Genomic DNA, 126330 nt, shown 5'->3' with positions numbered 1-126330 from the left:
TATATAATCCTAAAAGGACTAAATTCAGTTTCTACCTATTACATTTGCGCTAATTAGGTATTTGGGATGAGAACCATCCTCAAGACAGGTACAATGGTACCCTTTTTACCAAACAGAGTTACTACTATTTAAGAATGGTTAGAAAAGTTGAAACTCTGTTAAAAATAATGGGGTGAAGTGTTTGTTTTGGATATTTTACAAGTAATATTAGTTCTATAATCTAGTCTTATAACATTTTTTATAACCTTTTATGTAATAATTAGTTATAATCTAGTCTCATAACATTTTTTATAATCTTTTATATAATAATTGGTAATTAGTTAGTTGGTAAATAAGTTATATTTCCTCGCTATAAACTCTATTTATTCATTTGTGAGCTATTAATTATTAACTACGACATCCGTACCACTAGAGAATATTTATAAAATTGAATTATGAAGCCAATATTTTATGCGTGCTCCTACGTGCTATCAATATGACCGAAGTGGGTCCCAACCTACAACTCCACCACCCTCCTTTATTTTCAGAACAAAAAAGCAAGCGGCAACCGCACGTTCCCTCCACCAACCGTGATTAGACACGTGGGAATTTGTCCATTTCAAATTCCGCGTGGGGATTCTCTTTCACCAATAGTTGAGGCAAGTGCAAGTTGTAAGACTTGGAGTCGGGGATATCCTGCTTCCTTATCCATTATAAGTTTCGTGTGGTCTTCTAAGCCGTTTTATCACATGATGTTGTTACTCCACCTCCACCAAATAATTTTTAGGTAAGTAAAAAATGAGAAAAAAGAAAAATGTTACCTAATTTTCTCAATGTCTTTTCTTCTGAGTTCGTAATTAATTCATTTATTATTAAATTTTTTTAAAGGTACAGAAAAGTTAAGAAATGTGACATCTATTTAGGAGACAGTTTCATATAAAATCTTCATGTTATTGTAATAACTAATAAATACAGAACTTAATATATATCATGATAATTTTCATATTAATTGATTAAAATATTTATTGGCTAGTAGGATATCATCAAATATTTTAATTCGTATAAAAATTAATGGGACAAAAGTTTTTTATTTCACCTATATATTATAAATAAAAAATCACATGTATTTTATCTTTATATTTTCTTTTTCATCAATACACATATCATGTGACAATCAATGAAATGAAAATTATAAACTACATAATAAATTTGCAATTGATACATATCATCTATGCAAAATATAATGCACCCGTTTCACGTAAGATTTTCTTCAATTGAAAAAATATAAAAACAATTGAAAAAAAAAAAAAAATCACCCCAAATTTAACAAAAATCTCGTAACATAAAAAGATATATATTGGTAACAATAAATGTAGGCTAATAAACATTTCTCAGTAACTTTTTTCTCATAAATGCAACGTGGTAGTTCACAATTGATCAGCTTACAAAGAAAAAACATTATGAATTGACCAATTGCGAGCTGTCATTTCGTGTTTGTAAGAGAAAATTAATGAAAAAGGTTTGTGTTGTGCGGGAGATCCGAAGAGGATAATTGTCTACTAGGAGTGAAGATATTTATATTGACTCAATTTGAAAGAAAGATATTCATATTGACTTAGATTCCAACTAAGGTAGTTGAAGATCATGTAACTTTCTAATCCTACGTATTTGAATCATATCTCAACTCTATCATAGAAATGTGTGCTATATAAACCCATTACAACTTGTTTTCATGGGGGTTGGGCAATTGTTATAAGAAAAAATTCATCATTTGTAATTCTCATTCAATAAGAGAAATAGCAGTGGACGTAGGCTCAAGATTCAAACTTGTCGAACTACTTTAAAAATTGCCTCTTGTCATTACTTGTATTTTCTCTTTAACTGTTCAATTGCTAGTTTCCATTAAATCACGTACACATCCGTTCCAATTCTGTCAAGGTCAATCAGATCACTTTGGTTGGTGCAAATTTTCGTGTCAATATTTTGGCACTAGAAGGAGGGGCTTGAACACTCCGAGCTCTCTCTGTTTTCCAGCAGTTTCTTTTCCATCTTCCAACCACAAAAAACGAGCCATGGCTACAACCCATGTTAATAAATCCAACTTTGGAATCGATGCCATTGCCAGATGGGGAGTATTGAGCATGATAAAGTATGATTCTGGTAAAGTGATAAACACAAGAGTTATAGATCTTCGAGTAAGCTTTCCAATGATTAAAGAATCGTCTAAATTCAAGGTTTGCAGCTCAAGTTATCGTCAAATTTCTGAAGCATGTTCCAAACTTGCCATAATTCATAAATGAGAGCGCGAACTCGCCATAACTCATAAATGAGAGCGCGAACTCGCCATAACTCGTAAATGAGAGCGCAAACTCGCCATAACTCGTTAATGAGAGAACAAACTTGCCATAACTCGTTAATGAGAGCGCGAACTTGAGCATGATACAGTCTGAATATGGCGAAATGTTAAACAAAAGAGTTGTAGCCCTTCGAGTAATCTTTCCAATGGTCCAAGAATCGTCCAAATCTGAAGCCTATAGCTCAAGTTATCATTAAAATACTGAGGTATATTCCAAACTCGTTAACGAAAGTGTGAAGCTCATCGTTTGAAAGCTTGTCATTTTAGAGCTCGTTTTAAGAGTTCGTCATTATAGAGCTCATTTTAAGAGCTCAGCTTGTCATTTTAGAGCTCGTTTTGAAAGCTTGTCATTTTAGAGCTCGTTTTAAAAGCTCGTCATTTTAGAATTCATCGTTTTAGAGCTCGTTTTGAGAGCTCATCATTTTAAAGGTCGTCGTTTTAGAGCTTATTTTGAGAGTTTGTCGTTTTGAGAGCTCGTCATTTTAGAGCTCATTTTGAGAGTTTGTAGTTTTATTGCTTGTCATTTTAGAGCTCATTTTGAAAGCTCATCATTTCAGAGCTCGTCATTTTATAGCTCATCATTTCATAGCTTGTTTTCAGAGCTCGTTGTTCTAGAGCTCTTTTTCCTGAATCATCCTTTTTTAAGTTCATAGTTTTTTAAGTTTGAACTCGCCCTCCAAAAACTAGGAGGTTATTGTTGTGCGGGAAATCCAAAGATGATAATTCCCTATTATGAAAGAAAATATTTAGATTAACTCAATTTGAAAGAAAGATATTCAGATTGATTTAGATTCTAACTATGATAGTCGAAGATCATATAACTTTCTAATACTACGTATTTGAATCTTACATTGACTTTATTGGGAGCCATATAAAAACATTTAATATTACCCGCCGGAATAATAGCTTTCATCATTGAATGGAGGATTGTTTTTAACACAAAGGCTAAAACTACAGTCGCCATTAAATTTATAATATTATAATTAAATAATTTATTCTGGAACAGCAGTTCTATGCTGAATATAAATTAGAATAGTTTGGGGATGTAATATTAGTTTCTTTTAATTATTTCTTTTTTCACAACTTGAGTTAAAATATTAAAAAAAAATCAGTGAAAGACAATAAATTGTATGATACGTTAATAGTTTATGTGGTTAAATAATAAGATTGGAGTTGCTTTGATGATGAGGAAATAAGATATAAAATAATAGAACGGTGTGAAGTGTGAACAAAAAGACATTGATGACTTGTGGGATTGAAATACCATATGGGAAACGCGGAGAGAGAGAGTGCGGAAAAATGGGTAGGTGTGTGCACATGCATCACACACCGCCAAAATCAAAACGTGGCGCTAAGTTAGAGGATTAATAGAAAAGAACATTATTCTCGTGAAGCTGACGTGGTGGGCCCGCTTTTGTTGTGGTTTAGAAAAGAATCATGTACGTGATTCTATTCAAACAACACAGGTAGCAGATAATAAAGTCACGGGCGACTACATGAATCCCTGATGTGACGTGGCATACATGTTTGGCTTCTACGTCTATCCAGATTCGCCCCTTATTATGAGTTTTTGACTTTAATTTTTCAACACGTGATGTTCGTGTTGGCTCTCTCTCACGAAACAAACCAAGCTGATTTTTATAAAAAAATCTGCTGACGTCATTTTCTTAGCCCGATCTCATGTTATTTAATGAGTAACTTAGTATTTTTATTATGAAAAATGAAGAAAAAAATCGGGCGGATTATTAATAGAAATTACATTAAATATTAAATATTAGATATGATATGAAAAAGATATATGGAGAGCAGCATATATTGAATATGAGAGTGAGTGGGCAAATGGGGGTGGTGTGGTCAAAGTGAGAGGGGGCAAATGATGTGAAATACATGTCTCACATGTTAATAAATTAATAATTCATGATGCAAAGCTGCGTGTTGCTCCATTACCTGCCCACAGATTGGTCTTAATTAAATCTTAACAATGATCTTTATCTTTTAATTTGCTTTTGTGTTTGCCTTAATTATAATTAGTTTCATGCCAGTCGGTGCTTATCATTTCATTTACCTTAATTTTCACATTAATTATAAGGTTGGTGAGGCTGACCCCTCCCTTTTCATTATATATCATTTTCCTCATTCAAACCAATTTCTTTTTAGTAAGCTTTACTCTAAATGTAATTGAATTATTTTTTTGACAGCCTAAAATTAGAGCTATTGATCATAATAATGTGGTCAATGTAAGGGGGAAAAAAAAAAAGCTGATAAATTTGTGGACTCAATACTGATCACTTAAAAAAAAAAAAAAATCAAATCTTAATTTCTTGTATAGTAGTCCAAGTTCATGGCTTGATTTCAAGATTGAGTAAGATGTTTAAATAATAATTTAAAAAAATTATTAATATGTCAAAGAAAATGATAATCCTTTTAGGAATGGAAAGGATAAAAATTGATGGGTGCGTTTGGTTTAGTATTTTGGATAGGATTTTAAGGGTAGTATTGGGTTATTGGATATGGGAGTATTACGAGGTAAATTTTAAAAATTTATAAAAAAGCCCTTAGGTTTACTAATTTAACTAAAGACCCTAACATGTAAAATGACAAAAACACCCCCACCACTGCAGTGTCAGATTCCGGCCACCACCGCCGGAATCTGACCGGAAAATTTCGTTACGGCACAGACTTGTCGGATCTGTGCCGTAACACATCGTTATGGCCTTTTCCGGCTAGATCCATGGTAGATCTGGCCGGAAAAGGCCAGATCTATGGTTTGTTTTGGCCGTCGACGGCCGGAAAAGGCCAAACGACGGCCATCTTTGGCCGTCAGCGACGGCCAAAGATGTGGCCGTCGTTTTCGATCGACGACGGCCAAGATTTGGCCGTCGTTGACCGTCAACGACGGCCATTTCTTTGGCCGTCGCTGACGGCCAGATCTGGCCTTTTCCGGCCAGATCCGTTGTGGATCTGGTCGGAAAAGGCCACAGCGGTGAACTTCCGGCCATTTCTGGTCGGAAGTTTGGCCGTTGTACAGATTCCGGCTATCACCGACGGTGGTTGCCGGAATCTGACAAGTTGGGTTGATGGGGGTGTTTTTGTTAATTTTAAACTTTTTTTTCAGGGGGTATTTAGTGAAATTAATAACCTTATGGGGTTAAAATGTAATTAAAAAAAATAGGGTAATATTTTGAGAATATTGTACCAAACGCGATTTGAAAAATAGGATCCAGAATAGGGATAAAAATATTAAACCAAACGCATACGATATTGTTTTCATCAAATTAATCATTGCTATCATTAAGTAGTTAATTAATGCGTGTTATGTAATTTCCATGAACGGAATCTCTGACTTTATCTCCCCACTTTAATACAAAATACTTGAATAATATTGAAAATACATTCGACATATATATATATATAGTAGATAGATGTTATCCACTAAATAAATGGTTTGAAAATAAGGTGATAATTTAAGATGGTATTTGAGATATATTTTAATGGATTGGTTAGGTGAGATAGAAATATGTGAAGAAAAACGTTTTAGGTAACGACATTTCACCAAATGCTTGAGAAAAAAAAGTTGAAAAACCATAAATTGAAAGGCAAGCATAAGATTGGGTATTTGGAGTCATCGTCTAATTCAACCAAAGGTGGTGCTGGAGCTAGCTGCCAATCACTACATCAATTACGTTACATGTTTTAAAGCTGTTTTTCTCAATTGTCATGGAAATGACCAACCATGTTTATTGGAAAAGATAAGACTCAAATTCGTCAACACCTTTTGATTTTTAAGTGAACAAAGCATTAATTAACAAGTACATTGGTAGGTATAAGGTTAGACCAACTATTAATCAAAGCTGTTTCAAAATTAACATCATCATCTTCTTCTGCATTCTCTTTTCTTTTTCTCAAACACCATCATCGATTCAATAAGATCAAAGCCTCCTCTACTTCTTACAAAATAGTCCTCCATTTATACCACAAACATGCATACACATCAATCTGTTTGCAGGCTATATTGATTGACGTTAGCCACGTGTAATCTTACCCACGTACGCATAACCTAATTATAGTTGAGCAAACGACATGTTCCCACCCAAAGATTAGGAAATGGCAAGTTTCCACCTTGGTTTCTTTTATTTCATACTCCCACCATTAAAATAAAGGTATTAGGTCATGACACATATGCAGAGATGTTATTACTATACTACCCTTGACAACCTGACAAACACGCCCCTCAGGTTTTCTAAGTATTTACATATTTTAAAACTCAGATTTGAAAACATAACAAACACACCCCTTCAACTGCTTTTGCGGCTTCTGCGACTGCTATGGAGGGCTTTTGATTAAAAGACCATATTGAGTTTAAATTTAATTAAAAGGCTATCAAGTTTCAAACTCTTAACTAAATAGACTTTTTTTTTATTAAGAGTAATTAAACATGATTAAGCACTAATCATATTTTAATTACGATTAATGAAGTATTGTCTAATCTTTTAAAAATTATACTATGTCCCAAAAAACTCGAAATTATTGGAAACAAACCCAAACCCAAAACAAATTCATTTGCCTCCTCCCTCTCGCTATTAACGTGTCAGAACAGCCCTCCCTTGGTTGCTGTTTCTTCTTAGCAAAATCGAAGATCTTCTTCTTCCTCCGCCATTAACATCTTCTCCGCCAAAGATCCACCTCTTCCTCCTTCTGACAATTCGTCCAGGTATGTGTATCTCCTCTTTGTATTTTATATTTTTATTTACAAAGATTTAATGTTGGATTGTGTTTGGGTTATATTTTGATTTAGTGGTTTAGGTTGTTGGACTGTGTTTGATGTAATGCAAGTTGAAAAGAGTGAAATCTGTTGATTATTTTCTTGCATTGTGGATATTTGGGGGTGGTAGAACTGATCATAGGTGGAGATCACTGAAAATGTATTCTGGATCTGATGGATCATTTAAGCAATCTGGAATATCGCTTAAGAGATCTGGTATGTTTAGTATAATTTAGCAGATCGCTCAAGTGATTAAGTATATGGCAGAAGATCGATTAAACGATCTGCTATAAGTCTGATATATGGCAATAGATTGTTTAAGCGATCAGATAAATGGCCAAAGATAGGCTTATTTATTCCAGATCGCTTAAGCGATATACTGGATTGCTTAAGTGATTCAGTAAGCGATATACTAGATCGCTTAAGCAATACACCACATTGCTTAAGTGACTCTGTAGATGATTTTTAAAATCTGTCAACCCTTAATATATCGGTTAATAATTTTTTTCTTACATATAGGTACTTAGCTATTATTAGACATGGGACAAGTTGTTTTGGGTGTTGAATATTTTGGTGAGTGGGTGAAGACGAAAATTGTTGAAAGTGGATTGGGAAGAGCAAACAAGTTAGAGCATGCTGTGAGTACAAAAGTTAGTTTTGATGAGTTGATTGATGAAATCATTAGAAGAGGTGGGTTGAGTTGCTCATGTAGTGATATAGTTGTGAAGTATGTTTTTAAACAGAGTTTCTGCGAATTTTAAGGTACCCCTTGTTGTATTAATGTGTGATGAAGATATTAGTGTATGCCCTAGGAACCAATCGTGTCGTCAGTTCCAAGGCATTATGTTTTGTATATATATATATATGTGTGTGTGTGTGTGTGTGTGTGTATGTGTTAATGTATATATTTTGTATATATACATTTTATCTTATCAATAGAAGAAAGTGTTCTTATTTCACATGTGGTTTATTGCTTCATTTATATATATATATTACATATGAAATGTCCGGATGATACAAATCTTTAGAAGATCAAAATTATCAAAGTATTCCCTACATATTTTGGGTGATTATAAAAGGTATATCACTAGGGCATTAGCATGTATACGTGGTTAGTGAACTGTTTATCGAATATGGCCATTTATGATGAATCACATGGACATTTAAAATGTAGTCAATGATTTACCATAAGATCGTACTAGTGTATTATTAATCCTTAGACCTGAGATATCACGGTTGGATTCTGCATAAACGCATATGGTTCATATGTTGTATCAACACAAGGCTAATCACGCCATGTGTTAATAAGCCAATTTGGCCATGCGTTGTTTATGTGTGAGGACAAGTGATAGTCAAGATGGGATCCATTGACTTGGTATAGATTGATATCAAGTTCCTAGACAAATGTCAAGATACATTGGAAAAGGGAAATCTCTGGCCGGGGTATATAAACTGTTACATGAAAGGTTGTTTCATGGTGACACATTCCATATGTATTGAATTAAAATTAAGATAAAAATTTTGACATACTATGGATCCATTCTTAATTGGGATTAGACAACAGAAAGATTTGATTATACAATGTGTATGATTGTAAAAGGTTTAGTGGATTATATCTTCATTGTGACTTAGGGGTTATGGAGCATTGCTAGATGCCTACCATAATCAGTGGGAGTTTTGTTCATAAAGAGTTATGACAAAAAATATCAAAATAGAATGTGATATTAGGCCCACGGCTAGGCCATAGTTAACCTAAGAGGTTACACATAAAAACTAAAGAACATGGAGAAATAGCCAAAGAGAGTTGATTATCCAAGGTTGGCTAGCACCTACCAAGGGTAATAAAGTTATTTATATTAATCATTTTCTTTATATTAAATTGGATTTTATAAGGGATTGTAATTGTAAAAAATTAAGGGTTAAATTGTTATGTTAACAATTTAAGAGTTAAATTATTAATTGTGATTAAATGTTAATCTAATGTTATAATTTAAAGAAGTTTAACAACTTCATAACAATTATGGAATTGTTTAAGGAAGTCCAAAACAATTATTGAATTGTTTATAAGGATTCCTATATAAAGAAAATGATATATCAATTTTTGCGCAGAGATAAAAAAATCTCTAAGAACCCTAAATCTCTCTCTTCGCCAAATTTCTTCTTCCCTTGGTGTGGATACTCTTTTGCTTAATTTCTCTTGAAATTAAGAGTCTCCAAGGTTGCTAAGGGCTTAAGGTAACATGTTCTACCTTACTTATTTCAATTTGATTGAATTTTTTTTTAAACTATAACTATACTTGTTATAGTATGATCTGCTTGATTCTCCATGCATCCATCTTTCAGAAGATGTGAAGTTATATATGTTTGATGTGGTCGGTGATGGTTCGAGGCTGATTTTAACGGTATTAGTTGTGGATAAACCTTTGGAAGTTGGTTCAACAGTAGGCGGTGATTTGGGTGGGGAGAATGCTGGTTTTAATTTTACTACAAGGGCATTGATTTCTTTGTTGAAAAATCAAGAGTATGCGGTGATTTGGGTGGTGAGGAGGAAACTATAGAAGAGATTGGTCATGTGGGGTAGAATGAAAATGTGGACGAGGAGGACCCCACACATGTTCCCGCAGATGTAGAGATTCCTATAAATATAGATTATGCAGAAGATGTAGTTTGTGAGGAAGAGAACACTATAGTCCTTTATGCAGGTTCAGAGGTGGCAATTGCGGGTAGTAGTAAATCACTTCATGTTTTTACTGATGGATAGGACTTGCGTGTAGGGTATTTATTTGACAACAAGGAGGAAGCGGTGAGGAAGCTAAAACTTGTTGTCGTAAGAGGTAATTTTGAGTTCATCACTAAAAAGTCTAATTCATTGATAGTGATGGTTGCATCTCGTGACCGAAAGTGCAAGTGGCGGGTTTATTGTAGAAGGTTAGTGGAGTTCGAAAAATTTATTATTAGCATATATACCCGTGAGCACACATGTGGGTTTGGGATATATTTCAGGCGAGCATCGACAAGCCTCTGCTGATGTTATTGGACAATTTGTCAAAAGTCAATTTGTTGAAGGGAAAGGTCCATCTCCTAAGGATATTTAGAGATTTGTGCGCACATAGTTGGGATGCGATGTTAGTTACTGGAAATGCTAGAAAGGGAGACAACATGCACAAGATTTTGTGAGGGGCGCACCAAAGCACATGTACGCAGTATTAGAAGCATAATGTTATATGTTTGAGTTGACAAACCAAGATAGCAAGACAGCTTTGAAGTGGGACAAAAATATAAGGTTTAAATATTTTTTTGTTGCTTACGGTGCTGTTATAAGGGGTTTTCTAAACATGAGAAATGTGTTGGCTGTTGATGGTTGCTTTTTTATGGGAACATATAGAGGTACATTGTTGGTGGCCATTGCACAAGACTGTGATAATCACACATATCCTATTGCATGGTGTGTGGTTGACTCTAAGAACAACAAGTCGTGGACTTGGTTTTTTAAGTAATTAATTACAATAGTGTCTAATAGTGACAAGTTGTGCATAATATCCGACAGGCACAAATCTATAAAGAAGGGGATTGCCATTATTTACCCACTAGCACATTACAGATTCTGTATTAGACACCTTAGCGAGAACATAAAACAAAAGTTTAAATGTGCTGGCCTCCTTCAAACATACTACATGGCAGCAAAAACATATTAAGTTGATGAGTTCGAGGAGCACTTCCAGCAAATCTGAATCAAGGATGATAAAATTGCTAAGTATCTTGAGCATAATATTGGTTTTGAGTGATAGAGTAAAGCTTACTTTCCTGAAAGAAGGTTCAATGTCATGACCATGAACATAGTCGAGTCTATAAATTCGAAGTTGTTAATAGAAAGGGAGTTTCCAATTGTTGCCATTTTTGATACAATACAGAGGACATTGTCAAGATGGTTTTATGAGTGTCGTACGGAGTCAGATAATTTTACCACAATCCTAGTTCCATCGACTGAAAAATTATTGCGAGAACGTATGGAACTATCAAATGCACTATTTGCCTATCTTTTCAATGCTTAAAAGTTCACTGTACACGGCTATGATCCGGATGCCTTAGTTAACCTTCTTAGTAAAACTTGCAGCTGTAAAGTGCTTGACATTCGATATTTACCTTGTTCTCATGCACTATCAGCATTGAAACACCAACGCAAGCCGAATTTTGGTTCAAGAATTTATATGGAACTTTGCTCCCTTCTCTATATGGCAAACCACTACATGTTAGCTTATTCAGAAATGATATATCAAGTTCCTCCAGAAGAGTAGTGGATGGTGCTGCTAGAGTTGCTTGACATTATCATTCATCCCCCATTCAAAAAGACAGAAAAAGGGAAGAAAAGAGTTAAGCGTATTCTATCGGCTTGTGAGGTTCCTTCGAGAATGAATAAGTGCTCAATTTGCAAGTAACCTGGCCATAAGAAAAACAATTGTCAGAATCGATCACATGCAAATCAAGAAAATTAGATTCAAATCTATCGAAAGCAAGCAAGAAAGCAACCTGCTGTTAGATCTGCAAATAAGCGATGTGCTACTCAGTTGGTGAACACTAGATCGCTTAAGTGACAGTAGATCGCTTAAGCGATCTGTTGCTCAGATCAGATCTAGTGAACACGAGAGCTCTTAAGCGATATGATGAACTTATTATGTTTCTCTTGGCTATATGTCAATCTTTTGTGGTGCATTAAACTGATTTTATGTCTTTGTATTTCTATCTATGCTATCAAGAAGAAGGATGAAATCAAGAGAGTTGCTAAGGCCAACCGTTGAAGACTTGTTGTATGAGTTGTCTTTCAAACTAATTGATATGGATAGAGCTTGAAATTTGTAATAGAATTTGAAATTTGTTGCAAGCTAGTTGGTTGCAATGGTTTAGGGTGGAGAGGGTGGGTTTGGAGTTAATATGGGTTAGGATATTGAAATGAAAAAAATAATTAATAATAATAAATATTAAATAAATGAAAAGGACTAACAAAAATAATAGAATAACTGTAGATCATTTAGTTTTTTGTACGGTGTTGACTAACAAAGACCCAAGTGTTATTTTCACATTCTATAGGACCTATGCAGAATTTCAACACCAAGAGAAATATGTAATTAATTCACTTTTTAACTGTATTGAACAGCAAAATACAAAATTTACAGGAAGACAGCTATAACTCTACAAAACCATCCGTACAAGCAATCTTTTAATTGGTCATTCAAACTTCATTTACTCCTTGAAATAACAATTCTTTTTAAAATCAGACCAAGAAGAATCTCAAAAGAGTGTATTATATATCAATGCTCTGAAAATTTCACCATCTTCTTCTTTGTCTGTATCTCAACTCTAAAGCCATTTTCTTGCTCGAACTCTTAACATCCTTATGTTCCGAAGAAAGAAGAAGAAGATCAGTTCACTAAGCTTGCATGGTTATCTATTTATCTTCTAACCAAATATATACCCTTGAATTTGAGAAGGGATTGTCAAGTACAAAGAAAATTGGCTTTGGTCACTTAAGCGATGTCGGCTTATCTGTACAAGATCGCTTAAGCGAGAGCCCAGATCGCTTAAGCAACCTTGAATTTGAGAAGACCTTGAATTTGAGAAGGAATTGTTAAGTACAAAAAAAATTGGCCTTGGTCGTTTAAGCGACTCCAGATATCGCTTAAGCGATCACGTCTTATTCGTACATGATCACTTAAGCGACCAAGGCTGATTTCCTTTTGTACTTAGAATAATCATTCTCAAATACAGGATCGCTTAAGCAATGTTAGATCTCGCTTAAGCGATCCAGTATACATAAGCCGTGATCGCTTAAGCGATAGCCCACGTCGCTTAATCGATCAAGGCTAATTTCCTTTTGTACTTAGAATAATTATTCTCAAATACAGGATCGCTTAAACGATGTCAGATCTCGCTTAAGCAATCCAATATACATAAGTCATGATCGCTTAAGTGATAGCCCACGTCGCTTAAGCGATCAAGGCTAATTTCCTTTGTACTTGACAATTCCTTCTCAAATTCAAGGGTAGAGATTTGGGTAGAAGAGAACTAGATAACCATTCAAGCTTAGTGAACAGATCTTCTTCTTATTTCTTTGGAACATAAAGATGTTAAGAGTTCGAGCAAGAAAATGGCTTCAAAGTTAAGATATGTACGAAGAAGAAGACAGTGAAATTTTCAAAGCATTGATAAATATTACACTCTTTTGAGATTCTTCTCGGTTTGATTTTAAAAAGAGTTGTTATTTCAAGGAGTAAACGAAGTTTGAATGACCAGTCAAAAGATTATTTGTACAGATGTTTTTGCAGAGTTACAACTGTCTTCCATGTAAATTTTGTATTTTCCTGTTCAGTACAGTCAAAATGTGAATTAATTACATATTTTTCTTGGTGTTGAAATTTTGCATATGTCCAATAGAATGTGAAAGTAACACTTGGGTCTTTGTCAATCAGCACCGTACATAAAACTAAATGATATATTATTATTCTATTATTTTTGCTAGTCATTTTCATTTGAGAAATAAGGTACGTTTCTACTAACGTGTCACACTAGTGTGCTATGACATAAAACTTAATATGTGTTAATAACCGATGTTGCTTAAGCGATCAAGGCTAATTTGCTTATTTTCTCCCGAATCTTGTGATGTTGTAAGCGTCCCAAGTTAATATTAATGTTACTTAATATGGGGTTGTCAAATAATCCCAAAAAAAAAAAAAAAAAAAAAACAAATTGCTTAAGCGATGCATCTCTCGCTTAAGCGTTCTAGTATATATCAGTCTTTGTCGCTTAAGCAATACTCGAAATCGCTTAAGCAAGCAAGGCCAATTATTGTCAAAATCATTCTTAAGTGCACGATCACTTAAGTGATGTCATGGCTAGCTTAAACGATTCAGTGTACATAAGCCTTCGTCGTTTAAGTGATACCAAACATCGCATAAGCGATCTAGTATATGGAAGTGTCAAAATCATCAAGTGCAGGATCGCTTAAACGATCCAATACAGATAACCCTTGATCGCTTACGCGATATCCGACATCGCTTAAATGATCAAGTTCAAGGAATTGTCAAGTTCATCCCCAATTGTACGATCGCTTAAGCGATGTCAAGTATCGCTTAAACAATCCAGTATATTTAGCCTTGGCCACTTAAGGGATACCCGACATTGCTTAAGTGATCAAGTCCAAGATAGTGTCAAGTTCATCCCCAATTGCATGATAGCTTAAGCAATGTTAGGTATCGCTTAAGTGATCCAGTATATTTAGCTTTGGTCGCTTAAGCAATACTCGACATCACTTAAGCGATCAAGTCCAAGGCAATGTCAAGTTCAAGGCAGTGTCAAGTTCAATGTAGTGTCAAGTTCATCCCCAGTTGCACGATCGCTTAAGTGATCTAGTATATTTAGCCTTCGTCGCTTAAGTGATACCCGACATCGCTTAAGCGATCAAGTCCAAGGTAGTGTCAAGTTCATCCCCAATTGCACGATTGCTTAAGCGATTTCATGTCTTGCTTAAGCGATCCAATCTATTTAGACTTCGTCGCTTAAGCGATACCCGACATTGCTTATGCGATCAAGTCCAAGGCAGTGTCAAGTTCATCCCCAAGTGCACGATCACTTAAGCGATATCAAGTCTCGCTTAAGCGATCCAGTTTATTTAGCTTTCATCGCTTAAGCGATTAAGTCCAAGGCAATGTCAAGTTCATCCCCAAGTGCACGATCGCTTAAGCGATGTTAGGTTTTGCTTAAGCGATCTAGTATACATAAGTCTTCGTATCTTAAGTGATACTAGACATTGCTTAAGCAACCATGGCCAAGGCGTTGTCAAAATATCCTCAAGTCCACGATCGCTTAAGCAATCCAGTATATTTAACCCTTGATTGCCGTCGCTTAAGCGATCATGTCTAACACATATTAATTCCATCTTTTCTCCTCAATTTGACAACATAATTGCACCAACACATATTAATTCCATCTTTTCTCCTCAATTTGACAACTTAATTGCATCAACACATATTAATTTCATGATTTCTCCTCAATTTGACAACTTATTTGCATCAACACATATTAATTCCATTTAACAAGATCACTAAATAAACTCAAAGTCAAAAAAGGGAAAGAAATAATGAATTGCTCTTTTATAAATATGAAATGTGTCATTTACATGAAAATACAACATTATAAACAAGACATAAATGAACTAAAGCAACCCAAAATAATAGCAGCCTCGATAGCCTTCATCCTCCCTCTTCATCATTGTCTTGCAATATGTAGGGCCCTGCACGCAGCTGCACGTGGCCAGCCTTGCAATATGCAGCGCAGCCCTAAGCCCTCCTATACCTCCCTCTCCTGCCATCCCTAACCATCTCCAACCTCCAACAAACAACCTCCCTGCTTTCCCCCATCCTCTGGAACCCAAACACAAGCACTCCCCCAATGCTACCAACTGGTCACAAAAATGCCACAACCACCCTAACAACAAAACCAACTAAATATCCCCCAAATAGTGCAAACCAAAGAATTTTTTAAAATGGTTAAGGAGTACCTGTTCTTCCTTGCCTGAATTTGTGCGGGTGTCCTCGTCTTCAACCAATTATGGAGCCTACTATCTGTTTCTTCTGCCACCGTCATGTCCTCTATCGTGGACACCTTCACTCATCGGAAGATGCAACCGGTAACCTCTTCTTCGACAACCTTTGAACAATCGCCGCCGTGGACTCTAGAATTGGAGTGGACGGGGTTTTCCTTCGATTTGTTAATGTCAGCCATGGTTTGTTTGTGTAACTACAGGAAGATCCATGGTTCCCATTTGTAGGAAATGGGTAAAGAAAATCGTTGAAAATCGCAAGAGAGAAGGGGTGTTTTCATCGGTCGGTTATTTTGGGTGGAGTCCCTTCGTAATCGATTTTGAATGGGGAGTGGTTTTTTAATTTTCAAAATTTAAATCCATTTCCATTATTATACATTACCCATATATGTTTTAAATCTTTTTAGTCAACCCTTTTTGCATGTTATTTGATTCTTAAGGTGTGCCACGTCAGTTTTCCAAGTTATAAAGAAAAAAAAATGCAGAATCATTTCAAGGTCATTTTGTTAAATGCAAACTGGGGAGTCATGACATTAAATTCTTCATGCTATGGCAACAGGCAAGAACTTATTTTTCTCTCTCTTTTTTTTTTTTCTTTTTGTACTTTTTCTTCGCCCATCTCCCCCACCTACAACACGCGTCAAAGCCTTTCTTCAAACACTTTATGTGCAATTGGGAAAGGTTGAAGGTGAGAGTTTTGGGGAGGGGCAGCGACCGGAATCAACAACATCAGCCTCAAAACACTTCAAAAAACCTTCCTCAACCGTCTCAATCGAACAAATCAAACCCAATTCATCTTTCACATCAGAAAACCCTAGGTGGAGAGCCTTCAATCGGTCAACTACGTGAGCGACGGGAATGGGATTGTTAGGGGCTTTTGGAGAGTAGCGGGCCGTGTGCGATTGGTGGGTGACACATAATTTTTCTAGTGAAAGAATCAACCGGAAAAGCAACGGCATGCAAAAACCAATTGAGAAGTGGCCGGTGAACGATTGTCCAGCAGGGCTGGACGGGAATGGTTTTGATGAGGGGAGTGAGGTTTAGTGTTTTGTGTGATGGAGGGAGATTGGTGATGCCAAAAATGGCAAATCGGAGGGGGGTGGAGTGCGAGAAATGGAGGCTGTGGTTGGGGAGAATTGGAGATTGTAAGGTATTGTGAAATTTTCATTTTAAGTGACTTTGGGTGATCAATCAAAACACAATTTGCATGATTACCTACACGTGGCAACATCACCTATAAAACAATTAATATTCACACATTGCTCATCACTGAAAAAACTCAGCAACTTTAATTTCAAGATAGAATTGGGAGAATCTTTTTGTTCAACCGAAGCGGACGGTGTAGTCAAAACTATGCATTTCTGTTCCCTTGTGAACGTATAAACAACTGAAAATTTTCTGTACAAACAATACCGTGAAGAAAAAGCCATAGAAATGGAGCCAAAAACAGTAATATGTCAAGGAACATAACAACAAAATCAACTGCTCCAATTTCACCCATTGTAGTTATCTCATACAGAAATACATTGAAGTCTTTGACCTCCCTCCTCAAAAATCATAATCTATATCTGTCACATTCTGGGAGGCAGAGCGCTTAACGAGCCGTTCTTGCTCATCATATAGATCAAGGTTCTCACAAGGGGCAGGGAAGATGGTTCCTATTACACGACCTTGAACGAAGGCACACTGGAATATATGCTTCTTCTTGTATGTTATTCCCACTGACATATCTCGGAAAGTAATATTTCTCACTGGAATTACATCGCTTCCATGGATACGTACAGGCACACGCACTCCTTGACCATGGACTCCAGTGAAGCTTATATCCCTAAGTATAGGAAGAGCCTTTGGGTCATAACCTTCATCAGGGTGTTCATTGTAGTCTGTCTTGATTACAATCCCAACTCGGACATTGTCAAATGTCAGATTTCGGTAGGTTATCTGTTGAACATATCCACCTCTTCCAGGGGCAGTCTTGATCCGAACTGCACGCCGTGAACTCCAGACCAGGAGGTTCTCCACAGTGACATTTGATACACCACCCGACATCTCACTGCCAATTGATACACCTGCACTGTTGCATGGTTCAGCCAAAGTGAGTTTCAGTTACTATCTGAAGAGCCAGGACATGCAACTACCGCATACCAGGCTAGCTACAAGGCAATAAATCAACTGAAGTAACATTTTGAGTTCGTTGTTTCATGGATCAGTTTATAATATGTGTGTGCCTCGGCATCTTGGGTAAGCCATCTAGTTCACTGAGTGATGTCCAACATGCGATGAACCCATGTTGTCAATTAATAAAGGTTGATGAGGCTCCTTCAGTTTATGAAAAACAGCACCTAGCATGGCTCTCGAAAGCCATACAGGTAAGACACATAAAATCCTTTTCCCAGCTTTGCTGTATCTAGTTGGCAATTTCACTTAAGTTGGTTAATCCTTCCACCACAGAGAAAAGATCCTACGCTCATGTGGCTGCCAAGAATCAGACCTCTCACAGCTGAATTATAATACTACATTAGTAGCAGTACCACAAATTGTATCATAGACATTCATGTGCTCATTGGTTTGAAAAAATAAAATGAATCTTCAATAAACTATAATTTCTTCATCCATATTTATGTAGATTAAATGCCATGTACCTCTCTTGAGGTTTAGCCTAACTAAAAAGCAGAGAAACAATTTGAATTCATAGGCCCATTCACCTGACCATCGAGCGAACAACAAGGTTACGGATGAGAATGTTCATCGAAGGCCGTCCATAAGCTATGCCATACTGATCCCACCCACTCTTTATTGCAATCGCATCATCACCTACACTTATATAACAGTCCTCAATCACCATATCCTCGCATGAATCTGTCCATGGCATGAAAAAGTTGGCTTTAGTCATATTCAAAATGAAATGAAACAAACAGATAATAAAATTCAGACTTGAACCACTGCAGCAAATCAACTAGCTGAAATTAGGTCTAGATACTGGGCCAACCAATACAATAATGTAAGATTTACTTTACCTATAAGGTGCAATGTATGATATTTTTTGATGTACTGAAAAGGGAAAATAGATGATAAAAAGGAAGCATAGTAGAATCAAGCGAAAATGGGTGCAATTTACAAATAAAGAAGTCAGTTTGAAAAATAAAATAAAATGCTTCTACAACGTACATTAATCACTTTCAACTTCTATGCAAACCAGGATAGCCATGCACCACTAGCAAGATGCAACATAAAACTTCATTCAGCCTGGATTCACGATCTCAAGGAAAGCTTTTATTCAATCCTCCACTCATCAACCCATTCAGTACTTAGAAGCTACAGAATCTCTATGGTGGAACATTGCCCACTCTTTGTCACCATCACTTAGATGCTTTTCGTTCATTCACCTTCACTGGTTTAAAAAGCGATTTTTTTGACAGTTTATTATAATTTAAGTAGTTTCCATGTCATAGTTCAGTCAATGATGTACTAACCATATCAACAGATTAAAATGTGTCAACCCATCACAGAACTGAAACATAATTGCATTGCTACGAATTGCTTACCAGGATCAATTCCATCAGTGTTTGGAGCTTCAAATACTGGAGCCAAGATTGTAACATTTCTGACTGTTACATTCTTGCAGTCATATGGATGGAGTGTCCAAAACGGGGAATCACGCAAAGTTATATTAGAGATCAAAATGTCACTTGACCACATTATCTGCACAAGTGGGCCCCTCGTGTGATTGAGAAGCTTTTGGCGATATTTCTTCCACCATGTTTGTCCTTGTCCATTGATGGTTCCATTATGTCCTGTCAGTCAGTGAAAACAAATACTAAATTAAACCAAGTCATAAGCAATAAAATTCACAATGAGGACAGGTGCAAGCCTAATTATGATTACATTGGAGTACCAAACCCACTTACCTTCAAAATCAAACTATTCCAGATTTAACTTTCAGCAAAACAGAGGACTTCTTTCACTACTAGACACAACTTTCTGTTATACCTAAGATGTTTGCCTTCCATTTTGGTTACTCTGCTGTCCTTGCAAGGTAATTCCTAGTTTCTAAATTTAATGAATAAGTTTTGAGCAACATTTGCCTACCACTGGGAAGTAGCATGTCCAATGACATCCAAGGTCATGTGACAAGGTGCTGCAGGAACCAGGTATCTCATATTCCATCCTCAAATAAAAAGTTCAAGAATATCCAGAATACATCATTTGATAACCCTCCTTCAGCACAAATATATTGGATACAACTACTATGTTTGCCACGCATGTCAAACTTAAAACTATAGTGCTCAAAAGGCCAACCAAAATGTTTTAATACAATTACCAGTTCCCTTGGTAAGACCACCCACTTTGTCTATACACATTTCTTGTTCCAATAAGATCATTAATTTTGATAATGATCTCCGGGATAACTCCTAGCGAGGCTGATCAGGTTCTCGAAGGCTACCTATGACATTTTTTGACAGAGACATGCACTAAGTTTGTTTATATGGCAATTGATTTTTCAACACCTTCAATTGTTATCATTGAACACCCAAAAAGATAAACTCCTAAGAGTGATTTTTATCTGTCATTTGCTCCCAAAGTCATGTATCGTAACTGCCTTTTCCTATCAGGGTGATAAATTATTGAGCAAGAGAAAATGGAACAGGGAAAAAAGATCAAGGCCTGAATAATAAATATATATTAGTAACAAAAATTAAGTCAGCAAGATGGAGAGTGTCTGATAACTGACCTGTTATGACAACATCTTTAAGGTTTTGCCCATGGATCAAACTCCCATAACGTGGGCCAGGGTGTTCTCTCCCATAACCATATGAAGGCAATGGAGGCATTAGTGGCCAATACTTCTCATTCTGTTTAAATATTACATATAATAAGGAAGCCAGCATAACCAAGATCTCAAGTCAAAAACAGATGAAGAAATGAAAGAGTAAAAGAGGAGCTAATTCAGTGGCTGAGATGAATAGTTCAATCAGCAAGAACTCAGTCACAACCATGATGTCACAAACACGTCATGGTCATGACAGTCTGTCAAGATTCCAGCAATACTGTAAGATTTTATACAAAATATATATGCAAAAAAATCAACTAAACCACAACTGATGCAACAACAACAATATCTTCAGCAGCATAGCTTTTGATAACACGTCAACAGTAAATATACATTGAATCACCAATCTCCTGCATCCCAAACATGTTTAAAGTATAGAGCAACAACAGTGTATGTCTAGTGTATGGAGACCCATCCATATTATCAAGGTAAATAAATAATTTTTTTAAATTAAACAATTATTGAGCAAAAGAAAATAAATTGAAACTAAATAAAAAGGTAGGTTTACATATCGTTTAGATCACCTAACTGATATTGACATTGTGTTGATCACTATTATTATTCTGACTAATAAAGCCAAACAGTCATCTTCTTTTCTTTTCCTACACTAAATTTCCCTTGGTGTCTCATGCCTTTTCCATCAGGGCCAGCGCCCTAACTGCTTATCCTTCTTATTTTTGGAGTTTACTAACAACTTTGGTATAGCTATGACATCTGCTTCAGAGCTGCTTTGCTATGTTCCAGTCATTAAATTTTAAAATAATGATTTGTGATCACTGTATAGGTTATGTAATTATGAAGCACATGATGTATAACTCCAATGCATCCCTTTAGATGCAAAAATGAGATGCAAACTTGGATGTATAGAACTACTCAACATTCAAATATGAGTATTTTCATACATTGCATCACATACAAACATGTTTATATGCAGAAACATGGGTTTTACTCAAATCATGAGCCTGCTGTGACCCTCTATAACAACCTTTTTTTCTGTTTGCTATATATCTTTACAAAAATGGTATCTATCTGTTATCACGACTTCTCGGTATAGAAGTACCTTGTTTAAGACTTACGCTAAGTCTAAACTCAAATTTTATAGCAAAGAATAACGTCTGCTGACATATTGAAAAGTATGTTGAATTACATAACTTAATTTTTTCCATATGCTATGTTAATTGTAGGGCTAAGCAGAAACTCGCAGAGTTTTCATCTTATAATCGATGAAAAAGAAAAAAAAAAAAAATTGTAAGATAGACACTCAAGGCCACATTAATGTTTCTATAAATGACCAAAACTCCTACACATCATCTCTGAATCAGAATAACAAATCCTAAACGAAGGGTAATAATTTCCAATCCACCACATAACTAAAACCAACCTAACGAAGTGAAAAATCCCCCCAAAAAACATAGAAATAAAAATAATCACCAACCTGGATTCCAAGAATCTCAGCATCCTCAGCAAGAAAAAGAGTCATATGACTAGTTAGATTAAACGGCGCCGTAAGCCATTTTCCAGGAGGCACATTAAGCTGTGCGCCACCTCTCTTACCGAGCTTAGAAATAGCAGAAACCGCTCTCTCAAAAGCCTCCGTATTTACAGTCAAGCCGTCTCCCACTCCACCAAAATCCGTTAAATTAAAAGCCACAGGTCTCAAAGTAGGGATCGGCCTGGCAGAGACTCCCCATCTAAAAAAAGAAAAGCCTCCGAGGACGACGTTTCGCTGCCAAAGGAAGACGGAAGCGAAGGCGGCCATCCATAGGACGGTGAAAAGAGTCTTGTGAGAGGAGAGAAATGTCGGGACCCAGCGCCGGACGTCGAGGCGGGAGTGGTGGAAATGAAAGCGCCCTACGCCCAGTGTCTCCACCATGATTTAGGTTTTAATTCAGAGTCATGAATTAAAATTTTATTTTTGTAGGTTTTGGAAGATGAGATCTAATAGGTTGAAGAAATTAGTTGATATGTTAGTGATCAGAGTAATTCGTTACGGAGTACATTTGAAGGAAAGACACCGACTGAATTGAGGTTGAAAGAGAGAGTACAATGATGAAGTAACTGCGGGTTCCATAAACAAATTATGAGACCGTCCCTAGATCGGGACACGCGTATTATGATACTTCCTGTATTACATAAAGGGATAATACTACGAATAATCCTTTGGGTACTAATAGATGGGTACTAATATATGTACTAACTAAAGTATAGTATTTGTACTATATACATAGTACGAATACTATGCTTTAGTTAGTACACAGATTAGTACCCATCCGTTAGTACCTATAGCATCACTCTAATACTCACATATATCATTTTCATACAATATTTCTCATACAATATTATGTGATAAGATATGATTAGATAAAAATTTAATTTTAATTTTAAATTAGCCAATCATATCTTACCACATAATATTGTATGAAAATGATGTATGTATAGTATTACTCTACATCAAGGGACCGTTTGCATAAGCGGTATATCAGATAACATGTATAATTTTCATTTATTTTGTAGGATTCTTACGTTTGATTTGTAAGTCATAAGATATTACAATCTTTTATTGTAAAAAATATTTATGGTTGACAATGTGGCGAATAACCTTATTACTTTGTTAGAGAGTGTTATTAAAACATTATCGAGATAATCTAATTTTTTTACCCATTTTGCCCTTAATTAAAAATCACTCTTGACATAATTGCCTTCAAATGTTTACTAAATAACAATTACACAGCTCCCCTACATTTGAGAAATTAGCTAAAACACCCCTGTCACAAAAAAAATTAAAAATTAACAAAATATCTCCAACCACCTAAACCACCATCGGTCGTGACTCACAGAGGTGGAAAAGTAACCTGCCCAGCCTGACTCGCGGCGGGTTACTTCTTTTAGCGGGTTGGTCCTAACTCGCTCGCCAACAAAGGCAGGCCCAGTTAGGCCCGCCATTTTTGGGGTAATGGCTGGCCCAACCCGGCCCCTAACCCGTCGGGTTAGGCTGCGGGTCGGGCTAGATTAACCTTATTTTTTGATTTTTTTTTTTTTTTGTTTTATTTAGTTAACTTTTCAAATAAATAATTAACGATTTATAAATGAATAAATGTAATTGTTTTTAGTTAACTTTTCAAATATCAATAATTAAATTAAATTAAATATTTTTTTATTAACATTTCAAATATTAATTCAATTTTANACAATCTATCATGAGCCATCTATGCATGTCTTGAGTAGATAAGCCCTTCATCAAAGCGGGAATTGCTCACACGCTTATTTAGCAAGCTTTGTCCAGTCTAGAGGCACTTTCTCATCCATGGCACTATCCATTTCTTCTACTGCACTCTCAACCCTCCCAACAAGGTCATTTACAGCTGTTTCTCAACCATTTTATTTTCTCTGCAAAGCTATAATTTTTTTTTTTCTTTTTCTTTTTCCTGCTTGTTACTGCAAATGATCTTCTTTGTTGATTTCTTAATTTTTTTTTTGTTGATGAACAGGGACTTATCTCAAAAGTTCTTGCCAGTGAAACTTCCAACATGCTTAGCAGCAAGAACTCGTGTGAATGCAGCAAAAGGGGTGTCAAGTGTATGTGAACCACTCCCTCCGGATAGACCACTGTGGTTCCCTGGCAGTACAGCACCCGAGTGGCTTGATGGCAGGTAGCTTTTGCTTTCATCTAATCCGCCGGAATTCAAACAGAATTCCGGCCAGTTCGATAAATTGGTACTCTAAAACATGGAAACTCATGTGTTTGGAACCACTATTGATAAATAAATAGCTTAAATCATAGTGGCCACAAGAATGGCAAATGCAAAATTGAAAAAGTGATTATAATGAGAACTGGACAGAGCTTATCTGGACACTGCGGTTATGTCCTTTCTGCATACTTTCAGTTCTTTTGATTTTTATTAAAGCATGCTTGAACATTGTTTTTATGCTTTCTTCATCTTTTATTGGTAAGAAAACTTGCCTTTTCATATTTAGACACTAGTTTCCTGCATAACTTTCACTTTGAATAAGGTATTACCAATGGCATTATTACTTTCAAAAACAGTTTTCCTGGTGCCTAAAGAAGGGAAAGCTAGCAATGATTTTAACAAAGTTCCTTAGTGGAGTATTATCAAGCAGAAAGTTAATAAAATATACACTGCTAATACATACTTTATTTAATTCAATCCTTTTTGTCTATTTTTTTTTTAAGTGGCAGCAAAAGCATGTAGAAACAATTTCTAGTAGATTTTGCTTGGAATGCTTGAGTATGTTAGTATGAGTTTATGAGACTAGAATAGGCTAGTTTTGTTTGGATCATGGAGTATGACTTTTCTCTTTACTGTTGACAGCCTCCCTGGAGATTATGGCTTCGATCCTCTTGGATTAGGTAATGAGTTTTGGGTCAACTTCCTATAAGAATGTACTGAACTTCTGAAAAAACTCTGATTTTCAGAACTTGTTCATGCTAATTTTAGTAGATACATCTCTGGTATCTAGTTTTCGGTGAGAACTGTTTTACAGATGACTTTATGGAGGTACAGTTGTATAATCTGTGGTATGAGATGAAGCAGCAGTAAGCTTAATTTTCATGGTCCAGGATTTTGTGGCATATATTAACCTTTATCCCTCAGAAGAAGCTCTTCCTCCAAAGATGCTGAAATCATTTGATATCATTCATTATGTTTTAGCGATTGTCTTCCAGGTTCTGATCCAGAGTCGCTTAAATGGTTTGCACAAGCGGAGCTGATGCACGGCAGGTGGGCAATGCTGGCTGTGGCCGGAATTCTCATACCAGAATGGCTTGAGAGCCTAGGCTTAATTGAGAACTTCTCATGGTATGATGCTGGTTCTCGCGAATACTTTGCAGATCCCACAACCTTGTTTGTAGTGCAGTTGGCGTTGATGGGTTGGGCTGAAGGCAGAAGATGGGCTGATATGATTAAACCAGGGAGCGTCGACATTGAACCAAATCTCCCAAACAAGAAGAAGCCAACACCAGATGTAGGTTACCCAGGAGGGTTGTGGTTTGACCCCATGATGTGGGGAAGAGGGTCCCCGGAGCCTGTGATGGTGTTGAGGACCAAGGAGATCAAGAACGGGCGTCTTGCCATGCTAGCATTTGTTGGCTTCTGCTTCCAAGCCATATACACAGGGGAAGGACCCCTGGAAAACTTGGCAGCCCATATTGCAGATCCTGGTCATTGCAACATTTTTTCGGTAACGCTTCCTAGATTCCCTAAAATTAATGAATTACATATTCATGTGGCAGAAGATGGATTAAACATTAGTTTCTGAACTTACAATCCCAAAATGGAGAATTAATGTGTTATTACACATAAATTCGTTTGCAGGCTTTCACAGGACGTTGATGTCAGAGTACCCTTCAAAGAAGAATTCCACATTGCTATAGAGCCAACAGTATTGTCATTCATCATGAGCAAGAACAATTGTATATAACAAGATTACAAGAATCCCAGAAGAGCTCTAGAGTTCCAATATTTAACTCCTATGACTACAGTTTTCATAAATTTCCATTTTGGTTATAATCCAAGGTAATTAAACATGTTGATGATAAGCATTCCATGTCTAATTATTGATTGACTCAGACGTTCAAAGGGAATTAAAAAGGAAGAAAAATAACCTAATTTCATTCCCAAAAGAATAGTTTGATCACCAATCTGAAACTGGAAGATTGTACACTTAAAACTTTTTCTTATTCTCAATGAAACCTCGATGTAAGGATTCAAATGTGACCTGGGTCCAGGGATGAATCCATAAAAAATTTATAATAATAAAAGTCCTTAAAATAGTGGGTGACAAGGTCAACGAAGTTGTGGAGCACTAGCCTCCTCTCTTTCTCTATCAAATTCTATTTTTAGAAATATTTCTGGTAAAGCGTGTAGACCTGCCAGTTCCTTCTCCAATTGTTTCCAATGCGAACAATGACACATCCTAAGCAAAAGGAAAGGCAGCCCAAGCAAAAATTCAATCCAACCTCTCCGAACAGTACGGCTCCCGAGCTGTCCCATTTCCCGCTCAGAAATGATCACGGCGGCTGTTCCTGTTCGCCTCCTCATTATTATTGTTCTTTCTCTTTTCACCCTTACCTTCTCCATAACCGAAAATGAGGCTCTCCTCAAACTCAAAGATTCTTTTTTATCAACTGGTGTCTTGGATTCTTGGGTTCCACACACCAATGCTTGTAAGGATAAGTGGGCTGGTGTCGTTTGTTCCAAAGGAGCGGTTTCAGGAATTAATCTTCGAGATATGGCTATCGGGGGAGTTATCGACGTTGATGCCTTAAACGAGATTTCTGGCCTTAGAACCATTGGTTTCCAGAACAATTCTTTCTCAGGTCGCATCCCGGATTTCAATAAGCTTGGTGCGTTGAAGGCTCTTTTCTTGTCAAAAAATCAGTTTTCGGGTGATATTTCAAGTGAATTTTTTTCCCGCATGACATCTATGAAAAAACTTTGGCTTGATAATAACAAATTTACGGGAAAAATACCCGATTCCGTAACGAAACTACCCAATCTCATAGAACTCCATCTTGAAGGCAACCAATTCTCAGGTCCAATTCCAGCACTGAAACAAACCACAGCCATTACATCGTTGGACCTCTCATACAACAAACTGGAAGGAGAAATCCCGGAAAGCTTTTCAAGATTCCCCGCTGATTCATTTCGAGCAAATGATAAACTTTGCGGAAAACCACTAAATAATAATTGCACTACAAAAGTAAACCATTCATCGACGCCTGAAGGGCCTGGACCGCTACCCAGCGAACAAGCAAATTCATCTGGTGAGGTCGGAACCGATGAGAAGAGCCACAAGTTGGTGGTGGCAGCTGTAATGCTTGCGTTTCTGATATTTTTCATGGTGATGTTTGTACTCTATGCAAGGTATAAGGAACGCGATGATTTTCGAGTGTTGGAAAAGGAAGACCTTAAAGATGAGATGGAACCTCGCGTACCCGGTGGTGAAAGCACCATGGGAAAGCGTGGCTCGAAATCATCAAACCGTGGGGGAAAATCAATCGGTACTGATCTGGTGATGATAAATGATGAGAAAGGTCCGTTCGGGTCGTCGGATTTGATGAGGGCGGCGGCTGAGGTGCTAGGCAGTAGTGGTTTGGGATCTTCCTATAAGGCTGCAGTGGACAATGGATTGACTGTGGTGGTGAAGAGGATGGGAGAGATGAATAGAATCGGATCAAGAGATGATTTTCACGCTGAAATGGAAAGATTGGGGGCATTAAAACATCCTAATATATTGACGCCTTTGGCCTACCATTACCGCCGTGAAGATAAGCTCATTATCTCTGAATACATTCCTAAAGGCAGCTTATTATACCTCCTCCATGGTAATATATTTACCTTCTCATCACTTTCGATTTAATATTTCATTCATCTTAAACATTAATTAAGAAAAAAATTATTATTCAGGTGATCGCGGGATTGGTCACGCTGAGCTGAATTGGCCTACCCGTCTGAAGATAATCAAGGGAATTGCAAGTGGAATGGGTTTCATTCATTCAGAGTTTGCATCGTATGAACTGCCGCATGGAAATCTCAAGTCCAGCAATGTTCTTCTGAACGAAAATTATCAGCCATTACTAACGGACTATGCCTTTCATCCACTAATCAATCGACACATTGCAACACAAGCATTGTTTGCGTACAGAACCCCGGAGTATATTGAAAAGCAGCAAGTTTGTCCCAAGTCTGATGTTTATTGTGTGGGGATTATCATTCTTGAAATTCTGACAGGAAAGCTTCCAAGTCTATATCGGAACAATGGGAAAACTGATGTTTTGGACTGGGCCCGTTTGGCTATATCTCAGGGGAGAGAAATAGACTTAATCGATCCAGATATAGCAAGTACATCATCGCTTGGTATGATGGCGCGACTCCTCCAGATTGGGGCTGCTTGCACTGAAAGTAAACCTGAGCATCGACCAGACATAGGTGAAGCCATAAGGAAGATAGAAGAAGTACAAGTTTGAGGAATTGATGTCTCGAGGGTCGAGACTAGTGCGTTTCTAGGAAAGAAGAGAGCAAAAAATCTCAAAAATACTGGATGCTTTTAGGATGGTGATCTAGGCAAGTAAACTTCCGATTCGGAGAATGTAAATTAAAGGGTTGTATTGTAGACGGCTTTGATTTGTGTGAAGAATTATGGTGTCATTTCTTCAAATTAGGGAAAGAAAATGGTAAGGTGAAATATTGGTTTTGTAAAGCAAAAGAGTTTCTTTATATCAAAAACTATATTAAAAATTTTCTTTGTTAATATTTCAATTTAAAAAGATAGCTTCTTTTTGTACATTTGAATTACGTTTTTTTCAATTAAATATTTGAAATGTAAGTTATTGTATTCAATAAATTGCTTTGAGTAGGTAATAAGAATAAAATTGATTTTTTCTTAAAATGTAAACGACATATTCCCATCTAAGGTTTGACGAAATCCTAAGTTGGTATCTCTGGTTCTATTTATTCTAAATTTTCACCCTTAAAGTGACAGAAAATTGTTGGATATAATGGTTAAGGGATAAATTGGTCATTTTGCAAGAGGAGACGCATATTAGCAGATCTCCGATACACGTTATTCGACGTCGACCTTGACATTTTTCTCCTTTTTTCGGCGATTCTTCCACCCAAAATCACCATTGTCACCACCATTCGAACCCTTATACTCCTCTCTACAAAACCTTACCCTTCACAACCCCTCATCACTCACCAATCGCCAGCCACAACAATAGCTACATGCGACTGATTTTTTTTGGTCTTGACCGGTGAACGATGACTAAATGATTACTAGGGACATATGGGTTTTGTAGAGTTGGAGACGCTGGTTGCAGTGGTGCTATCCAATTGGATTTTCGTCGTTGACATTGACTGGAATCTAGCGAAGAACAGCAAAACCCTAAGCCTCATGGCACCAACGATCAGAGGGGCCAATGAGTTGGGAACCAAAGGGGTTTTGGACGACAGATGATGGGGAAGGTGATGGAGGTGACCAGGGGGTTCAACGCCATAAAAAACAGCCCAAATGAGGGTGCGTAGTCAACAAGGGTTTTGTTGAAGTAATTTGAAAATAAAATGATCAATTTTATAATTTTAGTAATTTAGGGGTTAAAACATAATTAATTTATTTGTTAAGGGTATTAAGGTAATAACATCATCTGTAACCTAAAAATTGTTAATAGTGGGTGCGTTTGGCTCCCTATTTTTATCCATATTCCCAATCCTATTCTCCAAATAATGTTTGGCACACTATTCCAGAAATATTACCTTATTTTTTTAAGTACTTTTAAACCCCATAAGGTTATTAATTTCACTAAATGCCCCCTGAATTTTTTTTAAAAAATTAACAAAAACCCCCCCATCAACCCAACTTGTCAGATTCCGGCAACCGCCGCCGGTGATAGCCGGAATCTGTACAACGGCCTAAATTCCGACCATAAATGGCCGGAATTACACCGATTTGGCCTTTTCCGGCCAGATCCGAGGAAAAGGCCAGATCTGGCCGTCAGCGACGGCCAAATCTTGGCCGTCGTTGACCGAAAACGATGGCCACATCTTTGGCCATCGCTGACGGCCAAAGATGGCCATCGTTTTGGCTTTTTCGGCCGTCGACGGCCATAACAGGCCGTAGATCTGGCCTTTTTCGGCCAGATCCGTGGTGGATCTGGCCGGAAAAGGCCATAATGATGCGTTACGGCACAGATCCGATCGGTCTGTGCCGTAACAAAATTTTTCGGTCAGATTCTGGCGGTGGTGGCTGGAATCTGACACTGCAGGTGGTGGGGGTGTTTTTGTCATTTTATATAATAGGGTCTTTAATTAAATTAGTAAACTTAAGGGCTTTTTCATAAATTTTTTAAATTTACCTCGTAATACTCCNTTGTTCCTGCATTTTCCTCTCAATATGTGAAAAACTCTCTTCTTGAAACCTTTCGATCCGATCAATTCTGCTTACTATTTCGTCTAAGGTATGAGAAGACATTTCTTCTACATTATGAGAAGATCTAAGTTCCATACTCGTTCTTCTTCTTTTCCGCACATAGACTCGTCCTTCATTTTCCCCTTCTAGAATAGGGACACCTTCCTGCACTGTTGCCTCTTCCTCCATTTCATCCTTTATCAGCAACCATTCTCCTAACACATTCTTTTTAATCAAACCCATTTTAGACAATGTGACATCCCCTAACAATTATTTGTAGAAAATGTTATCTTATTGGCTTCATCTGAAGGGGTGATCTCAAAACCCAACTTCTGACATATTAGCGTAACAACCATCCCTCAATAAATGTCACATTTTTCTGCTTTAATCTCTCCCAACTTTTTAATCAATAACTTAGCTGAATTTACTTGCTTCCCTGTTACTGCTGCTTCCATCAACAATAAATCCTTCATTGTCACATTTCCATTTGTCTCTTTCCTGCCATTAAATGTGAATATCAGAAATATATGAAAAACTCTCGTGGCAGGATTTCTTAACTTCGTAGATTTACACCTATGTGGATGATAAACCCCTATTCTAGAAACATCCATCCAAGCTTGTTTGGAATCACACGTTCTGGATACGCTATCCAAACTTTCAAAATCAATCCCTATCCAGTTTGCTAAGTCATGTGGCCTCATTACACAATTCTGATTCTTTAATCTAAAAAACATTGTATACGGCGGTAAATCATCAGTACTTGTCTCCACAACTTCCAAACTACTAAAAAACTCGTAAATCAAATGCTTATATTTGTCATATCTAATCCTCGCCAACTGCTCCTATTTCAAATTACGGATCCAACCATTAATCTCATCACTTAAACCCAAACTAGTTATAAATCCTAAATCCAAACTTCTTACAAGACAAATATCGCTTTTCGCCATCTCTTTGTATTGGTTTTTATGTTGTACGTCTCGAAATTGGACTCCAGATGACGATGAGCCTCCACCCAGAGTGGTTGTGTTTTTTGCTCTTTCCATTTTCTGCTTTCTTCTAAAACCCTGAAAAAAAACATATCCATAAGTAATTCATGTTATATGACAAAACATATATGACATTAAACCAATATTACAAACATAAAGCACATACATCATAACCATGTATCCCACTTTAACAGTATACTATCAAAATCAATCACATTGCAGACAATCGAAAGAGAAATTAATCAAAATGGTAGCATATTTTGTTGGATTGTAAATGTTTCACCGGCTGCATTCATGATAGAAATTTTAAAGACACTGATAAGCTAACCATATATAAAGTCTCAGAATACTACTAGACTTTCCAAGACATCAGCAAGATGTAAAAATAGTTCTCACTTCACCAAAGAGTAATGTTATGCTTACTCACGATCTTACTAACCATCTTACTATCCTTTGTTAAAATTACATATGGTACCTGTACTATATTTTATATTTACACTGGTTAGTAAAATGATTAGTAAGATCGTGAATAAACATAATATTATTGCTTCACCAAATACTCTTTACAGTTGATGAAACTGTACACAGCCCGACATATTCTAGTCATGAAGTGCATTTTTCAAATTCACAGTTGATGATGTAGTTGCATATAATAATGACAGAACAAAGCCTATAGAAAAGACCTTCCAACACAGCAAATCTAAATGCTGGATAAAAGCAACCTATGTGTCCCAATTTGAAACATTATTATCATAAATGTTAGCAACTTTTTTACTTTTCGATAAGACATAAATGCTAGTGCATTTAAAATCCCAATTAAAGTGCTTCTTACTATGACTAGTTTTATGTTTGCACTATGGTTACAACCAGCTTTCTTATTTGTTTTTATATTCCAAAAGTGGATTTTGAAAATTGGAAATAAATAATTAACTTTATATGATCAAGAAGAGTGATGACAGTTCTTGATCAAGATGAAGCCTTTTCAAGTCATTGATAAACTCCACAATGGAATTCTTCTTATCCAGATTAACTTCACAAATTTGGATTCACTCTTCCGCTCGTGTCTTCTAATTTCATAGCAATAAATTACTACAGTTTTAAAGAATATAGTCATTTTTTGTTGATGAACCTTTCCTGCCAGTAAAAACTAAGTCTCCTTAATGACAATATCCATACAAGTTTAGAACCAGCTCAATTTGGTTTAGAACAATGTCAGGTCATTAAACTTCCTAGAATTTGTGTTGATAACTGAGCTCAATATGTCAAGCAAAATGTAGATTTTAAAACAATTGACAAGAAAAGTGAGTCTGGTCAAGTACTGCTGAAACCAAATCTGCCTGGATATACACATACACAAGCCTTAATATTGAGTCTGGTCAGGTACTGCTGAAACTGGTAAATATGAAAATAAAAGTGATAAAAAGTATTTCCCCTACGCTATTACACATTTGACATTTGTAGCATAAGATAAAACAACAAAGTATTTCATCAAAACCAAATACCAACATATCTGCCCAAAACCAACAATGGCAGAAGCAAACACTAATTCAAGAAAATGCATCATTTTGCATTCAAATGTACAATGAGTTAACATTGAAACTTCATGCAAGTATAAGCCTTTTTTGGAACACCTTCTGCCAACCAAAAACAAGTCCCCTGTTTTACCCTATTTCCTTGGATTTAGTTGGTTTTTTCTACAGTGAATGGTTCTATAGGAGTATGACAGACATAAACTAAAACTGGAGAGCCTAACAACATACCTGGTCATTTTACTTTAAAAAAACAAATAAAACACACCATGAACCGAAGAAAAAAGAAGACATAAGAAGGCAACCAAAACTTTTACTTTAAAAAAGAAACCACTATGAAGTTGAATTATTGCAATGGTGGAGCCAAGACTTTAACACCAAAGTTGCAAACAGTTACTTGGACTCTTTGCTTTATGAGTACACTGCCCATTTTACTTTTTCTTTACCACTAGGAAGAAAATTGATGTTTGGATCGAATGAGTTTGGTCTCAAGATAAAGGGACATTATATAAGGCAGGAACTGCACAACCCCTATCATCTAACCTTGTCCACTAGACACACTAATTTTTGCCTAGCAATGCAATGGTTGACTACAAATTTTAGACATAATCAACAGAGAACAACACAACCAATAAAAATATTATATTTTTCCAAGCCGAAAACACCCAAAACATAACACTTCTATTTGTCAATTACACAAACCAGTCCCATCAAATTGATTGGATTTCTCTTTATCAACTCAACTTCATTCAACACAAATGTAAATCCAACACATTCATCCAACATTAAAAAAAAAAAAAAAAAAAATTTGAAAAGCGAAAGTGTCTAATTACCGCGGCTGATTTGTTTTTTGAGATAAAGAAGACGATGAACCAGAGCACAGATGAGATGAAGAAGACGATGAACTAGAGCGCAGATGGAAGAAGAAGAAGAAGAAGATCGCTGTCAATTTTTTTTTTTAAACACTTTCCCCAAAAGTTTTTAACCTAAACTTTTTTTAATTCAAATTTTTGTTTTTAATTAGAGTAGGGACGCCCGTCCAAAAATAAAGGACGGCCATCCAAAAATAAAGGACGGCCATCCATACTTAATGGACGGGCATCCATTCCTTATGGACAGACGTCTAAATATTTTTTTAAATATTTTTAAACCAAATTATGGACGGGCGTCCATTATATATGGACACCCGTCCATACATTACGGACGCCCATCCACAATTTGTGGACGGGCGTCCAAGATTTTTTTAAAATTTTTATATTTTAAAAAAAGGACGGGTGTCCCTTATTTGTAAGTACCCGTCCAATATATATGGACGGCCGTTCATAACCTATGAATGGCCGTCCCTAATTTTTTTAATATTTTTTATTTCATTTACCAGAGGACGCCCGTTAGTAGTAAATGGACTCCCGTCCATGTTAGTGAATGACCATCCATATGTTATAGATGACTGTTCATTAGAAAAAATTTAATAACGTAAAATATGTTAATTGGTCTGACTCAACATACATATAAACCAGTATAAAATTTTGGTGTAAAAACACCGATGTCTGTGGCATTGTTGATACGCTTGTTTACTCTTTTAACTTCAATAATAATTGCCTAAATTACAATACTCTTCCAAGCAACAGTAACAAAAAAAATAGAAAATTAGTAAACTTGGTGGCAGATGTACCGATACGTGGAATAATGAGAAAGAGCTACGTGTAACCCAATAAACTGTTTAGATTTCCTTGGCCAGCCTCCATCCAAAATTGTCTTCCTCACAGCAAACTAGTGCAAAAATATGTTCAGAACGGCGGCGAAGCGCCTCCTCTATGGTGCGACATCTGGTAATATTAGCACCGCCCGTATCGGATCACTGCCCAATCTTCAGAAGATCATTAGCTCTTACCCATTCTCAACTTCGTCACCTGATCCTCATTCACTCCCTAATCAACCTCCAAACGTTGAAATCCCTAATGTTTCAAATTCTGCATCTGCATCTGCATCTTCGTCTTCGTCTTCATCTACAGCTGAGGAAGCTCGACGCTATAAGAGACAGAGACCGGGCGTCGACTACCAAGACGAGCAAGCGCGAGTACTTGAGGCCTCACTGCGACACGTGGTCTGTGTTTCTAATGTTTCAAATTTAATTTTCTAAATAGTAATTCGGGATATTGTTTTTATTTTTCTGATTGTGTATAACGTACAGGTAAGGTTGGGTTGGACGGAAGCGTCTATGATCGCTGGTGCAAGAGAAGTCGGCGTGTCTCCTGCCATTGTTGGATCTTTCCCCAGAAAAGAAGCCGCACTCGTTGAGGTTTGTTTCATCTATTCCGCTAACATCTATTAATATTTTACAAAATTAGTTATGTAATTACGATAGTGATTGGCAATAATTTGATGCTTCGTTGGTTATCATCGCTTTACTGGGCATATAAATGTGGAAAGGGGATGGCGCTTTGGTGTGGAATTATAATTCTTAAGGGTTGGCCTTAATTGGAGTTTAATGGTTTAATATCTGTGGGCTACTTTTGAGCATGTTCTTAGCTGTGTCATTGACTCGATATGAAACTCTAGATTCTAATGATTTTAGGATTTTTTGATCTTGAAGGCACCTCGTTTCATTGATCAGTCTATTTGTCAATTGATATGTTCTAATATTCAGTGAGCATTTACCTATTATTAGTTCGATGCAAAACAAGCTCTTCAGGGTGTGCCTTGATTGTGATTTTATTTTCCTTCATTTTTATCTTTTAATATTGGAAATTGACTTTTATACCTCGTGTACTTGGGTTACATACCCTTTTTGTGTTTTAATTTTCTTTTATCTAAGAAGAAAAGTAAAATCTCTTTAGGATTTGGATATGCTTCATATGCAATTATTTCTCTGAAACATGCTTAGTTGCGCTGCCTGGTTTCAGCTCATAAGGCCATTTAAATTAAAAAAAAAATAATTTTATTTGTCTCGATCTGTTCAGTTTTTCATGGATGATTGCTTACAAAGGCTTATTGATAGAATTGATTCGGGGGAGGATTTACAGAACTTGATACCAAGTGAGCGCATCTCCAAGCTCATCAAAATTCGTCTAGAAATGCAAGCACCCTACATATCAAAGTGGCCACAAGCTCTTAGCATCCAAGTACCAATTATTGTGCCCTTTCTTATTGTAAAAGTGCTAACTTTCAGGTGGAATTTTAACTCATAAATCTGCTGTTCATTTCCCTTCTCCAGGCACAACCATTGAATGTTCCCACAAGTTTTAAGCAGCGAGCAATGCTGGTTGATGAGATTTGGCATGCTGCTGGTGATGAGGCCTCTGACATAGATTGGTATGTGAAGCGCACTGTTCTTGGAGGAATATACTCGACAACTGAGATTTACATGCTGACTGATAGTTCCCCAGGTTTGTTCTGTTTTTATTTTTTTGCTGTATATGTGCTTGAAACTTTGATGAGATCTCATCTTTGCTTGACTTTTGTTCCTGAGACGGACTTGAATATTTTACATGAATTGTCTTTGCTAGTTTTTTGTTCTTAACACTAAACATAGATGGTCATAATTATTTATTTTCAGTTAATGAACATCCAAAGGATGATTTTGACATAACTATAGTATCCATTTTCTCAAGTTTTAGTTGGTAGTGTAGTTTAAGTCCTTTTTAATTGATTGTATCATGCGATATAAAATAATTGACTTTAAAGCATTATGAAATAGAATGCTTGCCAACGAGAAGGAACTTCAATGGCCCATGGAAGAGGGGCTCCATCAACTGTAGCATTTATACATTAAAAGCTATTGCCTAATTAAAACCCTGATAGTTACTCATCTTGTAATTTGTCATTTTCTGCCAGATTTTCGTGACACATGGACATTTTTGGATGGTAGAGTGAAAGATGCGTTTGATCTAAAGAAGACCATTCAAGAGGTAATGTCTCCAGTTTTCCTTTCTGTTCCGGGCTCCATATATTCCTCCATCATGGACTTTTCAGTAGATATTGATTAGTAAGCTTCAATAATTGGGTGAAATATTTTGCAGGCAAAATATTTGGCAGAAGCTGTTGGTGCTGGAATGGGGGGTTCTCTCCAAGGATTTGTGAACAAAATTTTTCAGAGATGAAAATTGATTGTTTATATGATTTAAATTATTTCACAGGCATCAGACTCTGCTCACTTGTGGTGAAACTATTATGCCTTTGCAACATAATTGCTTCTGATGGAGAGTTCAAACTGGGAGATGCTTTCTTTGTGTTGGTAGTATTTTGATTGTCTCCAAATTGCCTCGAGTATTTCCTTTGTCCATATTCAATCATTTGCCACTTAAAGTTCGTGCTGCTGCCTAGATGAATTTATTACTTTCTGGCCGATCTGTAGTCCTTCGAATAACGTTTGTATTCTTTATAGATCATATAACTAGTTAAATTATAATAATTGAGCTTCAAGGAAAGTAAAAGTTCGATTCATATTCACATGATTGTCATATGTTATTTATTTATGTATCTCGCTAAAACTGAATCTGCAATGCTTTTGATTTATAATAGCACGATTGCAGCCAAGTTTATATTTGAGATCCGTGGAAAAATGCATCTTTCTGTTCTGCTACAATTTCAGTTGAGGGAAAAACATTATGGGTGTCTCAAATTTAACCAGTTTACCACGTATATTTTGGTGTTAAGGGTCTGCAGTCAAAGTTTATTATGTGCAAATTTCATCGGCATTGCGGCATATATGTAACATAAGATTATATTGATTATGCCAATTTTCAATCTATTGAAAACTCTGGATATGCCTATTGAAGTTACTGAGGGGAAGGGAAGGAAACGGTTGAAGAGTTGGGTGTAAAAGGAAATGTATATGAGGTTAATGTAATCTGTCCAGTAACCCCTTTTCCAGAGAAGTATACTGGAGACATTCTTCAGGTAAAGACGAAGGGAATGCCAAAGCCTTTTAAATATGCTCGCCCATCCCTCTTAAGGCAACCCAAACTAAGTAATTCTAAGATTCCTATCAAAGTTAAACCTGCACATGGTTCTTGTGTGTTTTCTCCTTTTTATTAAACATTTACATCCCCTCCATTTTCTACCGTTCTTCCTTCTCAATCAACTTCACCAAGTCTCCAGAGCATGATCATGGATTTTTTTGACCGGCCCATTGTTTGTGACAACGGTTCAGGCTCGGTGAAGGTAAANTATGCCTATTGAAGTTACTGAGAGGAAGGGAAGGAAACGGTTGAAGAGTTGGGAGTAAAAGGGAATGTATATGAGGTTAATGTAATCTGTCAAGTAACCCCTTTTCCAGAGAAGTATACTGGAGACATTCTTCAGGTAAAGACGAAGGGAATGTCAAAGCCTTTTAAATATGCTCGCCCATCTCTCTTAAGGCAACCCAAACTAAGTAATTCTAAGATTCCTATCAAAGTTAAACCTGCACATGGTTCTTGTGTGTTTTCTCCTTTTTATTAAACATTTACATCCCCTCCATTTTCTACCGTTCTTCCTTCTCAATCAACTTCACCAAATTTCCAGAGCATGATCATGGATTTTTTTGACCGGCCCATTGTTTGTGACAACGGTTCAGGCTCGGTGAAGGTAAATTCATCATCTTTTCAATTTAAATTTGACGTGATCACACAATAACAAACACCTTTCTTATTAATGCAGACTGGGTTTGCTGGTGATGATGCTCCATCTGTAGTTTTCCCCAGCCTTATCGGCCAACCACGGAACAAACATGCTATGGTTGGCATTGGACAGAAAGATATGTACTTAGGAGATGAAGCACAAGCCAGGCGTGGAGTTCTCAAATTAAGTTATCCTATTAATCGTGGAATAGTAAGAGATTGGGAAGCAATGGAGAGACTCTGGGAACATACATTTGATAAGGAGCTCAGAGTCACCATAGAGGAACACCCTGTCCTCTTAACAGAGCCACCATTAAATCCCAAAATTAACAGAGAAAAGATGGTCGAAATCATGTTTGAAGATGTCGAAATCATGTTTGAATATTTTGAAATCCCTGCTACTTATGTGGCTATTCAAGCTGTACTATCCCTCTATGCTAGCGGTCGAACAACAGGTACAACTCACACCATATTCAATGAAAAATAATCATAACATTCTGCATCTTAATCATAAATAAAGTTGCATTAATTCTTCATATAATATATGTATGCAGGAGTTGTGATGGATTCTGGGGAAGGTGTAACACATGTAGTTCCCATCTATGAGGGCTATGCATTGTCACACGCCATCCAAAGGCTTGAACTAGCAGGCAAGGACCTCACAGAATACCTCAGCAAGATCCTAACCAAAGAGGGGTACAGTTTCACCACAGGAGCAGAGAGAGAAATTGTTAGGGACATAAAAGAGCGGCTTTCATACGTGGCATTAGATTTCGAGAAGGAACTTGCCTTGTCAAGGGAGCCCTCAAGGCTAGACAAACAATATGAATTACCAGATGGACAAGTCATAAGTGTTGGAGCGGCACAGTTCAAATGCCCGGAAGTTCTATTCGATCCAAGCAGAACTGGAATAGAGTCGGGCGGCGTACATGAGATAGTTGTGAGAGCAATCAGGCAGAGTGATATGGACGTTAGAAGGGAAATGTTTGGGAATTTGGTGCTCAGTGGGGGCACCAGTTTGTTACCCGGCCTAGCTGATAGGCTGGCCAAAGAGCTCTGCATTCTTGCACCTCCTGGTGTGAGGGTAAGAGTGATTGCACCACCAGAAAGGAAGCATAGTGTTTGGATTGGTGGCTCCATTTTGGCTTCCCTCAGCACATTTCAGCAGGTATTTGATTCTATATATAAAATGACAATATATTGATTCAACACAGCAATTTCAATGACTTGAGGTGGGTGTATCTGATGATTATTATGGGTTTAATTTATTTGCAGATGTGGATTACTAAGAATGAATACATGGAGTCCGGTTCTTCTATTGTGCACATGAAATGCTTCTGAGCTAGAGCGTTGTTAATTTTTTTTAGTTACTCCTTTCTTCACCATGATATTTGTATATTTTTATCCTACATAATAAAAGACCAAATATTTTTAAGAGTAAAGAAAATGGAAATGAATATATCGTGCACCATCAAATTGGTCTTTTATTGTAACCAGAAATTCGTGCATTTTTACTAATCTTCCACAAACAGAAAATACATTATCCATCATCTCAATCCCTTATTAGGCTGTATGTGGCATATGCGAATTTAATTGATAGGAATAGAAAAAGTAGAATTCGCTTTTAAAGGCTGTTAGGGATTAGGATAGCTGCTAGTCCACTGTGCTTATTCTTCAGGATGACACAAAGACTCAAAGCCCTTCCAGTTTAGCCTTTTAAATATGCTCGTCCATCCCTCTTTATCCAAGTTAAACCTGCATATCGTTACCGTGTGTTTTCTCCTTTCTATTAAACATCCCTCCTCTCCTCTCCATTTTCCGCATTCTACTGTTCTTCCTTCTCAATCAACTTCACCAAGTTTCCAGGGCATGGTCTAAAGTTAAACCTGCATGTGAAAATAATTATAAAATTCTGCATCTTCTTTTTGTCCCTATGGTTTCCGTTTATTCTGTTCAGGACAATGGTTTCAAAATTCAAATACCACTAGTTTAGTCATTTGACTAAATAAAGATCATTAAAATTATATGAAAATACAGAAATGCCCCTTTTAAGAAAACAAAAAATTACTTATGCAATCAACCCTAAATTAAATAAACACAGAACACACCACAAATTCAAATTAAATAAACAACATTATACACTAAAAATTCATCATATTTATATCATTCTGGTTTTCTAATATGTAATATGTTTATTTGTTTCAATTTGTAATGTATAATGTATTTTTGTTTTTAGTGATATATATATATATATAACACTTTAAAAAAGGGGTATTTTTGTCCTTTCAATATAAATTTAATAGTCAGCAACATTTTATTTAGTCAAAGGAGTAAAACAGTAGTGTTTGAAACAATTGTTCTGAAATTATTATACTAAAAAAATATTTAAAAATGAAAAAGAAAAAGAATTGTTAACGATCGTTTTCCAAAACTGTGGGCTCCATCTTTGGTTTACCAACTCAACCTCTTAAGTCTTAACACGAGATGGAGAAAATGATGAATGGGTGTTGTTGAAGACAAATTTAGACAATCCTTAGTTGTTGAAGGAGAAGAAAGTGAAAGTAAGGATGGTTACCTCGTCAGAGATTGCAGCAAAGCTGAACCTAAAACCACACCCAGAAGGTGGGTTTTATGCAGAAACGTTTAGAGATTCTTCTATTGTTCTCTCCAAATCTCAACTGCCTCCTCAATGTAAGTCTTTACTCAATTTAAATCTTACCTTTCTTCTTTCACTTTTGCTTTCTTTTGGCATGGTTGATAATATGGCTTTCATTGTTTCCGGATCTTATATGCTACAAATCCAGCAAATATCTTCTTTACCAATCTGGGTATAGATTTTTTCTTGTTTTAGAATATTTGATGTTTAATTTCTAGGGTTTTACTACTTTATCCCCTAACTTTACTGAGGATTGACTGCCCTTGGGTCATGGTTCAAGGTATTCTGATCCTATGACTGCCATCTCCCCACTCGCATTAGTGGAAAAGGCAGCAATTTCTTATTGTATATTCTCTGCGTTTATCGTTGGAAGTTGACCTATTTTATGTGCTTTTCGTCCTGGGTGCTCAAGAAATCATTTTGAAAGTAAGACTGCATGAAATATGTGTTTTTTAATTGGCGGTTTGATGGGATTCACTGATTTATACATGTACTGATTTGGTATTGATTTTTGGATTCTTATGGACATAGTTTCTCAGAATAGATTCTGAAGTCAAAAGCTTGGCTTGGATTCCTAATCATTTATGATTTCTCAGAAGTTAACAATGTAGTTGATGGGCGCATTTTAGATGGGTCTGGCTAGATTTTTAATTTTGAGGAATTTATATTTGCTTTGTTTATGTTGAAATTAAGTTGTACAGTTTCATAGAGCTAATAATTTGATTTTATATCTTCAAATTTGCTGATATTTCTTCAAAAATATGGTTTAAATTAAAGTAATGTGATAGAATCTTCATACTACTTCGGTAATTTTATTTATAAAACATTCATGAAAATTGAAATGCTGTTCTTGAATGTTATTTCCAATATATTTTGTTTGATTTTGAATTTCGTGGGAGTGTAGATACATTTGATTTGGTAATAGGAATCTATTCAGGAAATAAACTTAATTTAACTCGAGACTGTTAAAGCCTGTAGTCTACTCTTTTCTAGTCGTGGAATTCAATAAAGTTATATATCTTAAGACTTAATGTTCTCTGCAGACAAGGTTGATCGCCCTGTCAGCACATGTATTTATTTCCTACTACCATCAGGCAGCGTGTCACACCTTCACCGAATACCATGTGCAGAAACCTGGCATTTTTATGCTGGAGAACCTCTTACGGTACGACTGATACTGGCTTTACTTTAAAAGCTAAAAATAGTGTGCATTCATTGGCCTTTCTAACTTCTAAGCCTGGTTTCCATTACAAAATAAGTTTTTACTTTGATAGCTGGTAATAGTTTGCTTTCATTGAACTTGTCAAGCCTGGTTTCCACCGCAAAATAAATTTTATTTGACAGTTATTTATAATTTAGTGCCTCAGTCCCAAATAGCCCAGCTGTAGGAGCCCTAGGAAAAATGATCCTTTGTTATGAACTAGATTTGTTCATGGGTACTGCATCGCAGGTTAGTTTTGTATCAACCTTTAGCACTGTCAACTGTATTTGGCCTTGCGTTAATTGAATTTGTGCTTGCCAAAGCTACCTTTGGATTCCACAGAACTGTTTTTCTATAATTGAAAGCATTTATTTTGTTAGTCCTCATCAAGTGATTTCTGCTTTGGCTATCACAATCTCCTCCCTGGGATTTCTGATTGGTCATACAAAAGAAAAAACACTTAACATAAACAGTGAAGCATATGATTGATGTTGATTAGAGTAGCAGTTTCTTTGATGTGTTCGTTCTGAAATTTCATTGTAGGTAAGAACTCATTGGAGCTTTCCCCTTTAAACAATAAAAGATATGGATAAAAATCTGTTTCGCATGATGTATTTCTTATCTAAAGTCAATGATTAATTTTCCTTGAAATGTAATTCTTAAGCTGTGCAAACACATTGCTGAGGACAAATGACCTTTGTAGAGAAGAGATTCTCTGATTTGCAAACTTTTTGCCTCTTGCCAATATTTCTGTTTTGTTTGACGTTGTCTATCTTTCCAACATTATATATTTTTCCTCAGATATTTGAACTAGATGAGAAAGATGGACAAATTAAATTAACAAGTCTAGGAAATAATCTTGTTGGAAGCAATCAGCAACCTCAGTACACAGTGCCTCCAAATGTATGGTTTGGTTCTTTTCCAACCAAGGATGTTCAGATATCCTCAGATGGGTTGGTGAGCAAAGTTGAACCTAGGGATGCCGACAGCCACTACTCCCTTGTTGGCTGCACTTGTGCACCTGCCTTTCAGTTTGAGGACTTTGAGTTGGCAAAGCGCTCTGATATTATATCTCGTTTTCCCAATCATGCAGAGCTCATCTCTCTACTTACCTTTTCTGAGTAAAGAGAAGACTGTTTCTGTACCGATCTGGGAATTTCTGGCTTGTAATGCACCAATGCTTGTGGAAATCAGCTTCTGAGTAAACTACGTACCTCCAAAGTTTTACTTGTATCTCTGGAAATCAGCTAGTCTACTATATGCGTGAAATTTGTAATATTTTTCACTTCAAATTATAAAACAATCGGAAGACTTTGAGTCTTTGTATTCAGCAATCAGCATTTCCATTTGGCAAATGAAACCTACAGCAACTTTAAGAATCTCATAATTTAATAAGCATCTAAAGGTCTCCTCCATAAAGGGATGGTTATGACTATAATGAGTGCAGAATGCTGAAAGCCGCCAGAAAAGAAGGAACTTCGAATAGTTCTACACTTCTACTTTTGTGCTAGAACAAAGCTTAGTATTTTATGTTCTGAAAAATACTCAAACTGTTGGTCAACAAACAAATTACTGCAGTTCAATAAGCAACATGAATTTACGTGTTAAGTCACAAGACAGAGGGTACTGGATGCCATGACTGCTTGAAGGGCCAAAATCCTTAGCCATTCACTTCTGTACTTAGATTGCACCCATCTTGTTCAATTATATTTTCATTTTGTAAAACTCAGTAGTAGACGGATTTTTTATGCTCAACAAGTATGCAAATACATCCAGAGCTGAGATACTAAGGTTTTAAGCATTGGAAAATAGCATCTAAAAAGGCTTTTAACAGTTATTAAAAGAACTTTTGAGTGTAATTTTAAATTGACATAACCACATTACAAATGAATAGAAAGAAACTGTGCCATTACAAAATGCGGCACACCAAAGCAACAACCCAAAGCAATTTCAACAGTTTGTTCAACTGAGAACCAAAAACCGGAAGAGGGAGTAAAAAGAGAATAACCGGGGAGATCAAACATAAATTTTGATACAACTAGAAAAAATCAAAAACCTAACTAAAACTAAAGAACCCAGTTTTGTGTACTGCACATATCAATTTACCCCACATGCTACGGAGGTCTAAGGAAAATGTCATCATGGCTCTAACAGTCCGGAAACCCAACATTCTCCCCAACTTTAGCAAATTAGGCCTTCAGAATTGTTACTATTTTTTTTTCTTCTTTTTACTAACCTCCAGCAAGACAGGAAGCAATAATAAGTTTGACTTTTCCCACCCTCTTCCATTTTCTTTTGGGTCTCCGCTGCAATAATATTTGCAAACAAGGTGTGAACTTGTAACAAAAACAACTGGACCTGTTAATCAAAATCAAGGAACTCCATTCTTTTTCTCATGGAGCCCTTTAAAACAGTAGCATCCTTTTCTGCTTTCTGAGCCTGAAGAGAGGAGAAAATGGATATCAGTAGCTCACAACACGCAAAACAAAATACATATGCATTCAATTGATCATATTAATGCAGTGAGCAGCTTTCATTATTTAGGACAAGCCTAAAGAAAAACAGGACAACAGTAGAAAAAAAAATCCAATATGGGCATAATAACAGAAATATTTTTCATATTTTTCATGAGGTTTCTAAGAATATCAATCTGATAACTAGAGGAACTTTGGGACATGAAATAGTCACAAGGTTTTTACGAACAGTGCTTGGATATCCATTTCATAATATCACAATAATAAAACTTTTACAAAAAGAAGGGCAGTTCTCAAATATATCTCAAGCAGTAGGTAGATTCATTTATCAATTTTAGTGCTGCTCCAAGGTAACCAAACTAATTTTGTTCCAGGCACCATTACTGGATTTGCTTTTCTGGAAAAATCACCTACACATATTTAAAGAGACCTATGTTTAACCTGAACCTAACATATTACTCATGTCATTAGGAAGTTTCTCACAACTAACCCACCTTGAGGTGGGATGCTAGGATGGCAGCCTACCTCCATCTAAACCACAAAGGCAATCATAAATTAAATTCACTTCACATGCTTCAACTATGCGCCCACAGTATAAACATTCCAACATACAAAAGTGCAGTATAAGCATAGATCAACACCAGAGTCAAGGTGCTTACTCTTTTTATTTCTGCTGTTGATACACGAGTCATATGCGGGGGAAGCTCCTCCTTTTCTAAATCCTACATGATGAGTAGCGGAAACTAAGAAACATAATATTCTAGAGAAGAAATTGAAAATAATTGAGCCTCACAGAACTATAGACAAAACATATACCAGCTCTCCAATTAAAACAACATTCTCCCCACGGATTACATATAGACCTAAGGGAATGTCACAGTAAAGATCTCCAACAATAATTCGCTCACAAGCACCTTCAAGAACAACATTAGCTGTACATGGGAAAAGGAATTTCCGTCAGCAACAAAAGTTCAAAAGGACTTAGGCCATGCAAAATTTGCAACCGTTGTGAAATGGATATACTACCAAATTGATCAAAGGAACGGAGTAGGCCCAAGAGCTTTCGACCATCACGCAGCAAGACAAGAATTTTTTCTGCAAGGCATATAAAAGGGTAAGGAGCAGACAATATGCAATGAGTTGACTGTCCTACAGTCACTTCACATATATGTCAACATAATTCTTAATTATATATAACTTAGCGAGAGTGTGAGACTAATTCTGTTGATTACGATAAAGACATTACATGTAGAAGTTTGTATCAATATGAGAACAAAGAAAACTCATAAAAGAAAGTTCAGAAGATATAAAGAAATTTGCATGCACTAGAAAAAATAAATGCTCATACAACAAACTTCACTTCCACCTCTGAGAGGATAACAATGTGACAAACAAAGACCATCAAACATTTACAAGTATCCAGGGAAACAACAAATGCATCCAAAACCATGCCTGTTTCCTAATACTCTCACTTTTTTTAATGACTTCTGAGAATGATATACTGTATCAGACTTCAGTTTGACAATTGAAGCATTTCCCTAGAGCAGAAAGGTCAAATTGCAATCGGATGCTCTACAGGAAGCATTTTCTTATTAAAAAAAAAAACCCTCCAAATTCACTTAGTAAACTCTAATACTAAAACAGATTCCACCGAAATACATCACCTTTATACAGCAGTCCTCTAGGTTTTCCACAAGGCAGGTCCGTGGGAAATCGAACACCAGACCTTTGTGGAAGCAAACTACCGGCGCAAACAATAAGCTAACCTTCACGCTTAAATCCCCATAATATTATGATGTTGGCACTCCAAGAAAAACAAAATTTAAATCAGACCCAAGTGGCGGAAAAAGGCAATATAAATCCTATTAATTCTTTCCATTCTACTCCACATCGACCTTAGTTAGTAGCAACATCAGCTTTGATTAGTTCAAGAACAAATTACACCAATTTCCTTCTAGTTGTACTTGCTTCTAATTTAACAAGGCAGTAAAAACAACTGAAACTTGACCAATTTTTTTCTTATTCAAGAAAAGAAAAGTAAATCAAACAGTAAAGTAAACAGAATAATAAATCCAGAAACTCAAAAAGAATCTAATGCGCAACCAAAATTCACACATAAACGAAATCAGTACTGAAAATCAAATAACCGGATTGCAATAAATTGACATCCCATTTCAATCTGAAAAAATAGTGCACGCTGCCTTCAGTTTGAGGACTTTGAGTGGCAAAGGCTCCGATTTATTTCTCGTTTTCCCAATCATGCAAGCTCATCTCTCTACTCACTTTTCTGAGTAAAGAGAAGACTGTTTCTGTACCGATCTGGGAATTTCCGGCTTGTAATGCACCAATGCTTGTGGAAATCAGCTTCTGAGTAACTAAGTACCTCCAAAGTTTTACTTGTATCTCTGGAATCAGCTAGTCTACATATGCGTGAAATTTGTAATATTTTTCACTTCAAATTATAAACAATCGGAAGACTTTGAGTCTTTGTATTCAGCATTCCATTGGCAAATGAAACCTACAGCAACTTTAAGAATCTCATAATTTAATAAGCATCTAAAGGTCTCCTCCATAAAAGGATGGTTATGACTATAATGAGTGCAGAATGCTGAAAGCCGCGAAAAGAAGGAACTTCGAATAGTTCTACACTTCTACTTTTGTGCTAGAACAAAGCTAGTATTTTATGTTCTGAAAAATACTCAAACTGTTGGTCACAAACAAATTACGCAGTTCAATAAGCAACATGAATTTACGTGTTAAGTCACAGACAGAGGGTATGGATGCCATGCTGCTTGAAGGGCCAAAATCCTTGCCATCACTTCTGTACTTGATTAGATTGCACCCATCTTGTTCAATTATATTTTCATTTTGTAAAACTCAGTAGTAGACGGATTTTTTATGCTCAACAAGTAGCAAATACATCCAGAGCTGAGATACTAGGTTTAAGCATTGGAAAATAGCATCTAAAAAGCTTTTAACAGTTATTAAAGAACTTTGAGTTTAATTTAAATTAATAACCACATTACAATGAATAGAAAGAACTGTGCCATTACAAAATGCGGCACACAAAGCAACAACCCAAAGCAATTTCAACAGTTTGTTCAACTGAGAACCAAAAACCGGAAGAGGGAGTAATAAGAGAATAACGGGGAGACTCAACATAATTTTGATACAACTAGAAAAAATCAAAACCTAACTAAAACTAAAGAACCCAGTTTTGTGTACTGCACATATCAATTTACCCCACATGTACGGAGGTCTAAGGAAAATGTCATCATGGCTCTAACGGGCCGGGGAACAAAAAATATTTAAAAATGAAAAAGAAAAAGAATTGTTAACGATCGTTTTCCAAAACTGTGGGCTCCATCTTTGGTTTACCAACTCAACCTCTTAAGTCTTAACACGAGATGGAGAAAATGATGAATGGGTGTTGTTGAAGACAAATTTAGACAATCCTTAGTTGTTGAAGGAGAAGAAAGTGAAAGTAAGGATGGTTACCTCGTCAGAGATTGCAGCAAAGCTGAACCTAAAACCACACCCAGAAGGTGGGTTTTACGCAGAAACGTTTAGAGATTCTTCTATTGTTCTCTCCAAATCTCAACTGCCTCCTCAATGTAAGTCTTTACTCAATTTAAATCTTACCTTTCTTCTTTCACTTTTGCTTTCTTTTGGCATGGTTGATAATATGGCTTTCATTGTTTCCGGATCTTATATGCTACAAATCCAGCAAATATCTTCTTTACCAATCTGGGTATAGATTTTTTCTTGTTTTAGAATATTTGATGTTTAATTTCTAGGGTTTTACTACTTTATCCCCTAACTTTACTGAGGATTGACTGCCCTTGGGTCATGGTTCAAGGTATTCTGATCCTATGACTGCCATCTCCCCACTCGCATTAGTGGAAAAGGCAGCAATTTCTTATTGTATATTCTCTGCGTTTATCGTTGGAAGTTGACCTATTTTATGTGCTTTTCGTCCTGGGTGCTCAAGAAATCATTTTGAAAGTAAGACTGCATGAAATATGTGTTTTTTAATTGGCGGTTTGATGGGATTCACTGATTTATACATGTACTGATTTGGTATTGATTTTTGGATTCTTATGGACATAGTTTCTCAGAATAGATTCTGAAGTCAAAAGCTTGGCTTGGATTCCTAATCATTTATGATTTCTCAGAAGTTAACAATGTAGTTGATGGGCGCATTTTAGATGGGTCTGGCTAGATTTTTAATTTTGAGGAATTTATATTTGCTTTGTTTATGTTGAAATTAAGTTGTACAGTTTCATAGAGCTAATAATTTGATTTTATATCTTCAAATTTGCTGATATTTCTTCAAAAATATGGTTTAAATTAAAGTAATGTGATAGAATCTTCATACTACTTCGGTAATTTTATTTATAAAACATTCATGAAAATTGAAATGCTGTTCTTGAATGTTATTTCCAATATATTTTGTTTGATTTTGAATTTCGTGGGAGTGTAGATACATTTGATTTGGTAATAGGAATCTATTCAGGAAATAAACTTAATTTAACTCGAGACTGTTAAAGCCTGTAGTCTACTCTTTTCTAGTCGTGGAATTCAATAAAGTTATATATCTTAAGACTTAATGTTCTCTGCAGACAAGGTTGATCGCCCTGTCAGCACATGTATTTATTTCCTACTACCATCAGGCAGCGTGTCACACCTTCACCGAATACCATGTGCAGAAACCTGGCATTTTTATGCTGGAGAACCTCTTACGGTACGACTGATACTGGCTTTACTTTAAAAGCTAAAAATAGTGTGCATTCATTGGCCTTTCTAACTTCTAAGCCTGGTTTCCATTACAAAATAAGTTTTTACTTTGATAGCTGGTAATAGTTTGCTTTCATTGAACTTGTCAAGCCTGGTTTCCACCGCAAAATAAATTTTATTTGACAGTTATTTATAATTTAGTGCCTCAGTCCCAAATAGCCCAGCTGTAGGAGCCCTAGGAAAAATGATCCTTTGTTATGAACTAGATTTGTTCATGGGTACTGCATCGCAGGTTAGTTTTGTATCAACCTTTAGCACTGTCAACTGAATTTGGCCTTGCGTTAATTGAATTTGTGCTTGCCAAAGCTACCTTTGGATTCCACAGAACTGTTTTTCTATAATTGAAAGCATTTATTTTGTTAGTCCTTATCAAGTGATTTCTGCTTTGGCTATCACAATCTCCTCTCTGGGATTTCTGATTGGTCATACAAAAGAAAAGACACTTAACATCAACAGTGAAGCATATGATTGATGTTGATTAGAGTAGCACTTTCTTTGATGTGTTCGTTCTGAAATTTCATTGTAGGTAAGAACTCATTGGAGCTTTCCCCTTTAAACAATAAAATATATGGATAAAAATCTGTTTTGCATGATGTATTTCTTATCTAAAGTCAATGATTAATTTTCCTTGAAATGTAATTCTTAAGCTGTGCAAACACATTGCTGAGGACAAATGACCTTTGTAGAGAAGAGATTCTCTGATTTGCAAACTTTTTGCCTCTTGCCAATATTTCTGTTTTGTTTGACGTTGTCTATCTTTCCAACATTATATATTTTTCCTCAGATATTTGAACTAGATGAGAAAGATGGACAAATTAAATTAACAAGTCTAGGAAATGATCTTGTTGGAAGCAATCAGCAACCTCAGTACACAGTGCCTCCAAATGTATGGTTTGGTTCTTTTCCAACCAAGGATGTTCAGATATCCTCAGATGGGTTGGTGAGCAAAGTTGAACCTAGGGATGCCGACAGCCACTACTCCCTTGTTGGCTGCACTTGTGCACCTGCCTTTCAGTTTGAGGACTTTGAGTTGGCAAAGCGCTCTGATATTATATCTCGTTTTCCCAATCATGCAGAGCTCATCTCTCTACTTACCTTTTCTGAGTAAAGAGAAGACTGTTTCTGTACCGATCTGGGAATTTCTGGCTTGTAATGCACCAATGCTTGTGGAAATCAGCTTCTGAGTAAACTACGTACCTCCAAAGTTTTACTTGTATCTCTGGAAATCAGCTAGTCTACTATATGCGTGAAATTTGTAATATTTTTCACTTCAAATTATAAAACAATCGGAAGACTTTGAGTCTTTGTATTCAGCAATCAGCATTTCCATTTGGCAAATGAAACCTACAGCAACTTTAAGAATCTCATAATTTAATAAGCATCTAAAGGTCTCCTCCATAAAGGGATGGTTATGACTATAATGAGTGCAGAATGCTGAAAGCCGCCAGAAAAGAAGGAACTTCGAATAGTTCTACACTTCTACTTTTGTGCTAGAACAAAGCTTAGTATTTTATGTTCTGAAAAATACTCAAACTGTTGGTCAACAAACAAATTACTGCAGTTCAATAAGCAACATGAATTTACGTGTTAAGTCACAAGACAGAGGGTACTGGATGCCATGACTGCTTGAAGGGCCAAAATCCTTAGCCATTCACTTCTGTACTTAGATTGCACCCATCTTGTTCAATTATATTTTCATTTTGTAAAACTCAGTAGTAGACGGATTTTTTATGCTCAACAAGTATGCAAATACATCCAGAGCTGAGATACTAAGGTTTTAAGCATTGGAAAATAGCATCTAAAAAGGCTTTTAACAGTTATTAAAAGAACTTTTGAGTGTAATTTTAAATTGACATAACCACATTACAAATGAATAGAAAGAAACTGTGCCATTACAAAATGCGGCACACCAAAGCAACAACCCAAAGCAATTTCAACAGTTTGTTCAACTGAGAACCAAAAACCGGAAGAGGGAGTAAAAAGAGAATAACCGGGGAGATCAAACATAAATTTTGATACAACTAGAAAAAATCAAAAACCTAACTAAAACTAAAGAACCCAGTTTTGTGTACTGCACATATCAATTTACCCCACATGCTACGGAGGTCTAAGGAAAATGTCATCATGGCTCTAACAGTCCGGAAACCCAACATTCTCCCCAACTTTAGCAAATTAGGCCTTCAGAATTGTTACTATTTTTTTTTCTTCTTTTTACTAACCTCCAGCAAGACAGGAAGCAATAATAAGTTTGACTTTTCCCACCCTCTTCCATTTTCTTTTGGGTCTCCGCTGCAATAATATTTGCAAACAAGGTGTGAACTTGTAACAAAAACAACTGGACCTGTTAATCAAAATCAAGGAACTCCATTCTTTTTCTCATGGAGCCCTTTAAAACAGTAGCATCCTTTTCTGCTTTCTGAGCCTGAAGAGAGGAGAAAATGGATATCAGTAGCTCACAACACGCAAAACAAAATACATATGCATTCAATTGATCATATTAATGCAGTGAGCAGCTTTCATTATTTAGGACAAGCCTAAAGAAAAACAGGACAACAGTAGAAAAAAAAATCCAATATGGGCATAATAACAGAAATATTTTTCATATTTTTCATGAGGTTTCTAAGAATATCAATCTGATAACTAGAGGAACTTTGGGACATGAAATAGTCACAAGGTTTTTACGAACAGTGCTTGGATATCCATTTCATAATATCACAATAATAAAACTTTTACAAAAAGAAGGGCAGTTCTCAAATATATCTCAAGCAGTAGGTAGATTCATTTATCAATTTTAGTGCTGCTCCAAGGTAACCAAACTAATTTTGTTCCAGGCACCATTACTGGATTTGCTTTTCTGGAAAAATCACCTACACATATTTAAAGAGACCTATGTTTAACCTGAACCTAACATATTACTCATGTCATTAGGAAGTTTCTCACAACTAACCCACCTTGAGGTGGGATGCTAGGATGGCAGCCTACCTCCATCTAAACCACAAAGGCAATCATAAATTAAATTCACTTCACATGCTTCAACTATGCGCCCACAGTATAAACATTCCAACATACAAAAGTGCAGTATAAGCATAGATCAACACCAGAGTCAAGGTGCTTACTCTTTTTATTTCTGCTGTTGATACACGAGTCATATGCGGGGGAAGCTCCTCCTTTTCTAAATCCTACATGATGAGTAGCGGAAACTAAGAAACATAATATTCTAGAGAAGAAATTGAAAATAATTGAGCCTCACAGAACTATAGACAAAACATATACCAGCTCTCCAATTAAAACAACATTCTCCCCACGGATTACATATAGACCTAAGGGAATGTCACAGTAAAGATCTCCAACAATAATTCGCTCACAAGCACCTTCAAGAACAACATTAGCTGTACATGGGAAAAGGAATTTCCGTCAGCAACAAAAGTTCAAAAGGACTTAGGCCATGCAAAATTTGCAACCGTTGTGAAATGGATATACTACCAAATTGATCAAAGGAACGGAGTAGCCCCAAGAGCTTTCGACCATCACGCAGCAAGACAAGAATTTTTTCTGCAAGGCATATAAAAGGGTAAGGAGCAGACAATATGCAATGAGTTGACTGTCCTACAGTCACTTAACATATATGTCAACATAATTCTTAATTATATATAACTTAGCGAGAGTGTGAGACTATTTCTGTTGATTACGATAAAGACATTACATGTAGAAGTTTGTATCAATATGAGAACAAAGAAAACTCATAAAAGAAAGTTCAGAAGATATAAAGAAATTTGCATGCACTAGAAAAAATAAATGCTCATACAACAAACTTCACTTCCACCTCTGAGAGGATAACAATGTGACAAACAAAGACCATCAAACATTTACAAGTATCCAGGGAAACAACAAATGCATCCAAAACCATGCCTGTTTCCTAATACTCTCACTTTTTTTAATGACTTCTGAGAATGATATACTGTATCAGACTTCAGTTTGACAATTGAAACATTTCCCTAGAGCAGAAAGGTCAAATTGCAATCGGATGCTGTACAGGAAGCATTTTCTTATTAAAAAAAAAAACCCTACAAATTCACTTAGTAAACTCTAATACTAAAACAGATTCCGCCGAAATACATCACCTTTATACAGCAGTCCTCTAGGTTTTACACAAGGCAGGTCCGTGGGAAATCGAACACCAGACCTTTGTGGAAGCAAACTACTGGCCCAAACAATAAGCTAACCTTCAAGCTTAAATCCCCATAATATTATGATGTTGGCACTCCAAGAAAAACAAAATTTAAATCAGACCCAAGTGGCGGAAAAAGGCAATATAAATCCTATTAATTCTTTCCATTCGACCTTAATTAGTAGCAACATCAGCTTTGATTAGTTCAAGAACAAATTACACTCATTTCCTTCTAGTTGTACTTGCTTCTAATTTAACAAGGCAGTAAAAACAACTGAAACTTGACCAATTTTTTTCTTATTCAAGAAAAGAAAAGTAAATCAAACAGTAAAGTAAACAGAATAATAAATCCAGAAACTCAAAAAGAATCTAATGCGCAACCAAAATTCACACATAAACGAAATCAGTACTGAAAATCAAATAACCGGATTGCAATAAATTGACATCCCATTTCAATCTGAAAAAGTACAAAAAAAAAAAAATATATATATATATATATATATATAGAGCGAGAGAGAGATTACTGTCAAGATAGGTGGCGAGAGAAGTGGAGAGAGAAATATCTTCTGGGCTAGCCCACGACATTGAATTGAGTGTTTTGTGATGCTAATACTACAACTTTCTCCCAAACTAATACCAATGGCATTGGCTTTCAATCAACCCTCCAAGAAAATTTAAAAAAAGAAAAAATACCTACCAAATCTAAATGCTTCTTTAAACAGGTAACTCAAAAATAGGAGCAAAACAAAACCCTAATTTTACTGCACACCCCTCAACTCCATTTCATGATAAAAGAGGAAAAATCTGCGAGCTAATTATGGCACGCTATTATAGAGTTAGGTTTAGACCTTTTTGACAAAAGTCACAAAACTAAAGCCATCGCCAAACAAAACTCTGTATTTTTTTTTATTTTTTTATTTTTATTGAAGTTATAATAACAGAGTTAGAACCAAAGCTTTGAAGCTTTGACCTTTCAAATTTTATATTATTTATTACTATTTTTTTTTTTTTTTATCATTGATCTTATTCAATTTTACTATAATTATTATTAATATATATATAATTATCGAAGACTTTTTAAACTTGTATATATAAATAAATCTTTTATAAAAAAAATTTTGCCAAAAACTTAAATGCATTTTGAGATAATATTTAATACTATTTACTATTAATATAAAAATAAATTAATAAAAAAGGCAATAATAAATCTTCCGGGAGTAAATTAAATTTGATTAAAAAGTTGTAATTTAGTGAATGTAAATGTGGGGAGGGATTCAATTATTGGAGTTTGTGCATAGGCCCGATCCCGCTAGTATTTAGTTTAGTTAAAGACTTTAAGTAGTCAATTAGGTCTGGACGCGTGGCAAATTATATTATAATTGATTTTTTTGGGTGTCCCTTCGTTCCTATGATGGGATTATGTGATCTGGATAAGTGCATTCTAATGTTTAATTTATTAAAATTAATTAATCAAATTAAACCTCTTATGAGTTATGATATGATATAAATAATATCTAATTGGTATTTTATACATAAATATGTGATTTGATACAAATTATTAGAACTAGACTTTCAAATTTGAAGTTGTTTATTATCATAATTTATTTATAATTGTTAGTGTAAGAATCCAATCTCTACTTGACAAGTTTTTGTTTTTGCATATGAATAAATACACGAAATCTTTTGTATAAACAGCAAAATATGCCTACAAAACAAATATACTCGCAAATTCAGAATTGAATAGAAGAAATAATTAATTTTATTAGTAAACCTAAAATTAGAAAAAGTATTTACAGAAACGGCCTAACACCATTGGACTAAAATAAGAGTGGTGTTATTTAAGTCTCGTACAATCTTTCTTTAAACTCTAATAATAATTAAAATTATTTGAAATAATAAATATATTTTATTTTATTCCAAGATAATTCCTTTCTAAGATTTTGTTTCAAAATCTCTTCATAAACCTCACCATCTAATTTTATTCTTACATTAAATTCTAGTTGCTTTTTTTTTACATCTTTTTTATCTATGTTAAATTTCATGACATTCATTCAATAACATTAAGCATAATATTTTGTATCCTAAATATCCTCCATTACGTTAACAACCTCCTTTGTTGATTTTCCAAAGCTATCAAGCAAAGACCATTTGCTGTAGGAAGAGGGTAATGAAAGCTTGTTTAGTATCACATTTTTCACGTGTCTTTTTTTTTTTTTTTAACCAAGAAATCATAGATGGCAAAAGAAAATTTTAACAAGAAAATAATTAAAATTTTACTTTTTCATGATTATTATCATCCATTGATCGAATTCATCCTCCGTCACTTCAAAATATGTTTAAATTTTTTTTTTTTTAACCAAGATGTTCGGGTCAGCTTATGCGTATTTTAACTAATTTTCGGAGTCCATTGAACACTTTACAAGTCTAATAGACTAGATAAGTCACAAATGTGGTAGGTTCATACAAGACCTCTAGGTAACTTAAGGTCTTGCCATTCAGTCACAAGCCAAGTGAAATATGTTTAATCTTAAAAACAAAATTCTAAACTTGTAAAAAAGTTTAGGGTTTTATAAAATAAAAAGAGTTTTTTAAAAGTTGGTTTAGTAAAAGACTTAATGCTCTTTTCGGTAAATACAAATTTAAAAATTATATAATTTTTGAAAAACTATTATTGAGATAAAGAAATTGGGTAGGGCTTAAATACTCTTGAACTAAAACTAACTACCTTGAGATCTCTTTCCGTTAGTTTTTTTCCAATTACAGTGTGTTTGGTTCAAAGAATATTGTATTAGTGAGAATATTGTATTAGTGAGAATATTATATTAATAGGAAGATAGATTACCTTGAAAATAACTAGGAATGTTATATTAAATGTGTTTAGTTAGATTGAAATAAATTTGTGGGTATGTTATATTGATATGTTTGGTTGGGAGGAATAAATTAGTGGGTATGTTATATAGATTATTGAATTGCCTTTCTTTTTTAATATTATTATATTATTATTATTTGAATTAATTTTTTAACTCCCTATATTTGAGATTTTGCTAAAACACCACAACCATAAGAAAAGTTTAAAAATTAGTCAAAACACCCCACCCACCCAAGAGGATAACCGACAGTTGGTTGAATCTGGATTGTGTGTCGATTTGACCGTTTCCAGCCAGATCAATGGTCAGAAATGGCTAGATCCCTGCTCGTTAACGATCATTCTCTGGCCATTTCCACTCTAGCTGTGGATCTGGCCGTAATGGATATGGCCATTTTCGGCCATTGATTAGGTTGGAAACAGCTAAACCGAAGCACGATTGACCAGATCCGACCAGTCCTGCACCGTTCCAACGACTACCAGTGGTCAGCAGTCCTCCTGGGTGGTTGGGGTGTTATGGTAAGGTTATGTAAATTGTTTTCAAAACAAAGGCATTAATGTCCAAAAAAATTATTACTTAGGGGTAAGATTGTAATTGTACGGTTCATGTAAATTGTATTTCAAAACAAGGGCATTACTGTCCAAAATTTTTATTAATTAGGGATAAAATTGTAATAAAATTAATATTATCAAGTAATCTTAAAATACCTAAGAAAATGATGGTATTTAGATTACCACCTATATAATCAATAGTGATTACTATTGGTATTGGAGGATTTTTGGAATCTTTTATTAAATGACAACCAAACATTATAATCAATATTCTGAAACCTGGACCAGAAGGTAACCCGGCCAAGTGACCGGTTTTCGGTTTGAACGGTCCAACCAGTCTGACCAGCGAGTCAGATCGATGAGGTCAGCAAATATATATATATATATCACCTCATCTTCTCTTTCTTTTTTCTTCTTCTCACTTGTCACCTCATCTTCTCTTTCACCTTTTTTTTTCCTCTCTTTCTCCCCCATCATCTTCTCTTCCTCCTTCTGCTTCTTCTCTTTCATTTTTGTTAAATAGTTGTTATAACTGTATCAGTTTTGTTTCAGTTCAATTAGTTAGTTAGTTACAACCTGAGTTAGTTGAGTTAATTTATTTTAATGTAATATAAAGCATTTGTACAATAACGATGGAAAGTGAATCAATAAAGCAAAGTTTTCCCCAAATTTCCCTCTGTTCACCAACACTCAATCTCTTCAACATGGTATCAGAGCTTCAATTTTCCGTAATCTAACTTGAAAATCAGCTGAATCAAGCTTCCAATTTGATCTTTGCTAAGCTCAACAAAGCTGAAAATTTCTCAGTTTCTTCATCCTAGCTTGATTTGCTAAGAATTCAACGTCGACAATGACATCCTCCACTGAAGAATCAGTTGTTCCTTCGATCAATTCAAACTCTCCTCTCTATGTTCATCCTTCTGATACACCAGGTACTGTTCTTGTTTCTAAATAGCTTGTAGGAATAGAAAACTATGGATTATGGAGTACAGCTATGACTGTTTCTTTATGTGCAAAAAATAAATTAGGTTTCGTTAATGGAACATGCACAAAATCATCAATTCATACTCAGTTAGTGCCACAATGGGAAAGATGCAATTCCTTAGTGTTATCCTGGATCTCTAATTCAGTATCAAAAGAAATTTTTAACAGAATTGTATATTCTACTGATGCTTACCAAGTTTGGCAACATTTAAAGGAACAACTCCATAAAGTCAATGGGACTAGGATTTTTGGTATCCATAGAGAAATTGCTAATTTTACACAAGGAACAAACACTGTAGCAGTGTATTACAACAAACTCAAGTCTTTGTGGGATGAGTTAGATTCGTTAGTAAGTCTACCTACTCCAGATAGTGTATCAGCAAAGGCATTCCTTGAACACCTGAATCAACAGAAATTGTTACAATTTCTAATGGGATTGAATGACTCATATTCTATGGTTAGGAGTCAAATCCTATTGATGAACCCATTGCCAAGTGTTAAACAGGCCTATTCTATAGTACATCAAGATTAAAGCTAGAGAATTCTTGTTGGCATGAATGTTAATTCAAAAGTCACAACTGCTCTTTATGCTCAGAACAACAGTAAGCATCAAAATCCAGGCCAAAAATATAAGGGTAAAAGACCATATATTAAGTGTGAGTATTGTGATTTACCTGGTCACAAACGAGAGAGTTGCTGCAAACTAAATGGGTATCCTGTTGATTATCAGTTCACAAAAGGTAGAACAAATTCTAAGGGCAAGGTTTCTGCTAATCAAGCTCAAATGCAAAATGTAGTCTTAAAGTCATCAGATGCTGGAACTACAAAGGCTTCTGGAAATGCTAATGCTCAAATTGGTCCCGTTTTAACAATTGACCAATATAATCAAATCCTTCAGCTCTTAGGAAAGGAGAATGTCAATCCTCCAACTGCTAATCTTTTAGGTACCCTCACTGATTCTGCTACTGCTTTCTTTTCTTGCTTGAATAATGCCACTTGGATCATAGATACAGGAGCTACAGATCACATGACTAGCAATTATTCAATTTTACAATCACATATAGCTATAGAACCTACCACACAATCCCTTGTAGGATTACCAAATGGAACCAAAACACATATTAGACATATAGGTTCTGTAGACTTGGATAATGGTTTTCATCTTTCAAAAGTTCTGCACATCCCAGACTTTAAACACAATTTGCTGTCAATCTCTAAATTTACTATTTCCAATAACTGTGCCATTACATTTTATCCTGATTTTTGCCTCATTCAGGATCTTTGCAGTGGCAAGTTGAGAGGGATTGGTAAGCATGACCAAGACTTATATCTTCTTGATCCAATGTCCAAACATTTGCCAGCTTTGTCAGATTTAAAGATTTTAAATAAGATCGCTTCAAATGTTTTGTATTCAAAAGATACTGTTCCAATGTTTTTCATTCGAATAATCATGTACTATCAATTTTACCATTGAATAAGGATGTTAATTCATATGTGTCTCTTTTATCTACAACTTTGCCTACTGCACTTGAGTTATGGCATCAAAGGCTAGGACATATCCCTTACAAGACTTTACAGCTTATGCAACATAAGCTGAAAATGAATTTTTCTACACCTTTTCACTGTGATGTTTGTCCATTAGCCAAACAAACTAGAATTCCTTTTCATCATAGTGCTTCATATTCCAGCTGCATTTTTGACTTGTTACACATGGATGTTTGGGGTCCATATTAGACACCAACTCATGGTAATGCAAGGTACTTTCTCACTGTTGTAGATGATTACTCTAGAGTTACATGGATATTCCTTATGCAATTCAAATCTGAGACTTTTCTTACAATCAAATATTTTCTTAAAATGGTCCAAAATCAGTATCAATTTACTCCTAAATGCATTAGAACTGATAATGGCCTTCAGTTTTTTAATAAAAATTATCATGACCTGTTTCTTCAAAAGGGTATTATGCATCAAAGCTCATGTGCATATTCCCCTCAACAAAATGGAGTTGTTGAGAGGAAACATAGGCATATTCTTGAGGTCGCTAGGGCATTGAAATTTCAGGCACATATACCAAACCATCTTTGGGGATATTGTGTCCAAACTGCAGTGTAATTGATCAATAGGTTTCCTTCATCTATTCTTCATGGTTTATCTCCTTTTGAGAAATTTTTTGGCAAGCCTCCCTCATTGGATCATATCAAGGTATTTGGCTATTTGGTTTATGCTACGATTCTTACTCATAAAGACAAATTATCCCCTAGATCAGCTCCCTGTGTTTTCTTAGGTTATTCATTAACTCGGAAAGGTTATTTACTCTATAACCTTTCCTCTCATTCAGTTTCAGTTTCAAGGGATGTCACTTTTTATGAACATATCTTCCCTTTTTCTTGGTCCATTTCTTCACAAAATCCCTTTCCTCCTACATCTGATTTTCTTGAAACAGAGTCAGCACCTTCCATTGTCACTTCCCCATCATATACTACAATGCCATCTGTCTAGTCTACAGAACCATCTTCTCCTTCCACTAATTTACCGCCTGACCAGCACATTATTTCTCCTACTATTCCTTTACCTCCACAGCCTGTTATTCATCCTCTTAGGAAATCCAATAGGACTACCAGGCCTCCTATTTGGACTTCAGATTTCATTTGTCCTACTTTTACACCTTATTCCTCAGCCAATGCTACTCCTTACCCTATTTCCAATTTTGTCACATATAACCATATTTCTCCTTCTTACAAGGCTTTTATGTCCACTCTTCATTGGGTTGAGCCTTCCTCCTTTTCTTTAGCTTCTAAAGATCCAAATTGGGTGGCTGCAATGCAGAAAGAAATACAAGCCTTAGAGCATAATAAAACTTGGACTTTAGTCCCTTTACCCCCTAGTAAGGTTCCTATTAGGGGTAAATGGGTATATAAGTTGAAATATAAGGTTGATGGTTCTTTAGAAAGGTATAAGGCCAGGTTGGTGGCTAAGGGATATACTCAACAGGCTGGGGTGGATTATGCAGAAACATTTTCTCCTATAGTGAAAATGGTTACTGTCAAAACCATTTTGTCTTTGGCTGTCATGCATGGTTGGCCTCTTTATCAATTTGATGTGGATAATGCTTTCCTACAGGGTGATCTGCAAGAGGAAAAAGGGCAGAATATGGTTTGTAGGCTTCACAAATCCATTTATGGATTAAAACAGGCTTCTAGGGCTTGGAACTATACACTTACACAAGCCTTAATCACTGGTGGTTTCTGTCAATCTAAATCAGATTACTCTCTTTTTATCAAAAGGCTTGGTTCACACATTGTTATGCTTTTGGTGTATGTGGATGACATAGTGATTACAAGAAGTAGTACTGAAATGATTCAGCAAACCAAACAACTCCTGCATTCTAATTTCAAGCTTAAGGACTTGGGATTACTAAGATACTTCTTAGGTTTTGAAGTAGCTAGATCATCTAAAGGGATTATTTTGTGTCAAAGGAAGTATGCATTGGAATTGATTTTAGAAGCTGGATTATTTGGTTCCAAACCCTCCATAATTCCAATGGATTCCACTTTGAAATTGACATCTATTGCATATGATGAAATGTTTCCTTCAGCCAATGATCCATTGCTTCTTGACCCAAGTGTCTATCAAAGGTTAGTAGGTAAGCTTCTGTATTTGTGTATGACTCGACCAGACTTGAGTTTTTCAGTCAATTTATTTAGTCAATTCATGCACAAACCTAAGGAATCACATCTGAAGGCAGCTCTCAAGATAGTTAAGTATGTCAAGACATCACTAGGATTAGGCCTATTTTTTCCAGCAGAAAACAATATGACTTTGTCAGCCTATTGTGACTCAGATTGGGCATCTTGTCTTATGACAAGAAAATCTGTGATAGGCTACAGTGTTTTCCTTGGTAAGTCTCTAATATCCTGGAAATCTAAGAGGCAAGCAACCATTTCCAAATCCTCATTTGAGGCAGAATACAGAGCAATGTCTGCTACTATGTGTGAGCTTATTTGGCTGGTACAACTCTCATAGAACTTGATGTTTAAAAGTCTCAACTATTGCCTATTCCCCTACATTGTGATAATCAAGCTGCAAACCATATAGCTTCTAATCCCAAGTTTCAAAGTCAATGGGACTAGGATTTTTGGTATCCATAGAGAAATTGCTAATTTTACATAGGGAACAAACACTGCAGCAGTGTATTACAACAAACTCAAGTCTCTGTGGGATGAGTTAGATTCGTTAGTAAGTCTACCTACTCCAGATAGTGTATCAGCAAAGGCATTCCTTGAACACCTGAATCAATAGAAATTGTTACAATTTCTAATGGGATTGAATGACTCATATTCTATGGTTAGGAGTCAAATCCTATTGATGAACCCATTGCCAAGTGTTAAACAAGCTTATTCTATTGTACATTAGGATGAAAGCTAGAGAATTCTTGCTGGCATGAATGTTAATTCAGAAGTCACAACTGCACTTTATGCTCAGAACAACAATAAGCATCAGAATCCAGGCCAAAAATATAAGGGTAAAAGACCATATATTGAGTGTGAGTACTGCCATTTACCTGGTCACAAACGAGAGAGTTGCTACAAACTAAATGGGTATCCTGTTGATTATCAGTTCACAAAAGGTAGAACAAATTCTAAGGGCAAGGTTTCTGCTAATCAAGCTCAAATGCAAAATGCAGTCTTAGAGTAATCAGATGCTGGAACTATAAAGGCTTCTGGAAATGCGAATGCTCAAATTGGTCCCGTTTTAACAATTGACCAATATAATCAAATCCTTCAGCTCTTAGGAAAGGAGAATGTCAATCCTCCAACTGCTAATCTTGCAGGTACCCTCACTGATTCTGCTATTGCTTTCTTTTCTTGCTTGAATAATGCCCCTCGGATCATAGATACAGGAGCTACAGATCAATGACTAGCAATTACTCAATTTTACAATCAGCTATAGCTATAGAACCTATCACACAATCCCTTGTAGGATTACCGAATGGAACCAAAACACATATTAAACATATAGGTTCTGTAGACTTGGATAATGGTTTTCATCTTTCAAAAGTTCTACACATCCCAGACTTTAAACACAATTTGCTGCCAGCCTCTAAATTTACTATTTCCAATAACTGTGCCATTACATTTTATCTTGATTTTTGCCTCATTCAGGATCTTTGCAGTGGCAAGTTGAGGGGGATTGGTAAGCATGACCAAGACTTATATCTTCTTGATCCAATGTCCAAACATTTGCCAGCTTTGTCAGATTTAAAGATTTTAAATAAGATTGCTTCAAATGTTTTGTATTCAAAAGATACTGTTTCCAATGTTTTTCATTCGAATAATCACGTACCATCAATTTTACCATTGAATAAGGATGTTAATTCATATGTGTCTCTTTTATCTACAACTTTGCCTACTGCACTTGAGTTAAGGCATCAAAGGCTAGGACATATCCCTTACAAGACTTTACAGCTTATGCAACATAAGCTGAAAATGAATTTTTCTACACCTTTTCACTGTGATGTTTGTCCATTAGCCAAACAAACTAGAATTCCTTTTCATCATAGTGCTTCATATTCCAGCTGCATTTTTGACTTGTTACACATCCATGGATGTTTGGGGTCCATATAAGACACCAACTCATGGTAATGCAAGGTACTTTCTCACTGTTGTAGATGATTACTCTAGAGTTACATGGATATTCCTCATGCAATTCAAATCTGAGACTTTTCTTACAATCAAATATTTTCTTAAAATGCTCCAAAATCAGTATCAATTTACTCCTAAATGCATTAGAACTGATAATGGCCTTTAGTTTTTTAATAAAAATTGTCATGACCTGTTTCTTCAAAAGGGTATTATGCATCAAAGCTCATGTGCATATTCCCCTCAACAAAATGGAGTTGTTGAGAGGAAATATAGGCATATTCTTGAGGTCGCTAGGGCATTGAAATTTCAAGCACATATACCAAACCATCTTTGGGGATATTGTGTCCAAACTGCAGTGTATTTGATCAATAGGTTTCCTTCATCTATTCTTCATGGTTTATCTCCTTTTGAGAAATTTTTTGGCAAGCCTCCCTCATTGGATCATATCAAGGTATTTGGCTATTTGGTTTATGCTACGATTCTTACTCATAAAGACAAATTATCCCCTAGATTAGCTCCCTGTGTTTTCTTAGGTTATTCATTAACTCAGAAAGGTTATTTACTCTATAACCTTTCCTCTCATTTAGTTTCAGTTTCAAGGGATGTCACTTTCTATGAACATATCTTCCCTTTTTCTTGGTCCATTTCTTCACAAATTCCCTTTCCTCCTGCATCTGATTTTCTTGAAACAGAGTCAGCACCTTCCACTGTCACTTCCCCATCAGATACTACAATGCCATTTGTCCAGTTTATAGAACCATCTTCTCCTTCCACTAATTTGCCGCCTGACCAACACATTATTTCTCCTACTATTCCTTTACCTCCACAACCTGTTATTCATCCTCTTAGGAAATCCAATAGGACTACCAGGTCTCCTATTTGGACTTCAGATTTCATTTGTCCAACTCTTACACCTTATTCCTCAACCAATGCTACTTCTTACCCTATTTCCAATTTTGTCACATATAACCATATTTCTCCTTCTTACAAGGCTTTTCTGTCCAATCTTCATTTGGTTGAGCCCTCCTCTTTTTCTTTGGCTTCTAAAGATCCAAATTGGGTGGCTGCAATGCAGAAAGAAATACAAGCCTTAGAGCATAATAAGACCTGGACTTTAGTCCCTTTACCCCCTAGTAAGGTTCCTATTAGGGGTAAATGGGTATATAAGTTGAAATATAAGGCTGATGGTTCTTTAGAAAGGTATAAGGCCAGGTTGGTGGCTAAGGGATATATTCAACAGGCTGGGCTGGATTATGCAGAAACATTTTCTCCTATAGTGAAAATGGCTACTGTCAAAACCATTTTGTCTTTGGCTGTCATGCATGGTTAGCCTCTTTATCAATTGGATGTGGATAATGCTTTCTTGCAAGGTGATCTGCAAGAGGAGATATACATGACTTTGCCTCAAAGTTTTGTTAAGCAGAAAGGGCAGAATATGGTTTGTAGGCTTCACAAATCCCTTTATGGATTAAAACAGGCTTCTAGGGCTTGGAACTATAAACTTACACAAGCCTTAATCACTGGTGGTTCCTGTCAATCTAAATCAGATTACTCTCTTTTTATCAAAAGGCTTGGTTCACACATTGTTATGCTTTTGGTGTATGTGGATGACATAGTGATTACAGGAAGTAGTACTGAAATGATTCAGCAAACCAAACAACTCTTGCATTCTAATTTCAAGCTTAAGGACTTGGGATTACTAAGATACTTCTTAGGTTTTGAAGTAGCTAGATCATTTAAAGGGATTATTTTGTGTCAAAGGAAGTATGCATTGGAATTGATTTCAGAAGCTGGATTATTTGGTTCCAAACCCTCCACAATTCCAATGGATTCCACTTTGAAATTGACATCTGCTGCATATGATGAAATGTTTCCTTCAGCCAATGATCCATTGCTTCCTGACCCAAGTGTCTATCAAAGGTTAGTAGGTAAGCTTCTGTATTTGTGTAGGACTCGACCAGACTTGAGTTTTTCAGTCAATTCATGCACAAACCTAAGGAATCACATCTGAAGGCAGCTCTCAAGATAGTTAAGTATGTCAAGACATCACCAGGATTAGGCCTATTTTTTCCAGCAGAAAACAATATGACTTTGTCAGCCTATTGTGACTCAGATTGGTCATTTTGTCTTATGACAAGAAAATATGTGACATGCTACAGTGTTTTCCTTGGTAAGTCTATAATATTATGGAAATCTAAGAGGCAAGCAACCATTTCCAAATCCTCATCTGAGGCAGAATACAAAGCAATGTCTGCTACTGTGTCTGAGCTTCTTTGGCTAGTACAACTTCTCATAGAACTTGATGTTTAAAAGTCTCAACTATTGCCTATTCCCCTACATTGTGATAATCAAGCTGCAAACCATATAGCTTCTAATCCCAAGTTTCATGAGAGGACAAAACACATTGATCTTGACTGCCATATGGTCAGAGATCAGCTTAAACTTGGTCTCATACAGACTGCCTATATTCCTATTGCAGAGCAACCAACTGACTTATTGACTAAAGCACTCGGAGGTCACATTCATTCCAAGCTATTACACAAGTTGGGGGTTCTTGATCTCTACCACCCTCCAACTTGAGAGGGGGTGTTAAATAGTTGTTATAACTGTATCAGTTTAGTTTCAGTTCAATTAGTTAGTTAGTTACTTGAGTTAGTTAACTAGTTAGTTGAGTTAATTTATTTTAATGTAATATAAAGCATTTGTACAGTAACGATAGGAAGTGAATCAATAAAGCAAAGTTTTTCCCAAATTTCACTCTGTTCACCGACACTCAATCTCTTCAACAAATTTTTTTTTCTCTCTCTTTCTTCTTCTGCTTCTTCTTCTTCTCTTTTTTTTTTTTTTTTTCCTCTCTTTCTCCCCGTCATCTTATATTTCTTCTTCTTCTTCATCCTTTTTTTTTTTTTCTCTCTGTTTCTCTCCGTCCTCTTCTCTTTCTTCTTTACATATTAGATTTTGCTATTTTGAAGTTGAAAATGCCAAATAAAGAAGGGGAGATGGAGTAAAATGGTTTTAGGGATTTTGATTAAGTAGATCGGATTTGCTGTCGGACCAGTTGGACTGGCAGTCTGACACTGTTCCACCAGTCCAATAGCCGTTTAAAAACAGTCTAAATGATAAATCCGGTTTTATTATATTAGTAAACCAGAATTTTGAACGAAACCCAGTCGGACCGGTCTAACTGGCCGGTTTAGTTCGGTTCGGTTTGGTTTTCAAAACATTGATTATAATGTCAATAATATAAGATGACATTACTGGAGTAACATAGGATAACCTCCAACCAAACGCACCCTTAAAGTTGTGAGTGATGTTATTTAAGCCTTATTAAGGGGGTGTTTGTGTGAGCTTATAAACTAGCTTATAAGTTCTAAAATTAAACTGACATGTTTGTTTATAATTTTTTTAGGCTTATAAGGCAAAAAAAATAAGTCGGGGGGAGGTACTCTTTTTTTTTTTTTTTTTTTTTTTTTTTTCAGCTTATAAGCACTCTGCTTATAAGCTAGTTTAACCAATTATATTACCATATTATCCCTATTTAATTTTAAAATTCCATCGTATAATTTATTATTTGATAAAATAATATAATATCCTTTTTAGTCATTTTAATAATAAAATATACTTATAAGCCACATTTTATCAAATGCGTTAACTATTTATCAGTCACTTATAAGTACTTTAACCAAACATATAACTGCTTAAAATTTCAAATGATTATAAGCTTAAATTAGCTTATAAGCACTAGCTGCTTATAAGCTAATTTTCATAGGCTCTGACAAACACTCCTAAATCTTATTTTAAGCCACAATAATAATTAAAATCATTTTAAAAATGGAAGCTATAACAGTAATATTACGTTTACATCATCCCCATACACCATTTTCTTACATAATGACGTGGCAGTGTCACCTCATGTACCATGTCACTTCCCCAAAAAGTAAAAAAAAAAAAAAAAAAAAAAAAAAATTAGTTTTCTAACCCAAATACAATTCAATAACACTATTCTTACAAAGGCCCATACAAAGAAGATTTTGCAAAGTGATGTGGCCGGTGACATGGCAATACCACGTCATCAGACACATCATCACTTGCCACGTCATCCATTTCAATATATCAATCTTCTTCTCCATGCTTTCTCTTTCACGCTCTTCTTCATCACCGTTTTTGGCTGCTTTGCTAACTGCTCTTCTCCATCTCCATCACTCTTTTCATCTTCATCGCTCTTCTCCATCTCCATCGTTGTCTTCATCTTCGCGCTCTTCTCTATCGCCTTGTTCTGTAGAAGCTGCTGAGAGGTAATCTTCATTTTCCTTCAATAAAATGTTTTGGACATTTTCTGGTTTGGAGCTAACTTATTTCTTAACTCAGAGGTTGGAACTTGGACGTTGATATGGAGAAAGATTCTTTGTTGAATTAAGGACGGTAAGTGGTCTTTTGCCTTGGTTGAAATAGCATTTGATTTAGACCTAAGAAAGGGGGGGGGGGGGGGGGGGGGGGGGGGGTTTGGGGGGGGGGAAGGGTTTTGTTAACTGGTAATTTTATATAAAGAATAAAAATTACAATTAAAAATGGGAAATTCCTACGCAAAGCATTCCTTTACAACATCAAAGGAGAATGCTAACAAAAGAGAGCCTAAAAAGAAAGGATTTACAATCCTAAAAGCACAGCTCCAAAACTAGACAAGAGGAGCAACCAAAAACGCCCCACTGCAGCAAACAAAAACTAAAAAATTGTTTATACAAATAGACAAAGAGGACACCACACAAACACAGCAAGCTACAAGCATAACAAAATCAATAGAGGCAACAGCCACCACTCCAGCCCCATGAATCCTAATATGCACATAACACTCACGCACCCCATAAATCAATAGAGGCAGTGGCCACCACTCTAGCCTAACCACAAGCCATCCCAAAACCGTAGCAAGAAACTTGCACATCCAAAACTGCAGCAAATAAGCTCTAAACATCCAAACATTTACCATCCCAAAGGCACAACTCCAAATAAGAACCTACCAAAACTGCAGTAAGAAACACAACAACTCAAAAAGACAGGCATGTAGCTCACAAGCATAGCCTCAACTTGTAGAAACCATAGCCACCACTCCAACCTGTACTAAAAGAAACTTCACAACAGGACCCTATCTGATAGAAATGAATAGTAACCAAAGGACCCAAACATGCACAATCCACAACCGAAAGCTAAAGGCACCAGCAAACCTCAAATCTCCCCCCAGATCCATCTCCCACACACACCCCACCTGGCCACACATCAACAGATTGCAACACAACACAAAACCTCCACCCGCCAACCAGAAAAAACAGATTGCAGCCCACCCAACTCAAAGAGGAACCAACCAACCTTGGCAAAAACCCTAAAGCAAACCTAAGCACCAAAGTGCAACCCCATAAATAAACTCTTATTTCTATTATCCATTCCTAAACTATTCACTAGGATACCCCATTCCTCTAAAGCTCTATTGACTTTAGAGTCATCCTTAATTGGGATACTCATCAGACAGAGCTAAACAACTCCAATAACATGCTGCCCCAACCAATGCCAATGACAACCTTTGTCGTTAAAGATGCTCTCTTACCATATATAGTAGACTATAGATGCAAGGAGAAGCCGACGGATAATAGTCCATACACCTTTACCTTTGAACTTACTCGCACACCATCAGATAGTTTGATCCCAATCGCCCACTAGAGCTCTAAACTTTCATTTCTGTTGAGCCACTTTCCAAATCTCAGAAGAGATAGGGCACCCCCCCCCCCCCCCCCACCCCCCCCCCCCCCCGCCCCTTCTTTAGATAACTATACCACTTGATCGCCAGACAAGCTAAGAGAGAAACTAGGAGTATGACTTACAACGAGGGGAAATTGTTCGTAAATAATCTCAGGCAAAACTAAACGCCCATCCTGGAGGATATCACTCACCTTAGCATTTATGCCCAACCTCGATGCATACACCATCCTAGGAGAGATAATCTTGTCTAAATGACCCAGCGGATGCCAATGATCATACCATAATGACGTGGATTGGCCATTACCAATCAAAACCCCAACATGTCTCCTAAATTTTTTACTCATCCCTAAGATCTCCTACCAACTCCAACTCGCATCCCAAGGGATTTTAATACTTTAGAAATTCCTTCCTCTTAACCGGAACAAGTGTATCCACTTAACCTAGAGTGAATCATTCCCTGACACCACACTTTATAAGTGGTTCACCATAAGGGAGCGATTCCAAGAGGATAGATACCCCACCCACCTTCCAACTTAGGAACACATATATCCTTTCAAGCAACTTTAGCTCTACCATTAACCATGTCACTTCTCGTCCATAAGAAAGCACACGTCAACTTTTCCATAGCTCATATGACAGATTTTGAGAGAATAAACATGAAAGCCCAATATACTTGCATGAAGGATAACAACAAGATAACCAATTAGAAGCATTGGGCATAGGAAAGACTTTTATTAGTCCAAGACTTGAGTCTCCTATCCACTTGGAATGCTTGAAGTTCACAACATGTTTTAACACTAAATATTTCAAACATGTTGGAATGGAAATTTAGAAATTCAAATATCATTACTAAATGGGTCATTCATTTCATTTCATTGTTGTTCCAGTTTCTCAACGTAGTAATGGATGGAAGTCTTGGAATTGATTTTAGTTAGAGCCAAAAAAAGCAAAGGAAAAAGAAATGATTGAAGAAAAGAGGTTGAGTCAAAGACATGTTTTGATGAATAAATTGGTTTTGCAATATTCAAGAATCAATCTATATGACAACATACCCACATTAAAATGGCAATTGGAATGGAAATTTAGAAACTCAAATATCATTACCAAAAACGAAAATTTCCTATCCCCCAAGCAAAGGATTTTATTCAATTGGAAATGGCAATGTAATCACATGATTCAAGAACTGCATACCAAGAATATTGATTCTACACAAGAAGGTAGACAAAAATTGCATGTTCTCCCAATTGTAAATAGCTAAAGAGGTTATCACACCTTCTAAAAGACTATCATATAATTAACTAACATTTGATGTGAAGACTAAAAGCATCTAACAAAAAAGAAAAAAAAAAATTTCGAAGTTAAAAAACTAGTTCGAAGCCTCAAATCCAATCCAATGAATTCAGTTTCACGAATAATAGTCACCTGCATCAAGTACCATTATGCTTTAGTCCACCTCCATTAAAAATTAGATAGTTTAAAGTTAAAACCAATAAAAAGGAGGAAACTTGTGAAAGTGAAACAAACACTATAAATGGCATTCATGGGTTCAAAAGTAACAAGCTTGTGATTGTGACACCAGATACATAAATGGCTATGACAAACAATCAATTATCCATGGATTGAATATGTTCGGTCATAAATGATATTCTAAGCGCCCTATTGATATAAACAACTTAATTAAATAAGGTTATCGCATGTTAGAGGAGAAATACTCCAAAATTTAAATAGGAAAAAATAAACAGCTACATTTTCTCATCAATGGTAGTTCAAAAAGAAAAAAAAAAAAAAAAAAAAACATATGATTAGTTCTTTGTAAAGATCCAACGAGACATAAACTTTCAAACATGTTGAAGTTCACAGCATGTTTTAACAACTAAATATTCAAACATGTTAAAGTTCATGACATGTTTTAACACCAAATCATATACCCTACTTTGTTAAACATTGTTTTTTTCAAACACAAAACTATATTATTAGTAAAAGAAAATCTAAAATTTACAAATGTAAGTTAAATTATATCCTCCAAATCCTCATTCATAACCAATCAATACAAGGAAAGATAGGAAAAGAAGTAGATTTTAAAATCCTCTGAACATTACAACTGCTAGAATAGAGTGTTAACAAGCAAAATTTCAAGTATAGTAAAACTATTACCTGCACTGTTCAGTTGCCTTTCTTGATTCTTGGGAACTCCCAGCATGTAATCAAATCAATTTTATAAGTACTAACACTTAATAACATAATGTAATAAATTCTATAAACAGATTTTAAATGTTATAAATGTAGTTGCAACACTCACTTGGTTATGCAATTTCTTCTCTTTAACTTTACGTCAATTTGTTCGACCTTTGTGCTTCTTTTGAATGAAGGTCGATCTTTGGTACAAAAAACCCATGGAGTTAGAATATTACTACTCCTGAAAAAGAAGTACAATGAACACTATCGCAATTCGATCTACTATTGGATGACATGTTACATATCATGACCGCTGCTATTGTCATTCAACATTAATATGGTTCTTCATGTCACTGATTATTTCCATCACCATATTATTATCATCATCATTACTTGATGCCAAATTTGCTACCTCAGAGAATGAATTAGACAAATGATCAAATCGTTGTCCATCAACAATCGTGCTTCAACTATTATAACTTATACTAACCTTGGTGTGGCATCTGTAAACATTTTTTCTCAACCGTTCTAAAATGTACTTTTCAGATGTATGATAAATCTCCCTATGAATTAACACTGCAATTGTATGTCGACATAAAATCCCTCTAAACTCAAACAATTGACAATTAAAACGAACCTCACAACCACGTTCATAAAAGCAAACCACAAAACAAATACGACGACAAGTCTCTCCAACCATAACATCTTCCTTGACTACATATTCAATATTGGAATCAAACTCCTTGAAAGAAGATATCTCACAGTGGAGCTTACTACCAAGCTCTTTTTGAAACTCTTTGAATTTGCAGTGGTGTATGCATCTTGAAAGTGTTTCTCCATTGGGTAGACGCTTATGCAAGGGATCTATTATTTGAATGATTTGAAATCAGCCTAATTTTATTTTTTCTCTTTATCAATGCATTCTCATATTGTTCCACATACTGTTTTAAAGTGGTTTTCGAATTTACGTACTCATCAAAAAATGCATGCATACTTTTACTATGTTGAGTAATAGACAAATCTGCCCAGAAAGTATTTTTTACAAATGTCGGCACCAAATATAAACCAAGCAACCAATCATTGTCGTGAAGGTTGTGTGTATCAATGAACGTATTCCACCGTTCTTCAAACTCCTTGCGTGTTAATGAATCATACACGACATTTTGCAAAGAAAACTTTATATGTCATATTCGTAATAACCTCTCAACTTTTCCGTCAACTTCTTCATTATTTGCCACAAACACCATCAATGTTGTGTATTAGGAAACACAATCTCGATTGCATTTTGCATTGCCTAGTCTTGATCAGTGATTATTGCCTTCACAACACAATTCCGCATACATGCAAGTCAAGGCTCAAAAAGCCATACCAATGCTTGTGTGTCCTCTTTGGAGATTAATCCACAACCTAACAGTGTGGAATGGCCATACTAGTCAACATCGTCAAACGCAACAAATGACATATCATACTTGTTGGTCAAATATGTAGTGCCGAATGTGACAACCTCGCCGAATTCCCTAGACGCGGGCTACTTCTTCCATCCACCCATAGAAGATTATGTAGTTGACCTTCTTCATTTACATCCATAGTGTAGAAGAAATTTGAATTATCATTTTCAGAAGATATTTTAGGATAGCAGAAGCATCCTCGACACCAAGTTGAATTCTCCTAACTTGTTCAACGTTATCCTTACAATCTTTTTGTAGAAAAGCCAAATTTTCAACACCTCCTACTTCAACTAACATGGAATTGAAATTCTTATTAGGTCTAATCCCAACCCTATCATTCACTTCAAGCTTCCTTTTCACAAACGGTTGTGTTACTCAATTTCTTTTGGAAAACCTAATTTTACTAGGACTACTAAGTTCATGGTTATGATCATAGATGATTGACACTATTTTCCATTTTCCATCACAACATCAAGATGTTGTACTATGTGCCTTACAACCATGTCTTGTCAATGGTAGCATTTTAAAGCTATTTCTAGACTATTATTCCACTTCCCACCTCAAGAACAAGCCAAGTTTGTGTATATCAACTCTCCATCGACTCCTTTCCTAGAAGATCTTTTAATAACTTCAAATCCCATTTTAATTATTTCCATAGCTCTAATAGTTTTGGAAAAACTTTTCAAAAGATTCAAAAACCATTCCAAGCATAGGCTTTCATTCCTCTTATGGACTTTTACTATCTTTTATTTCTTGAAACTGATTATCCTAGTTTATTGATATTATAATAGCCAAAATTTGAATATAATAATACTATAGAAATAATACAATAAAAAGAATAGAAACGGATTACAAAGGATAACTTACCTCCACATCATTGAATTGAGAAGAACAGCTCTTTAGGTTTTTTATTTTTTTATTTTTTGCACTCTCCCGTCTTTGAGAGTGGTGGTGGAAGAGGAAGAGCAAATGATGATTGTTTACGGTGGGGGTGCGGTTGGGAGTGGTTGGGGCGCAGTTGACACTGAAGGTGGAAAACGATCGTGACTAATGGTGGTGCAACGATTATTTAACAAATCTACTCATGCAAAAATATTTCTTTCAGAAACTAAAGTTTATAGTAAACCATAAAAACCTCTCAATTTTAAGGAATTTGACTTTGACCTACAACCAAGAACTACAAAAGTTAAGCAGCTACACTCATAAACATTTGAATTAACACTAAATTTATAAAAATTTGAGGGAAAAAACAAATCAAAATTACCATAAATTGTAAATCTTATCTGATACATATTCAACAAAATGTAGAAATCCCAATAGGATGACAACAATTTAGAGAGAGCAAAAAATAATTTATAGTATTGGGAGCAAGTCAACAGCATAAAATGATCAATAAAACAAATGATAAAACATCATTATATACCTCTGGAAAAAGGTAACCAGCTTGAAGTTTCGCTATATTTGAATTGCGTGACGCTTTTGTCTTGTAAGCTTCACCAAAACTAGGAATATATTAAGAAGAATTCAATTGAACAATTGAACTGAATTAACGTAGAAGCAAACTCTACATAACTTTTTTCCTACAAAATAGAAAGACATAGTTCAGGCACTAGCACTTCAGGAAAGAACAGAGCAAAAAACTAATTCCAATTATTCAAGTTTTAACACCAAGATATATGAAATAAACGCAAGCAGAAGCAAAATCATATTGGTGTTAGTATGTATTAGATGATGAAACTAAAGTGTAAAATTTCTTTACACTTCAGATAAAAAAGGAAAAAGAAAAAAAAGATAGACAAAAAGAGTAATCTAGTAAACATAAGGTAGAAGGAAACACTATAATTTTGTAATCATCTCCTCAGCAAGATCCTTTTTGGGCATTTTCTTCACTATTTTAGGTGGATATCCACAGAAAGTGTTATACCAACACGGTAGCAAACCAAAAAACAATAATTAACATTTTTTTTTTTTTTTTTGCGCTTCAAATCAGCCCATTTGGGACTTTTTAAGGGACTTTAAAGATGTGAGTAAGCAAATACGGAAAATATAAATGAGACTGCTTGCAAGATGATAATTATATTTTTCATAGTGATCTTGTATTGAATTTCAATAGGATATAGGATACTTCTCATATAGTTTGGGCCATGATTGCTACATAATTCTATTAATTTTACTTTGCAGGCCTAAACGATGATTTTGAGCATAAATGACGGTGTTGAGCGTAAATTATGTAACTTGAGATTTTCAACTTGGAATGACCTGAATTTAAAAGCTATGAAAAGCTAAGAAGCAGAGCTACAACGTTTATGTTTTGTTTTTTTACCTTATTCTAACTGGAAGATGGTGAAAATTTGGCTTGAAGTTGTGAACAGCCTGTTGCAAACTGAAGAAAAATGTATTTGAACATGCATCAGTATTTTTTTCATAACATGAGATGTAGACCTCAGATTTGGATAATTCTTGAACGACTAGAAATATAAGACATAGGGCTACAACTATTATTTTGGTCATGATCTAGTTCAGCTTATAAAATGGTTAAAAATTGAGCCGAAAATTACATTAGTGCATGGAAGACAAGCAAATTTGTTATCATGTATTTTTAATTTAAGTGTGGCTTTTTACCATAATCCCCTCACAACTTTATACCAAAAAGAGAGGTCCTTAGCAAGAGAGGAGGAGGCTATCACTTTGATTATAGAGTAGATTGTTATTGTTAAGGGGTAGATTCTACCGAACCATGTTGACTTGATTTTCAATTTTTAAAGCATTCAGGAATTTATTGTTCTACAAGAATTTGTGTGATTTGCTTAATGCTTTTGGATATGATGTTTCTTTAATTATTTAGGGCTCTTATTGAATGATGAACCAGGCAGTGAAGTTTGATTAGAAATCTTTTGATTAGGGTTTCATTGTGTTCAACTGTTTTATTGATGTGATGATAAACCGGGTGGTGAAATCACTTTAGGTCATTAAAATATAATAGATCATAGATTGAATAGAATACTCAGGAGAGTCTTATGAGGTTTATGTGGCCAGTTTAGGTTTTAAGCAAGAGTGGAACCTAACCGTTAATAAATTTCACAATTGTGTTATATTGAGGGATTTAGCCATCTTTAGATCAATAAATTTCTTGAATCTGATTTTTATAGCATGTCTGTCAACATTGGTTTATGTAGAATCGAAACCCTTAACATTTTTATCATATAGTGATATTTGTCTTTGTTATTTAATTGTTTTAATTTCTAGCAATTCTTGTTTTTATTTTAAATTCACATCATCAATTTCATTATCTCAAATAACAATTAAGATTAGTCAATTTATTTGTTTGTTTAGCATTTAGTCCTTGTGGGATTCAACACTTTATTCATCACTTTTTTACTTGTCAATTAGTGCACTTGCTAGCGTACGAAATAGTCACAACACAAGAATAGCTGCGTTTGTCAATGGACGATCGGCGACCTGGTGTGGCTCGATTAACACAATCGTCGTGGTGGTGGTGCGATGGACGATTTGCGACCTGTAGGTGGACAGCGGTTGAGATTAGCAATGGTGGTGCAGGAGGAGGAATATTTGAAGTGAAACTCGTTTAGGATGGTGGAAGGTGACGACCTAGTCAGGGTGGGATTAGAGAAAGTGGTGGCTAGGGTTTTCTTGAAAGGAAATTTGGGAAGAAAATTGTGTTGGGTGTTTTTGAGGGAAATTGAAATTGATTTAGAGTTCTGATTTAGGAAAAATTGCATTCAAATTTTTTAGCTTGAAACCAATTTTTTTTTCTTTTTTTATTGGGGAAGTGACGTGGCAACTCGTTGACGTGGCAAATGAGATGGCACCATCACGTTAGTCACTACGTCATAATGTAAGAGAATGGTATATGGGGTTGATGTAAACGTAGTATTACTGAAGTTTTAAAAATCCTATATTTCATTCCAAAATTGCCCTTATCTAATAATTTTCCTTCTAAATTTCTTTGATAACCCTATCATCCCTATTCTCTAGGGATAGGAATTTGGGACTAGACCCAAAAAACCAACCCAAAAACCCAGGTTTAGAACTGGTCCTATAAGGTCTGATCCTAAAACCGTAGCAGGACCATGGAGAAGGGCCCTAGCCCTAGTTCGATCCCTCCTCCAAGGCCCGAGCCCATACCTTTTCCCCTTTTTAAAAAAAACCCCCTAAAAAATATCAAAAAACTCTCTGTTTTTTAAATAGACAATAAAAATGGAAGTTAAATTGATATTTTACCCAAAAAAAAGTGAAATGCAACCAACAGTCACATAGGGGAAAAGTTTTTTTATTTTGTACTTTCCCCCCCCCCCCCCCCAACAGTCACATAGGGGAAAAGTTTTTTTATTTTGTACTTTCCCCCCCTCCCCCCAAAAAACCTCAACTATAAAAACCCTCCTAAACCTCCATTTTCTTCACAACTCAACTCTCAGTCTATTCTCTCATTTCTCAATCTCTCTACTCAAATTCTCAAATTCTTTTCAATTCAATTTATATTTACATTTATTCATATTATATTTATATTATTCAATTTTTTCCATTTTTTAATTTCATCTATTATTCATATTATTAGTCAATTTCTTTCATTTTAATTAATTATTATTTTATTATAAATTCATAATGGATTCTCGAAATTTTGCATTCGGAGGATCATCCCAAAATGAGTTTTACGTTCCATTCACCGAAGAAATGGAAGGGTTCGATCCATTTTCACTCTTTCTAGAGGCAGCAACTGCAATTCCACAACCAAAATGGTTGAGACTAGGTCTAGCCAAACACAAGCGAGTTGCGACTCCACGGTTTGATCGACAAAGAGGGTCGTGTCTAGGGTATGACAATTCTTCACCAAATCAAAATGGCCAAAGCCAAATGAATTGGGGGAAGAGACATGCGGGGAATGTAATTTTTGTCCAACTGTTATCGACACTGAGAACAGGACTTCGACGATGCGGTGACACTTGGAGAAGAAGCACCCCCTATATATGAAGTAGTCCCACCAGTCTGGTTCAACTTCAACTGGACCCGATAAGAAAATTCAAACTCAACTTAATTTTAATCCATAATTCTCAACTCTCTCAACATGGCAATATAATGTAGTCAGAGCACGAGAATGCATAGCAAAATTCATATTTGCTACGGACTCTCCTATTTCTTTATCTGAAAATCCTTATTTTGTTGAAATGATTAAAAATGTTTTTGTTCAGCAGTTACCCCTGTTAGTAGAGGTACAATTAAAAGGGACATACTAAGACTTTATGATAAAATCAAAGATCAACTTAAAAAAGAATTTGAAAATTTTAGCAATATATCTATTACATTTACTTAAGATATATGGGCTGCTAGATCAAAAACAGATTTTTTGGTATCACAATACATTACCTAGATCATAGTTGGCATTTACAACAAAAATTGATAGGTTTTAAAGTATTATATGAAAAACATAGTGCTAACACTATTTATTTTACAATTATTAAAGTTTTGCAAGAATATTTATTATTTGCGATAGTTGTGATGCTAACGCTTGATAATGTAGCTGCTAACACCTCAGCAATTTCTTTATTTGAAAAGAGATTAGTACTGCTTGGTGAAGGGAATTTTTTTCACCAGAAATGTGCATGCCACATCATCAATTTGATTGTTAAAGCAGGTTTAAAAGCTATACATTCGAGGATTGAAAAGGGTGCGTGTGGCTAATCGGATTCATCATCGGTAGCAATTCAAGATGGACTGAATTCTGCAAATATTGTCGCTAAGAGGATCCGCCGATTGAACCAAAGAAGTTATGTATGGACATGTATGTCTGTTGGAACTCCATGTAGCTGATGTTGCAAAAAGTTATACCAACCGCAAGACAAATTACAGAGATTGTCAACTGGAAGAACTATCCGGAGGAAGTCGTCAACGAATCCAATTGGACGGTTTGCAAACTTTTTTTTTTTTTTTTTGTTCGTTTCTTAAAGTTTTTTACGATTCTACTACTATATTAAGTGATATTTATTATCCTACTACTAATGTAGCATTAGATATTTTACTTCGAATTTCTATAATTTTTATATATAGAATGAAGATTTGAGCAACATTGTTGTTCTAATGGAAAAAAAAAAAAAAACCGAAAATATTGGTTAGATATTTCATTCTTATATGGATTATGTTTTATTATAGACCCTAGATTTAAATTAAACGTATTTAATGCACGGTTGCTAAGATAGGCCATAATTTACAATAGGACTATGGTTCTTATTTGATAGATTTTAACTGAATATTGGAAAGCCTTTTTTTCTTTGTATCAGACTAGGTACAATGGAGCGTCCAGTGCCAACAGAGACGAGCAACAAGACCCTAATGAAGAACAAGGAACGAGCATCTGGACGTTTGTGGAACGCGGCAGTGGTGGTGGTGGAAGTAGCAGCTCATACAGACAACTTGGATCAAATGAGCTGCATCGGTACCTACAAATGGACATGTCCTACATGTCTAAGAAGGAGAAGCGTGAGATGGATCTGCTTCAATGGTGGAACCACAATGCAAGTTGATTCCTTATAATAGCTCAAATGGCACGTGACATTTTATATGTGCTAGTTTCGACAATTGCATCGGAGTCAACATTCTCAATTAGTGGCCACATTGTTGAAGAGAGAAGATGCTCTTTAACCAATGAGATGGTTGAAGTCATAATATGTTTACGAGATTAGACTCATGTAGATATAAGAGATCAGCAGCACCCTGAAGATCCCAAACTACTCAACATCTTTAGAAACATAAATTTGGAGGATGTAAATATTGTTGATGATGTAAATTAATAATTTAAAAAAAAATTTATTTAATTGTTTATTTGTAAAGTGTGATTGTGTGAATATTATATTTATGTTAAAATTAAATTATTATTATCTCTTTAAAGTTTAAATTAAAAACATCTTAAATTTATAACCAATTAAGAATTAAGTCATTATTCATTAACGTTTAACCATTCATTTATATTTAATTATTTATTTACTAATTAATTAAAAAGTTTACAAATTACTTCTAACAAATTACATAAATCCCCCTACATAGTTTTGATTAAATCCTTTAATAGATAAAAAATAAGGAGGGTAAATGAAAAATTATAGGTCCATGAGACTGATACTATGGGCCTAGGACCCGTTGGAGGGATCAGTCTGAGCCTTGAAAGTTTTCATGCCTAGGACCAATCCCATGCCCATTTGATGGACCGGGCCCAAACTCGATCCCAATTGGGTCTAGTCCCTACCCACCTTTACTATTCTCCCTCCTAAGTTAGATCCCATCATTCCTAATTTTTATCCTATGTTAAACTCGAGTTGTCATTTTCATTTTTTATGGAATCCCTTTCCTTAAACATTTTATTTCCTATTTAAATTCTTATATGCAACTATTTTCATTCTATTAATCTCAACTTCCATGAGAATTTATATCAATTGATGAATGTTAAAATGAATTTTATCTTTTCCATCATTCTCCTATAGTTCAAACATTGTTAAACTAATTTTCTAAATCAAACCCTAGGCAAAAATAGTTAATGAGAATATCTATTACTATTTTATTTTCATAGTTTGATTTAATTTTTCATCTCTTCCAAAAAAATTCAATTATGACAACATAATTTTGAAACAAAAAATTCAAATTCAAATTTTTGAAAAAAAAAATGAAGAGTTTAGAGAATTGAGAAAAATAGTTATATAATATATGGAGAAAGAATAAACTCCCCATTTGGTAATTACTAGTTCAAAAGAATATATGTTCTAAAAGATTATTATTTCGGCTTAGAAAGAAAAAAAAAAAATGGTGAGGGCTTAAATAACACCGATCTAAAGTTATTTATGTTAGAAAATTTCCTAATTGTGGGGTAACATTAATTATGATTTGGTTTGATGAATCTAGGAAAATGCGTAGTCCAATGAAATATCCTTATGGGCTTATATGATCATTCCAGAATTTGCCCAACATGCTTCATTTTATATAATCTGGGTTGACGACAAGTGTGGACTTGGACCTGTAATGGATTTTAGAGTTTATTGGACCTTTAATGAGAGGACCTAATAAATTGATATAAATTGGCTATGTTCTCTTTCCAAAATGTGATTATACACTAGACTCTATTTGGAAGTCGTCATTCTGGAGTGTTTCTGTAAAGGAAGACTGATAATTACTTGCAAGGAATTTAAGAAATTCAGAAGTCATGACAGAATTAGGTTTTTCTAATCCTTAATCTTTAAATTTAGTATTCTATAATTAATATGCAAATCTTAGGATTAATTGTTAGAATTGAGTGAATTCATGTGAGAATTCCTACAATTTAACCTTCTAACTTAATGAAAACAAAGAGGGTTTACTTATTAAAACCCGAAAAAAGAATAAAATAAAAAGCGTAGCTACAATTAAGCTCAAAATACAAGCTCCCAAAGCTTGAGATCTAAAGGTATGTTTAGTCCAATGGTGTTAGGCCCATTGGTAATAGATTTGAGTGGTGTTATTTGAGCCCCACCAAAATTCTTTGTAAATTTTATTAGCTAAAATTATACATGCATTGGCATTCCAAAAATACCCTTATCTTCTTCCCCTCTCCGTATAATTTTTAGAATTTCTAAGAACCCTAATGAAATTGTAATTAAGAGACTGTTTTTCCTTCAACCCCCCTCCCCCCAAATAATAATAATAATAATAATGAACATGATATCGCAAATGGGAGTATTCTAGCTAGTTCAAGTAATTTAGTGTTTTACACAACCTTAAAAAATTACAATCTGTGAAATACGCTTCCCTTTCTACATTGGAGTCAATAAATATACAAACACATATGTTGATTCGGCTACGAAACTTTATAATCCAAGAAAATGTATTAAACGCACAAAAAAGAAATAGCTTTTGAAAACACCAACTATCTTGAACCTTTATTTTATTATTGAGTATTTCATTTGAGAATTTTACAAAGATTTTGGTTTCTTTACTCTTGTTGTTGCTATGAAAATTAGACTTTTGGTTCGAGCTCAATGCTCATGGAATTCGGTTAATTTAGAAGATAATCATAAGTTTTAAAAAATAAAATTTATCAAAATATTAAGCGATGATTTTTCAAGTTAATTATCTCCTACAACCTCTCAATTATTTTAATTAAATTCAATTTTTAGATAGTCGATTAAAATGAAAACCATTCAAACAAGTATCATTTCCCAGATTATTTAGTTTGGCTCTATGTATGGCAAATTTTAGTTTCTTGTTACCTATGCAACGTTAGAGGTTACAGAGTAAGGCATATTTATGTATAAGTTTAATTTAATAAAACAATTTAAGATACAATTAGACTCTACCATAGCAAAATGAAGCCTACTTTTTTTTTCTTTTTTTTTTTTTTTGCCCTTTTAAATGCGGACAATCTCCTCCCTTATATTTATTTATTTTTCCTCCAGCTATCATTCATTTATTGATGCTTTGCTATAAGTTTTGCTACTGATAACATGGTAGATTAAGCTGCCCCTCCTGCAGCAGACACACCAATGAGACAAAAACATTAATCCCCTGCAAAGTATCAATATCTTCCTCTTACCTTAAGGCTGGAATTGATTGCAACAAAACAAGGAATTTCCCTGAACTATTATCACAGAATTAACCAATTTTGTTTACCCAAGAAATACAAAAATCAGCCATTATTGACCTTGTAGCTGTAGCATGCATGCAGCAGCATATTCAGCTAGAATCATCAATCTTGTGGATCATCCTTGTGATTAACACCTCCATTGCTTGGCATTGTTTATTAATATTTGGTAGAGACATTTTCCAGCGATTAGCTCAACCATGCTTAACACTGAAACAGTGCATTTATACTAAATACCTGCAACATTACATTTTCCAGTTAGTACCTGTTTTTCCCCTTAATTACTACAGTTAAACAGTAAAAGAAAGGTTCAAAGTAATGTTCTGACTATGTAATAATCTTCACAGCTGGCCCCAGAAGTTAATTATATCTCTAAAACAATATCTGCAGTAAAAAACAGATACAAATAACATCAAAATTTATAATAATGCATATGTTGTTATATATAAAATATAAATATAGATACGCCAAATGAAATTACATTCTGAATCTGTCTTAACCCATTTACTTCCACTCTCCGGCTTCTCATTTATCTCATCCTCTTTGGCAGACTTGGGCTTACGCCCTCTGTTTGCCAAGTATTTTTTGGTAGACAATGTTGTACTAGGACTTTGGGGATATATTTTCTTGTGGAGAATTGCCCTCAACATCTGTAAACAACTCATAAGAAATTAGAACTGAGCGTTTGAAGGATACTGGAGTGATTAAATATGTATAAATATAAATATACCTTTTCCATTCGTGATTCTGAGACGGGATCCCTTATACTACGGGTAGGTGAAAACCCACCTCTGCAAGCAATCACCTTCTTAACCAGAAAAGACAATGATTTTTTCCCAATTGCCCTTTTAGTATTATCAGTGCAAATATCTTTCCCTTTGCTACAAACTACACTTGTGCTTCGCTGAACATGGCCGCCGCTATCCCTATTCGAATCATCATAATATGTATCGTCGTTGGCCGATTCTTCATCTCCTGAGCTTGAATGGTCGAGAATTTTATCCAATGAAGGATGAGGATCACCTTCTGATTCCGCGGCCGAAGAGGCTCCAGCATGTTCATGCAATAATAAGTTTAGCTCATTTTGAAGTTTTCCCTCTTCTTCAAGGGTAAGATCTTCAGAGGAGGATGGATTTTGTTGAAGATTGGAGAGTAATTTTTCATTTCCAATTGTCCCAATTGTTAACAAACCTTTATGCCAGTCGATGAATTCTTCTTTGCGTTGTTCTTCCTGTTTGTACTCTATATATACCAGAAACAAACATCATTTACAGTAGAAGACCAATAATATCATTAGCAGTAGATCAATATATTGAGTTATCTTTTAAAAGATTTAATCACAATTTTTAGACAGTTACTCCTGTTTTTACTGTTAATGGTTTAAGAGATAAATAAATGTTAATTTCTGTGATTAAACACTGCAATGAGCTTATGAAATTATGATTAATAAAGATCATACTAATAATTAATTGTCCGATCGACTGTACTAATCATGCATGGTTTCAGCTTATATATTGAGGATAAAAGTAATGCCAAAGAACAGTACTTACGATTAGCTGATGAAATGAAGTCCTGTTTCTTGCTTACACGTCGCCCATTGAGCTTGTTTTGTATCCAGTTGAACATCTGCAATGAAATCAGATACGATATCAACACTGGTCTATTACTTGCTATTTAAATCTCTTTTTTCTTACCTTAAATTGATGAAGTTATATGGAGGTAGAGTAAGATCTATTTAAACATGTGGAGATGGTGAATAAGTGGACCAACAGAGATTCAAGTGTTAGTTTATGATACACAGATCTCGTAAGCCAGTGAAATATGAGCTGCAACAAGATTTAAATAGAGTGAGGGCGTGTGAGAATTTCCATAGACAAGCTGGTAGAAGCTGCTGGTTTAAGTTCCCAACGGTGACTTTTGCCGCCTTCTTTCTCTCTCTCTCTTCTATTTGTCATCTTTTCTCAACTACTATGTCTTTTTCTTCCTATTTTAATCAATTTCTTCCATTACCAATTACTTTATAAATAATACAAAAGCTAGATGGAAATAAGAGCATTAATTTCCCTTCCCATGTTTCCATTTCAATTCATAAAGTCGATACCTCATATAACATATCGACCTTGCATATAGCTACACCTGTCTTTGATGTCCTCGAATTCAAAACCTAGCAAACATATTTATGACATTTATATGCCTCAATATATTATTTTTATTAGGGATTTGTAGCCAGTTGATTCACAATTTCCCAAAATATATATCTCTTGGAATCAATGTAAATTTGGAATGCATGGGATGCATGCAGTAATATTTGACTTTTCTTATTTGTTGACCTATCTTTCTCCTTTGAAGGTTTTTATACATACACACACATATGTATATGTATATATATATATAAAAGTTTTGAATAGAAGAAAAATTAAGAAACTTGACTGCCCGAAGGACAACGAAAAAGAAAACAAGATCAATGAGCAACAGGCCTAGCCTACACAAGGAAAACTTGGTTGAAAAACAAAATATTAGAAGTGATGGGGCCGATATGAAGATTGAAGAGAGCATGTTCCCGTGCCGTTGTCCCTCACTAACCCAACCATTAGCCACCAGCTGTATCTGTATCTCATCCCACACTACTCGATCTACACCACCTTCCCCATTTAATTTTAATTCATCTATCTTTCTTCTTTAGTGATTGATATTTAAATGTTTTGCCCAACTAAGTTACTATAGATTCAACATAATAACTTTCACACTTCGGCAAAAAATAATATTATTGAATTAATATCTGATGAAACCATTGATCTTTGATTAATATCTGATGAAACCATTGATCTTTGATTATTATTAATTACGATCAAGTTAGAAAAATGCAGCAATTGGGATCGTTATTAGCTTCATATATATGAATATGATGGATGGTGAGGGAGATAAAAATAATGAATCCATGGATATTTTTCTACTCACTAATCACAAATTAATTAAACAAAGCTAAATCCTAATTTTTATTTAACTGGAAGACTTCTATATATATATATATATATATATAATATTTGCATTTGCTTAAGATCATCTTTGTGCTGCATGCTTTTATCACAACTAGCGTATACATACTGCATCGCCTGTTTAGTACAACTAATTAAGCTGTAGGATACTAGTACAGCAGTACTTTTGCATAAGCAATTTGTTTTTTTGGAATTGATTTTGAGACTTAGCAAAATCCCACGGAAACCAAATGAAAGAAAGTAATCATGTGCTTTGAATCTGTTTATAAGTTCGAGGTGATATTGTGCGTGGAGTGAAAGACTGAAAGTATCTCATACGTAAGTTCAAGAAATCTAGTACTCAACTTGTGCTAAAACTAAAAGGGGCGGAGGTGAACAAGCTAGCTTATTAATTGGAAAATCTTTAAGATCGATCTTATAACACGTTTACCATGCAAATCCCTACGTTAGGGATCATGAAATTTGATCATATATAATTTCGAGGTGTTTCCAATAACACAATCCAATAGGAGACAGATTCTGCAGAACCAAGACTGTATATCAGTCCTGTTTCTCAACACACACCACAAAGTCATCTCTCATTGTTTCCAATCCATCTCATTCTCACAATTAGACCATTTCTATCCAATATCGATCAATACCACTCATATGAATTTGATATGTCATTTCAAATCTTCAATAATACAACACAATAATTTCTTTCTTTTTTGCCAAAGACAGTAGAACTAGAACACAACACAACCCAACAGAGTTGGTTTTCAACACGTATGGCATTCTACACCTCTAATAATTCTAAGTTTCTAACAACATTTAAGTATCACTTCTCATTTTCCTCACTTTTTTTATTTTGGGGGATTGAGTTTCGTTTTAGCAATTTGTCTATCTCGCTAATTACTTATTTGTCAAGAACTCAATAAAAAACTTTATTATATAAACCATTAATAATCAATAATTAACCATGAATATACATGGATTAATGTTGTTATGACTGAAAATATAGGATTGAAGTGAGGTCCAATCAGCGTGCAAAAGTCAGAGTAGTGGATACACCCGCAGCCGCTTCTTCAGAATATGGAACACCCGCGCTGCTTCTATCAGAATAGTGGGTGCCCCAGACCAGCCAGAAGCTGTGGTGATCTCACTGTTCCAATCCATGTACCAAATCGCGCAAATCACTCTAGAAGGTGGGCAATGTGACATAAAGAAGGATTTGTACGCATAATCCCGTCAACTCACAGATCCATATCATTAGCTCAATGCATCACACTGTAAATTGAGAGTTCCTCTCTTCATGGGATTCGCTCATTTTTACTCTTGATTACTATCTCCTCTTTGTACTATCACATTGTGAGTCATTGTAACCCACTTGTAAGTCAGTCCGCTAACACGACTTGATCCTTATCATTAATACAAATATCAATGGACGTAAACTTGCTACCTTAGCATCCAAACCACTTTAAAAGTTGTCTCCATTGCATTTACTCTCATTTTTCTTTATATTCACGTGTATCTTCTAGGTCAGCTTATCATTTTACACGTGCGTTTGATAGTGTAAAAATCACGCATCAACAATGTGACGAAGAAAATAATTCTCTTTGTTTTGCAATCTGAGATGAAGTAAGAGAATACACACACATATATTTATATATGATTTTAAATAATGACACAATGTCTCCAGTTTGTATGATATGGATCACATCAGCAGGATGACATACTGCACAAATGCACCCAAACTTTTTCCAGTAGATGATCCTAACATGTATATAATTCTTTATAATTAGATTAAGATACACTATAGTATTAGTATGAGATTATAAATTATACATACTTTTAGTAAAATCCGATGGAGACAGTCACGGCATGGCCTGAAGTGTCTCTCGACGGGGCTTCCATGCATGCGAGACCACGTGAAGATGTCCATTCGCAGTCACACACAAACTATACCAATTGGGCTAAATCAGACCACACGGTACTGACAATTTGATGATTTTCTCATCAACTTACTCCGACCAACACGTGTCTCTAAGGACCGGTCCATTTTGCAATTTCAATGCTCTCATTTCTATGTCCTCTATTTTTAAAAAGGTACATCTTCACATCCCTATGCGCCTGTCTCTCCTGTTAATGACCAGTATCTCTAATTCCCCCGATACAAGAAAATATATACAGTAAATGCAATCTAGATTGTCATGATTCATTATATTTTTCTTTAATTATTCCTTTTTTATATTTTGTATAATATTGTTCAACCTTAATAACTTCACTATTGAGTCGAATGTGTTCTTACTTGTAAGAGACTAAGAGAGTGCATCCTTTCGAATATCACATCAATCTAATAATAATAATCACCATAAATTTAAGTTTGATTGATTCCTTAATACAGTTCTAAGGAAAGTAAAACTTACTCAATTCAACCCCACCCTTTGGATTGGGAAAATAATGACAGGATTATTACAGATTGCATGATTGATATGCAGCCTTAATCAGCACTTTGTGGTCCTCAACTTAGTTGTTTAATGAATGGGACGCTCAATCATAATCTGTCCCCAACTGGGAAATGTATATTCAATCAGAAATCAGTAGATCTTTCACCCAAAGAGCAACTAAATTAATTTAACAACAAACAATATTTTGTTTATTAGTTTAAAAATTCATTAGATCAGCAAATTGTGAAGCAATAGATCTATAAAGAGTAAATGAGCAGTATTTTTTTTACCACCAATATGAACGTTTGGAATAGACAAAATAACATTTCCCGATACGATAAGTTGAATCTTCATGGGACTAACAAAAAATTATAATAAAATATAGAGAAAGGAATAGTGGTTTTACAATTTAGTGAAACGCATGGAAAACACCAAAAGAAGAATAAGAAAACGCCATCCCATATGAAAACTTAAATATTCTTTACGAGATTAGCAAATTATAAAATCAAAATTATTGTGTTAGGCTTGGATATAATGTTAGACCTTTAACTAATCAAAAGTTTTTTTTTTTTTTTTTTTTTTTAATATAATACCACAATTAAGAGTTGGGTTTTTAAATATCTATCACTAAGAACTTTCGATTGAATTTTTTATTAAATTAATTATCTTCAAAAATACAAATTTATCATCATCATGGATTCAGTAGATAAAAATACACTAGTTTTAAGGCGCAGTAACCAACATATAGAAAGAGAGAAGAAAAAACCCTTTCCCATATGGGTTGTCGAGTTTTCCAAGTATATCTAACTCTCATGCCAGTAGGGGCTCCTCAAGTTCCCTCGAGATGCAGTTTTAAGAGTAAGACTAAAAGCATGGCATGGAGGAGGGTTTCTGCCTACGAGAAAAAGAAAGCCTTTAACTATTAAGTTTCTATAAGCTAATTAAATATCAATATCTATACTTAGAAACTTTCTATGAGACTTTCCGAAAATGGTATTATCATACATACCGCCGAACTTCAAGTCATTGTTTTATGACAAATATGGAAATATTCTATTCCCGAGTTGGCTCCTTCTTTCGTTGGCTACAGTAGCCAATAAATTAAGAAGTTTCTTGGGATCAAATCGAAACTGTACCTGAAAATATCAAGTTGGGTTTAAGCCAAATATTTTGGTAATCATAACATCTTGTTACTTTAATCAGGAACGTGCTTATGTATAATTCACACACACTAGCCAGTATACTAGTACTACTTCAAGCATCAAAGCCAAAGGGAAAAAGAATATAATTTAATTATCTCCTGATTTGATAAACTATTCAGTGTTTACTCAAGATATTATGAGTTTGATTCTTTCTTTGATTGCTAATAAGGGTAACCACTAAATTTCTTATCTAGTTAATAGTTTTAAAATATTAAGAATTAGTTGATATGCATGAAGCTGACCCAAAGCCCCATACCATAAAAAAAAAAAAAAAAATATATGATTTTAATTTTCAGAATATTTAATTTATCACAAATGCTCAGATATTAAACTGATTTTGATTCATAAAGTATTGGTTATTATTTATCTTATGCCTAATGTGATTTTTGTCCAATTATCATCTTTAAATGTGTTTAGAAATATATATTTCAATATCTCGTTCAAGTGATAAAATATGTTAGTAAATAATTATAAAAATGTATATTATGTCATGACTTGACAAGAGTTCTATATCGGCGGGCAGAACATGGGCCAAAGGTATTAAACCTTGTTTACAAGGGCGGACCCAACCTGGGCCTACCCTCACATTTAAAAAAAAAAAAAAAAAAAACTGCTTATATAGACGCACAAAAAATTGATGTTAATATATATATCCAGACTACCTTCAGATTTTTTTAAAATGAGAATTATTATACATATATCCAGACCTACAAAAAACATACTATTAATATTAGGGGTGTTCAAAAGAATCGGTTGGAACCAGAACCGGTAGGTACCCTGGGTTTGGTTCCGATTCTTACCCAGAACTAATCATCAATTGGTAGGTTCCGGTTCCAAATTTTTGGAACTGTTACTGTACGGTTCCGATTCCGGTTCCTATATTTAGGAACCGGAACCGGAATCAGGAACCATGAACTGAGACTAATATAAAATAAAATTAAAGATTATGGGGGTTAATAAAAGCTTTTGTAGAAAAAATAATGTGAATACATTTATATTTATATTTCATAACATTTAAAGTAAGTTGGTTTGACTTTTGAGAATCTACCTTTACAAAGTAATTAATAGAGTTTGTAATTTTGAATTTATAATTTGTAATTTTATTTTTGTTAACAAGTGCCAGGTGGGGGGGTATTTGTAAGTTTTTAAGGGTTTTTTTTGCCATTTAAAAAACTTTTGGGGGGTCATGTAATTTTACAGGGTACCCAGAATCGGAACCTGAACCGTTGTTACAGGTTCTAGCTTTGGGTACCTAGGAACTAGAACTGTCGGTTCCGGTTCTGGTTCCAAATTTCAAGGAACCGTCGGTTCTGGTTCCTTCAAAAAGTGTAGGTACTCAGAACCGAACACCCCTAATTAATATATATATTTTAGATCCACATCATATTAAAAGTTTAAAACTCTCTCTACTCTTCTCCACGACTCCACCTACTTTTTATGATTTTATTTTTAAAAATTTTTACTCTCTCATTCTCTTTTTCATGCTATTCGCTCTTAAAACTTTTGAAGACTGAAATTGTTGAAGCTTTCACTATTTAAGGTGTCATATTTAGCTCTGTTTTATGTTTTATTAGTTTTAAGTATATGTATTACTCATTTCAATTTAGTTTATTTTAAGATTGAATCATGCTTGTTTTGTGGAGGTTTTTTATTCTAATTTGATGGAAAAAAGCATAAATCGTGTGAGTTTGTTTTGTGTTTTATGTCTAAGAATGTTCTTGCTTTCCCAAATTAAACCTTAAATATATTTTACTAGACATTATTCTTCACCTTCCACTTTCTTACATTTCAAATGTCACTGTTTAACTGCTAAAAATTATTAAAAAAATTTGAGTTACTATCTATGCTTATATCATGAAATTTTTTTTTTTTATTAATTCATATTAAAGGTCAACGCAACGTTGACTTTATTTAAGTCTTATGTGACTTTAGCTTAGACTATGTCTGATCAAAGTCATGAAAATTTATATTATAATCTTTAAGAGCAAAAAATTAAAATTAAAAGAAAAAAAGAGGAGAAATAAGAAATTTATGTGGAGTATTTTTGGTGAATTGTGGTTACTTTAAACTCTTTTGATTATATTAGATTTAAATGGATCATTAAATTCGCGTAGTTTTTTTGCTCTCTTCACATTAAAGAGGTTTTTCCATATAAAAATTTTCTTGTGTTTCCTTTCAGATTCTTGATATTATGTTATTTCCTTTGTTTAAGGTTTTATTTTTTAGAAGTTTTCATTAATTATTTGGTAAATAATGGTGGAGTCGAGGAGGCACCTTGGGCAAAAATCTAGGGTACGCCAGTGTTTGGTTATCCCTTAATTTGTAAAATGTGTTTTCAGATATGAAGCTCGAAGGCAAAACTGTGAAGACTCTGTCCTAAATGAACAATATTTTATAGGTAGGGCTCTAGGTTATTACGTACTAACTTTATAATTCAGGAGAAAATTAAAGAAAGACACTTAACCATTTTATACAAACTAACAAGTAATTAATTTCAATGTCAAGTCCATTTTTTTTTTCTTCTAAACCTCCTACCTTCTGAATTAAGAGTCCTCTTTCTAACAAGAACTTCAAGACTCTATATATATATATATATATGCACTTAAAGTTCTGAATACAAAAAAATATGATTTGTATTAATATATTGAAATTTATTGGTAAAATATTATAAGAATTAAATATAAAATTACAATATATGTCTTAGTACGGGAAACTTTTTACGTTTCTTTGTATTATCCAATATTATTTCAGGCATCAACAATTATAAATTCAAAGGTAACCTAAATAGAAATATGAAGATTATAAATGACATATTATCATTGAAATAAGAATAAAAGAAAAGAAAAAATAAACTGCATGCGTGGGTTATATAAGAATGTGAAAAATTGAGGGGTGGAATGTGTGATTTTCATAAATTAAAGATATCCAACTAAAACTCGAAGATCCTCGTCCTCCCGCGCAAGTGCAACATGTCATTCTCTGAACGAGTAAGTAAACCATAATTGAACGTGTCAACCTCGTATGCAACATATATAAATTCCAACTCCTAGGAATCAACAGAGGTGGCACTCATTATCTCATCCACAATCCAACCTCACACTTCTGTTTAATTTGTTTATTAAATTTACGTGATTTAATGTACCTTTCTATCTTACTCCTAAATCTATGAATTTACTGGTTTAATTTAATTTTGTACATGGAATCAAAGAACAATGAAGATTGTTGATGTGTTTATTTGGAGTGCTGTGTTGAGAGTAGTGGATGATGGCAACAAGTAATGTAGTATTAGTCCATGAAGAAAACACATACAGAAATCTTCACCAACCGGCTGTTATTATTGGTGGATGTTTTGCTCTTGCAGCTGTTATTCTCTCTCTTTTTCTCATTCTTCAACATCTCAGATCATACACCAATCCTGCTGTTAGTTCATTTCACTTTTACTAACTTTTTTTTTCTTTTCATTTTTCTCTCATATATTAGAATTTTAGATGCAAATAAACAAATCCATTCTGTGTCAGCTTCAATTGTAGAGATAGATAAAATATGTGTTTACTGGGTTCTATTAGTTTTGAGGAATTTTTGGGGATATCCGTATTTATTTGTAGTATTGATAATTGCCCAAGTATTAAGGGAATGCAGCGTTATGTCTATTTGCAGTTTTTACTGGGATTTTTACTCACTACCCAGTATTGAAATGATCTATTTCTTTTGACAGGAACAAAAATGGATAGTAGCGGTTTTGTTCATCGTTCCTGTCTATGCTAGTGAGTCAGTAAGATTCTTTCTGAAAACCTGTTTGTAACTTCTTTTTATGGTTGCTTTACCACTAATCCAAAGGAAAGATTATCTTTCCATGATCAAGGCCTTTTAAATTGCAAATAATTTGGCAACTTAGACAGTATACTATTTCACCTACATCAAACTTGCATTGTGTCATGTCCCAAAACAATTCTACTGTCTGATATTTGATCAAATGTTGAGGTGGAACAATTGGTACCATTATGTACCTACTTATGCCTTCAGCTGCCTTACATGTTTAGAAGAAATTAGAAACTAATATATTTTGCTATAAGCGTCTAAACAAAAGCTTAATTTATGGCACAATTTAATCTGGAAAAAAACTTGGGAATGCATGAGTTCGCAATTTCTATCCTTTAATTATCACTGTAGCCTCTTGTACGGAATTAGCACAAACATCTTTTGTCACAGAGAAAAGGAAACTGATAGCTGATGCTTGATTGCATGTCCTGTTCTTGCTACTAATTTTGATGACTTTTTGGTCATACATACATGATAATGATATTTGTTTATTGGTTCCCCAGATTTTATCACTGTGGAAACCGAGGTTCTCTCTTGCATGCGACATTTTAAGAAATTGCTATGAAGCATTTGCCCTGTATTCTTTCGGAAGCTATTTGATTGCTTGTCTAGGTAAGCTATACTCTTTTAGTTTGTCTTGAAGAATGTTTACTTATTCTCTCCACTTTGATTTGACGGTGCTAAACTATCTAATGTAGCTTTATAATGTCAATGTCTTTTACTAATTAACAAATTGAAGCACTTTAAATGGAATTTGATGGATGAGAAACACTGAACTTGATAAAACGTTTGCTCATCAAACGGAATTATATCCCTTGCTGTATATGGCTCAAAGTATCTCTATGAACTTGTCCAGCACATCAACTTCTATGACATTTGTTAACCAAGATTGACTTCATGAATTTAAGTTTGATCGAAATATTAATCTAGGTGGAGAAAGAAGAACCATAGAATTCCTTGAAAGTAAATCAAGAAAGCAGCTCAGTAAGCCATTATTAGCTGAAGAGAATCAAGTTTCGCAAAAAGGGTGGTTCAGTAACTTCTTCTTCCGACCATGTGATCTTGGAAAAGATCTATTCTCAATACAAAAGTTAGGTCTCGTACAGTATGTAAGCCACTAACTTTTTTGTTGTTCCATTTGATTGGGGTCTGGTTGAGTCCTGATATCTGTTGTTAACTCAGATGATTCTGAAGACACTTTGTGCATTCTTGGCATTAGTGTTGGAGCTCTGTGGTGTTTATGGTGATGGGGAATTCAAGTGGTACTGTGGGTATGTGCAACCCAGTCTCGCTTTATTAGAGCATAGAGCTCAGATAATAAAGTGATCTTTCCTATCAGTTGTGTTATCTTGTCTTTACCAAGGAATTTTTTCCGAAATTTTTTGATATTTTTTGTAAAAATAGTATCACCTTCATTGTTAGTTTCAAATTTGAAGATAAATGTATCACATTTGGTGCCTATACTTGTACGTAAAAAAACAAAAACATGTGGCACATGGTTTGGAAGCAGAAATTTGTCTTCATTTTATCATTTTCTATCATGAATTCTGAATATTTGTTACAAGACAGTAAACAATGTTCTTCTGCTTTATTTCTCCACTCCAACCATTAAATTGTCATCTCATGCAGGTATCCATACATTGCAGTAGTGCTGAACTTCAGCCAGATGTGGGCATTATATTGCCTTGTCAACTTCTACAATGTAACTCATGAAAGACTTCGGCCAATAAAGCCACTAGCAAAGTTCATAAGCTTCAAGGCTATTGTGTTTGCAACTTGGTGGCAGGGTGTGGGTATTGCGCTATTATGTGCATTAGGAGTTCTTCCCAACAAAGGAAAACTGAAAAACGGATTGCAGGATTTTTTAATTTGCATTGAAGTAAGTTGCATAATTTTCTGAAGTTTGAAAATTCACTTTTCTTTGAGATGTCTTATGTTATTATATAGTACCCTAATATTTCAAGTAGCTGACGTATTACATATGCCCCAATATTCTTAAGAATAATCTTTTGTGAATTTAGTTCTGCATGGATGTGATTCTTCTTCTTTCTATAGCCATGACTGTACAGATATCTATGACATTGCAGATGGCCATTGCAGCAGTTGCTCATATGTTTGTCTTTTCGGCCGAATTCTATCATTATCTTCCAGCTCCTGAGCCTGGAAAATTAACTACCAGAAGAACCGAAGAAAGACTAAAGTTAGAGGAGAAAGACAAGAAACCAGCCATGCTTGAGAAAACTAAAATTCAAATTGAGGCACCTGGAACAAGCATCAGTGAAAGTGTTCAAGACATAGTTGTTGAAGGTGGCCAACGAGTAAGTTCTCACTAATATTCTAAATGATATATTCAACATATGTTCTTGAAGATTTCATACTTGATATTGAATTTTATTAATAATCAGGTTGTCGAAGATGTTGTGTTGACCATAAATCAAGCCATGGGACCTGTGGAGAAGGGTGTGACAAAAATCCAAGAGAAGCTCCATTCTAAATCGTTGAGTTCAGATGACAAGGAAGGAGAGTGGGAGTTCAAAGTTGAGGAACATGTAGAAGAAAATCTAACTGGAACCAAAAATTTTGCTTGAGTTTAGAGAAAAATAATTAGTTAAGACTCTGATGGAGATGAACTGTCACATTTGCATGATTTTAATGGTTCTGAACTCATGATTATGTATTTAGGTTTGGCCAACCATTCAATAGTAATTCTTAATGCGAAGGATTTGTGATTTGTTGTGGGAAGTGGGTTTACTGACAAAAATTATTGCTGGCTAAGTTGAGCAGCACTGTATACTACTGGTAACTATATTGTAAATTTATTGCCATGAAAATGAGTTTTGTTATCTATATTGCAACATCTTGGTTCGAAGCTTGAAGCCAACATAATCGCTTTTATGCAGAAAGTAAAGCAAATAGAGGTATTCAGGTGGCTCTCTATAAGATTCAAGTATCATGTATCATCTATTTTATAGGACAAGGTCTTATTTCGAGCCTATTCCTCGAACAGTGAAGGCTATGGGACGGAAGAAGCAAACATCAACAGGCGGCCGACACTATTGGTTGGGTTCAGCTCTAAGCAAAGTACACTATCGGAATCATCCTCCCTACTCTACGCCGGCGGAGTAAACAAACAGACTGTCTTTCTGGTGATCGACTGTCCCTCTCCCTATAAAGTCATCTTGGCTGACCCTGGATCCACGACATGCGAGCAGTCCCATCTACCTTCCACCAGACAATCATGTTCCCATCCAATGAGAGGTAGAGAGATCAAGGACGACCCCAAAGCTTCCAGAACTGCTACAAGAATGCCTTTAAGGGCAGGGTAACTCTTCATAGCATTACAGTCTCATCCACCCCTTCGACTGAGCCGGTCAACCATCTATGGAAGATTTGGATGAAGTAGATACATCCAGACGACCTAAAGAAGACACACATAGGGTCCCGCCTTAAACCCGAGACAAGGAGAAGCTGGTAGAATTCCTTAAACGGAACCAAGACTGTTTTGCCTGGTCCATGCCGACATGACCGAATCAGTCCAGACGCAATGGTTCACCAACTCAAGGAAGATCCAGATCACCCACCAGTGAAGCAAAAAGGAAATTCACACCAGAGCATAACCGAATTGTCAATGAAGAGGTCGAGAAGCTACTGAGAAATGGTATGATCAGAGAGGTCCAGTACCCGAATGGCTGGCGAATGTCGTGGTCGTAAGAAAAAGAACGGAAGTGGAGATTCTGCATCGATTTCACGGACTTAAACAAAGTCTGCCCCAAGGACTCCTTCCTGCTCCCACTATCGACATGATGGTTAATGCGACCGCAGGTCACGAGCTCCTAGTTTCATGGATGCTTTCTAGGATACAACCAGATCTTGATGCACACAGATGACACGAGAAGACAGCCTTTTCACGGAGAGAGGAATCTATTGCTATAGGTAATGCATTTCGGTCTTAAAACGCCGGGGCCACCTACCACGGCTGGTTAACAAGATGTTCTCCAAACACCTCAAAGACACATGGAGGTATACATCGACGACTTGCTCGTCAAGTCCCTGATGGCCGAACAGCACCTTGACCACCTCACCAGGCATCCTCCGTCCTCAGGAAATACAATATGAAGCTAAATCCAGCCAAGTTGCTCATTCGGTGCCTCGTCAGGTAAGTCTTGGGCTATATGGTGACTCAACAAGGATGAAAGTCAACCCCAACCAGATCAGAGCAATCCTCAGTATACCGTCTCCGACTTGCATCAAAGACGTCCAGCGCCTTGCAGGACGGGTGGCCGCTTGAGCCGCTTCACTCATCAGCCGCCGACAATTCCATCTCTTCTTCCATGCTCTCAAGAAGTCCAAGAAGTTCGAGTGGACCGCCTCCTCGAAGAAGCCTTGCAACGACTGAAAAGGTACCTAACCTCCCGTCCGCTCCTTTCCAAACCTGTGGACGGGGAAAGCTCTACTCTTATCTAGTGGTCTTAGAGACAGCCATCTCAGCGGTACTAGTTTAAGAAGAAGAAACGAAGCAGTTACCAGTCTATTATGTAAGCAAGTCACTCCTCGACGCAAAAACATGGTACAGTCAGTTGGAGAAACTGACCATCGCCCTCATCCATGCATCCAGGAAGCTCAGGCCATACTTTCAGTGCCCTCAATATTTGTACTCACCTCTTTTCCACTCAAGAAGATACTGCACAAACTAGAGCTATCAGGCCGACTCCTGAAATGGACAATAGAGCTCGTGAGTTCGACATATCCTTCATCTCGCACCGCTATTAGGGGTGAGCACGGTAGCGGTAGAAACCGAACCGGAACCGAACCTACCCAGAACCTGCACTGTGCGGGTAGGTTCCGTTCCAATTTTTTGGAACTGCTACTGTACGGTTCCGTTTCGTTCTTGCATGTGAGGAACCGAACCGGAACCTGTAAAAAGGGTACCCTATTGGAACCTGTAGGGGTACCCGTTTGAAACCTATTTTGGAACCTTTTGAACCTGTTTTGAACCTATTGGAACCTGTTTGGAACCTGTTTGGAACCTATTTTGGAACCTGTTTAGAACCTATTTGGAACCTGACTATAATGAAATATTTTGAAATGTAAATAATAGGGGATTTTCTATTATTTTACATAAAAAATTTAAAATAGAAAGTTAAATTTTAAGAATAACCTAATTAAAAAATATCGAATACAATTATACTTATTACATATAATTACACCATATAAAGCTTTAATATATTATATATTATTATATTAAGTTTTGATCAATTAAGTAAATAATTGGAATTATGATCTATTAAAGTGTTTTACATTTTTATGTTATTAAAAGAATTATTTTGAATAAAATAGTATATTGATTGAGTATAATTATTTAGTTTTTACTTCAATTATCAACTTCTGATATATCTATAATAAATTGTAATTAATTATTAATTATAGTTAAATAATTACTCAATTAAATTATAATATCATTATATTACATTATATATTATGAACTTACTTAATTATAGCATTACATAGTTAAATGTTACAAATACTATTAGTTATGAATTTATACATACTTACATTAGTAAATTTATTATATTATTATACATTACTTAATTAAACGATAAAATTTAATTAATTATAACATTACCTTATATATTTATAATATAATTACTTAATCAATTATAACATTCCATTATAAATATTAGTATATTAATTAATAATAAGAAATTTATAATTATAACATACCTTAAACATTTCATTATAAACATTAATTAAACATTACATTATAGTTAAATAATTACTCAATTAAATTAGAATATATTATATTTACTTATATATATGATCACTTACTTAATTATAGTATTACATAGTTAAATGATTACATAATTACTTATAGTTATAATTTATAACATTACATTATAAACATTAGTAATTTACTATATTTTACATTACTTAATTAAACGATTTAAATTTAATTAATTATACCATTACCTTATTATTTATAATATAATTACTTAATCAATTATAACATTCCATTATAAATTTAGTAATTAATCAAATGATTTGAAATTTAATTAATTATTATATTTTATAGATTTATATTGATTATTTAATTCATTATAACATTATAGTATACTATTATAGTAGATCATATAATTATATAACATTATATAATTAATGATTACTTAATTGATTATGAGTTATGATATTATGTTTAAACATTTAAATTACTAATTTACTACATAAACATTAGCACAATATTTAATTAATGATAAAAAATTAATTATTATAACTTACCTTATAAACACAATGACATTACATTATATTAAAATTACTCAATTAAATTATAATATTATTATATTACATTTATATATGATCACTACTTAATTATAGCATTACATAGTTAAATGATTACATAATTACATAATTAGTTATGAATTTATAACATTACATTATAACATTAGTAATTTACTAATTTACTATATATTGCATTATTTAATTAAACGATTAAAAATTTAATTAATTATAACATTACCTTATATATTTAATATGATTACTTAATCAATTTACATTCCATTATAAACATTAGTATATTATCAAATGATTTGAAATTTAATTATTATATATTAAATTATAGATTTATAGTATGATTACTTAATTCATTATAACATTACATTATACTATTATAGTATGATCATAATTAATTATAACATTACATATTAATAATTACTTAATTGATTATGTAATTAATTATAAATATTGTTTACTAATTTCTACATAATGATAAACATTATATCAATACTTATTAAATGATAAGAATTTAATAATTATACCATTACCTTATAACATTTCATTATAAACATTATTAAAACTTACATTATAGTTAAAAATTACTTAATTAAATTATATTTATTATATTACATTTATTATGATCACTTACTTAATTATAGCATTATATAGTTAAATGGTTACTAATTACTTAATTAGTTATGAATTTATACATTACATTATAAACATTAGTAATTTACTATACTATTACATTATTTAATTAAACAATTAAAAATTTAATTAATTATTATATTTTTATTTTGTAATATGATTACTTAATCAATTATACATTCCATTATACATTAGTATAGTAATTAAATGATTTGAAATTTATTAATTATAATATTAAATTATAGATTTAAGTATGATTACTTATTCATTATAACATTACATTATACTATTATGTATATCATATATTTATATAACATTATATATTAAATGATTACTTAGTTGATTATGACATTATATTATAAACATTAATAATTTACTAATTTACACAATACTTACAATATTATAATTTTATTAATTATAACATTATATATAAATTTATGGTATGATTATTTTATTAATTATAAACATTCTATTATACAATATTACAATACTTAATTAAATGATTCAATTCAAGTGTTGCTTAGAGATTGCAGGTTATGTTACATTGGACATAAATGAATGAATAATGAAAATTTGTTAGGGGTGTATTTGTAAACTTATAAGGTGTTTTTGTTATTTTTTAACTAAAAGGGTATTGATTTTTTACAGGTACCGTGAAGGAACCGACCCTGCATTTTAGGTTCCGGTTCCTTGAATCGAAGAACCTGCACTGTGCGGTTTCTGTTCCGGTTCCGTTCCTTTTTTTGGGAACCTGCACTGTGCGTTTCCCTTTTCGGTTCCCCGAAAAAATGCTGGTACCCGGAACGCTCACCCCTAACCGCTATCAAGTCCCAGGCGTTAGCCGACTTCATTGCCGATTCCACCCCGAGTACCACCACCCAAGTTGAAAGTGAGTTGTTATGTATGAACGACAGATTACCCTCCAAATGACTCCTTAGTGGATGCTCGAGTCACGTGAATGGAAGCGGACTTGGATTGTATTGATTGCTCCAGAAGAGACATCATCCAGCGGCAATACGATGTGGTTTCAAATGCACGAACAACGAAGCCGAATATGAGGCTCTCATAGTTGGACTTTTCTTAGCCAAAGAGATCGGAGCAAAGAGACTAGAGGTGAAGTCTGATTCCCAACTCGGGTCAATCAACTGCAAGGCAGTATCAGCACGCGACCTCAGATGACATCCTATTTGAGCATGGTCAAGAGCTGCAAGCCTAATTCGAGGAGTTCTCCATCGTTCAAACCAGAGCGGAGAATTCTCACACTGATGCCCTCACCAACCTCGGTCAGCCCTCAAATGTTCTTCCCAATCATCCATTCCTCTATTATTCATGCAGTGGCCAGCAACTAGAGAACAACACCAAATAAGCCGCCCAAGGAACCATGGGTGTTGAACTAGCCGACTGCTGGATGACTCACTAGTGAGATACTTGGAACACGATGAACCTCCCAGCTGACAAAACGAGGCATGCCGATGAAAGCAAGAGCCGCCAGATTCACCATACATGGGCCAACTCCTTAGAAAGTCATTCTCGCGCCCCTACCAAGTGCACAAGCCTAGAGGAGTCCCAGAGTGTTCTCGCCGAACTCCATGAAGGCGAATGTGGAAACCATGCTGGGGGACGCAGCCTTGCACACCGGTGATCACTGTTGATACTACTGGCTGACCATACGCACTGACTCGGTCGCTTATGTGAGAAGTGCACAGCTTCAGAGGTTTGCTCACGTCTCACACCTCCCTCCAGAGCGACTACACTCTATCCTCACACCCTGGCCCTTCATGAAGTGGGGAATGGACATTGTGGGAAAGCTACCAACTGCACCCGGTAACGAGTCTTCATGCTAGCTGTAACGACTACTTTACCAAGTGGATCGAAGCTGAGGCCTTCGCACAAGTCAGAGATCGAGAGTATAAGCTTTCATCTTAAGAATGTCATCTGCAGTTCGGGATACCGAAGAGGATCGTCACCGACAAGGATCCCAATCATCAGTTCAGGCTTCAGGATTTTTGTGACATGTGGGGAATAAAACTGAGCTTCTCAACCCCCGCAACCCCCAGTCTAACGGCCAGGCCGAGTCATTGAACAAGACCATCATTCAGACATAAAGAAGCGGTTACAGAAAGCTAGGGTGCATGGGCAAATGAGCTACCCGGAGTCCTTTGGTCATACCAACCACGGCTCGCTCGTCAACCGGCGAGACCCCTTCTCCCTCACATACGGTCTGAAGCAGTCTCCCAACCGAAGTATTAACCCGTCCACCAGGCTTCAATGGGCGGATGAGGAATCAAACAACCAGAACCTTTGCCAGAACCTGGACACCATCGACGAGCTACGCGAACGGGCAAGATCCGAAACGTAATTATTAGCAACAGGTTGCCCGACATTACAACCGCAACGTGAGGATCCGTACTTTCAAAGTAGGAGATTGGGTTCTCCGCAGGGTCTTCCAAAACACCAAGGAGATCAACTTTGGCAAACTCGGCCCCACCAACGAAGGCCCCTACAAGATAACCAAAGAAGCAGGGAAGGGCGCTTACAAACTCCAGACCCCCGAGGGCAAAGACATCAGTAACAGTTGGAACGCCGTTCACCTCAAACCCTACTACTTCTAGGTGAACTTGTGCTTTTTTCTGTTTTTCTTTTTTTATTTTAAAAGGATGAGTGGGCCTACCCACCTCCTTATGACAGTCGGCCTCATGGCCAAACATTAATGAAGTATTATTCAGAAATTTTTTGTCTTCAAATCGACTTCGGTCGATCAATTGTTTGTACACACCTCAGTCGGCCCTGCCTGATCCATGAAATCGCACCATCGAGTCGACCTTGCTCGATTCACGATAACACTTTTAGATCGGCCCTGTCCAATCCACGAAATCGCACCACAAATCGACCATGTCGATTCACGATAACAACTTCAGATCGGCCCTGCCCGATCCACGAAATCGCACCATCAAATCGACCCTGCCGTTCACGATAACACCATCAGATCGGCCTTGACCGATTCACGATAACACCTTTAGATCGGCCTTGCCCAATCCACCTATTTGCACCTTTGAATCGACCCTGCTCGTTCACATAATACCTTTGAATCAACCCCGCCCGATTCACGAAAACACCTTCGAATCGACCCCACTCGATTCACGGAATCACCTTTGATTGGCCTTGCTCGACCTACGAATTTACGCCATCGAATCGGCTTTGCCGATCTACAACTCACACCTTCAAGTGCGGCTCTGTCCATCCAAAAATTCATACCTTCATATTGACTTCATTCAATCCAGGATACTACGTAGCGTCGGCCAAACACCATGAATGGTTCTTGCACCTTCAATAAGCAAACACCACCATCCCAACATAAGGCCTACATGCCTTAGCCACTGGCCCACTAAAGTAACAAACACAATATAGTGCATCTACAAGTAAAGAGGGAATGAACAGCTCACTCATCCTATGAAGAAAGTATCAAAAGTTAAACAACCAAGTATATACATACAGCCTCAAACGGCTCAGTTCAGAGTACACAAAAGGCACACACGCCAAGAAAAAGGGTATCACGCCCCAAAATACATAAACAAAAAGAAAACTAAGTATCTGCAGTTCGAGTCACCTCCTCCATCTCTGACTCTCGTCATGTCTGCACCGCCAGCACCCGTCCCAGCAGCCTGGTCACTCACATCCCCAGCACTTGACGGACCTGGTCGACTAACGGTCAGGCATCTGCTCCTCGTCCTGCCCTCTCGGATAACCGCTCTCCCTCTTCCAGCAACTCCTGCATGAGCTGGATGTCTTTGTCCGGATCAAGTAAAGGTCCTTCCTTCCTTGAACTCAAGCATGAGTTCACCCGGGCCTTATGTATAGCGTCATCAGCAATAGAATACACCGCTCCCTGAGAACTCGATTCTGTGGTCTTCTGGCTAACTCACGTCCACCTCTTCAGTCCACACTCGCTGTCCCTCAGAAGCTGCTGACTCTCATGCTCGCCTTCTGTGCTGCTGCCTCTCTCTGGCCCAAGCTGGCGTTCCCTGGATACATCTTGATCCGCTTCTCCTACGCCACACAACTTCCTCAGATAAGACTGCTGGTGAACACCTGCACAACAAACAGTATCATCAGAATGAAATTCAGGAACAAAAATAACGTAAACTACTGCTATACCTGAAAGGCGCGGGCCACCCCCCAATCAGCCGCAGCAACTACACCCTCTGGTTCAAACGCGCCTTGTCTGCCGGGAACAAAAAGGAGTCGGCCAGCTTGCTCATGCAGTCCGTCAGAATAAGTCGACACGGTAGCCGAAAACTTGAATGTAATCGTCCCGGCCTCCTCATCCATGACCGCGGTCTGGACAATCCAGCTCCCGCCGCTGGCTACTGACTCGGCGGCGTCGCTAACATATCCTCCACTCTCCTATCCTCCCTGGCCAAGGATTCCCTCCTCCTCTTCCCCCGACGCCGGGCGATGGACTCGCTTGTACAGGGACGATCAAATTCTTCATCAGTGTCTCTGCAAGCGCAAACTCTCTATAGTTGTGGGTTCACCCGGACTCACCAAAAATGATATGATTGTATACCGACTCAGAACACGTCCTAGGTCTGCTTCAGCAAAGGAAGGAGTACCTCGTTGGATCGCCTCTACACCACCCCAAAGAATGCGGGTCCTCAGATTGGACTATGCTAGCACTACTTACCAATCCCTCTATCCGACGGGATAGCTAACATCTTCTGAGTCACAATGTCTACGCGTCCCCGCTCTCCCAGCCCAATTGTACTCAAGCTCTGCAAACAAAAAACACAATCAGATTTAGTAATCAAGTACAAAAGAAACAACAAGTTCTCACCGGTAGCTCGCTAGCCGCTCGGATCTCGCCTTGTCCCCTCTCTCCAAAGACAGCCTGACCCCTAATGAAAAAGTATCATCCTCCAGTTTTTGTTGCTGGACCGCAGGTCGGTCACCAAGTGAGACCGATCATGCCTCGGGTTCATCAGATAACGACCCTCTCCTTGTCATTCTCTTTAAGAGTACAAGTACAACAGCTTGTGCAATCCATACCTCACCTGGTTCCGAACACAGAGGTCCTCCAGAGCCATCAGCAATCTCCAACCATTCGCATGAGCTGAGACGGAGCAATCATGAAGTGGTTCAACACTCCCAGACGAGGCGAGGGATAGGTAACATCACCCATCGTAAAACCACTTCTCGTAAACACTAACCAGTCCTGTGCCTCCCAATCGACTCACTCGTACGATCGCAGTGCTCGGATATCAACTGAACTCGGAATATGGTACAAAGTCTGGATGCGCCACACATCGTTTTCCTTAAGCGCGGGCGATAATCCCTTCAAGTTCTGCTGCCCTGTTGACTTGGCTCTTCTTAGAGCTGCTATTAGATGAAGACGGACTACCAGCTCCTTCAGAATCTTCCCCACTTCTCCATGCCTATCTGAATACTCAATCGGGAGTACTCTCCTGGGCAACTACACTAACTTCAGTCGATACCCCAATCGGAACGCCCCTTCAGGCATCTCACTATGGTAGGGGCACGTTCATACTCGTCACCAGCATCTGCCACAACTCCGCTCGAACTAGCTGACTCAGAGTCGGACATGAATCTTGATCGCCCAACCCAACTGACCAACTCATCCTTGCTTCCAAACTCCCAAAAACCTAAGTGTCACAGCCACTCGCCCTTAATAACCGACGAGCAGAACAATGCACCCAGTTCCTGCTCCCTCTTCAACACCATCGACCTGTCAACGTCAACAAACTGTCAACTCTCACAAGCCTAAGCTCCGATCTACCCTCGCTCCGACTGACCCAATCCAGAGTCAACAGTCTTTCCTCGCTCGCCCCAAAACCAACCTACCTACCTTCAAGCTCACCCCTGTGAGTCTACTCGCCCATGCCCACCGACTCACAGTCCAAGCACTCACTCCACCGATCCACCCATTCGTATGGATGACTGATCCCTTACTCGAGTCCATCCTTCTCATGATCCACTCACACTCGGTCGGACCAATCAATGACCTATCTATCCCACTTACCTGCCACTTATACCTAGATCCACCTTAGTCGCTTGATTCGGCTAGACATACCGCCGAGCGAATCAAGGTGCTACGTAACACGACTTCGCCTCCCTTTTTTCCATCCAAAATTCCAGAAATACCAAAAACTGGGGAAAACCGCCGAAAACTCACCAAAATCCAAAAGTTCAAGCCTATTCCAGAAAACCAAAACTCCAAAACACCTCAAAACCATCGAAACACACAAATTTCGTCCTATTCTCCAAAAATTCAGCAAACAAAAACCAAAGAATTAATCCAAAGAAGAGAACACTTACCGTAAAATGACAACTATAGAAAGGAAGCCGCCGTTGCATGAAGAAACTGAAACATTAAAAAGAAAAAGAAGAAATTTTCGTTTCAAATGAAATGGAAAATGAAAAATGCAAGGAAGAAAGACACAGACCGCCCTTGCGTTTTTAAGAAACTCTGACAGAAGCAAACATGTGGCAACCTGCGATTGATCCACCGTCAGAGCGACGTTTCATTTTCCCGCTTCCAAAATGAAAGGACATCATCACCGTACGCTGGCAAAGATCCACGGCACCTAGGGAACTGCAACGACGTACGAAAGCCGGATCGACCGCCCTGACATCCCTACCGAGTCAGCACACGACTGTTAGTGGACTCAACATGCCCCCATGATTCACAGCTCAGTAGGCTCTCGACTGGTCGATCAACTTGGAACGCCCGGTTCAAGCTCTCTCTGGAGAACAAGGTAGGGGCCCCACCCATTCATTCTTCCGTAGCAACGTGGGCAACCAATGGTCAAAGCTCGCACATTACATACCCTTGACCACCCGAGTACTCCGACCGAGCAAACCCTTAGTTCAATATGGTCCCTAACTCATTCGACCCGACATACCGAATTGACACCCCGTTATAAGATGATACTTCACCTCTTCGGTCGATAGGACATACCGAAAGAGCATGCAAGCCCAGAAGCCTCGTTGTCTCAATTCCTTCGACCTTCCATACTGACCAGGCATACCACCTCGCGATAGGGCATACTGCAGATTGATAATGGGTACCGGACGACCCCCGACCAAGAATCACTTGCATAATCGATCAGTCGCGCCAACATAGTCTCCAGGAAGGATGACCGACCACGCCTGAATCATTTTTTACTCTTCGACTTAAGAAACTTCTAACTCAGAGTGGGGGACAAACTTTTAGGGCCAAAAATTGTCTTTGACCCAAATAGGAAAACACTGATAGTGTGGAAGAGACCAGGCCCAATCCCATCGACCCAATCGGATTAGGCCCATTTGATACAAGATACACCTGCCCCAACCATCCGACACAAGCCTCCTAATCCCAGTTCACTCCCTGGATCCTCGAACGTCCAGAGCCCACGGCCCCCACTATCACTTTCCTATTCCTGATCACTCTCTTATTCGAGGTCCCTTCCTGTTCAGATCACTTTCCTACTTAAGTTTTTTATTCTCCTATCCGGACGCTAGTAAGACAGCTCACCACCGCCCTAACTCCTCAGGGTTGTATCATAATCGCACTAGGACTCCTACTTCTACAGGATTGGGAGACTAGACAGTCCTAATATAACAGAGGCCAACCTCTCACAAAGAGATTAGATTACACCTTCACACCGAACCTCTGACTTAGAGCTCCACATCACGTGCCGTAGTCACAGTCCCACTAGACTTCCGTACCCTCTCTACTCCCTAGCCCTCACTACACTAGCCTCTTTTAGCCTTGCTGACTTGAGCGTCGGAGTCCTACGGCAAACACCACCCCGGTGTTTTCTGTTCGCTTCACCTTGTTTCTCTACGTGTACAGGTGCAGCGATCGCTAGTGGCCTCAACCTCACGGATCAACCCCCTTTTCCGAACAGGTAGATTTTGCGTCTACATAATTCACACCCACTAGCCAGTATACTAGTACTACTTCAAGCATCAAAGCCAAAGGGAAAAAGGATATGATTTAACTATCTTTGGGTGAATGACTGTTTCGATAGGAACTATTCGGCGTATTATTCAAGATGTTATGAGTTCGAGTCTCTCCTCGATTGTAATAGGGGTAACCACTAAAACTCTTATCCAGTCAATAGTTTTAATATCTTAGATTAGTTGATATACGTGTAAGCTGGCCCACACACCCCCGTTCATAAAAAAAAAAAAAAAATATTTTAATTTTCAAATATTAAGTTTTGCACGAACTGTTCAGATATTACTTGATTTTGATTCATAGTATTGGTTATTATTTATCTTATGCCTAATGTGATTTTTGTCCTAATTATCATCTTAACCCTTTTTAGTATTCAATATATGTCAATATCTCATTCAAGTGATAGATAGTAGATGTTAGTAAAATATTAAAAAAAAATGTATATTATGTCATGACTTGACAAGAGTTCTATATCGATGGGCAGAACATGGGCCAAAGGTATATATACCTTGGCTATAGGAGCGGACCCAACTTTGGGCCTACCTCACATTTTTTTTTTTTTTTAAAAAAAAAAATACTTATATGGTTCACAAAAATGCTATTAATATATATATCTAGACCTGCCTTCAGATTTTTTTAAAATAAGAATTATTATACATATATCCAAACTTACCAAACGTACTATATTATTATATATATTCCAGACCCATATCATATTAAAAGTTTAAAACTCTTTCCACTCTTCTCCACGACTCCACCTGCTTTTATATATATATTCCAAACCCATATCATATTAAAGTTTAAAACTCTTTCCACTCTTTCCATGACTCCACCTGCTTTTTAGTATTTTACCCCAAAATTATTTACTCTCATTCTCTCTTTCTTTTCTCATGCTATTCGCTCTTAAAACTTTTGAAGACTAAAATTGTTGAGCTTTCACTACTCAAGGTGCCACAATTAGTTCAGTTTTGTTTTACAGTTTTAGGTATGTTATTACCATTTCAATTTAGTTTTTTTAGGTTGAATTATGCTTGTTTTTTGGAGGCTTTTTATTCTAATTTGATAGAAAAAAGCATAGATCTTGTGAGTTTATTTTGTGTTTTGTGTCTAAGAATGTTTCTGTTTTCCCAAATTAAACCTTAAATATTTTTACTAGCGTTATTCTTCACCTTTCATCCATCACTTTCTTACATTTCAAATGTCACTATTTAACTTCTAAAAATTATTAAAAATTTGAGTTTTATCTATGTTTATACCAATAAAATTCCTTTTTTTTTTATTATTCTATTAAAGTCAACGCAAAGTTGACTTTATTTAACTCTGTATGACTTTAGCTTAGACTGGTCTGATCAAGTCGAAATATATATTATAATCTTTGAAGCCAAAGAAAATTAAAATTAAAAAAAAAAAAAGAAGAAATAAGAAATTTGTGTAGATATTTTTGGTGATTGTGGTTGCTGTAAACTCTTTTGATTATATTGGATTTAAGTAGAGCGTTAAATTCCGTGGTTTTTTGCTCTTTTCACATTAAATTGGTTTTTCACATAAAAATTTTCTTGTGTTTCATTTCAGGTTCTTGATATTATGTTTTTCCTTTGTTTAAGTTCGATTTTTTGAAATTTTTACTAATTATTTGAAAAATAATGCAGCCGTAGAGGCATCCCGTTAAAAAATCTAGGGTCCCTATGCTTGGTTATCCCTTAATTTGTAAAATGTGTTTTCATATGAATCTATGAAGCTCGAGGCAAAACTGTGAAGACTCTGTCCTAAATGACAATGTTTTATAGTAGGGCCCTAGATTATTACGTACCTTTATAATTCAGGAGAAAATTAAAGAAAGACACTTTTTATACAAACTAACAAGTAATTAATTTCAATGTCAATCCATTTTTTTTTTCTTCTAAACCTCCTACTTCTGAATTAAGAGTCCTCTTTCTAACAAGAACTCTCAAGACTATATATATATACTCTTAAGTTCCGAATAAAAAACATATGATTTGTATTAATATATTGAAATTTATTGGTAAAATTTATAAGAATTAAATATAAATTACAATACGTGTCTTACTACGGGAAACTTTTTACGTTTCTTTGTATTATCCAATATTATTTCAAGTGCCAACAATTATAAATTCAAGGGTAACCTAATAGAAATATAAAGATTATAAATGACATATTATCGTTGAAATAAAGAAAAAGAAAAAATAAACTGATTGCGTGGGTTATAAAAGAATGTGAAAAATTTCGGGGTAATTGTGATTTTCATAAATTAAGATATCCACTAAAACTCGAAGATCCTCGCTCGTCGCCAAGTGCAACATGTCATTCTCTGAACAGTAAGTAAACCATAATTGAACGTGTCAACCTGGTATGCAACAGTATAAATTCCAACTCCTAGAATCAACAAGGTGGCACTCATTATCTCATCCACAATCCAACCTCACACTTCTGTTTAATTGTTTTATTAAATTTACGTGATTTAATGTACCTTTCTATCTTACTCTAAATCTAGGAATTACTGGTTTAATTTAATTTTGTACATGGAATCAAAGAACAATGAAGATTGTTGATGTGTTTTTTGGAGTGCTGTGTTGAGAGTAGTGGATGTGGCAACAAGTAATGTAGTATATTCATGAAGAAACACATACAGAAATCTTCACCAACCGGCTGTTATTATTGGTGGATGTTTTGTCTCTTGCAGCTGTTATTTCTCTCTCTTTTTCTCATTCTTCACTCTCAGATCATACACCAATCCTGCTGTTAGTTCATTTCACTTTTACTAACTTCTTTTTTTCTTTTCATTTTTCTCTCATATATAGAATTTTAGATGCAATAAACAAATCCATTCTGTGTCAGCTTCAATTGTAGAGATAGATAAAATATGTGTTTACTGGGTTCTATTAGTTTTGAGGAATTTTTGGGGATATCGTTTTATTTGTAGTATGGATAATTGCCCAAGTATTAAGGAATGCAGCGTTATGTCTTTTGCAGTTTTTACTGGGATTTTTACTCACTACCCAGTATTGAAATGATCTTTTCTTTTGACAGGAACAAATGGATAGTAGCGGTTTTGTTCATGTTCCTGTCTATGCTAGTGAATCAGTAAGATTCTTCTGAAAACCTGTTGTAACTTCTTTTTATGGTTGCTTTACCATAATCCAAGGAAAGATTATCTTTCCATGATCAAGGCCTTTTAAATTGCAAATATTTGGCAACTTAGACAGTATACTATTTCACCTACATCAAACTTGCATTGTGTCATGTCCCAACAATTCCTGGCTGTTTTGATCAAATGTTGAGTGGAACAATTGGTACCATTATGTACCTACTTATGCCTTCAGCTGCCTACATGTTTAGAAGAAATTAGAAACTAATATATTTTGCTATAAGCGTCTAAACAAAAGCTTAATTTATGGCACAATTTATCTGGAAAAAACTTGGGAATGCATGAGTTTGCAATTTCTATCCTTGAATTAATTGTGGCCTCTTGACGGAATTAGCACAAACATCTTTTGTCAAAGAGAAAAGGAAACTGATAGCTGATGCTGATTGCATGTCCTGTTCTTGCTACTAATTTTGATGACTTTTTGGTCATACATACATGATAATGATATTTGTTTATATTGTCCGTGCAACCGATGGTGGAAGAGACCAGGCCCAAATCCCGATGCGGCCCAATCTGGATTAGGCCCATTTGATATAAGATACAACCGACCCAAACCATCCGAGCACAAGCCTCCTAATCCCAGTTCACTCCCTGGATCCGCGAACGAATCCAAAGCCCACGGCTCCCACATATCACTTTCCTATTCCTGATCGCTCTCCTATTCGAGGTCACCTTCCTGTTTAGATCACTTTCTTACTCGAAGTTACTTTCCTGATTGGGATCACCTTCCTATCCGGACGCTGGTAAGACAGCTCACCATCGCCCTAACTCCTCTAGGGTTGTATTAGAATCGCAATAGGACTCCTACTTCTACTAGGATTGGGAGACCAGACAATCACTATATAAACAGAGGCTAGCCCTCTCACAAGAGAGATCAGATTACACCTTCACACCCGAAGCTCTGACTTGAGAGCTTCACATCACTGTCGTAGTCACAGTCCCTGACTAGACTTCCGGTAACCTCTCTACTCCCTAACCCTCACTATACTAGCCTTTTTCAGTTTTGCTAACTTGAGCATCGGAGTGCTTACGGCAAACACCACCTCGGTGTTTTCCGTTCACTTCACGCTTGTTTCTCTACGTGTGCAGGTGCAGCGGATCGCTAGTGGTCTCAACCTCACAGGATCAGACCCCCCTTTCCGTACAGGTAGATTTTTACTTCTACAGTTTGGCACCCACCGTGGGACCTCTAACAATCATTCGGCTCAACGAACCTTGCTACGTAGAGGAACTTTCCATGGCTGACAACTCCAACAACGCTAACCCCAACCTCGAGGCCAAACTGGAGGCTCTGACCGCCCTCATGCAACAGAACTCGGACAAGGTAGCCGCATTGGAAGCCGAGAACAATGCAATCCGGACTGAAAACTCATCCATCAGGGCAGAAAACCAGTCTCTTAAGGAGAAGGTGAGTCAATTCTATGATCTGGAGTTTCTGCCTGGCCAGGTACCTCCCAATTGGTTTCGCACCCCCGTTCCATCCATGTAACCTCTCCACACACTAGAGCACTGACCCTCGGTCTCCGGTAAAAGGCCGTGTCCATTAAACTCATCGACGGTCGATGATTCTGTCCTGACTCACGAAGGAAAAGATATGCCAGGAGAACCCCATTCAGCCGACCTAACTCAGCCTCGAGATCAAGGCGCCCTAGTGACAGAGAGCCCGCACCCGCAAGACCAGTCCCTTCTTACCATCCAACCTTACTTCCAATCAACCATCTCCACACAAACGCCATTCGGCTCGGCTCACCCTTACGGGTTGAACGGCCAACCCAACCAAACTATAGCACTCGAGCCCACCCATCCCGACGGATCGACCGACTATCAAACAAGCCCCTTGACCATTCGCGTAGAGCAAAACACCAGATCCGTTACCATGGGAGTCATCCAACCAGAAGGAGTGAATGAAGATTCAGGCTACTAGGGTGTGCACGAAGCAATGAACCACCAAGTCACACCGCGCGGGATAGTCCAACGGAATATGCCGAAGACAAATGCAAAGGCCGACCCGGTCAAGCAGGATGACCTAATGGTGTCCCCCTCTCCTATGGAACAAGTACTAGCCAAGAGGCTGGCCGATGTGGAGGCAATGATAAGACACATCCTAGGAATGCCGGTCCCAACCAAGAAGAACAGGCCATACTGCTATGCGAATTCACCCTTTGTGGATGGGATCGCCCTAGCCGATATGCCCCAGAAGTTTACCATCCCTAACATGAAACTGTACGACGGCACCACCGACCCAGACGATCATATAGTCTCGTACAAGCAGCGGATGTTCACTGTCTCAATACCCCGACCGCTGAGAGAAGCTTGCATGTGCAAAAGTTTCGGTTCTAGTTTATCCGGCCCGACACTCCAATGGTACACGAATCTCCCGAACGGATCCATTAACTCCTTCGCCCAGCTCACCGACACCTTTGTGGAACAGTTTGCCAGCAACAAGAAACTCAACAAGTTGTTGGCCGACCTATACAGAGTATACCAAAGAAGGAGAGAGCCACTGAGAGAGTATGTCAGCAGGCTCAACAAATAGAAGATCTTCATCCCTGCATGTAACCGCAGACTGCATCGCCTTGCAACTAGAGGTCGCTGCACTTCTGAAGAGAGGACATATTCTAGATCTACTAACAGATAAGGGGAAGAACACCATCAGCCAGAGAAGCTCAAAAGAACCATCACCACCTCCGCGGGAACCCACACCGAAAGGGCTTTGTTCACTCATCTCCGGAGGATCAAAGATCAGTGGGGTAAGTTACTCATCAGCCAAGCGATATGCCAGAACCAACCACCACCACGAAGTCCAATCCATCTATCCGGTCTCACGGTCACACACTCACCAGGTAATTCAACTTGAAGATGACGAGCCGATCACCTTGGCCGCTCCTCATCACGATGCTCTGGTCGTCTCCCTGCAAATCGCCAACATCCTAGTAAAGAGAGTATTCGTAGATGAAGGATCTTCAGCAAACATCCTATTCCTCGAAACAGTGAAGGCTATGGGACTGGAAGAAGCAAACATCAACAGGCGGCCGACACTATTGGTTGGGTTCAGCTCTAAGCAAAAGTACACTATCGGGGAAATCATCCTCCCTATCTACGCCGGCGGAGTAAACAAACAGACTGTCTTTCTGGTGATCGACTGTCCCTCTCCCTATAAAGTCATCTTGGGCTGACCCTGGATCCACGACATGCGAGCAGTCCCATCTACCTTCCACCAGACAATCAGGTTCCCATCCAAATGAGAGGTACGAGAGATCAAGGACGACCCCAAAGCTTCCAGAGACTGCTACAAGAATGCCTTTAAGGGCAAGGGTAACTCTTCATAGCAATTACAGTCTCATCCAACCCCTTCGACTGAGCCGGATCAACCATCTATGGAAGATTTGGATGAAGTATAGATACATCCAGACGACCTAAAGAAAAAGACACACATAGGGTCCCGCCTTAAACCCGAGACAAGGGAGAAGCTGGTAGAATTCCTTAAACGGAACCAAGACTGTTTTGCCTGGTCCCATGCCGACATGACCGGAATCAGTCCAGACGCAATGGTTCACCAACTCAAGGAAGATCCAGATCACCCACCAGTGAAGCAAAAGAGAAGGAAATTCACACCAGAGCATAACCGAATTGTCAATGAAGAGGTCGAGAAGCTACTGAGAAATGGTATGATCAGAGAGGTCCAGTACCCCGAATGGCTGGCGAATGTCGTGGTCGTAAAGAAAAAGAACGGGAAGTGGAGAGTCTGCATCGATTTCACGGACTTAAACAAAGTCTGCCCCAAGGACTCCTTCCTGCTCCCACATATCGACATGATGGTTAATGCGACCGCAGGTCACGAGCTCCTTAGTTTCATGGATGCTTTCTTAGGATACAACCAGATCTTGATGCACCCAGATGACCAAGAGAAGACAGCCTTTATCACGGAGAGAGGAATCTATTGCTATAAGGTAATGTCATTCGGTCTTAAGAACGCCGGGGCCACCTACCAGCGGCTGGTTAACAAGATGTTCTCCAAACACCTCAAAGACACCATGGAGGTATACATCGACGACATGCTCGTCAAGTCCCTGATGGCCGAACAGCACCTTGACCACCTCAGCCAGGCATTCTCCGTCCTCAGGAAATACAATATGAAGCTAAATCCAGCCAAGTGCTCATTCGGTGTCTCGTCAGGTAAGTTCTTGGGCTATATGGTGACTCAACAAGGGATGAAAGTCAACCCCAACCAGATCAGAGCAATCCTCAGTATACCGTCTCCGACTTGCATCAAAGACGTCCAGCGCCTTGCAGGACGGGTGGCCGCTTTGAGCCGCTTCATCTCCAGATCAGCCGACAAGTTCCATCTCTTCTTCCATGCTCTCAAGAAGTCCAAGAAGTTCGAGTGGACCGCCTCCTGCGAAGAAGCCTTGCAACGACTGAAAAGGTACCTAACCTCCCGTCCGCTCCTTTCCAAACCTGTGGACGGGGAGAAGCTCTACTCTTATCTAGTGGTCTTAGAGACAGCCATCTCAGCGGTACTAGTTTAAGAAGAAGAAACGAAGCAGTTACCAGTCTATTATGTAAGCAAGTCACTCCTCGACGCAAAAACATGGTACAGTCAGTTGGAGAAACTGACCATCGCCCTCATCCATGCATCCAGGAAGCTCAGGCCATACTTTCAGTGCCACTCAATAGTTGTACTCACCTCTTTTCCACTCAAGAAGATACTGCACAAACTAGAGCTATCAGGCCGACTCCTGAAATGGACAATAGAGCTCAGTGAGTTCGACATATCCTATCAGTCTCGCACCGCTATTAGGGGTGAGCACGGGTAGCGGGTAGAACCGGAACCGGAACCGGAACCTACCCAGAACCTGCACTGTGCGGGTAGGTTCCGGTTCCAATTTTTTGGAACTGCTACTGTACGGTTCCGGTTTCGGTTCTTGCATGTGGAGGAACCGGAACCGGAACCTGTAAAAAGGGTACCCTATTTGGAACCTGTAGGGGGTACCCGGTTTGAAACCTATTTTGGAACCTGTTTGGAACCTGTTTTGGAACCTATTTGGAACCTGTTTTGGAACCTGTTTGGAACCTATTTTGGAACCTGTTTAGAACCTATTTTGGAACCTGGACTATAATGAAATATTTGTGAAATGTAAATAATAGGGGAGTTTCTATTATTTTACATATAAAAAAATTTAAAATAGAAAAAGTTAAATTTTAAGAATAACCTAATTAAATAAATATACGAATACAATTATACTTATTACATATAAATTACACCATATTAAAAGCTTTAATATATTATAATACATTAATATTAAAGTTTTGATCAATTAAGTAAATAATTGGAATATGATCTAATTAAAGTGTTTTACATTTTTATGTTATTAAAAAGATTATTTTTGAATAAAATAGTATATTTGATTGAGTATATAATTAGTTATTTACTTCAATTATCAACTTCTAAGTATATCTATAATAAATTGTAATTAATTAATTAATTATAGTTAAATAATTACTCAATTAAATTATAATATCATTATATTACATTATATATTATGTCACTATTAATTATAGCATTACATAGTTAAATGATTACATAATTACTTAATTAGTATGAATTTATAACATTACATTATAAACATTAGTAAATTATTATTATTACATACTTAATTAAACGATTAAAAATTTAAATTATAACATTACCTTATATATTTATAAATAATTACTTAATCAATTATAACATTCCATTATAAATATTAGTATATTAATTAAATAATAAGAAATTTAATTAATTATAACATTACCTTATAAACATTTCATTTAAAACATTAATTAAACATTACATTATAGTTAAATAATTACTCAATTAAATAGAATATTATTATTACATTATATATTATGATCACTTACTTAATATAGTATTCATAGTTAAATGATTACATAATTACTTAATTAGTTATGAATTAAACATTACATTATAAACATTAGTAATTTACTATATTATTACATTACTTAATTAAACGATTTAAAATTTAATTAATATAACCTTACCTTATATATTTATAATAAATTACTTAATCAATTATAACATTCCATTATAAATATTAGTATATTAATCAATGATTTGAAATTAAAATTATATATTAAATTATAGATTTATAGTATGATTATTTAATCATTATAACATATATAGTATACTATTATAGTATGATCATATATTAATATAAAATTATATAATAAATGATTACTTAATTGATTAGAGTTATGATATTATGTTTTAAACATTAGTAATTACTAATTTACTACATAAACATTAGCACATATTTAATTAAATGATAAAAAATTAATTAATTATAACATTACCTTATAAACATCAATGAAGCATTACATTAGTAAATAATTACTCAAAAATTTAATATTATATATTACATATATATTATGACACTTACTTTATTATAGCATTACATAGTTAAATGATTACATAATTACATAATTAGTTATGAATTTATAAACATTACATTATAAACATTAGTAATTTACTAATTTACTATATTATTGCATTATTTAATAAACGATAAAAATTTAATTAATTATAACATACCTTATATATTTATAAAAGATGATACTTAATCAATTATAACATTCCATTATAAACATTAGTATATTAATCAAATGATTTGAAATTTAATTAATTATAATATTAAATTATAGATTTATAGTATGATTACTAATCATTATAACATTACATTATACTATTATAGTATGATCAATAATTAATTATAACATTACATAATTAAATAATTACTTAATTGATTATGTCATTATTATTAAATATTAGTAATTACTAATTTACTACATAATGATAAACATTATATCAACTTAATTAAATGATAAGAAATTTAATTAATTATACATTACCTTATAAACATTTCATTATAAAATAATAAACATTACATTATAGTTAAATATTACTTAATTAAATATAATATTATTATTACATTATATATGATCACTTACTTAATTATGCATTATATAGTTAAAGGTTACATAATTACTTAATTAGTTGAATTATAAAATACATTATAAACATTAGTAATTTATTACTATTACATTATTTAATTAAACAATTAAAAATTTAATATATATTATTTATTATTTTTTATATTTGTATATGATTACTTAATCAATTATAACATTCCATTATAAACATTAGTATAGTAATAAATGATTTGAAATTTAATTAATTATAATATTAAATTATAGATTAAGTATGATTACTTAATTCATTATAACATTACATTATACTATTATGATAATCATATAATTAATATACATTATTAATTAAATGATTACTTAGTGATTATGACATTATATTATAAAACATTAATAATTTACTAATTTACACAATATTAATCAATTATTATAATTTTATTACTATAACATTATATTATAAATTTATGGTATGATTATTTAATTAATTATAACATTCTATTATAAACAATATTACAATACTTAATTAAATGATTAACAATTCAAGTGTTGCTTAGAGATTGCAGGTTATGAGTTACATTGGACATAAATGAATGAATAATGAAAATTTGTTAGGGGTGTATTTGTAAACTTATAAGGTGTTTTTGTTATTTTTTAAACTAATAAGGGGTAATTGATTTTTTACAGGGTACCGTGGAAAGGAACCGGAACCTGCATTTTAGGTTCCGGTTCCTTGAATCGAAGAACCTGCACTGTGCGGTTCTGGTTCCGGTTCCGGTTCCTTTTTTTGGGAACCTGCACTGTGCGTTTCCCATTTTCGGTTCCCCCGAAAAATGCATGGTACCCGGAACCGCTCACCCCTAACCGCTATCAAGTCCCAGGCGTTAGCCGACTTCATTGCCGATTTCACCCCGAGTACCACCACCCAAGTTGAAAGTGAGTTGTTATGTATGAACGACAGATTACCCTCCAAATGGACTCTCTTAGTGGATGGCTCGAGTCACGTGAATGGAAGCGGACTTGGATTAGTATTGATTGCTCCAGAAGGAGACATCATCCAGCGAGCAATACGATGTGGTTTCAAATGCACGAACAACGAAGCCGAATATGAGGCTCTCATAGTTGGACTTTTCTTAGCCAAAGAGATCGGAGCAAAGAGACTAGAGGTGAAGTCTGATTCCCAACTCGTGGTCAATCAACTGCAAGGCACGTATCAAGCACGCGACTCGAAGATGACATCCTATTTGAGCATGGTCAAAGAGCTGCAAGCCTAATTCGAGGAGTTCTCCATCGTTCAAATCCCTAGAGCGGAGAATTCTCACACTGATGCCCTCACCAACCTCGGGTCAGCCCTCAAATGTTCTTCCCAATCATCCATTCCTCTATTATTCATGCAGTGGCCAGCCAACTAGAAGGAACAACAACCAAATAAGCCGCCCAAGGAAGCCATGGGTGTTGAACTAGCCGACTGCTGGATGACTCCGATAGTGAGATACTTGGAACACGATGAACTCCCAGCTGACAAGAACGAGGCATGCCGAATGAAAGCAAGAGCCGCCAGATTCACCATACATGAGGGCCAACTCCTTAGAAAGTCATTCTCGCGCCCCTATCTCAAGTGCACAAGCCTAGAGGAGTCCCAGAGTGTTCTCGCCGAACTCCATGAAGGCGAATGTGGAAACCATGCTGGGGGACGCAGCCTTGCACACCGGGTGATCACTGTTGGATACTACTGGCTGACCATACGCACTGACTCGGTCGCTTATGTGAAGAAGTGCAACAGCTGTCAGAGGTTTGCTCACGTCTCACACCTCCCTCCAGAGCGACTACACTCTATCCTCACACCCTGGCCCTTCATGAAGTGGGGAATGGACATTGTGGGAAAGCTACCAACTGCACCCGGGTAACGAGTCTTCATGCTAGCTGTAACAGACTACTTTACCAAGTGGATCGAAGCTGAGGCCTTCGCACAAGTCAGAGATCGAGAGGTAAAAGCTTTCATCTTAAAGAATGTCATCTGCAGGTTCGGGATACCGAAGGAGATCGTCACCGACAATGGATCCCAATTCATCAGTTCAGGCTTCAGGGATTTTTGTGACATGTGGGGAATAAAACTGAGCTTCTCAACCCCCCGCAACCCCCAGTCTAACGGCCAGGCCGAGTCATTGAACAAGACCATCATTCAGACATTAAAGAAGCGGTTACAGAAAGCTAAGGGTGCATGGGCAAATGAGCTACCCGGAGTCCTTTGGTCATACCGAACCACGGCTCGCTCGTCAACCGGCGAGACCCCCTTCTCCCTCACATACGGTTCTGAAGCAGTCATCCCAACCGAAGTATTAATCCCGTCCACCAGGCTTCAATGGGCGGATGAGGAATCAAACAACCAGAACCTTTGCCAGAACCTGGACACCATCGACGAGCTACGCGAACGGGCAAGATCCGAAACGTAATTTATTAGCAACAGGTTGCCCGACATTACAACCGCAACGTGAGGATCCGTACTTTCAAAGTAGGAGATTGGGTTCTCCGCAGGGTCTTCCAAAACACCAAGGAGATCAACTTTGGCAAACTCGGCCCCACCAACGAAGGCCCCTACAAGATAACCAAAGAAGCAGGGAAGGGCGCTTACAAACTCCAGACCCCCGAGGGCAAAGACATCAGTAACAGTTGGAACGCCGTTCACCTCAAACGCTACTACTTCTAGGTGAACTTGTGCTTTTTCTGTTTTTCTTTTTTTATTTTAAAAGGATGAGTGGGCCTACCCACCTCCTTATAGACAGTCGGCCTCATGGCCAAACATTAATGAAGTATTATTCAGAAATTTTTTGTCTTCAAATCGACTTCGGTCGATCAATTGTTTGTAACACCTTCAGATCGGCCCTGCCTGATCCATGAAATCGCACCATCGAGTCGACCTTGCTCGATTCACGATAACACTTTTAGATCGGCCCTGTCCAATCCACGAAATCGCACCATCAAATCGACCATGCTCGATTCACGATAACAACTTCAGATCGGCCCTGCCCGATCCACGAAATCGCACCATCAAATCGACCCTGCTCGATTCACGATAACACCATCAGATCGGCCTTGACCGATTCACGATAACACCTTTAGATCGGCCTTGCCCAATCCACCTATTTGCACCTTTGAATCGACCCTGCTCAGTTCACAATAATACCTTTGAATCAACCCCGCCCGATTCACGAAAACACCTTCGAATCGACCCCACTCGATTCACGGAATCACCTTTGATTGGCCTTGCTCGACCTACGAATTTACGCCATCGAATCGGCTTTGCCCGATCTACAACTCACACCTTCAAGTCGGCTCTGTCCGATCCAAAAATTCATACCTTCAGATTGACTTCATTCAATCCAGGATACTACGTATGCGGTCGGCCAAACCAAGTGAATGGTTCTTGCACCTTCAATAAGCAAAACACCAACCTAGCCCAACATAAGGCCTACATGCCTTAGCCACTGGGCCACACTAAAGTAACAAACACAATATAGTGCATCTACAAGTAAAGAGGGAATGAACAGCTCACTCATCCATGAAGAAAGTATCAAAAGTTAAAACAACCAAGTATAATACATACAGCCTCAAACGGCTCAGTTCAGAGTACAAAAAGGCACACACGCCAAGAAAAAGGGTATCACAGGCCCCAAAATACATAAACAAAAAGAAAACTAAGTATCTGCAGTTCGAGTCACCTCCTCCATCTCTGACTCGGTCGTCATGTCTGCACCGCCAGCACCCGTCCCAGCAGCCTGGTCACTCACATCCCCAGCACTTGACGGACCTGGTCGACTAACAAGGTCAGGCATCTGCTCCTCGTCCTGCCCTCTCGGATAACCGTCTCCCTCTTCCAGCAACTCCTGCATGAGCTGGATGTCTTTGTCCGGATCATAGTAAAAGGTCCTTCCTTCCTTGAACTCAAGCATGAGTTCACCCCGGGCCTTAATGATAGCGTCATCAGCAATAGAAATACACCGCTCCCTGAGAGACTCGATATCTGTGGTCTTCTCGGCTAACTCACGTCTCAACCTCTTCAGCTCACACTCGCTGTCCCTCAGAAGCTGCTGACTCTCATGCTCGGCCTTCTGTGCTGCTGCCTCTCTCTGGCCCAAGCTGGCGTTCGCCTTGGATACATCTTGTATCCGCTTCTCCTACGCCACCACAGACTTCCTCAGATAAAGACTGCTGGTGAACACCTGCACAACAAAACAGTATCATCAGAATGAAATTCAGGAACAAAAATAACGTAAACTACTGCTATACCTGAAAGGCGCGGGCCACCCCCCAATCAGCCGCAGCAACTACACCCATCTGGTTCAAACGCGCCTTGTCTGCCGGGAACAAAAAGGAGTCGGCCAGCTTGCTCATGGCAGTCGCGTCAGAATAAGTCGACACGGTAGCCGAAAACTTGAATGTAATCGTCCCGGCCTCCTCATCCATGACCGCGGTCTGGGACAATCCAGCTCCCGCCGCTGGCTACTGACTCGGCGGCGTCGCTAACATATCCTCCACTCTCCTATCCTCCCTGGCCAAGGATTCCCTCCTCCTCTTCCCCCGACGCCGGGCGATGGACTCGCTTGTACTAGGGACGATCAAATTCTTCATCAGTGTCTCTGCAAGCGCAAACTCTCTAATAGTTAGTGGGTTCAGCCCGGACTCACCAAAAATGATATGATTGTAGTACCGACTCAGAAGCACGTCCTAGGTCTGCTTCAGCAAAGGGAAAGGAGTACCTCGTTGGATCGCCTCTACACCAGCCCAAAGAATGCTGGTCCTCAGATTGGACTATGCTAGCACTACTTACCAATCCCTCTACTCCGACGGGATAGCTAACATCTTCTGAGTCACAATGTCTAAGCCGTCCCCGCTCTGCCCAGCCCAATTGTACTCAAGCTCTGCAAACAAAAAACACAATCAAGATTTAGTAATCAAAGTACAAAAGAAACAACAAGTTCTCACCGGTAGCTCGCTAGCCGCTCGGGATCTCGCCTTGTCCCCTCTCTCCAAAGACAGCCTGACCCCTAATGAAAAAGTATCGATCCTCCAGTTTTTGTTGCTGGACCGCAGGTCGGTCACCAAGTGAGACCGATCATGCCTCGGGTTCATCAGATAACGACCCTTCTCCTTGTCATTCTCCTTTAAGAAGTACAAGTACAACAGCTTGTGCAATCCATACCTCACCTGGTTCCGAACACAGAGGTCCTCCAGAGCCATCAGCAATCTCCAACCATTCAGCATGAGCTGAGACGGAGCAATCATGAAGTGGTTCAACACCTCCCAGACGAGGCGAGGGATAGGTAACATCAACCCATCGTAAAACCACTTCTCGTAAACACTAACCCAGTCCTGTGCCTCCCAATCGACTCACTCGTACGATCGCAGTGCTCGGATATCAACTGAACTCGGAATATGGTACAAAGTCTGGATGCGCCACACATCGTTTTCCTTAAGCGCGGGCGGATAATCCCTAGTCAAGTTCTGCTGCCCTGTTGACTTGGCTCTTCCTTAGAGCTGCTATTAGATGAAGACGGACTACCAGCTCCTTCAGAATCTTCCCCACTTCTCCCATGCCTATCTGAACTACTCGAATCGGGAGTACTCGTCCCTGGGGCAACTACACTAACTTCAGTCGATACCCCAATCGGAACGCCCCCTTCAGGCATCATCACTATGGTAGGGGCACGTTCATACTCGTCACCAGCATCTGCCACAACTCCGCTCGAACTAGCTGACTCAGAGTCGGACATGATATCTTGATCGCCCAACCCGACTGACCAACTCGATCCTTGCTTCCAAACTCCCAAAAAACCTAAGTGTCAACAGCCACTCGCCCTTAATAACCGACCGAGCAGAACAATGCACCCAGTTCCTGCTCCTCCTTCAACACCAGTCGACCTGTCAACGTCAACAAACTGTCAACTCTCACAAGCCTAAGCTCCGATCTACCCTCTCTGCCGACTGACCCAATCCAGAGTCAACAGTCTTTCCTCGCTCGCCCCAAAAGACCAACCTACCTACCTTCAAGCTCACCCCTGTGAGTCTACTCGCCCATGCCCACCGACTCACCAGTCCAAGCACTCACTCACCGATCCACCCATTCGGTATGGATGACTGATCCCTTACTCGAGTCCATCCTTCTCATGATCCACTCACACTCGGTCGGACCAATCAAATGACCTATCTATCCCACTTACCTGCCACTTATAACCTAGATCCACCTTAGTCGCTTGATTCGGCTAGACATACCGACCGAGCCGAATCAAGGTGCTACGTAACACGACTTCGCCTCCCTTTTTTCCATCCAAAATTCCAGAAAATACCAAAAAACTGGGGAAAACCGCCGAAAACTCACCAAAAATCCAAAAGTTCAAGCCTATTCCAGAAAACCAAAACTCCAAAACACCTCAAAACCAATCGAAACAACACAAATTTCGTCCTATTCTCCAAAAAATTCAGCAAACAAAAACCAAAGAATTAATCCAAAGAAGAGAACACTTACCGTAAAATGACAGACTATAGAAAGGAAGCCGCCGTTGCATGAAGAAACTGAAACATTAAAAAGAAAGAAAGAAGAAAATTTTCGTTTCAAATGAGAATGGAAAATGAAAAATGCAAGGAAGAAAGACGAACAGACCGCCCTTGCGTTTTATAAAGAAACTCTGACAGAAGCAAACATGTGGCAACCTGCGATTGATCCACCGTCAGAGCGACGTTTCATTTTCCCGCTTCCAAAATGAAAGGATCATCATCACCGTACGCGTGGCAAAGATCCACGGCACCTAGGGAACTGCAACGACGTACGAAAGCCTGGATCGACCGCCCTGACATCCCTACCGAGTCAGCACACGACTGTTAGTGGACTCAACATGCCCCCATGATTCACAAGCTCAGTAGGCCCTCTCGACTGGTCGATCAACTTGGAACGGCCCGGTTCAAGCTCTCTCTGGATGAACAAGGTAGGGGCCCCACCCATTCATTCTTCCGTAGCAGACGAGTGGGCAACCAATGGTCAAAGCTCGCACATTACATACCCTTGACCACCCGAGTACTCCGACCGAGCAAACCCTTAGTTCAATATAGTCCCTAACTCATTCGACCCGACATACCGAATTGACACCCCGGTTATAAGATGATACTTCACCTCTTCGGTCGATAGGACATACCGAAAGAGCATGCAAGCCCAGAAGCCTCGTTGTCTCAATTCCTTCGACCTTCCATACTGACCAGGCATACCACCTCGCGATGAGGGCATACTGCAGATTGATAATGGGTACCGGACGACCCCCGACCAAGAATCACTTGCAATAATCGGATCAGTCGCGCCAACAATAGGTCGTCCAGGAAGGATGACCGACCACGCCTGAATCATTTTTTACTCTTCGACTTAAGAAACTCTTAACTCAGAGAGTGGGGGACAAACTGTTAGGGCCAAAAATTGTCTTTGACCCAAATAGGAAAACAAGCCTGATAGTGTGGAAGAGACCAGGCCCAAATCCCGATGCGACCCAATCCGGATTAGGCCCATTTGATACAAGATACAGCCTGCCCAAACCATCCGAGCACAAGCCTCCTAATCCCAGTTCACTCCCTGGATCCTCGAACGAATCCAGAGCCCACGGCCCCCACATATCACTTTCCTATTCCTGATCACTCTCTTATTCGAGGTCACCTTCCTGTTCAGATCACTTTCCTACTTGAAGTTTTTTATTCTCCTATCCGGACGCTAGTAAGACAGCTCACCACCGCCCTAACTCCTCTAGGGTTGTATCATAATCGCACTAGGACTCCTACTTCTACCAGGATTGGGAGACTAGACAGTCACTATATAAACAGAGGCCAACCTTCTCACAAGAGAGATTAGATTACACCTTCACACCCGAAGCTCTGACTTGAGAGCTCCACATCACTGCCGTAGTCACAGTCCCCGACTAGACTTCCAGTAACCTCTCTACTCCCTAGC

At 36.6% G+C, this 126330-nt stretch overlaps 11 protein-coding genes across 11 annotated transcripts; 7 read left to right on the top strand and 4 right to left on the bottom strand.

Moving 5' to 3' along the window:
- Positions 1-17152: 17152 nt before the first annotated feature.
- On the bottom strand, positions 17153-22546 carry LOC116132530 (probable polygalacturonase). Its single transcript, XM_031418189.1, has 5 exons — positions 21957-22546; positions 20423-20543; positions 19236-19484; positions 18396-18549; positions 17153-17764 (listed from the first exon to the last, which is right to left on the bottom strand). The coding sequence occupies exons 1-5, from the start codon at positions 22392-22394 to the stop codon at positions 17239-17241; spliced, it is 1488 nt and encodes a 495-aa protein (XP_031274049.1). The 5' UTR covers positions 22395-22546; the 3' UTR covers positions 17153-17238.
- A 1188-nt stretch (positions 22547-23734) lies between these two features.
- Positions 23735-25922, top strand: LOC116132531 (photosystem I chlorophyll a/b-binding protein 6, chloroplastic). The gene is made up of 5 exons (XM_031418190.1): positions 23735-23872; positions 24010-24171; positions 24853-24890; positions 25206-25720; positions 25855-25922. Exons 1-5 carry the CDS (start codon positions 23826-23828, stop codon positions 25870-25872), a joined length of 780 nt encoding a protein of 259 aa, XP_031274050.1. The 5' UTR covers positions 23735-23825; the 3' UTR covers positions 25873-25922.
- Positions 25923-26545: 623 nt separating this feature from the next.
- On the top strand, positions 26546-28508 carry LOC116132582 (pollen receptor-like kinase 3). The gene is made up of 2 exons (XM_031418244.1): positions 26546-27866; positions 27949-28508. Exons 1-2 carry the CDS (start codon positions 26546-26548, stop codon positions 28506-28508), a joined length of 1881 nt encoding a protein of 626 aa, XP_031274104.1.
- Positions 28509-34689: 6181 nt separating this feature from the next.
- On the top strand, positions 34690-37409 carry LOC116132543 (ubiquinone biosynthesis protein COQ9, mitochondrial). The gene is made up of 6 exons (XM_031418205.1): positions 34690-35064; positions 35152-35259; positions 35921-36082; positions 36175-36346; positions 36795-36868; positions 36980-37409. The coding sequence occupies exons 1-6, from the start codon at positions 34744-34746 to the stop codon at positions 37058-37060; spliced, it is 918 nt and encodes a 305-aa protein (XP_031274065.1). The 5' UTR covers positions 34690-34743; the 3' UTR covers positions 37061-37409.
- Positions 37410-38421: 1012 nt separating this feature from the next.
- On the top strand, positions 38422-39976 carry LOC116132550 (actin-100-like). The gene is made up of 4 exons (XM_031418216.1): positions 38422-38528; positions 38601-39015; positions 39115-39728; positions 39836-39976. Exons 1-4 carry the CDS (start codon positions 38469-38471, stop codon positions 39899-39901), a joined length of 1155 nt encoding a protein of 384 aa, XP_031274076.1. The 5' UTR covers positions 38422-38468; the 3' UTR covers positions 39902-39976.
- Positions 39977-41011: 1035 nt separating this feature from the next.
- On the top strand, positions 41012-43747 carry LOC116132551. Its single transcript, XM_031418217.1, has 3 exons — positions 41012-41251; positions 42260-42381; positions 43219-43747. Exons 1-3 carry the CDS (start codon positions 41128-41130, stop codon positions 43540-43542), a joined length of 570 nt encoding a protein of 189 aa, XP_031274077.1. The 5' UTR covers positions 41012-41127; the 3' UTR covers positions 43543-43747.
- Positions 43748-44403: 656 nt separating this feature from the next.
- On the bottom strand, positions 44404-46341 carry LOC116132581 (sm-like protein LSM1B). Its single transcript, XM_031418243.1, has 5 exons — positions 46305-46341; positions 45918-46049; positions 45708-45823; positions 45551-45613; positions 44404-44856 (listed from the first exon to the last, which is right to left on the bottom strand). Exons 1-5 carry the CDS (start codon positions 46339-46341, stop codon positions 44779-44781), a joined length of 426 nt encoding a protein of 141 aa, XP_031274103.1. The 3' UTR covers positions 44404-44778.
- A 1931-nt stretch (positions 46342-48272) lies between these two features.
- LOC116132542 lies at positions 48273-51001 on the top strand. The gene is made up of 3 exons (XM_031418204.1): positions 48273-48505; positions 49514-49635; positions 50473-51001. Exons 1-3 carry the CDS (start codon positions 48382-48384, stop codon positions 50794-50796), a joined length of 570 nt encoding a protein of 189 aa, XP_031274064.1. The 5' UTR covers positions 48273-48381; the 3' UTR covers positions 50797-51001.
- Positions 51002-51657: 656 nt separating this feature from the next.
- On the bottom strand, positions 51658-54771 carry LOC116132570 (sm-like protein LSM1B). Its single transcript, XM_031418234.1, has 5 exons — positions 54381-54771; positions 53172-53240; positions 52962-53077; positions 52805-52867; positions 51658-52110 (listed from the first exon to the last, which is right to left on the bottom strand). Exons 1-5 carry the CDS (start codon positions 54439-54441, stop codon positions 52033-52035), a joined length of 387 nt encoding a protein of 128 aa, XP_031274094.1. The 5' UTR covers positions 54442-54771; the 3' UTR covers positions 51658-52032.
- A 28477-nt stretch (positions 54772-83248) lies between these two features.
- Positions 83249-87035, bottom strand: LOC116132580. Its single transcript, XM_031418242.1, has 5 exons — positions 86931-87035; positions 84435-84510; positions 83615-84126; positions 83366-83534; positions 83249-83268 (listed from the first exon to the last, which is right to left on the bottom strand). Exons 1-5 carry the CDS (start codon positions 87033-87035, stop codon positions 83249-83251), a joined length of 882 nt encoding a protein of 293 aa, XP_031274102.1.
- A 5726-nt stretch (positions 87036-92761) lies between these two features.
- Positions 92762-95958, top strand: LOC116132525 (protein LAZ1 homolog 2-like). Its single transcript, XM_031418184.1, has 8 exons — positions 92762-92928; positions 93224-93280; positions 93831-93939; positions 94258-94436; positions 94510-94598; positions 94957-95206; positions 95415-95645; positions 95733-95958. The coding sequence occupies exons 1-8, from the start codon at positions 92770-92772 to the stop codon at positions 95913-95915; spliced, it is 1257 nt and encodes a 418-aa protein (XP_031274044.1). The 5' UTR covers positions 92762-92769; the 3' UTR covers positions 95916-95958.
- Positions 95959-126330: the final 30372 nt, after the last annotated feature.

The sequence above is a fragment of the Pistacia vera genome, unplaced genomic scaffold (assembly GCF_008641045.1).
Source record: "Pistacia vera cultivar Batoury unplaced genomic scaffold, PisVer_v2 Contig255, whole genome shotgun sequence".
In the NCBI taxonomy this organism is placed as follows: domain Eukaryota; kingdom Viridiplantae; phylum Streptophyta; class Magnoliopsida; order Sapindales; family Anacardiaceae; genus Pistacia; species Pistacia vera.
This window is presented reverse-complemented; position numbering and strand designations above follow the sequence as displayed.

Excerpts from the sequence above, each read along its gene's own strand:
- LOC116132530 (XM_031418189.1), bottom strand. The coding sequence starts at position 22,394 with ATGGTGGAGACACTGGGCGTAGGGCGCTTTCATTTCCACCACTCCCGC. Across the intron at positions 19,485-20,422 it reads TAAAGATGTTGTCATAACAG|GACATAATGGAACCATCAAT; the intron begins GTCAGTTATCAG and ends ACTGACTGACAG. Across the intron at positions 18,550-19,235 it reads CACTGATGGAATTGATCCTG|ATTCATGCGAGGATATGGTG; the intron begins GTAAGCAATTCG and ends TGCCATGGACAG.
- LOC116132531 (XM_031418190.1), top strand. The coding sequence starts at position 23,826 with ATGGCACTATCCATTTCTTCTACTGCACTCTCAACCCTCCCAACAAG. Across the intron at positions 24,172-24,852 it reads CCCGAGTGGCTTGATGGCAG|CCTCCCTGGAGATTATGGCT; the intron begins GTAGCTTTTGCT and ends TACTGTTGACAG. Across the intron at positions 24,891-25,205 it reads CTTCGATCCTCTTGGATTAG|GTTCTGATCCAGAGTCGCTT; the intron begins GTAATGAGTTTT and ends ATTGTCTTCCAG.
- LOC116132582 (XM_031418244.1), top strand. The coding sequence starts at position 26,546 with ATGATCACGGCGGCTGTTCCTGTTCGCCTCCTCATTATTATTGTTCTT. Across the intron at positions 27,867-27,948 it reads CTTATTATACCTCCTCCATG|GTGATCGCGGGATTGGTCAC; the intron begins GTAATATATTTA and ends ATTATTATTCAG.
- LOC116132543 (XM_031418205.1), top strand. The coding sequence starts at position 34,744 with ATGTTCAGAACGGCGGCGAAGCGCCTCCTCTATGGTGCGACATCTGGT. Across the intron at positions 36,347-36,794 it reads GCTGACTGATAGTTCCCCAG|ATTTTCGTGACACATGGACA; the intron begins GTTTGTTCTGTT and ends ATTTTCTGCCAG. Across the intron at positions 36,869-36,979 it reads TAAAGAAGACCATTCAAGAG|GCAAAATATTTGGCAGAAGC; the intron begins GTAATGTCTCCA and ends AATATTTTGCAG.
- LOC116132550 (XM_031418216.1), top strand. The coding sequence starts at position 38,469 with ATGATCATGGATTTTTTTGACCGGCCCATTGTTTGTGACAACGGTTCA. Across the intron at positions 39,016-39,114 it reads TGCTAGCGGTCGAACAACAG|GAGTTGTGATGGATTCTGGG; the intron begins GTACAACTCACA and ends ATATGTATGCAG. Across the intron at positions 39,729-39,835 it reads CCCTCAGCACATTTCAGCAG|ATGTGGATTACTAAGAATGA; the intron begins GTATTTGATTCT and ends ATTTATTTGCAG.
- LOC116132551 (XM_031418217.1), top strand. The coding sequence starts at position 41,128 with ATGGTTACCTCGTCAGAGATTGCAGCAAAGCTGAACCTAAAACCACAC. Across the intron at positions 41,252-42,259 it reads ATCTCAACTGCCTCCTCAAT|ACAAGGTTGATCGCCCTGTC; the intron begins GTAAGTCTTTAC and ends TGTTCTCTGCAG. Across the intron at positions 42,382-43,218 it reads ATGCTGGAGAACCTCTTACG|ATATTTGAACTAGATGAGAA; the intron begins GTACGACTGATA and ends ATTTTTCCTCAG.
- LOC116132581 (XM_031418243.1), bottom strand. The coding sequence starts at position 46,341 with ATGGTTTTGGATGCATTTGTTGTTTCCCTGGATACTT. Across the intron at positions 45,614-45,707 it reads TTGTTTTAATTGGAGAGCTG|GATTTAGAAAAGGAGGAGCT; the intron begins GTATATGTTTTG and ends CTCATCATGTAG. Across the intron at positions 44,857-45,550 it reads CAACAGCAGAAATAAAAAGA|GCTCAGAAAGCAGAAAAGGA; the intron begins GTAAGCACCTTG and ends TCCTCTCTTCAG.
- LOC116132542 (XM_031418204.1), top strand. The coding sequence starts at position 48,382 with ATGGTTACCTCGTCAGAGATTGCAGCAAAGCTGAACCTAAAACCACAC. Across the intron at positions 48,506-49,513 it reads ATCTCAACTGCCTCCTCAAT|ACAAGGTTGATCGCCCTGTC; the intron begins GTAAGTCTTTAC and ends TGTTCTCTGCAG. Across the intron at positions 49,636-50,472 it reads ATGCTGGAGAACCTCTTACG|ATATTTGAACTAGATGAGAA; the intron begins GTACGACTGATA and ends ATTTTTCCTCAG.
- LOC116132570 (XM_031418234.1), bottom strand. The coding sequence starts at position 54,441 with ATGTCGTGGGCTAGCCCAGAAGATATTTCTCTCTCCACTTCTCTCGCC. Across the intron at positions 53,241-54,380 it reads TCTCGCCACCTATCTTGACA|AAAAAATTCTTGTCTTGCTG; the intron begins GTAATCTCTCTC and ends TATGCCTTGCAG. Across the intron at positions 53,078-53,171 it reads CCGTTCCTTTGATCAATTTG|CTAATGTTGTTCTTGAAGGT; the intron begins GTAGTATATCCA and ends TCCCATGTACAG.
- LOC116132580 (XM_031418242.1), bottom strand. The coding sequence starts at position 87,035 with ATGGATTGGAACAGTGAGATCACCACAGCTTCTGGCTGGTCTGGGGCA. Across the intron at positions 84,127-84,434 it reads CTTCATTTCATCAGCTAATC|AGTACAAACAGGAAGAACAA; the intron begins GTAAGTACTGTT and ends TGGTATATATAG. Across the intron at positions 83,535-83,614 it reads CAGAATCACGAATGGAAAAG|ATGTTGAGGGCAATTCTCCA; the intron begins GTATATTTATAT and ends AGTTGTTTACAG.
- LOC116132525 (XM_031418184.1), top strand. The coding sequence starts at position 92,770 with ATGATGGCAACAAGTAATGTAGTATTAGTCCATGAAGAAAACACATAC. Across the intron at positions 92,929-93,223 it reads GATCATACACCAATCCTGCT|GAACAAAAATGGATAGTAGC; the intron begins GTTAGTTCATTT and ends TTCTTTTGACAG. Across the intron at positions 95,207-95,414 it reads ATTTTTTAATTTGCATTGAA|ATGGCCATTGCAGCAGTTGC; the intron begins GTAAGTTGCATA and ends ATGACATTGCAG.